This window comes from Balaenoptera musculus, chromosome 15, assembly GCF_009873245.2.
Source record: "Balaenoptera musculus isolate JJ_BM4_2016_0621 chromosome 15, mBalMus1.pri.v3, whole genome shotgun sequence".
NCBI classification, from domain to species: Eukaryota; Metazoa; Chordata; class Mammalia; order Artiodactyla; family Balaenopteridae; genus Balaenoptera; species Balaenoptera musculus.
The window spans coordinates 11,537,190-11,681,368 of NC_045799.1; the positions used below are offsets into that span (position 1 = coordinate 11,537,190).

Genomic DNA, 144,179 nt, shown 5'->3' on the forward strand with positions numbered 1-144,179 from the left:
GCAGAAGTTTTAAAGTTTGCTGTGGTCCCCTTTTCTACTTTTGCTTTTGTTACCTATGCTTTTGGTGTTATATCCAAGAAATTGTTGCCAAATCCAATGTCATGAAACTTCTCTCTGTTTTCTTCTAGGAGTTTTTTAGTTTTAGGTCTTACATTTGAACCTTTAATCTGTTTTCAGTTTTGTGTATGATGTAAGGTAGGGGTCTAACTTCGTTCTTTTGCATTTGGATATCCAGTTTTCCCAGTACCATTTGAGGAGACTGTCCTTTCCCCATTGAGTGGTCTTGGCATCCTTGTTGAAGATCTTTTGACTACATACGTGAGGGTTTATTTCTGGCCTCTCTGTTCTGTTCCATTGGACCATATGTCTATCTTTATGCCAGTACCACACTATTTTGATTACTGTAGCTTTGTATGTAATGTGTTTTGAAATCAGGAAGTGTGAGGCCTCCAACATTGTTCTTCTTTTTCAAGATTGTTCTGGCTATTCAGGGTCCCTTGAGATCCCATATAAATTTTAGGATTTTTTTCCCATCTGTGCAAATATGCCATTGGGATTTTGATAGGGATTACATTGAATCAGTAGACTGCTTTGGGTAGTGTGGACATTTTAATGCTATTCAGTCTTCTAACTCATGAGTACAGGATGTCTTTCCATTAATTTGTCTCTTTAACTTCTTTCAGCAATGTTTTGTAGTTTTTGGTGTACAAGTCCTTCACCTCCTTGGTTAAGTTTACTCCTAAATATTTTATTCTTTTTGATGCTATTGTAAGTGGAATTGTTTTTGTAATTTTCTCTTCAGATTGTTCATTATTCGTGTATAGAAATGCAACTGATTTTTGTGTGTTGATTTTGTATCCTGCAACTTGGCTGAATTCATTTCTTAGTTCTAACAGGTGTGTGTATTTGTGTAATCTTTAGGGTTTTCTACATAAGATCATGTCATGTGAGAACAGATATGATTTCACTTCTTTCCAGTTTGGATGCTATTTATTTATTTATTTATTTTTGTTTAATTGCTCTGGTTAAGACTACTAGTACTATGTTTAATAGAAGAGGCAAGAGTGGGCATTGTGGCCTCTTCTAAAGGAAAAACTCAGTCTTTCATCACTGAGTATGAAGTTAGCTGTGGTGTATGTGTTTTCATATGTGGCTTTTATTATGTTGAGATAGTTTCCTTCTATTCCTAGTTTGTTGAGTGTTTTTATCATGAAAGTATGTTGAATTTTGTCAAATGCTTTTCATGCATTAATTGAGATGATCTTGTAGTCTTTGTTCTTCATCCTATTAATGTGCTATATCACATGGTAGTTGACTTTTGAGGCTTGCTCAGATGTGGGTATGATTTTTTTTGTTATTGTAAGAATACTTCATAGATGTTATCTTCTTTCATCAGGAGGCACATGATGTCGAGTTCTCTCCCTTTGGGATATTAATAGCCGTTAAGGCTGTTACTCAGTACTTAGAACCATTATTTCATCAGAGCATGCAAAATGGAGATATTCCAATTCTAGTCTTCCTTGTTTGGCAACTGGAATACTTCTATAAAAAGAAACTTTTCTGTGGTGGTGTGACTCTATACCTGGGACAAAACTGCATGGAACTAAACACACAGACATACACACACACACAGAGGACAGCGTGTAAAACTGGTGTAATCTGAACAAGGTCTATGGATTGTACCAATGTCAGTTTCCTGGTTGTGATACTGCTTTATAGTTGTGCAAAATGTTACCCCTGGGAGAAACATGGGTACATGGGACCTTTCTGTACTATTTTTGCAACTTCCTATAAATCTATGAATTAAAAAAAAAGTTAAAGACAAAGAAACTTCCCTTATCTACTATTTGACTACCAGTGATATAGTTTAAGAAAAGCAGGATAGGGACTTCCCTGGTGGTCCAGTGGTTAAGACTCCGTGCTTCCACTGCAGGGGGCACAGGTCCGATCCCTGATCGGGGAACTAAGATCCCGCATGCCGCACGGCCAAAAAAAAGGTGGGGGGGATAGATGCTGACTTCTTTGCCTTTATTTATTTATTTATTTATTTATTTATTTATTTATTTATTTATTTATTTATTTATTTATTTATTTATTTTTGGCTGTGTTGGGTCTTCGCTGCTGCATGCACGGGCTTTCTCTAGTTGCGGCGAGCGTGGGCTACTCTTCGTTGGAGTGCGTGGGCTTCTCATTGCGGTGGCTTCTCATTGCAGAGCATGGGCTCTAGGCACATGGGCTTCAGTAGTTGCGGCACGTGGGCTCACTAGTTGTGGCTCACGGGCTGTAGAGCACAGGCTCAGTAGTTGTGGTGCACGGGCTTAGTTGCTCTGCGGCGAGTGGGATCTTCCCAGACCAGGGATCGAACCCGTGTCTCCTGCATTGGCAGGCGGATTCTCAACCACTGCGCCACCAGGGAAGCCCTGCCTTTATTTTTAAAATTTATTTTATTTATTTATTTATTTTTGGCTGCATTGGGTCTTCGTTGCTGCGTGCGGGCTTTCTCTAGTTGCGGGGAGCGGGGTCTACTCTTTGTTGTGGTGCATGGGCTTCTCATTGCGGTGGCTTCTCGTTGTGGAGCATGGGCTCTAGGCACACGGGCTCAGTAGTTGTGGCTCGCGGGCTCTAGAGCGCAGGCTCAGTAGTTGCGGTGCACGGGCTTATTTGCTTTGCGGCATGTTGGATCTTCCCGGACCAGGGCTCGAACCCATGTCCCCTGAGTTGGCAGGTGCATTCTTAACCACTGTGCCACCAGGGAAGCCCTCTTTGCCTTTATTTTTACTTAGAATAATGAATTGGTGCCTTAGAATTCCCCAGCAGTGACTGATTTTTTAAAAGCATATTATTATGAACTCATTGATTTCAGTATATTTTAAGTATTTCAATCCATTACATTATTACTGTTATTGATGCTCAAATTCCCGTCTTTATTCAGTCAGAACCTCTTCAAGCTGGCTCCTGAGTCCTGACCTGACCCTGAAACCTCTGATTGCTTCCTCTCTGTTTGGTATGACAAGGGGTTCCATGTTCATCTTTGTACATCTTCTGCCCAACTCCTGGACTCAGACGTTTCTCCAAAGAGCCCTGGGTCCTTTTGCTGTGAAATGACATTTGGATACCAAAGTCTGAGAGCTAAGGGTGCTCACTGCCACTGGGTTGGTCATTGTTTCCAGGTCTTTTCAGTGAGCAGAGCTAGCAATAGGTTTATATCTCTAAAAATACAAACCACGTTGTAAGTTCATACTTATACTTAAATAAAAATTCAGGACCACAGGATTTTTGCTCAACCTCATTTCTCTTTTATTCCCATGCTGAGGATCCTGGTTCTCAAGGGGTCCAGGGAAGCCACTACTAGTATTGATTTTGTCGCCATAGCTACACCTGATCCTGAAAGGAGGGAGTCACCTGGGACAACCCTTGGAGAGCATCTCAGTTACTCACCACAGAGCGGGGAGAAGGACTAAGGCTCAGAGAGCATGAGGAGCCTTTGCAAGTTTGCACATATGATTAACTCCTGGTTGCCCATGGCTCTGTTAGGAAATGAAACATCAGGGATACAAGTGAAGCCAGGGTAGGTGTCATGTGGTTCAAATACAGTTCCTCACCTTCCTTCCCCTACCCCAGAGGAGCCCTGGATCCTGGGGTTAACTTTTCCAGCCTTTCTTCACACTCCGCTACACTTGGCTGCATCCCTAGGCACTACTGTTTCACAACATCATTTTGCCTGGTTTTATATGTACTTATTCATCTGCAGCTTTCTTTCTCCCCTCCTTTCAATATTTTGAGATTTATCCATGTTGATATGTTATTCTAGTTTCATTCATTCATCCATCCATCCATTCTTGCTGCTGTATACTGTTCCTTACATGACTGCGCCACTGTTTATCCATTCTCCTAGTGGGAAACAGCTCGTTTCCAATAATTTGCTATTACAAATATTCTTGTAGGTGTCTCCTGAGTATGCATGACTATGTAAGAATTTCTGTAGGGCAGCGTGGGCAAACTTTTTCTGTAAATGGTGATAGTGAATATTTTTGGCTTTGGGAGACAAGAGGCAAAAAAAAAAATATGTATATATATATATATATATATATATATATATATATATATATATATATATATATATACTATATATATATTTATTTATATATTATTATGTAGATAATATAGAACAAAGAGAGAAAACAAACTTCCACGGATTTTTTATTAAAACATTCAAAACTTCATGGACATTAAACTTTGAATTTCATATAATTTTCACGCCATGAAGTATTGTTCTTTTGAATTTTTTTTTCAACCGTTTGAACATGTTAAAATCCCAGGCTCAGCTCGCTGGTGGTACAGAACAGGAGACAGGCTGGGCTTGGGCCTCAGGCAGTAGTTTGCCTCTCCTCGCTCTCTAGGGCTTAAACCGAGGAGAGAACTCGCTGGATTGAAGGGTCCCAGGCGTCTTTAACTTTACTAGGCACTGCCAGGTGCTCTTCAAAGTGATTCTATCAATTTAGACCCTCACCAGAGCATGATGAGACTTCCTATTTCCTTAGCGCTCTTTTTTTTTTTTTTTTTCACTTTTTAAAAATCTTTTTAAAATTTATTTTTAAATTCTTAAAAATTTTATTGAAATATAGTTGATATACAATGTTGTGTTAGTTTGAGGTGTCCAGCAAAGTGATTCAGTTGTACATATATATATATTTTAGATTCTTTTCCATTATAGGTATACTGAAGATATTGAGTATAGTTCTGTGTGCTTATACAGTAGGATTTTGTTGGTTATCTATTTTATATATAGTAGAGTGTATATTTTACTCCCAAACTCCTAATTTATCACCCCCTTTCCCCTTTTTGGTAACCATAAGTTTGTTTTCTATGTCTGTGAGTCTGTTTTTTTTTTTTTTTAATTTAATTTATTTTTTTAAGGAACTCCTTTATTTATTTATTACTTATTTTTGGCTTTGTTGGGTCTTTGTTTCTGTGCGAGGGCTTTCTCTAGTTGCGGCAAGCGGGGGCCACTCTTCATCGCGGTGCGTGGGCCTCTCACTATCGTGGCCTCTCTTGTTGTGGAGCACAGGCTCCAGACGCGCAGGCTCAGTAGTTGTGGCTCACGGGCCTAGTCGCTCCACGGCATGTGGGATCTTCCCAGACCAGGGCCCGAACCCGCGTCCCCTGCATTGGCAGGCAGATTCTCAACCACTGCGCCACCAGGGAAGCCCTGTGAGTCTGTTTTGTAAATAAGTTCATTTGTATCATACCTAGCCCTCTTGAAATCACATCAGATCTCTCCATTTAATGCATTGCTCCTCTAGTTCTGGTTTCATTTATAATCACATTTTGAAAAGTGAAGATAGCACGCTGTATGTTCCTTATTATTGAATGAAAGTTCTTTTTTTTTTGAATTTCATTTACTTTTTATACAGCAGGTTCTTATTAGTTATCCATTTTACACATATTAGTGTATATATGTCAATCCCAATCTCCCAATTCATCCCACCACTACCAACCCCCTGCCACTTTCCCCCCTTGGTGTCCATACGTTTGTTTTCTACATCTGTGTCTCTATTTCTGCCTTGCAAACCGGTTCATCTGTACCATTTTTCTGGATTCCACATATCTGTGTTAATATACGATGTTTGTTTTTCTCTTTCTGACTTACTTCACTCTATATGACAGTCTCTAGATCCATCCACGTCTCTACAAACGACCCAGTTTCATTCCTTTTTATGGCTAATATTCCATTGTATGTATGTACCACATCTTCTTTATCCATTCATCTGTCGATGGGCATTTAGGTTGCTTCCATGACCTGGCTATTGTAAATAGTGCTGCAGTGAACATTACGGTGCATGTGTCTTTTTGAATTATGGCTTTCTCTCGGTATATGCCCAGTAGTGGGATTGCTGGGTCATATGGTAATTCTATTTTTAGTTTTTTAAGGAACCTCCATACTGTTCTCCATAATGTCTGTATCAATTTACATTCCCACCAACAGTGCAAGAGGGTTCCCTTTTCTCCACACCCTCTCCAGCATCTGTTGTTTGTAGATTTTCTGATGATGCCCATTATAACAGGTGTGAGGTGATACCTCATTGCGGTTTTGATTTGCATTTCTCTAATAATTAGTGACATTGAGCAGCTTTTCATGTGCTTCCTGGCCATCTGTATGTCTTCTTTGGAGAGATGTCTATTTAGTTCTTCTGCCCATTTTTTGATTGGGTTGTTTGTTTTTCTAATATTGAGCTGCATGAGCTGTTTATATATTTTGGAGATTAATCCTTTGCCATTGATTCATTTGCAAACATTTTCTCCCATTCTGAGAGTTGCCTTTTTGTCTTGTTTGTAGTTTCCTTTGCTGTGCAAAAGCTTTTAAGTTTCATTAGGTCCCATTTGTTTATTTTTGTTTTTATTTCCATTACTCTAGGAGGTGGATCAAAAAAGATCTTGCTGTGATTTATGTCAAAGAGTGTTCTTCCTATGTTTTCCTCTAAGAGTTTTATAGTGTCCGGTCTTACATTTAGGTCTTTAATCCATTTTGAGTTTATTTTTGTGTGTGGTGTTAGGGAGTGTTCTAATTTTATTCTTTTACATGTAGCTGTCCAGTTTTCCAGCACCACTTACTGAAGAGATTTGTCTTTTCTCCATTGTATATCCTTGCCTCCTTTGTCAAAGATTAGTTGACCATAGGTGCGTGGGTTTATCTCTGGGCTTTCTATCCTGTTCCATTGATCTATGTTTCTGTTTTTGTGCCAGTACCATATTGTCTTGATTACTGTAGCTTCGTAGTATAGTCTGAAGTCAGGGAGTCTGATTCTTCCAGCTCCGTTTTTTCCCCTAAGATCGCTTTGGCTATTCGGGGTCTTTTGTGTCTCCATACAAATTTTAAGATTTTTTTGTTCTAGTTCTGTAAAAAATGCCATTGGTAATTTGATAGGGATTGCATTGAATCTGTAGATTGCTTTGGGTGGTATAGTCATTTTCACAATATCGATTCTTCCAATCCAACAACATGGTGTATCTCTCCATCTGTTTGTGTCATCTTTAATTTCTTTCATCAGTGTCTTATAGTTTTCTGAGTACAGGTCTTTTACCTCCTTAGGTAGGTTTATTCCTAGGTATTTTATTCTTTTTGTTGCAATGGTGAATGGGATTGTTCCCTTAATTTCTCTTTCTGGTCTTTTGTTGTTAATGTATAGGAATGCAAGAGATTTCTGTGCATTAATTTTGTATCCTGCAGCTTTACCAAATTCATTGATTAGCTCTAGTAGTTTTCTGGTGGCATCTTTAGGACTCTCTATGTATAGTATCATGTCATCTGCAAACAGTGACAGTTTTACTTCTTCTTTTCCAATTTGTATTCCTTTTATTTCTTTTTCTTCTCTGATTGCCGTGGCTAGGACTTTCAAAACTATGTTGAATAATAGTGGTGAGAGTGGACCTCCTTGTCTTGTTCCTGATCTTAGAGGAAATGGTTTGTTTTTCACCATTGAGAATGATGTTTGCTGTGGGTTTGTCATATATGGCCTTTATTATGTTGAGGTAGTTCCCCTCTATGCCCACTTTCTGGAGAGTTTTTATCATAAATGGGTGTTAAATTTTGTCAAAAGCTTTTTCTGCATCTATTGAGATGATCATATGGTTTTTATTCTTCAGTTTGTTAATGTGGTGTATCACATTGATTGATTTGCATATACTGAAGAATCCTTGCATCCCTGGGATAAATCCCACTTGATCATGGTGTATGATCCTTTTAATGTGTTGTTGGATTCTGTTTGCTAGTATTTTGTTCAGGATTTTTTCATCTATATTCATCAGTGATATTGGTCTGTAATTTTCTTTTTCTGTAGTATCTCTGTCTGGTTTTGGTATCAGGGTGATGGCCTCGTAGAATGAGTTTGGGAGTGTTCCTTCCTCTGCAATTTTTTGGAAGAGTTTGAGAAGGATGGGTGTTAACTCTTCTGTAAATGTTTGATAGAATTCACCTGTGAAGCCATCTGGTCCTGGACTTTTGTTTGTTGGAAGATTTTAAATCACAGTTTCAATTTCATTACTTGTGATTGGTCTGTTCATATTTTCTGTTTCTTCCTGGTTCAGTCTTGGAAGGTTATACCTTCCTAAGAATTTGTCCATTTCTTCCAGGTTGTCCATTTTATTGGCATAGAGTTGCTTGTAGTAGTCTCTTAGGATGCTTTGTATTTCTGTGGTGTCCATTGTAACTTCTCCTTTTTCATTTCTAATTTTATTGATTTGAGTCCTCTCCCTCTTTTTCTTGATGAGTCTGGCTAAAGGTTTATCAATTTGTTTATCTTCTCAAAGAACTAGCTTTTAGTTTTATTGATCTTTGCTATTGTTTTCTTAGTTTCTATTTCATTTATTTCTGCTCTGATCTTTATGATTTCTTTCCTTCTACTAACTTTGGGTTTTGTTTGTTCTTCTTTCTCTAGTTCCTTTAGGTGTAAGGTTAGATTGTTTATTTGAGATTTTTCTTGTTTCTTGAGGTAGGATTGTATTGCTATAAACTTCCCTCTTAGAACTGCTTTTGCTGCATCCCATAGGTTTTAGATTGTCATGTTTTCATTGTAATTTGTCTCTAGGTATTTTTTGATTTCCTCTTTGATTTCTTCAGTGATCTCTTGGTTATTTAGTAACGTATTGTTTAGCTTCCATGTGTTTGTGTTTTTTATGGTTTTTTTCCCCTGTGATTGATTTCTAATCTCATAGTGTTGTGGTCAGAAAAGATGCTTGATATGATTTCAATGTTTCTTAAATTTACTGACGCTTGATTTGTGACCCAAGATGTGATCTGTCCTGGAGAATGTTCCATGTGCACTTGAGAAGAAAGTGTAATCTGCTGTTTTTGGATGGAACATCCTATAAATATCAATTAAATCTATCTGGTCTATTGTGTCATTTAAAGCTTGTGTTTCCTTATTAATTATCTGTCTGGATGATCTGTCCATTGGTGTAAGTGAGGTGTTAAAGTCCCCCACTATTATTGTATTACTGTCGATTTCCTCTTTTATAGCTGTTAGCAGTTGCCTTATGTATTGAGGTGCTCCTATGTTGGGTGCATATATATTTATAATTATTATATTTTCTTGGATTGATCCCTTGATAATTATGTAGTGTCCTTGTCTCTTGTAACATTCTTTATTTTAAAGTCTATTTTATCTGATATGAGTATTGCTACTCCAGCTTTCTTTTGATTTCCATTTGCATGGAATATCTTTTTCCATCCTCTCACTTTCAGTTTGTAAGTGTCCCTAGGTCTGAAGTGGGTCTCTTGTAGACAGCATATATATGGGTCTTGTTTTTGTATCCATTTAGCGAGCCTGTGTCCTTTGGTTGGAGCATTTAATCCATTCATGTTTAAGGTAATTATCGATATGTATGTTCCTATTACCATTTTCTTAATTGTTATGGGTTTGTTTTTGTAGGTCCTTTTCTTCTCTTGCGTTTCCCACTTACAGAAGTTCCTTTAGCGTTTGTTGTAGAGCTGGTTTGGTGGTGCTGAATTCTCTTAGCTTTTGCTTGTCTGTAAAGCTTTTGATTTCTCTGTCGAATCTGAATGAGATCCTTGCTAGGTAGAATAATCTTGGTTGTAGGTTCTTCCCTTTCATCACTTTAAATATAGCGTGCCAATCCCTTTTGGCTTGTAGAGTTTCTGCTGAGAAATCAGCTGTTGACCTTATGGGAGTTCCCTTGTATGTTATTTGTCATTTTCCCCTTGTTGCTTTCAATAATATTTTGTCTTTAATTTTTGTCAGTTTGATTACTGTGTGTCTCAGCATGTTTCTCCTTGGGTTTATCCTGCCTGGGACTCTCTGCGCTTCCTGGACTTGGGTGGCTAGTTCCTTTCCCATGTTAGGGAAGTTTTTGACTATAATTTCTTCAAATATTTTCTCGGGTCCTTTCTCTCTCTTCTCCTTCTGGGACCCCTATAATGCAAATGTTGTTGCATTTAATGTTGTCCCAGAGGTCTCTTAGGCTGTCTTCATTTCCTTTCATTCTTTTTTCTTTATTCTGTTCCACGGCAGTGAATTCCACTATTCTGTCTTCCAGGTCACTTATCTGTTCTTCTGCCTCAGTTATTCTGCTGTTGATTCCTTCTAGTGTATTTTTCATTTCAGTTATTGTATTGTTCATCTCTGTTTGTTGTTCTTTAGTTCTTCTAGGTCTTTGTTAAACATTTCTTGCATCTTCTCTATCTTTGCCTCCATTCTTTTTCCAAGGTCCCGGATCATCTTCACTATCATTATTCTGAATTCTTTTTCTGGAAGGTTGCCTATCTCCACTTCATTTAGTTGTTTTCTGGGGTTTTCTTTTGTTCCTTCATCTGGTACACAGTCCTCTGCCTTTTCGTTTTGTCTACCTTTCTGTGAATGTGGTTTTCCTTCCACAGGCTGCAGAACTGTAGTTCTTCTTGCTTCTGCTGTCTGCCCTCTGGTCTGAATAAAAGTTCTTTGTGAAAAAATAGAAAATATCTTCAGACGAGATCTTAAAAGTTACCCATTATCCTTCCACTCAGAGAGGACCAAAGTTCTCTCAAACTTCGTACCTATCCTTGCACATTTTTTCCTATATACACACACATCACTTTAATTTTTGGAGGCTGATGCTATGTATGTTGTTGTGGAATCTGCTCATCTGACTTCATGAAGTTCTTTCAGTTAGGATTATTTTTGTTGTAACATAAAACCCAACCCGAATAGCATCAGCAGCAAGAACACGTATTGTCTCCCGCAGTGAGCTCTGGAGGGAGGTCGGTTCCAGGACTGGTTAATTCACTGGTCCGACAGGGTTGTTAACAACTCAGGGCCTCTGTCTTTCTGCACAGCAGGTTGGTGAGGCCTTCCCTTGTCTCCGAATTGCTGCAGCAGGTCCGAGCACTGCATCCTCACATAATGGGAGGCAAAGGCCAGACCGTGGGAAGAGGGTGCTTCCCTTCTTTCAGTGACTGTTTGAGTGTGAGGAAACAGTCCTGGAAATTCCCTAAGATGTTGCTTCATTCTCCTGCCGGAATTTGGTCAGAGGCCCATTCCTCAGCATTCTCAGGCGAGGGGAGTGGAATGACCATAAATGGCTTCATCTCCCCTCAGCTCCCCTGGGGGTCAAGTGGAGGTCATGGGGCCCTCAACTTTGTGTGTGACCCTCCCCTGCAGCTTTCTGGCCTCTAAGGAAAATACTTCTTCCCTGGTTTGCTCCCCTTCACCCTGAGTGCTTTTTCTAGACATTGAGAAGGTTGAAATGTGAATGAAAATACCCAGTCCCACTCAGGCTCTGCTCACCTTTACTACCAGGGTTCCATTTCGTCCAGGCTGACACTCTGCTCGTTTCCCAGCCTCCCCTGCAGCCATCGGTGGCCTGGGAAGATTCTGCTTTATATGTGCCAGAGGCCCATCACTCCAGTGCCGCCTGTTATCACACCTGCACGGTTTCATTAGGGTGGAGGAATCCTTCTCTGAACCCAGGTCTCTGTCACAGGGGGAAGGGAGCTGAGGGCCACGTGCGCCTCCTACCAGCCCTGCTCCCTGACCGGGTTCCCTGCCTGACGCCAGCAGGCATTGGTTTGGGCGTGCAGTTGGCAGTCCAGGGAGAGGAAGGGTCCAGCATATGATTTATTCTCCCCCCACCCTTCCTCCTTTGGCCTGGGGGTGGGGGTAGGGGGTGGGGATGCATTGCAGGGTGGAGAGGAACTAGAGTTCCGGTTCTGGCCTCCCTGTCAGGAGGCTCGTGCCTGGGGTCAGGACAGGTTCTTCTGCCTGGTTTCGTTTATGTCACGTGTATGTTTTGTTTGCACCTGTTACCGTAAGTAGCTTCAGCTGCCTTCTGGAAGCATGAGAGAGTATAAACAAACGGAGCCTCCAGACTCCCCATAGATACCGCCACCAGCTTCCATCTGACTCGCACGGCCGTGTGGGTTCAGAGCCTGGTTTCAGTCAAAGGCCTATCAGGGGTCAGTCTGCAACCCCAGCAGGGAGGAGGGCGGCTAGCCCAGCGAACCCCAGGGAGGACAAGTCCCTCGCACCTGTGAGGAAGCAGCTGTGGCTGGAGGCTGGAGGCTGGGCCCGAGCTGAGCCCTCCTGCTTGGCCTCACGTCCTCCTCACTGAGGGACTGTGTGCTCAGGCCATTCAAGATGGCTGTCTCCTGCTCTCTGCACATCCCCTGCTCGAGCAGCCCCTGCTTCCCTCACGTGACTATCCAGTCCTCTTAATCATAGGGCTCAATTAGTTCCTGGTAACCGAGCCCACCTGACATCAGTCCCCCCTGTAAGTGGCAGCCTCCTTCTCCCGATGTGGTGAGGACTGCTGCCGTGTCCTGGTGTCCCGTCCGACGGCTGCTGCACGCCGTGGGGTTTCGCTCCAGGACCGTTTGTTAAGATCCCTCTATCCAGCAAACCGTTCACGTCTCTGTTGCTGTCTCTAGGCTCTTTCTCTGGTCTCAAGGCTGGGCAACTACAAGGCTTGTGGGCCCGCGGGGTCCAGCCCAACAGGGACAGGGGCAGGAATTGGGCCCCAAAGCCGCACTCCTGCCCACTAAACCACTGCGTTCTGCCAGGCTTCTGGCCGCAAGAGCCGGGCAGGCGTGGACAGAGCCGAGTCTAGGGGGGCGAGACCCAGGCCTCTGCAAAGCCACGGAACACAAACACAGAAAGTGGGTCTGATTCAGCAGCATTCATTTTTATTTCTAAATAAGAATCCAGTGACATTACTGTTTTCCATCCATTTCTGAATTCTTTAAAGAGTCCAGTGAGACGAGGTAGAGGCTCCAGCAGAGCAGCTGCAGGTCCCTCCACCTCCGACCCACCTTCCCCTCCGCAACCCGCAGCCCCACCAAGAAGAGCAGCAAATCATTTCTCAGGAACCAGGACCTAACAACTGCCTCTCACATCTTACTTGGGGGAGGGCAAAAGAACAAGCCTGACCTTCCCAATAGTCCTTATATCAAAAAGCTGTACTTAAAAAATCCTTCATTTTTACAAAGAAAATTACTCAAAAGAATACAAGATTCTGATTAATCTTGAGAACAAATCAAGCTTTGCAGGAGCTGTACTGGAGAAAATGTTAAAGCCTTTGGTAGCCACGAACCTAACCTTCGGTAGTCAGCCGAGCGAGTGAGGAGCCTTCCCTGGCCCATGGGCCTCCACAGCTCCTTAGAGCAGCGCTGGGGCCTGGAGAAGTGGCTCTTCCGCGTGGCTGACCAGCTCCTTGGACAGGGTCCCATAGCACTGACGGGTGACCTTTCTCTCTTGACCACCGCACTGCACAATCCCCATCGATCCCACGGCTACGGGGCCCACGGCTGCGCTCCGAGCGCTCAGCTCTCTTGCCCTGAAGCCAGGACGCTCACGCAGAGCAGCTGGGCAAAGACCAGCTCCTGGGTAGGAAAAGCCACACATTTTTTTTCCCTCTAGGATTAGGGACTGTGTCGGCTGGGGTGAGAAAGGGTGAAACGGGGTGGGGGAAATTAGAAAGTCTTCTTTCGTAACATGGGCGATGACGGTGAAGTCCCTGAACATCCAACTCCATTTGTGTGAGAAACGGCAGGAGACTAAGTGGACGGGAGTATGGCTCCTTATCCGAAGCCGTCACTCTGACTGTGGTGTTTTCATTTAAAACATATCGCCTGCCTGGGGCTTTGGAGACTGCGTTCCTGGTAGAACAACTTCTTAATGATTCTGGCTGCTCTACTGGGAACGTTTCAGATAATTTCCTACCCACCACCCAGCAGGAGAATCACATGCCTGCATTCTGGAGGGAATGGGGAAGGAGCAAAGGATCTTTCCTCTTTTTTTGGCATGTGAAGTCCTAACTGACAGTCAATCATTGCTGTTGAGAGAGATTCCTCCTCCCACTAGAATCAGGGGTCAGTTCTAAGGCCAGAGCCCCCCTAAGCCACGCCTGCACCTTCCCGCACCTTTGGTGGCCCGGACCTGGCTGAGGAGAAGCCAGTCTCCGCCCGGCCCCACCCTCACTCTCCCCACCGAAGCAGAAGAGGGATTCTGGCTGTGGCCTCCCTGTTGGGGACTTTGCCACATGTATGGACCCCCGTGGGAGTGCAGACCTGAGACCCCGGAAGGCCACCTTAGGCAAGGGCTTGAAGGAGAAGGCTCCCCACTCACCAGCCTTTCAACACTCCACTGCACACAGAGGAATCTGCAGGCAAATCAGGGCCTCCCTAGGCTGACTTGGGGTACTCAGGGGCTGCCAACATTCTGGGCCCCCAGCCTCACGTCAGCCGGGGCCCAGCCAGCATTCCCAGTGTGTGGCCTGGGGGAGAGGGTCTGCCCCTGGGCTGAGTGAGCACCAGACGATGGAACTGAGCCACCTTCCGCCTGGCTCTGTTCCAGCTCAGCCCAAACTTGGTCTCCGGGTACCTAGGAAAAGCCAGCTTCTTCTCCTGGGAGGCCTCACACGCCAAGCCTCTGAGCATGGTTACTCCCAGAGGTCCTACAACCACAGGGCTGCAGAACACGTGATATATTCCAAGTCCCCAATCGTAGGGCCTGCTGCGGAGGGGCTGCTGGGGGAGCCTTGGGGTGGGGCCTTAGTGCTACAGAACACCCCAGCTCCCCAAGACGGCACGTCTTCAGAGTTCACTGGCTAGCCAACCAGCTTCCCCAGAGGCACGCACTGACCTTACAGCCTTCACCTCCTCCTAAAGTATTACCTTCTCTCTGTGCTATACTTCTCCTGTCCCATGGCCTAGACCTAAAAGAAAACGTGTGTGAAGTTATAGTTATGCTGGATTTTTTTAATCTTCTAGGCATTTATTGCCCCAAACAATAGAATTATTAGGAATGCTAAAGGTAGACAGCAGCAATTTTTGATTCTCAGGCAAAGACATCTGAAAAAAGTCCACCAGAGGTGAACAGACAGATGGCTGAGGCACACGGGGCGCCCTCCTCGACGGGGGAATGCCCTCCCACGCTGCTAAGCCACTACTTGGCCAGCAGAGGGCAGGAGCAGCTCACGGGACACCCAGGTTGGCGCTGCTCCAGGCCGGGCAAGACTCCCCCAGCCACCTGCACACAGCCAAGCCTTGGGGACCTCGCCCCGCCCCCGCGTGCTTCTCTACTTAGTGTCACTCTCAGGTCTCAGCTAAAAGTGGGAGGACAGGTGGGACCTGGTGACAAAGGGCAGTCTGAACTGAGAAGATCCTGTTTTCATTATTTAATCTGTGAACTCACAGCCAAAAAAATTTTTTTCCGGCAAGCTATTGAGTTTACAATGCAACTTACACCTCGGAGATCAGACTCTGAATTTCAGGGGGAAAAGTCAGTGACTTATGAATTGGAGAATGAGAGAACAATCTGGCCTCTGATCCCTGCCCCCTCCCCCATCCCCTTATGGACAAAGGTCCCCTCCCTTTGACCTCTTCTCTTTTCCACTAAAAAGAAACAGGAAATGATGGAGCCTGGAATTATGCATGGCATTAATCTTCCAGTGGGGATATTAGGTGAAGTAAAGTAATCCTATTTGGCTCAAATTATGGGGTTAAGGTGGGAGATTACAAAAAGAAATGATCATATTTTAGCTCTATCAAGTACAAATTTACTGTTCATGCATAAAAAGGAAGCCATGTGCCCTCCTGCCTGACTGGCTTTACGCTTACACTTCTGGGGCAAGGGAAGGGGTTAGGGCAGGGGTCTGGCCTCGTGGGCTGGGTACATGGGTCCTGGAGGGTCCCGAGGTCAGTCCTTCCTCACATCCAGAGCCACGCTGCCTGAGGCTGAGAAGATGGAAACATATTTGCCGCCAGCCCAAGGTCCACGCTGGCCCACTGTGTCCGAAACAGAACCAAGGACATGCACATGATGAATTAAACCACGCCAGAGGGTGCTGAGTCCCGAGGCTCCAGCTGAGACCCTGAGACACATATGGAAACTGCCAGAGGCCTGTAGATGGGCACAAGCAAGCAGGTAAAGACTTGTTAAAGGGCCGGTGAAGGGGGTGGATGTGGGGAAGTCAGAAACTCCATGTCCTCTGGACATGACTGGCAGCTCCTCACCTTGAGATGGCCCGGGGGCCCCGACCATGGGGCCGGGGCAGGTGTGTATGTGTGTGTGCGTGCGCGTGTGCGTGTGGCTGGGGCAGGTGTGTGTGTGTGTGTGCACGCGCGCGTGTGCGTGTATGGCCGGGGCAGGTGTGTGTGTGTGCGTGCGCATGTGGCCGGGGCAGGGGTGTGTGTGTGTGTGTGCACGCGCGTGTGCATGTGTGGCCGGGGCAGGGGTGTGTGTGTGTGGCCAGGGCAGGGGTGTGCGTGTGTGTGGTGTGTGTGCGCACGCGCACGCGCAAGCACTCTGTGAGCGAGTCCTGAGGTAGCAGTGGCTGCTCAGGGACTGCAGGTGAGACTCACATGCATCTGGCTGCAGGCCACTGGAGTCCTGGGGAGGGGTGGCAGAGGAGGAGCATGGGGACAAATGGGACCCAAGATGGTAGAGAACTGGGAGAGGGAGAAAAAAAAGATGCCGATGAGCACTGAAGGTGCAGCAGGTAAACGGTGGGCAGAGCCCAGGAAAAGGGGCCTCTGAACAAACAAGGACCACTGAGTAAGGAATCAAGGTCAGGGAAGGGACTGCTAGGCTCTCACCACTTTATAAAAGTGCATGAATTTAAACTGAATTCTAAGACAGCAGCTGCTGGCCAGCATAAACCCTGTAGACTTTCCCTCTAGAGAGTGCTCTGACCCCACAGAATAGGGTCGCTCACCCCCTAAAAAACCCAGGGATACGGCTTCCATTGGGGCTCTAGAGAGGTGCCTGTGCCCTCGTGCTCGGTTCCAGTGTAAACATTCACAGTATTCCCAGAGAAGGGCAGTAGCTGCCTGCTGCCCAGGGAGACAGCCTGTGAGGTGCCAATCAGAGGTAAAGAGAAAAAGGTCACTCAGTTTCTCTTTCTCAGGGAGTGCACGCGACATCACGAAGGGGAGTGTGAGGTTTTCAAGGTTTCTGAGCCTGCCGCTTAGGTGAGAACCGCTGCTGCTGAGGGCGGAGGCGCCTTGATGACGCACAGGGAAGCGGCGGCCGGCTCCTCGCCCTGCTGGTACCGACACCCGTCCAGCAGGGAAGGGCCCCTGTAACGAAGGCAGTGGCCAGGGACGGCGGCAACGGCACACCACGCTCCCGGGACGCCCTGCACAGTGGGTCCACAGCAGGATTTCTCCTCTCAGGCACCTCGGCGTGACAGATGACTATTCTCCGGCTACAGAAGCAGAAGGAAACATTTACCTGCAAAGGTGGTCCCTCCAATCCGCGGGCTGGGAAACCACCCTGAGGGAGAGGTCCAGCCCAGTGAGGAGCGGGGAGAGGGTGCTTCAGGGCAGCCGGCTGGCTCCAAAGGCCTGGGAGGTCCTGGGTTAAGACGACAGTGGCCTGTGCGTCACCCTGCTTCCATCCACCCTAAAGAACTGCCAAATGCACACGCCTCGGGGGCCCTTGCTGGGTGTTCGTCCTGGGAGCCGTGGGGAGGCTGGATGGCACTGCTGCGGCCCCGGTTGCCCGGGAGCCACGGCGTCCCACTCGGTCACAGCAGCTCCTGCTCGTCGTCCTCGGAGCCTGAGGGGCCTTGGCGCACCTCTTCGTACCACTTGTTGGTGAGGGTTTTCATCTGGATGCGCCCGTGGTGGAGGTCCTGGGGCGGGAGACACAGCAAGCCCTTGTCAGTGGGTCTGGCTCAGGGTCAGGGTTGAGGAAGGGAGGAGACGGGGGGCAGGGTGCACGGCCACAAGCAATTTCAAAGTGTTAACTGACTAACCGCAAGCTGGGATCATTCTTTGTGGGGGAGGAGATAACGGGAGGTGTCACCCTGGAACAGGAGTAGGAGGCAGGATGGCATGATGTTAAAAAACCTGGCCTCTGGAATCAGACACACTTGGGCTCTGCTTCCAGCTTTGCCACGTACTGGCTGTGTGACCTCGGGGGGTTACTTCACCTCTCTGGGCCTCAGTCTCCCCGGCTATCAAGTGAGACAACCCGCTGCATCTACTGCATGGGTTGCTGGGAGAATGAAACGAAGCAATCATGAAAAACGTCTGGTGCAGCGCCTGGCTCACAGTAAGAACTCACGTGCTGACAGCGATCCTGACTGCTGAAGGAGGGAAAACGGGGCTCAGAACCAAAGCGGGGCAGCAGCCAGGAGAACCCCTCCCCCACCCTGCACGGTGCAGGATGACGGTTTCAGCAAAGCAGGCCCAAGCTGGTCCCTGAGTGTGTCACTCACTGTCAGGCCAGTGGGGCCTGGAGGGATGGAGCGAGAGCCCTGAGCCTTGGGCCACTGTCCGAGGCCCTGGCAGGTCTGAAATTCCTCAGCTCAGATTCAGTAGCCGATCAATGTCCCAAGTCTATCATCCAGGAAAACCAAACTGGGTTAACAAGTCTATTATTAAACTAGCACTAGAGACTTCCCTGGTGGCGCAGTGGTTAAGAATCCACCTGTCAATGCAGGGGACACGGTTCGAGCCCTGGTCCAGGAAGATCCCACATGCCGCGGAGCAACTAAGCCCATGCGCCACAACTACTGAGCCTGCGCTCTAGGGCCCGCAAGCCACAACTCCTTAGCCCACGTGTCACAACTACTGAAGCCCGCACACCTAGAGCCCATGCTCCACAACAAGAGAAGCCACCGCGATGAGAAGCCCACGCACCGCAACAAAGAGTAGCCCCCGCTCGCCGCAACTAGAGAAAGCCCGCGCGGAGCAATGAAGACCCAACGCAGCCAAAAATAAACAAACAAACAAACCAGCATTAAATACGGCAGGAAGGAAAAACAGCAGATGCAGAGTGCCGCAAGCATATCCAGCCCGCGAGGCTGGGAAGGAGAGAAAGCTGAGTGGGGAGAGGCCCCCACCCAACCCGGCATGTGGGTCTTCCCTGCCCACCCTGCTCTTGGCCACTGCAGGCCCTGAGGGAGGAAGGCAAGGGACCCCTGGCCTGCGTCCCACCTCCTGGGTCAGCCGCCGCGTGAAGAAGGGGTTCAGGTACTTGGCGTCCAGCCACAGGAAGCCTTTGAGGTCCTGCCGCCTGATGTAGTGGGCTTCGTACTCCTCCTCGGTGAGCTCCGACAAGTGCTCCGACTCGATGGTGTTGCCCTGCGGCGGGTGGGGAAGGCAGCCGAAGGCTCGTCAGCTGACACCTGCCTGGAAGCCCTCACACCACCCAGCCTACCTCCTCGCAGCTCTTCACCCCGGCCCCCGTGTCCCCAACCCTAACGGTGGCAGCAAGAGGCCTCCTGGGAGCCCGTAGGGAGGCGGGAAGGTGTGTAAGAACATGATGGACATCCAGGAAAATCAGAATTGTGAATAAGTTGGAAGCTCAGGGCTGGGGCTTGGTCTGTAAGTGCTCCAGGTGGCTGGCTGTGCGGCCAGGACTGGGAGCTGTTCTAGGCTGTCTCTTTACCAGTGAACTGAATGAGGGAGGCCGCTCTTGTCGTTTTTTGCCCGCAGAGGCCCACTCTGGGTGCATTTGCTGGTCATGTGGATGCAGCGGGGAGGGATGTGGAGAGGGAGGGAGGGAAGGACCACCCACCCTCTGCAGGGGCGACCAAAGGCAGTTTTGCATTGCCGCCCCCAAGCGCAGGTGTACCCCGGGTGTAGGAGGTGGGAGAGAGGGAGGGGCAGGGAGGGCATTTCCCTGCCATGGAGCAGTGCTTCTCAAACTCTGGCCGGCATCGGAATCATCTGGAGCTTGGGGAGCCACAAAATGCTGGGCCCGCTAGGCCCACCTGCAGTTCCTGATTCAGCAGGTCTGGGAGGGGGCCCAAGAATGTGCATTTCTAACAAGCGCCCACCGATGCTGCTGGTCCAGGAACCCCACCTTGACAACCAGTGATGGAAAGTGGGGTGGTTAAGAGTCTGTGTGACCACAGCTGTGTGATTTGGTCTCTCTGTGCCTCAGTGCTCTCATCTGCAAAATGGGGATCATGAGACCATCTGCTTCCTGCAGGTTATCAGGGACAGTCCAAGGAGAGCGCAGGCACCACAGAAAACATGCCCTAAACAGCAGCTGCTCCCTGCTGAGCACACATCCTGGTTCTACCAGAGCTGTGCTTGGCCAAGTGTGGCTGCACCTCCCGGCAATTCATCAGAAATGCAAATTCTCTGGGCGCCTACCCCAGACCTGTAAGACCCTGGAGCCCTCCACCAATCCTGACACCCACTAAAATCTTTGAGAACCTATACTTGAGCTTTGGTTAAAAACAGACAAGAAGGCTGGTGGATGGGGGTGGGGGGAGAAGGGCTACAGAGAGTGAGGAAAGTTCTGTGAGCCAGCCCTCCCTGAGGTCATCTGAAGGTTCTCCCAGCAGCACAACTCTGGCTGGAGAGGCCGCGGGCAGAGACTGGAGGCCAAGATCCACCCAGACTGGACTTTCCAGAGTGAGAAGTGGGCCACATCCCCTTTCCCCACCTCTGGTTGAGGATTTCTGTGCCTTCCATGGCTGAGTAAAGTTACTGATGGCCTTGAAAAAGGGAACTAGAAAAAGATGCATTTCTGCAAACGTGTGTGCATGGAGCAGGGGGTGGTGCAGGAAGGCAGGACAAGAGGCCAGGGCTCCACAGCCAGGGCCCAAGGGAACACAGGGTAGGAAAGGCACAATCACAGTGACTCAGGGCAGGAGGGTGGCTTGGAGGAGGCAGAGGTGGGCAGGGGTCCGGGGGCCTCAGGCTCGCAGCAGCTGGCCCTGGGCACCTCCACCCCCAAATCATGCCCTCGCCTGTCCTCAGTGGCGGGCCCTCTCCCGTGACCCTCCAAGCCTCTGTGAGCACTTTCTCCTTCTCCAGCCCCAACAGGAGGCTTTTAGTAGATGCTAGGGAATGATATGATTTTGTCATTTTGTGATTTTGAAACCCTCCTTCCAGTCCCGGCCTGATGGGGTGGTGTGGTTACTGGCAGGGGAGGAACGTTGCTGGAAGAGTCTGCTAGGGGTCCATGTTCCTACGCCACTGTCTCCGTGGCTTCACGAGGCCGGCAGACAACCCACCCCAAAGAGCCACGCTTCAGACCCTGAGTCCAACCTCCTTGTCACTTTGGGAAGCTGGTGCGTACGTGTGTGCATGTGCCATGCGCCCATGCGTGCGTGCCCAGGGACGGATCATCCTCAGATCGTGTCTCGTTTCCCCATTTTCTGGCGGCGAGTGGGGACCCACCCTCTGCCCCTGCCCACCCGCCTGCCTGCCCGCCCGGCCGGCACTCACCATCTTCTCGGTCTTGCTGAGGTTGACGTCCTTCTTGTTCCTGCGGCGCGCCCTGGCGTCCTCGATGTCCGCGAAGCGGATGAGGGGCATGGTGCTGCCGCCCAGCAGCAGGATGGTGAAGAGCACGATGCTGATGGTGGTGGTGCCGATGAGCTGCCGCTTCTCCATGGGCTCCAGGTCCAGGTGCAGGCTCAGGGCGTAGGGGATGGCCCCCCGCAGGCCTGGGCGACAGTGAAGGGAGTAAGAGGGACGGAGGCAGGCGGGAGGGGGCAGCGGTTCTCGGGGGATCTGGGCCCAGGCCGGCACCACGGCTGCTCGACATTCTAATGCACCCACTGGAGAGTGCGAACTCAGCCTGTGAGGCTCTGGGGTGTGAGAAAAGCAGGCGCAAGGAACGGAGGCTCACCTCCGTTCCCACTTCTCAGGGAGGCAGAGCGGATCGGGTGAGGTGACCTGCCCGGGCTGTGACGCGCCGGGCGTGTGCGTGTTGAGGATTTATCAAGCCCAGCGCTTACGTTTTAGAAACACGACAGCTGGTGCAGACGAGCCCTCCCTGTGCGTGCCCGGCCCTGTGCTACGTGCTCCGCGGGCACGACCTCATCCGATTGTCACAGGAAGCCCTGTAGAGCTGGTCCTGTTATTCTCACAGCGCACAGATGAGGCGCCGAGACTGAGAATGAGGTGTCCTCCCAGGGCCACACGCTTTACCGGCAACGGCACAGAATGCCATTTGCCCAATGCCCACTGTAGTGGAGGATGCCAGCCCCGCGGTGGCCAGTGGCTCAGGGGACTGCATCATGGCCTCTCCCTTACTTCCTGTTTTGGTTCCCTGGGAGGCTGCTGGCTGGACTGAGGGGTGTGGACTGAGCTGGGAAATGGCACTTTCTCTCTAAAAAACTTCCTGGCTTGCCTGGTGCCATACAGGGGGGACAGGACCTCCCAAAGCAGCAGGGAGGAGAGACGTCAAACGAGGACTCGTGAGGGTGAGGGCCTGAAGGAGAAGGGAGGGCGGGCCGAGCACACAGTGACAGGATCTGACCCAGACGTGGAGGCCAGCACATCACAGCGTGATGAGGGGCCGGCTGCTGCAGCCCAGACCCTACATGGGGACACGGCGGAGCGGAGGGAAGGGGGTGGAATTAAAAGAGACACGGGGAGCAGAAGTAACAGGTCACAGGAGCGAGGGGAAGGTGGGGTGACCAGGGAAGGGAAGGGCCTGGAGGATGCCCGGGTCCTAGGAGGCTTGCTGCGCGATGGTCTGGGCACGGGGTCAGGAGTCTGGCTCCTGGGTCCACCCCCTGGCCCCCTGCTTTCCCTGGGGCCTCCCAGGCTGGCACGAGGAACTAGACACAGGGCCTGCCATGACAGTGGCCCGAGGATGAAACGCCTTGGCACAGGACAGCATGTGCACACAGTAAACACTTCGTAAGAGGCAGCCACGTGTTATTGTTTCCTGTGGAAGGAAGGGGGATGCTGGCAAACAAGCAGGTTGGGCAGGAAGGTAAGTTCCGTCCTAGACAATGAGATTGCAGTAGCGCCACAACATCCAAGGAGGATTCAGACGCTGGAGTCTGGATCTCAGAGGGAAGGCCTGGTCAGAGGAAACAGCTTTGGGAGGGTGGGAACCAGATGGAAGTTGAGGCCACAGGACAGGTGAGCTTGTGAGAGCACAAGAGGTGAAGCAGGTCTGAGGCTGAGTCCTGAGGAAGCCAATATTTACTGAGGTGCCGGTAAAGGCAGATGGGGACCCGGACAGGAGCCTGAGGAGATCCCAAGGGAAAGGAGGGGAACCAGAGCATGGCCTGGAGGCCAAGGGAAGAGGAGAAGAGGGTATCCTCCCAGTCAGAGGGCAGGTCGGTGGGAGGAAGGAGCCCCAAGCCGAGGCGGCGGGGGGATGAGGGCTAACCGGTGCCCGCCAGGCCTGCCTGGGGGAGGCTGCTGGTGACCCAGGCGAGGCCAAGTCCAGCCCTGAGGACAGGAGGTGAGGAAGTGGAGAAAACGGGCAGGAAAAGCTCGCTCAAGAGGTCTGGCCACGATAGGAGGAGATGGGGAAGCAGCTGGAGGGGATGAGGAGCAGGGGTTTTGGCTGAAGTTGTTGGTTTTCTGCGGGGAAAAGGAGAATCTTCCACTGTTGAATGATGGAGGGGCCAGTGAGACAGGGTGAGGGTCCAGGAAAGAGGGCGGGAGTGGACGGAGGGAGGCCTGGACAGCCTGAGGACACCCGGAACCAAGAGCCCTCCCTGTTTAAAACCACCAACCACTGCCCTGTAGAGTCTCTCACGACACCCCCCAACCCCCAAAGAGCTCACATACTTTGTAAAATGCCCGATACATTTCTTAGATTTTCTTCCAGATTTTCAAGACCTTGGATCAACTACTTTACGATTTTTTTCCCTCACTGGCAAAAAAGATTAAGAAAAAAGTTTCTCTCACTGTACACACATATATACACACCTACCTACCTATATCTGTCACACACACACCTATGTATATATTTTAAACAAGGTCTTTTGAAAAAGAAGAGAAATCTGCAAGAAATTTACAGATATGCTGTTGGAGAGAAAACAGCTTACAAAGCATGTTGCTATACCCTGACCCACACAGAAATATTTTAATTATAATATTTAAACAAGAAAGCACAAAGAACTGGATGTATTGCTTCTAAGTAAATTTAAAGATGTCTACGGATCCAGTTCTTTAGGAGTCAAAGATTTATGGAACCATTTCCATCCTTTAAAAAGCAGAGGAGGAAAAAAAAAAAAAGTAGAGGAGGGCTTCCCTGGTGGCGCAGTAGTTGAGAGTCTGCCTGCCAGTGCAGGGGACACGGGTTCGAGCCCTGGTCTGGGAGGATCCCATGTGCCGCGGAGCAGCTGGGCCCGTGAGCCACAATTACTGAGCCTGCGTGTCTGGAGCCTGTGCTCTGCAACAAGAGAGGCCGCGACAGTGAGAGGCCCGCACACCGCGATGAAGAGTGGCCCCCGCTTGCCACAACTACAGAAAGCCCTCGCACAGAAACGAAGACCCAGCACGGCCGTAAATAAATAAATAAATACTTAAAAAAAAATCTATAAAAAGTAGAGGAATATGGGATTGAACAGCAACTGAAATGGCCAAATAAACTATCAGAACTTAGTAACTGAATGAAAAAAAAAATCCAAATCTAGCCTGTAGTACAAAAAAGTTTAAACTTTAACCTTTTTATTCTGAGCCCCTTGTTACTTCAGCCTAGAAAGTGCTCAGGTGGGAGCAGCGCCATGCACACCTTGCCCTGGGCTGCCCGTCTGTCCAGGAAAGAGTGGAGGGAAGGAGGGCAAATCCTGGCTCTGCTTCCCGGGGCCCCTCGTCCCGAGCAAGTCCTTTACCCTTGAGCCTGAGCTTCCTCACCTGTAGAGCAGACACGCACCACCCACTTCCTGCGCTGTGGGGAGGGGCACCGCCTGCGAAGGGCCTCGCTCAGGGCCCGTGTTATAGCAGGCGCCCCTAAATGGGAGCACGTGCAACTTGGGGCTGATGAGGCAGGCTCGTTTTGCAAGGGCTCCGGGGACACGCACGTGCATTCTCCGCAGGGCCTGTGCCTTTATAACACGCACTTTCCCTCCACCATTCATTCAAGATTGGGCTTACCGCTGAACCACATGATGAACATCATCTTTGGTGTGATTTTATGATCACGGAAGAAATTCAGGAGGTAGGAGAGAGGGAAAATGTTCACCGCTCTGCCAAACAGCACAAGCACCTGTTAACAGCAACAAACTAAGTCTTAACATGGAAACCTCTGGTTCTTCAAGTTGAAGCTTGTTGAGGCTAACACAGACCTGGTAACACACCCATTATAAAGGCAGCATCCCCTTGTCATCAAAGACATGAACTCAGTGCTAGGCAGAGACCCAGGAGATGCCAGTTTCTATGTGTCTGGGAAAGGATTAAAGCTTTGTAGGTTACGTTTCCACTGTCAGAAAGAGAGGACTAACAAGGTATCAATGACAGCTTTAGTAATGCCAAGAGGCCGCGCAGAAGTACCCAGAGATTAATTTAAGGGTAATCTGGCTCCTCCAAATGTGCTCCACTGTGGGACGGGCCTGCACTAATCATTCCCAATGGGCTAGCTCTGGAGGAACAGACAAGGTATTCCTGCCTCTCCCATGGGGGCCCCACTCCTCAGGGAAAGGAGCGAAGACTGAGAAGCGCCTACCTATGTCCGTAAATGCTGCTCCCTGAGCAAGAGGAATGCACAGGTGGGTTCTAACAGGAGGTCACACACACCCTGTCTAGCCAGTTGCTTCATGGCTTTTGGTTCCTAGCCATCTCCAAAGGCATGTCGATTTTAACAAAATATAGCTTTATGTGAAGTCTAAATCTTATCTAAGTGGCTTCTTAGAACTACTTATTAATTTACTTCCATTTTCTTCATCTTGGTTCTCACCATAACTAACTTGAACAGAATAATATACATATAGACATTCTAAGGCTCTAAGTTTATTCTTTCAACCAGCATGAATTGAGTGTGCTTTGGACTGTTGTGCCTTGGAAGGTCAAGTTAATAATTACCCACAATCATCTAACACTTATATGCCAGACAATGCTCTAATCATTTTATATGCATTATCTTGTTCAATTTACATCCTTCCAAAGGTCTTATGAGGTAGGTATTACTGTCTCTATTTTAGAGACAAGTAAACTGAGACAGCGAGAGGTTAAGTATTAAGAAACTGGTCTAAGCTGACCCAGGCAGGAAGTGGTGGAGCCAAGTCCCAAACCTGGCTCAGTCCCCAGAGCCCATGCCCTTGACCACTGAGTGAGTCTAAGGTAATCCATCTGAACGGCACAGGCCGTCCCTAGGAGTGCCAGGGCCAGACTGACCAGTTGCTCAGCGGAAAGTGAGTCACCACCCCAGGCATCGCCTCATTTTTCTTTCCCTCCCAGCTCATGGCTGAGATCGCCACCTCCCTGTTTCACCCACTGAAATCTAATCCTCCATTCCCACATGTGTGTTTCAGGGTTGACCAAATGTGGCCCCTTTCACCCAGTGACCACACTAAAGGCTACTATACTTTCTATAAAAGACTTTTGCTGCTGTTTTCTTGTCCTAAAACCTGAGTTTGGAGGACACATAACAGTGACAAAAGCAATGAGCTTGTGCCGACTAAGGTAGAAGCACCCAGATTGCAAGGAGAAACATCTTTTTCTTTAGGGTTCCTTATCTTCTCTGCCTCAGGTTCCCCATATGCCAAATAGGTAGGCCTCACTGGTTTGCACATGGTAGGTGACAGTGATTTAAAAGAAAAAGACTGCCTCTCAATAGCTGTGTTTTGTTTAGTGGAGCTGGTAATAAAAGTTAACTGAAGATGAATTATGGTAACTCAACAAGGTGTGCTTCGTAAGTGCCTTAAATTAAGAGAGGATCTAAAAAGACAACAAACAGATCAAATTAGGGACAGGAGTATAAATCAGCAGGAGGACCTATGGGAGATGGGTTCACACTGACAGGACAGAGACACAGGAGGGACACAGACGAGGGACCTGGCAACACCAGGCTAATGCCCAAATGTTAGCCATTCCCGGCACTTTGATCAGATGCCTGAGGGAGCTGGACCTTTCTTTTAAATGCTTAAACATTTATTTTTTTCCTATTCCATTCCCAAGATCTGATTTGAATGCAAATGATTAAACTTCTATTTTCCTTTTTTAAAGGTACATTTTAATTTGTCTCCTACTGCCACCACCCCTCTCTCGTCCAATTACAACACTGTTTCCCAAATCTTCTCAATGGTAAGAATCACCTGGGATGATGATTCCTCCAGATGAATCTCCAAAGGAGGTAAGGGCCTCGTAATCTTTACCTTGAACAAGTGTCCAAGGTCATGCTTATAAATGGACACATTTGAAGGAAACCACAGCAAGAATTAGGTATATTCATTATAATCATCCAGAAAAAGTAGAAAAGAAAAAGAAATCATCCCCAGTTCTACAACCAGTGAACATTTGGCTGCATTTTCTTACATATTTTCTTTTTTCTATGCATGCTGTTTTTACATGGTTATGATCAATTACACATTCAATTCTGAAATCTGCTTTTACTACCTAACGTTAAAAACTGGTAAATTTTTCTTTTTTTTATGGCTGCGCCGTGCGGCCTGCAGGATCTTAGTTCCCTGCTGACCAGGGATCAAACCTGTGCCCCCTGCAGTGGAAGCTCGGAAGTCTTAACCACTGGACTGCCAGGGAAGTCCTGAAAAAAATGGTAATTTTTAAAGAAGACTATAACAATTCAAGGCCACTTAAAATTAAAACCAAGCAAAAATTCTTTCCTAGGGATATTTATTTACTTAATTCCATACCTTCCCATTTATTGTATGTTCATGAATTTTTAACAAAAAGAAACTTTAAACAGAAGGTTGTCTATGTAGCTGTTGACTTTGACCAGTTCACAGTTACATAAATGAATCCAGAATACATGGTTATCGACCTACAAATAAGTAGTTAAATAAAAAACAAGGAAAATACTTACTATGCACCAGATGACAAAGGAAATTTCAAACTTGTGAGGGAAACTAAAAATGGACAGGCCAAGAAATGCAAACACACATGTTTCTGAAACAAACCAAAGAATGGATTATTCAGCCTCAACTATTTTCTTCCAATACAGCACGGGATTGTTATGCAAGCAAACATTCAGAAGTTAATCAGAATCCAGTATACCACTTTGCTTATTTTCTGGAAAATCCTGCAACCAGTACCTTGGCAAACTTGTCCTTTGATTCTCTCATTCTTTTCTATCACATAAGCAACAAGTGCTTGCTATTCAGAATCTCCTAATTTAATAAGCCAGCTGTCAAATAAATACTCTCCCGCCTGGGGACGATGATAAATATATGAATCTGTCCATTTGCTGAACACTGCGATTAGCAAGGATCCCAACTGCGGCAAAGTGGCAAAAATTCAGAGCAAATGACTGCAGACACCATGTGACTAGTGTGAAAGGGCCCTTTGTTAACTTCCTTGCCAGAGCGGACAAAGCCAAATGACTGACTTCACATATTTAATGTTGCCACAAAGTTTAGAAGAAGGCTTACACCCTGCAGGATTTGCAGGAAGAAATACATTTCAACTCTTGGCTCCACTCCACAAGTCAAAGAGAGTCTGACATTTACTCTTGCTGTACAAGCAGTCACTTGTGTATCCTAAGAAAAAGCACCTTAGAAATTCCTAGCACTAGGCTCCCTGCTTAGACTGTGACATCCTCCAGAATAACCGTACAGCAAGGGAGACAAAGACACTATTTTAAAAGTTGAGCATCATAAAACATCAAGGCTGTTTTAAAACATTTCAGCAATGTTTTTTTTCTTCAAATGTGTATCCTTTTAGAATAAGTCCACAAGCTGGACAGTATACTTACCCTTCTACTCCTTGAATGTTTTTATCAAATATTTTTGTCATCTTTCGAAATCAGCTTATTTAGAACACATTCAGATCTATGTAATGCTTTTCCCTGGCGGCATGAATACTATTATGTGGATACGTCATGGTTAATTTAATGAATCCTTGATGGGTATTTAGACTGTTTCTATTTCTGATATTGAAAAAGCAACAACAAACATCCCTGTGCACAGACTAAATTCCTGATGGTAGAATCGCTGGGTCAAAGAGTATGTGCCTTTTAAATTCAGACTGATGCTGCAAATGACTCTCCAAAAAAGATGGCATCAATGTATATGCCCATCAACAGGGCCTATTTTCTATACGTTTGTGCCAGAAGTGGGGAATCACCAAACTTAAAATCTGATGGGTACAAAATAGAATTTGATGGATGTTTTGCTTTACATTTCCTTATGGTGAGAGAGTCTTCCGCCATGACTTTCTGAGAAGGGTGCTGTGGAAACAATACCCACTGGGCCAGGAAGAGACAGACCGCTTCCAGACGCACTTCTTAGCCATGAGACGGTGCTCGGGTCATGTGACCTGAGACTCCCTGTTTGTGGAATGAAGTCTCTGCACAGCTTGCCCCCGACTCCCAGCACGTGACAGTGTGGAACTGGTGCTTCGAAATGAGACAGCCCACAGAAATGCCAGGGGAGGTGCTGATGATGACAGGCAGAGCACAGCCACTTGGGGGCCGGCGTGAAGGGACAGTGTGGGAGTGGTTCCTTCACTCCCAGGTGTAAACTAGGGGCAGGTACATGACGGGTTCATCAGACTGTGATGCATAACTGAAACTGCTTAAGAGAAACAGTCCTCACGGTGTGACCCAGGCCAACGATGACACCTCTAATTCAGGATTTGCCTGAGACACGTCCTTCAAGATGCTCTTGTGAACAAAGGATCCTGTGGACAAGTTTGGGAAATGCTGTCACTCTGTCTCTTTCTTAGAAATTCCCAATGCACGTTGGCGGAAAAGTCTCACAAGTTCAGAAACTTGTTAAACTTTATTTACCCCAGGATTTCCCAAACTGTTTTTTGACTATGGAGTCTTTTTTCACTTAATTCTCATCAATATCAGTTCCAAGGAACACATTTTTTAGAAATGTCACTTTCATATATTGCAAATACATGAGTCTCAAATGTTCGTTATTAGCAGTTCTCATTATTTTTTGGTCTTAAAATTATAGGCATTGAAAGTTCCATTTGTGAGGTATTAGGCTTACTTTATGCAATGTGAAAGCCAGAGTAACAAACAAAAGCTAAGGGAGTGTAGTATCTGGCTCTGAGGAATTCTGCGGCCTCCTCTGTCAGGGAAAACCTCAACGGACTCCCGGAACAGGCTGAGGAAGAACAAGTAGCTCTGGGTAGGCCCACGTGGGACCACACAGAGGCAGAACTCACCGCACAAGAAGGCCACAGTCCGGAGGGTTTGCTGCATGAGGATCTGGGTGACTGGGGACAGGTTATGGTGTGTGTAGTGAGACATCACGATGCCTGAGAACAGGATGGCCATAATGCCTAGAGAGGGACAAAGGGGCAAAGTGCACAGACATGAAGAGAACAGAAAAGCACCTTCCATGTGATAGGCAATAATGCCTCACACCTCCTACAAGTCCCTGGAGCCTATAGTATTAGGTGTTTTAAGAAAAAGGACGGGAAAATAACACCTGAGGCCTCCCAGAGGCTGCAGAGAACAGCTAAGGGCCCGTCTCTCTGGTAGCTTCATTACCGGCTGGGTGACTTTGGGCCAAGTTTCTTCCCCTCACCAAGCCTCAGTTTTCTCAACTGTACAGTGGGACTAATAGTACCCATGCTCATGGAAATGTTAGGAGGGTAATGCAGAGAAGCCATGTAAAGTGCCCTTCACAAGACCAGGGCAGAACAGGTGTGACCCGTCACTATATCCATGTCATTCATGGATATAAGAGGGGCAGGTGAACCACTCTTGGGGCAGAAAGGGAACATAAGAATCTGGGTATGGAGAATGGGTGGATTTTTATTTACTTTGTCATACTTTAATTTTGAATTTTCCCCTAATCGCCATGAATTAACCTTATAATATGAAAAGAGAGATGTGTTATTAAAAAAAAAAAGTGATGTCTTTTCTTTAAAGGTCACCATGAGAGAGTCTACAACTTTTGTTGTGTACTCAGGATTTGAGTTTCAACTTTCGTCCACTGCCCCTAATCACTGCTAAAGCCACTTCCATGGGTTTCCTCTCAGTGTCTCCCTGGCGAGGCAGAAGCTGAGATTTTTACAAAGCCATTAAACAAGCTGCCAAGATACATGAATTCCAAGTCAAACTTTATAAGCAAAAATTTAACTCACTTCTGCCATTTTGTAGAAACAGATTACTGGCTAACTTTCCATTTAAAAATGAGTGAAGCAGGGCTTCCCTGGTGGCGCAGTGGTTGACAGTCTGCCTGCCAATGCAGGGGACATGGGTTCGGGCCCTGGTCTGGAAGGATCCCACATGCCGCGGAGCAACTGGGCCCGTGAGCCATAATTACTGAGCCTGCGCGTCTGGAGCCTGTGCTCCGCAACAAGAGAGGCCGCGATAGTGAGAGGCCCGCGCACCGCGATGAAGAGTGGCCCCCGCTTGCCACAACTAGAGAAAGCCCTCGCACAGAAACGAAGACCCAACACAGCCATAAATAAATAAATTAAAAAAAAAAAAAAAAGAGTGAAGCAAAGGAGAATGTCCTACTTGGGAGGGCAGAAGCAAAGGAACTAGACAGGAAGTGCGCTTGGGGGACAGAAGTTTAGCTTTGATACCTGAAGGCTGGGTCTCTGCACAAGGAGACTCAAAAGGGGGCCCTGCTTCCAATTTCCCTCTTCCATTCCCAGAGCTGGTACAAGGCTTGGAAGAACGCCCTTGGTCTGTTGGTCCAGTGTTACCTGCCATCCATTTAAGTGTTCCCACTTTCAAGTGACAATCCTCTCCTTGGTCCTGCCATGGGCAGAGCATGTCTGGCGTACTAGCCTGACTTTTACACCCTAATCTTGAGTTGAGGAAATATATGCACAGGAGTCAAAGAGATGTCTTTATATCTGACTGTACATAAATGAAGCTTTTTTTTTCTTTTTGGTGCAATAAAGTTTGTTTTGGCAGAAAACAAAATGACTGAAAAACGCAGAATTGCGTTGGAGACGTTTCAACTGCTAAGCCTGCTGCGTAAACAATACCTTACAAAACAGAGGAAAACCCTGCTCTTTGTGGTGCCCAACAGGTATTGGCTGGCCGGAGAGATAGCAGTAGCTGGAACGTGTTATCTCCTAGCCCTCTTGGGAAACAGCAAATTCCTTTGCTCTTTCATTTTTCCCAAAAAGGAGGCCAGACAGGGAAATTCCAGCAACGCTGCCCACGAGCCACACCTGACGAGCCTGGAGAAGGGAAAGGACAGGGCAGGAGACTTCTTTACTTGCTACTTTAGAGCAGTGAGAAGACTCTGGAAGTCACGAGTCGTTCTGAGCCTCTGCTCCGCTAGATAAAACACACGATAACACCACCTCCGCCGTCCCCTCAATTCATCTGCTCTTCTCAGTAAGTTCCTGCAGGCGACCACCCGAGAGCTTCTCCTTCCTGACTCTGCACCTAGACCACAGACGCCCCAGGGAACGTGAGGGGAAACAGAGGGAGAGACCAGAACCGTGGAGGTCGGGGGAGGAGCGCGCGGCACAGCACACTTCAGCTTCTGTGGACTTGCTCCTCAGCCCCTCTCTGCCTTCTGTGCAGTCCAGCGCTAGAGACGGCTCTGGCTTCTGGGCTCTCAGAGGGCTTTGTTTCACCAGCCTGCTTCAAGAAGGGTTATCAATTCACTGCAAAGCTGAGGCTTTGGAGTTCTTACCCTGAAGGGAAAGTCAACCCCAGAGGAGCCTGAACCACTTAAGCTGTGAATCACAACCGCTTAAGTTGTGACAGGAGTGGCCTTCCGCCCATGTCATCATTCTGCCCACAGAACGAGGTCGTCATAGCTCACGGGAGTCCCGGCATTGAACAGCCACTCCAGAAAGCCAAAGGTTCTGGGAAGTCAGCTCTGACAGTGAAACGTAGAACTTCTCGTGGGACTGAGCGTCAGGAGAGGCCACTGCCAGAGCGCCAGCAAGCCTTCCTCCACAGGAAACAAGGAGACAGGCTCAAGGCAGAAGGGGTCTGGCTGGCCGCTTTAGTCTGGTGCACTACAGGCCAGGGGTTGGAAACCCAAACTCCTCAGGGGACAGACAATAAAAATAAAGATAAAAACAATAAGTGGGTGAGTGGCACATGGGCAAAGAAGGCACAAGCCCATCTATAAAGGGCTGATGGCAGCCCTGTGGATGGGGGCCTAGTGCTGACCAGTCTTCCTTCTGGTTTTTGAGAAACTCCAGAAATCTGTTTCTTATGGGAAATCTTCCAACTTTTTGTTTTTTTTTGGCCGTGCCGCACAGCTCGCTGGATTTTAGTTCGCTGACCAGGGATCGAACCCCGGGCCCCTGGCAGTGAAAGCAGCGAGTCCTAACCACTGGACTGCCAGGGAATTCCCAGAAATCTTCTGACTTTTAATGACAGCAACTAATTCAACTGTTTAAACATTTTCTGTAGAGATAAACAAATCCCATTTGGGGGCTGAATTTGGACCATATAGAAACGGGCCCTCTGGCCAACAAAAGAGTGACCAGCCAGCCACGACCCTCATGCCAGTCTAGTCTGGGGTCGGGGGAACTCTCAAATCCCGGGGGCTAAAGGAAAGAGTCAGGGTCAGCAGTGGGTACAAAAGCCGCAGGGACAGCTTAAGTGTTTGCCCTACGTGCCCTCCCTAAGCCCAGGTGACTTTACCACCCAGACGACCCTCACCCACTGCAGCTGCCCCCGGCATAGGCTGCAAAGACACTGAAGGGGAAACCGGTCCAGCAGGCTCGCTCCTGGAGATAAAAGGCCTGGGGATTTAAAACATGCCCTGGAATGAAGAATCCTGATATATTTACTTCTTTCAGAAGGCAAAATCATTTAAGGAAGTAGACAGCAGTGCAGCAAACGGTCAGCCTCTTAGAAGGAAGGCAGGAAGAGAAGAGAGGGAGGGAGGAGGGAGGAAATCCATTTCTAGTCTCAGTTAAATCCATTGTTTCAAATGTAATTAAGGAATAAAGGGATTCAAATCCAAAAGGCAGGAGTTGAAAGGGTATTGTGTACAATTTCTATTGCACTGAACTTTACTGTGGGTAAAACACGATGTCCTTCTTGAAGGCTGAGTCAGGCCATAGTCAGTTTTCTTTGTTAATTACCCAATAAGGAACATATTTTGCTATAAAACATCTGAACTCAGAAGTAAAGAGTAAAACAAGACTCTCCATTCACACCGCCTGCCCAGAGGTGACTACTATTAACAGTTCAACATGCAGATTGCCAGCTCTTTTACTATGCCATTATAAAGTTTATCTGTCTTTAAAAAAGTAATAAACAGGGTCTTCCCTTGTGGCGCAGTGCAGGGGACACGGGTTCGAGCCCTGGTCCGGGATGCCGCAGAATGACTGGGCCCGTGTGCCACAACTACGGAGCCTGCGCTCTAGAGCCTGAGAGCCACAACTGCTGAGGCCCGCGCGCCTAGAGCCCAAGCTCCGCAGCAAGGGAGGCCACCGCAATGAGGGGCCCGCACACCGCGGCGAAGGGTAGCCCCCGCTTGCCACAAGTAGAGAAAGCCGCGCGCAGCAGCGAAGACCCAACGCAGCCAAAAAAAGAAATAAATAATAAACAAATTTATTTTTAAAAAGTGATAAATGGTATCATATTACAGATATGACACATATTACTGGCACAGTGATTTTTAAAAAGTCCTCCAACACTTGGCTTTGCATGTGTAACAGAACGCCAACTCCTTCCCAGGCCTACAGAGCCCTGCAGGACGGGGTCCTCGCCCCTGTGTCAGCCACGCCATCTTCCTGCTCTTCCTGGAGCAAGCCAAGCTCCCTCAGGTCTATCTGGGACTCTCGGCACCTGCTGCTCCCGCTGCCAATCGCTCCCTCCCCAGAGCCTCCAGCGCTGGCTCCTGTTCACCACACAGGTCTTAGCCCCAGTGCCACCCCTTTGAGGACACCTTCCTGACTCGCTACCTCATAATGTTCCTGCCCCCGTGACACTCCATCACATTACTCTGATTTCTTTTTTTCACGTCACTTTTTTTTTTTAATTAATTAATTATTTATTTTTGGCTGTGTTGGGTCTTCGTTTCTGTGCGAGGGCTTTCTCTAGTTGCGGCGAGCGGGGGCCACTCTTCATCGCGGTGTGCGGGCCTCTCACTGTCGCGGCCTCTCTTGTTGCGGGGCACAGGCTCCAGACGCGCAGGCTCAGTAGCCGTGGCTCACGGGCCCAGTTGCTCCGCGGCATGTGGGATCTTCCCAGACCAGGGCTCGAACCCGTGTCCCCTGCATTAGCAGGCAGATTCTCAACCACTGCGCCACCAGGGAAGCCCTCACATCACTTCTTACTACCTGAAATTACCCTATGTGTTTGCTTACTTGCTTGTTATCTCGCTTCTGCAGGCAGAAACCTGATCTTGTCTTGTTTATTACTGTACCTCTGAAACCAAGGAGTGTTCTCGGCACAGGGTAGGCATTAAATAAATATTTACTGAATGGATGAGTGAAAGGAGGTTTTTCTTTTTCTTTTTTAAATTTAATTAATTAATTAATTAATTAATTTTTGTCTGCTTTGGGTCTTCGTTGCTGCACACGGGCTTCCTCTAGTTGTGGCGAGCGGGGGCTACTCTTCATTGCAGTGCGCAGGTTTCTCATTGTGGTGGCTTCTCTTTTTGCAGAGCACGGGCTCTAGGTGTGTGGGCTTCAGTAGTTGTGGCACGTGGGCTCAGTAGTTGTGGCTCGCGGGCTCTAGAGCACAGGCTCAGTAGTTGTGGCGCACGGGCTTAGTTGCTCCGCGGCATGTGGGATCTTCCCGGATCAGGGATCGAACCCGTGTCCCCTGCATTGGCAGGCAGATTCTCAACCACCGCGCCACTAGGGAAGCCCCAGAGTGGCACTTTTATTATGTCTACTTCATATGAAGAAGTGGAAGCTCAGAGTGGTTAAGTCTGCTCTCAGAGGTTACACAGCTAATGAGAGGTGGAGTTGGGATCCAAACCGAGTCTGTCCGGTGCCCTTAACCGCTGTGTTCTAGACACACAGATTTAGGTAAATGATTCTTAGGGAGAGCGTCCTGTTTGGTGGTCCTGGTAACCACTTAGTCCTTTGTGACAGTCAGGAAAAGCAGAGCACAAAGAGGAAGGAGGGGACAGCACCAAAGTCACCTTTTCTGTTTGTACCCTTACAGTAACAGGGTGAGCCTCCCCTTCTCTGAAAACCCTGCGTGACAAACATCCCACCGGCAGAGTGTGGGCAGAGCCAGCCCGTCACCGAGAGGTGGACGCGTGTGTTCTTGGCTTGCATGTGCTCTTTTTGGCCCCATTAGCGTGCACGGCAGAGGTCCCTAAGGAAACGAAACCCCTACAAATAAAAAACACTGCCTCTCTGAAGAAAAGACAAGAAAAACACTCCCTGGTTTTAATCACAAATTTCAAATGGATGCATGAAATATATCTTTGCCACCAGGTACTCAGTGTTCATCTCAAAGGGGTGGGGAATGATCTAGAAAAACAGACGTAAAAATAGCTAGGCTAGAGCCAAATGACTCACAGGTAGTGGTAAGTGCCAAAATTCAGGAAAGATAAGAGAGGGAACAGGATGGCAGATACTGGGATGAAATTATCCAAGAGAACTGGCTTGGGATTAAAAACAAATGAGACCCTGAGGTTTACAAAGTTCTCCAGAGAAAATGGCCAGAGTCCTCTCTGCCTCCTCCTTGGCAAGACCTGCTCACAGAGAACCCATGTGTGACGCTAGACAGTGACCTGAGGGAAGGAGAATTCTGCTCAGCAGCAGAGGAGGAACAGAAAAAAATATTGCAAGAAACTGATAAAAACGTACTACATTTGATAAAAGCCATAAACTTAAAGTATAAACCCACGAAGTTCAACAAATCCCAAGAGGAATATAAAGAGAACCACACCAAGGCACATCAAAATCAAACTGCCACAGGCCTGTCAAAATGGCTAGTTTTTAAAATTAAAATAAGTGTTGATGAGGATGTGAAGCAGCTGAAACTCTCTCATACATTCTGGTGGGAACGCAAATGGCCCAGTCACTCTGTAAAACACTCGGCAGTTTCTGATTAAGCAAAATATACACCTACCGTAAGACCCAGCAACCTTACTTACTCCTAGGTATTTATCCAAGATAAATGAAAATACGCATATTGATAGCCAAAATCTGGAAAAGTCCAAATGTCCTTCAAAGGGTGAATGGAAAAACCGGCTCAATAAGAATGTAAAACTACTGATACAGCAAAAATGTGGTGTCTCTCAAGAACATTATGAAAACTGAAAGAAACAAGTCACAAAAGACTAAAAACTACATGATTCCCTTTATATGACATTTATATTCTGGAAAAGGCAAAACTATAGTGGAAGAATGCAGGTCAGTGGGTGCCGGGGCCCAGGGACGGGCTAAGGGATTGACTGCCCTTGGCAGTCTGACCCCATCCTTTGACTGAAGGCCCTTCAGAGGGCTTGTTTTGAGAGAGGCAACATTGGAAGAGATGTTTTGATCTCTGCTACAGGATGGCGGGTAAAGAGAAAAGGCGACCGTGACAACACTGAGTTCCTGGATCCAGGCAGGTCTGAATTCAGATGTATCCCTAGAGAGCCAGTTAGTCCCCTTTATTGCTTAAGCTCTTCTGAGTTGTGACTGCCTCTTATGATTGAAAGTGACCCAATCGACATAACCTTTCACCAGGCAGGACAACAGACCATCAGCCCCAGCATTTCAACACTCTCCGTCACTTACCTGAGAGTGAGATTCCTTCTGCGAGCCCATATGGAAGATAAGCGAAAATGATCATCATGCCAAACTCCAAGGAAGGCGTTTTCCTCAAGTCAATATGCTTTAGCACGTAAATGACAATTGTCAAGGAAAAAGAATCAAAGGACACTTATGGATGATCTAGAGAAGTCACAAAACTGCTGCCTTCCAAATAGAGAAGGTAAACAATGGATACAAAGATTTGGGAACATCTCAAGGTAACAAGTGAAAATTTGTCATGATGGATTTTTTTCTTTGCTGGGAGACTCTTGTTTTAAGGAAGGGAATCTGACAAAATACTAAGAGATGTAAATTCCTGAGACAAACGGTAGGGGAAAACTAAAGTCACCCTAAGTCATTTCATTTGGAAATGCTGACTTGGAGGGCTGGGAGCCATGGGGTGCGGGGGGCGGGCGGGCTGTGGGGAGCTGGGGCTGCAGACAGACTGAGGACAGCCCACACTGCCAGGCCCCTTCCAGGGCTGTGTCCCTCTTCCACTCCTCTGACGACATCAGCTGAGGTCACTAACGGGGTTTCCAGAATCCTGGGGATCAATGCCCCATTGAAGGACCTTCTCTCCTATTCCTGGACATTTATAAACTCATGTTCCTGTGAAAGGAGAATCTTCCACGTATTCAAATGTTGTTCACATGCCTGTGCTGGAGCCCACAGCACCCATTTACTGGGGCTTCATTAAAGAAGATGCTCTCCCCGCCCCTCCGCTCTTTTAAAGAAAGAGATAAATAAAGAGGAAAATACTGAACTAGAAAAAGTTTTCTTTTCCATTCCGTTTATTGATACAATATGAGAAGCTGTCAGCTGACTCAATAGCGCCTTGAGACTTCTGGACATAGGGACTGAAGGGAAAATTCAACAGGATGGCAGACAAACACGCCTGTCTCAGGCAGAAGAGGCTTTCCTGGCCGGCCATCTGTGAAACAAACTGCTGGCGGAGGAGGGCCAGGTGGCCATCTCCCCAAGATGCATGCAGGCTTACGCTCACACAGAAATGGTCTGGTGCCTGTTCCTGTTTTAAACATGACAAATTTTCTACAGCAATAAAGGTGTCGGCGGCCTTAACAAGTCTCTTGGCTTCTGTGGCTGGAAAAGCTTATGGGTTGTTAAGCCACAAAATCAGTGTGAATAACTTAGATGGAGCTCACTTTGAAAGTCCCTTTTCTGGTTCTTCCAGATAAATACTTTCAGTGGCGTAGAGATTTTCTCAATTTGACATTTTCTAAGGAAATTAATTTCCGATTTTCTTAATGTGAAAAGTGAGACAGCAGAAAATGAAATTCATCTGAATGCAGTTATCACACTCTGGGAACTGAGAAGACCCCAAAGTCAGATCTGATATTCAACAGTGTACATGTTTTTTAAGCTTTGAAAAGTGATATCCTAAATTTCACATGTTAAATTTTAAAATCCTTGAGTTTAAATTAAAGTGTTCTTCAAACCAGAACTAAGCATAAAAATCCTCCTTAAATACGACTTTAGACTAAAATTGGTCCCCTTAAGGAACTGGAGAAAATGACGAGAGATGGATGTAATTAGGAATAATCTTCTCAGCCATGTGTGTTCATCATATTAAAAGGATATTAATGCAGAGATTAAGCCAGTGAGAGTGCCGAGTGCTGCTGAGCCAAAGAACATTTTGAGGAAGTAGCCAAGGGCTTGTAAAAATGTTTGCCACCCACTGACATCTGACATATTTTTTCTTGTTAAACCTTCAGCTGTGCTAGGAAATAAAAGAAAAAAAAGAAAGAAGTTAAAATGTTATAGACAAAGTTATTAGAAATTAACTTAGAACTCAAAACTTATTTCTGGCTTATTCTCTCGTTCATTCACTCATCATTCAACCCGTTAGTCAAACACTTATTTGTTCACCTACTTTGTTCCAGGCACTGTGTTAGTTTCTGGGGGTTTAGAGATGAGAGCAGGTGCCTGCCCTTAGGGAACTCTATAGTCTAATGAGGGAGAAAAACAAGATGGAGGGCTTTCCTGGTGGCGCAGTGGTTGAGAATCCACCTGCCAATGCAGGGGACACGGGTTCCAGCCCTGGTCCGGGAAGATCCCACATGCCGCGGAGCAACTAAGCCCGTGCGCCACAACTACTGAGCCTGTGCTCTAGAGCTTGTGAGTCACAACTACTGAGCCCGCCTGCCGCAACTACTGAAGCCCACGCGCCTAGAGCCCGTGCTCTGCAACAACAGAAGCCACTGCAATGAGAAGCCCGTGCACCACAACGAAGAGTAGCCCCCGCTCACCGCAACTACAGAAAGCCCACACGCAGCAACGAAGACCCAACACAGCCAAAAAGAAAAAGAAAAAAAAAAGAAAAAAAAAAAACAAGATGGAAACTAGGACCATCTCAGGAAAGAGCAAAGAGCTGTAGGAAATACACGGTGGGCATCTAACTCAGACTGGTGGGGGTCAAGGAAGGTTCTCTATGACACATGGGCTGGGTTTCAATTTAGGATAGAGAAGAGTTAACCAGGTGAAGAAATGAGGGAATGCACCCAAGGCAGAGGGAAGAGCATGTGGGGAGGTAAGAAGCCCCAAAATACTAGCAGCATATCTAGGAGCAGGAGATCACACAGATGACCGTGGACAGAACACAGGAACTGGCTGTGGGGGGAGGGGGCTGGTGGGGAGGACAGTGGTAGAGTAAGGCAAGAGCAGCAGGCAGGGCCAGGCCCCGTGAAAGGCTTTCGATGAACCAAGCTAAGGAGTTGGTGTTTCATCCTGAAGGCCCTGGGGAGTCACAGGGAGTGTTTTCAGTGCAGGGTGGGCGTGGGGGAGTGGGGATCCTGTGGGATAAAACCCGAAACTGAGGCTGTGGCATGAAGTCAGACTAGAATGGAGCCTCCTAAAGAAGGAATATCAGTGGGTAAGGCCCAGAGTGGGGATTTGGGAGGAGACATCAAGAGGAAGAATTGAAAGGACTTTCCTTTCACTGCTACAGAGCAAAGAAAAATGTCAGCAGCCATTAAATTCAACTGTTGGTTTTATCCCCAAAGGTAAAACCATTACACCATTAAAATAGTTATTCTCATTCAATATCCTCCTCCTGCTGATTCCACCTTCTCTCAAATCCATCCACTTCTCTCCCTCCCTCCCCTACTATCCTCCAGCTCAGGGCTTCTGCCTCGCGGATCTCTCTCTATATACATCCTGCTCTTCCTAGGAGAACCCATTCTCTACTCAGGGGCCTGAACGATCCCTTGAAAATGCACATCTGATCGAGTTATTGGCCTGTTCAAAACCCCCCGTCAGTCTCCTGCTGCTTCCTGGGGGAAGCTCAGCCTTCTGAGCCTGACCGACTCCTCCCACCACACCTCCCACCCCACCTCCTCCTCATTCGGGCCGGCCTCCACTGTCACCGACACCTCCCCGTAGGTAGGTCGTAGGTCACTCTTCCTGGGCTCCAGCTGACTCTGGCTTGTTCTCAGAACCCAGGGTCAGTGACACTCCCTCAGGGACACCTGCCTTCACATAGGCCAGCCCATTTACAGGCTCTCCTGGTGCCTGACTTCTCCACAGCATGTGGAACTAGTGAATCATTCCATGAGGACCATGCCTGTGTCCACCTTGTTCACTGCCATATGTCCAGAGCCTAAGCAGAGCCCAGCACACAGAAGATACTCAACAAATTTTTGCTGAATCAGTAAACAAAACAAAGAATTGTCAATAGTAATGTTCAGCTTCATTAATCTGCGTTTCATGAACTGGTATAATTTTAAAGCAGGATAATTTGTGATAAAAGGGTGGCTTGGTCAGATAACCTCAGCCTTTTCTGGTGATTTACAGCATAATATAACATAATAAAGGTTCTGAGAAGTCCTGCAAAAAAAGAAAACCAACTTTTTTCACATAAAAGTTTTCTAAACTCACCCCAATAGCCCCATTCCCTTTCTTTCCCAGCAGATCCCATGTTAACATCCCAGCTTGGGGAAAGCTGGGAACCAACAAGGTTCTTACTGGGAAAGTACTTTTGACCTCTAGGTCCCAAAGGGATCCGTGGGCCACAAGCATAGCATCCAGCCCCCACCTCATTTCATTACCACAGCTGGGACACTGGCTGGTGTCACTGCTTTCTTTTCATGCAAAGGAGACTGAGGCCTAAAGAAACTGGCTAACTGGGTGAGGTCACACCAATGGTTAACAGCAGACCCAGGGGCGAGGCCAGTGGTTTCTGAACTCAAGATAAATGAAGGTAGATTTCGGACTCTTTCTAGCCTGGAAATGTTGTGCATTTTATTTTTTCAGGTCATGTTTCTCACACCTTAAAGAATAAAAGACAATGATGCTTCAGGATCCATTTCATGAGCTTTAGCTGCAGCTGCAGAGAACAAAAGGTTTCCTCTACCACAATTATTGTAAGAATAGATTGTCATAGTAACAAATCAAAGCTAAAAATAATTTAATTAAGGTTAATGAAGAAACAGAAGATACTCAGCTTTCTGGCACTTATGAAAGTGAAAACATTAAAAAAGGGGTAATTCATTCACATATTCAGTTACAAAGATAAATGTATCATCATCAGATCACTTTGAAAAACAAGATATGATTCTTCCCTGTAACCAAGGAAAGCTGACAACACCTCCCCCTACACTGCAAAAACAAGGCAGTCCTACCACATCCCCTTTCTCCCCCATCTCCCGCTTTTACCTGAAAATGCCTATGGACTCACAGGACAACCCATCTGAGTCAGAGACTTAGGTCAGTGACTCCTACCCCAGCCTGTGTACCGGTAAGTAGTGGAGGTGAAGGCTGGAAACCATATATGCACGTGGCCCACTGATTCAATTTTGGAAACTGTCATCATAGGTGAACTTGGCCTTCAAAAGCAGTATTCCAGGAAGAATGTATGGCTAGTTACAATGACTCCATCCTTTCTCATTTTAAAAAGAAAGTATCTCCTAACCTTTGGCCTTTTTGTGGCAAAGGAGACCTGGGAAAGCTCAGAAAAGATCCTACTTCTGACAGATTTAAGAAAAAAATAAATTAGAGACAAGACAGTTGAGTTTAGCTCCTCATGTATAAGAATAACTCATGATGTCACCTCCAATTTAGGCACAATTCCTTATCACAAATGTTCAAATGCACAACCAGGACACAAGATAAAGGTAAAAACCAGAAAACTGAGACGCTTTCAAAGTAGATCTTAAGAAAAAATATCAGATTTTTTAAAAGCTCTTACAGCATGATATATGATAATTTCCTAATAAAGCTATAGAAATTTTTGCTAAGAGAAACATGAAAAAGCCAGCAATAGGGAACTGGTCAAATAGATCACAGTAAATACATAAATAGATCACAGTAAATCCATAAATAGATCACAGTAAATCCATAAATAGATCACAGTAAATCCATAGAAAGAATACTCTGCAACTAGTTAAATGATGTCATGAATATAAATGATGTTTATCAACGCCATTCAATGGAAAAGTTACAGTACAGTATATACCCATCTAAATAAATTACATGTACCTTCTACCAAATTGTTAACTGTAATTATCTCTTGGGAGTTACAATGCTCGTATTTTTTTTTCTTTTCTTTCTTTCTTTGTTGAGTTTTCTAAATTTTATATGCAGAATATATGTATTATTTTAGAATATATACATATGTTTTTGTTTTGTTTAAGGGTCTGCTGAGCACCTCTTTCAATTAAGCAACATTTGGTAAGTTCTTCCTGCAAAAGCAGGACAAAAACAGGACAAACAACAGCTGGGGGACAGGAGCAGAAAAGGAAAGGATCTCACATTAACCGATGGCAGATGCTTTTCACATAGTATATTTAACTACTCAATCCTCTAATCCAATTCTAGGCTGAGGCATTATCACCCTCACTTTACTGTTGAGACACCTGTGGCTCAGAGAGGTTAAGGAGCTGACCCAGGGTGTCACACAGCTGTGAGTGGCCATCACTGGGACTTGAACCCAGGTCAGCCTGACCCCAAGACCTGGGCTCTTTCCATGATAAAATGTTCTTTTATTCCAACATAAGAATGCTGAATATAGTCTATAGTAAGGCTTTTAAGAAAACCACAGAGTGGTTATGCTTTGCAAGGAATCCCACAACAAAGGAAACAAGTCCAAAATCAAAATGGAAAAACTATTCTTTAACAGAACACATAATGGCCCCTAAAATTCTCTTAGCTCATCTCTGATACATTGTCCAGGGCTCTTTTCTCCAACTGCTTTGACTGTCTGTACCTTCTTGTTTTTTGGTAAAACTGTCTGGGTCTCCTGCCCATACATGAACACCACAAACCTGGCCAAGAAAATAGCAAGGAAATAGCCCCGCATCCGACAAATGGATTTGAGATGAACTTAGACTCATTTGCTTTTCCCAATGACTTCTTGACATTTTATGGCTCATCTTTAACTTCTCAGATCCTATCAACAAGGGCAGTATACCAATGAACAACTGAAAAAGAGCTGCAATTTCCAAAGTAGCTTTCACATAATAGCATCTTAAGGCAGGATGCCTGTGAATATCACTACCGTACCTTACAGCTGCGAAAAGGAAGGTGACGTGCACCAGCTCACAAGTGGGAGAATAGGGCCTCTGTCACATGCTTTCATCTGGAACAATGCTGCCCAAGTACTGATCCCTCAACGGGCTGCTCCATCATCATCTGGGGACTCACCCCAGACCTACTGAATCGGAAGCTCTCAGGGTGGCACCTGGGAATGCTACATTTAATAAGCACCCCCGGTGATGCTGATGAGAAGCTGGGCTTTATTTATTTATTTAGGCCACACCCCATGGCATGGGGGATCGTAGTTCCCCGACCAGGGATCGAACCCACACCCCCTGCATTGGAAGAGTGGATGGAGTCTTAACCACTGGACCGCCACTGAAGTCCAAGCTGGGTTTAGTTTAAAAGCACTGCTAAAAGGTAGATCCTAAAAGGCAGATTCTCCTCTAATCACCCTGGGCCTTGACAATATTCCTGGGGCACATCAAGGCTTGTCAGGCCAGAAAGATGGAGAAGCAGTGAACCAATCACCCAGAGGATAAGCAACTGTACACGCAGCTGCATGGAAATATCTGCCCCTCTGATACAAGGCCCTTTAGTTCCGTCACTTGAAGAAAGCACACTTACTTGGTCAGGACAATGGAGACTGCATCGTTGAGGATGCTCTCTCCAAAAACCAGCATGTTGAGCACCGGGTCCACATGAAGTGCGTTGAAAATAGCAATAGTAGCCACTGGATCAACAGCAGAAATTAGGGAGCCAAATGCAAAACTGTCAAAGAGAAAAGGAAGGGGTAATTCTGTAATGCTTAACCCCTGGTCCACACAGGAAAACATTAAAGTCAAAGACTGTATGTAGTATAACATAACAGTACACACTGTAGCTGAAGGAACCACAGAAGATGGTGTTTTTTCTCCACTTAAAATACCTGCTAATTTACATTGTGGGTGGAGAAGTGAAAGTCCCACTCTACAAGTTGTTGTTATGAATGGCCTGGTTTTCCACTGAGAATACCAAGATTTTATTTTGACCAATGTCAGAGGGAAGACTTTTGCTTAAAAACATGACAGCCATCCCAGCCTTCTTGGTCAGAGCAGCTGGAACCATGGTGGCCCGGAGGGCCTCCCCTAAATGGCCCATGTGCTCCTGGGTCTGACCTCTGCTTTGCCCCTTGCCACCAGGCCACCGGAGTGCCATCTGTGACCGACGCCAGCCTCCACTCAGATCTGCAACATCTAGGAAAGTGCCAAAAGTCAGCAGCAACTCCAGCCTGCTTCAGGAGCTGCGCAGCCTGGGAGGCAGACAGCGACACCAGTGCTGCCTACCGCCAGGCCGGCAGCTCTCGCCCCAGTACCCACGAGGGTCTAACTACCTCCGACAAGTGGCCATTAACTGCCTAATATGTTTCAAGCACTAAGGCTTTTTTTTTAAAAAAACATTTATTTATTTGGCTGCGTCGGGTCTTAGCTGCGGCATGCAGGATCTTCGCTGCAGCGCGCAGGTTCCAGAGCGTGTGGGCTCAGTAGTTGCGGTGAGGGCTGAACTGCCCCACGGCGTGTGGGATCTTCGTTCCCTGACCAGGGATCGAACCTGCGTCCCCTGCATTGGAAGGTGGATTCTTAACCACTGGACCACCAGGGAAGTCCCAAGGCTTATAATAATAGCAAATATTTATGTGGCACTTACCACGTGCCAGGCACTGCTCTGAGCACTTTACATATAGTAACTCAATAATCCACAAAGCAACCGTATGAAATGGTACTAGTATTGCTCTGATTACACTGAGGGACAATGAGGTTAAGGAACTTGCCCAAGGTCAGACAGCTAAGGGGTGGCAGAGCCCAGATCCAAACACAGGCCTTCTGGCTCAGGGTGGGTGCTCTTAGCCGCTACACTGGATACAGCAAAACCCGGAGGCCAAGGCCAATTTAGAAAAGGCGAGTGTGACACAGGAAGTCAGGGTGATGAGAGAAAGAGTAACATGGCGGGGTGGTGTGGAGGCATGGGGGTGGGGCCCACTTCGATCGGGGGGTCAGGAAAGAGGGGGGTCTTCTCTCTGAAGAAATGAGGCTTATTTAAATGAGGGCCTACCTGACAAGAAGCAGGTAGACAAGCCAAGACCTGGGGGCAGCGACCAGAGCAAGCTACCTCTGAGGTGGAGCAAGCTTGGTTGCCTGAGAAACAAAACAGTGAGCCTGGCAGCAGCGCAGGGAGGGCGAGTGGCTGGAAATGTTGGCGTCTGGGAGGGAGGCAGGGCCAGGTCACCCTGCGGGGCCTCGGGGGCCGCCTAAGGAGTCAGGACGATTATTCTCGCAGCCCATTTGTCTTCTTCCCCTTAGAGTTCTTGCAAGCCCTTGTTGGTTCCCTCAGAAGGCCTCGCCTGGCACTGCTTTCCTTCCAGCTCAGCAGAATGGTTAGGTCTGCCCCCTTCCGCAACACAAGGAGCCACGACGGGACAGCCTCGGGTAGAGACGTGAGCCAGAGACCATCCACCTGCTTCCCGCCCTCACCAAGCCTGCGGTCTGGGAGGGGTGAGGCGCTAGCTGGCCTGGGGACTGGAGCGTGCTCTGTCCACCGTATGTCACCAGCAGCCTTCCACGAGCATCTGGCTCCGGGCTCAGGGAGGGGAGTGCTGGTGGCAAGGGACGCGTGGCTGCCCTGCCAGTTCCAGTTCTCTTCATAAATCAATGATCTGGCATACTGGTTTCCATGGTGGCACGCTGAGTTCGCTTAATGTGAATTCCTGCAGGAGAGCCTGCTCACTTCAAAGACGGCCTCAGCTCAGACTTCAGTTCCCAGACTTGCCCTGTCCTCACAGAGCTTGTCGCGTGCATTATGAGCTGTGACTTCACCTGCCTCTCACCTCACTGTGAGCGCCCAGAGATATCTGGGGAAGGCAGGCAGGAGGGAGGGATCGGGGAGGGAAGAAAAGGTAACTCCACCGAACAGCTGCCAACCCGGGAGGCCACGATTTGTTGGCAGCTGGCCTTGAGGTCCTTGCTCTGCAACCCACAGAGATGCCTCTCTCTCCTCTCCTTCTTTTACTCCCACTCTCATCACCCACAGCGACATAACAGAGGCCTCGAAGGAAGAAAACGTCTAAAAAGTACATCTTCGGGACTTCCCTGGTGGTCCATTGGCTAGGACTCTGTGCTTTCACTGCCAAGGCCTTGGTTCGATCCCTGGTCAGGGAACTGAAATCCCGCAAGCTGTGCGGCAAGGCCTAAGTAAGTAAAAAAAAAAAGAAGTACATCCCAAAGCAGGGTGGGAGCCTGGGAGTGTGCAGCGGGTTGTGTGCTGGGCGACGACTCTGCGCGGCTCGCGGGCCCCTCCCTCCATCCCTCAGCAAGTGCAGGGTGGACAGCACCCACGGCCCCAGTGGGTGTTACCAGCTCTGGTAACAGCACTCCAATTTCCCCTTGTGGAGCCAGGCCTCCTCCACTCTCCATCCCTGTATTGCGTGGGGCTCTAGGGGTAGGCAGGGGACCCAGGCCTGGTCAGAGGTCCATCGCCAGGCATTTTACCAGGACACCAGGAATTAGGTTGGCCTTTCTGGCGGGGACGGAGAGGGTGATGGTGAGCCAAAAGCCATTGGTGCTGCCACGTTGGGTGAGAGCGCCTGAGGATGACATCGACCAGGGAATAGCTAAGACAGAGAGAGGAGAGGTCCTGACATCACAGGCCCCCAGAGGCTGTCATGCAGGAAGCCATCACTCTGGGGACACTTCTGTTCTACGAGTCAGCAAACTTCTTTTTTGCTAAAACGAGTTCGTGTTGGGTTTCAGTTGCACTGAAAGAGCCCTGACTGATGTTCTTTGTCATAGTTCCTGTGGCATCCTGAACTGAAAATCAAACAGCAGGAACTAGAAGACAGAGTGATGAATGGACAGAGGGATGGAGAGATGGAAAGATCTGTGGTTAAAGCAAATCCACTGAAAACAGTGATTGTAGAATCTAGGTGGTCATGTGCGTGTCCACTGTACAGTGCTTCCACCTTTTCTGTGTGTTTGAAATTTCCATAATAAAAGGTTGGGGGAGAAGTGCTTTGCATAAATTATGTAACACATTTAGCTTTGGCTGAGACTCTAAATTGGGGCACAGTGTTTCTGACAGTGAACATGGAAAGTCTGAAATATGAACTGCCTGAATCATGGAAAGGTCTGAATATAAGCAGTCATTGAATCTTGCCCGCAGCTGTTCCACTTCACACATTATGACCCAGTCTTTTAAAAGGCCAGAAGCCAGAAGTTCAACTGAACAATGTGTTTTCTTTATTCCATCATCTCAAAAGACAGCAACGTCAACAAAACAAAAAGAAAATGGACTGGGGGACTTTCCTGGTGGCTCAGTGGTTAAGAATCCGCCTGCCAATGCAGGGGATATAGGTTTGAGCCCTGATCTGGGAAGATCCCACAGGCCGTGGAGCAACTAAGCCCCTGCACCACAACTACTGAGCCTGCGCTCTAGAGCCCATGAGCCACAACTACCGAGCGCACGTGCCACAACTACTGAAGCCCATGCACCTAGAGCCCGTGCTCTGCAACAAGAGAAGCCACCGCAATGAGAAGCCCCGCTCGCCGCAACTAGAGAAAGCCTGTGTGCAGCAACGAAGACCCAACGCAGCCAAAAATAAATAAAATTTAGAAATTAAAAAAAAAAAAGAAAAAGAAAATGGACTGGGATGGTGAAATAATTTAGGGTGTATCTATGAGTGGATTAGCTCTCCAGAGGAAACACCAATGAAGTAAAGCCTTCTGTGCAAAAAAGTTATTTTTATGTTTCCTACTGTGCAGAGGTCCATGGGCCTCATGTTTGACCTGCATGGTGTTTTGAAAAATGGATTAAGTTGGCAACATTTGAAACAGGAAAATTCCCTCTTAAAATCCAGAAACTTGGCCTCTTTTGGAAAAAAAACAATTAAGTATCTGGCAATCCTGGGCCCATGTTCCCACGTGGTAATTAGCAGGTGGAGCTAAGAGGTGGCTGTCCCCTTCAGACGACGGGCTCTCTGGCTCACCACTGTCACCACCTCCAGACACACACCTGGCCAGCTCCCCTCTGTGAAGGGTTCTGCCAGGCCCTGCAGCTGTGTGGGTTTGCGACCGCTGGCTAATTTCCCCCAGAGCACCCCCCATCTGTGGGACAGTCACTTTCTAACAGGAAAGGAAGCGTCTGCCCCACAGAGAGAAACTCCCCCTGGTTCTTACTCTGCTTGTCTAAGGGCCAGTTCTTTTATTCCTCTCCTCCTGAACATCCCAACCTCCGGTTCAATTCAATTTCACAAGGATTTATCAAGCGTTTTTTGTATCTCTAAGCAGTTGCCCCCAAACAGGTTGAAGGAACGAATGCTGTGACATCTTCCTTTACATCCACTGGGTTTTGAGCATTTCTTTTCAGTTGCAAAATACCTACAAAATGCAGGGCATCAGTTCTGCTCGGCTTCATGCTCCTTATGGGAACAGGAATGTGACTTTCGCTACTTGTTTGTATAGCAAGACTATCTTACAACAAAGGCTTTGAAATTTATGTCCCTGGAGAGAAAATGAGATTGGACTTGATGCTATCAAAGGCACATTTCTCACGAAAAGGGCTCCAAGATTCTAATCTCCAAGTTGCTGCTGAAGGCTGTAAGCTCTGGCTGGCCCCGTGAAAGGGACCCCGGGGCCGAGCACTGGGCCCCACTTCTGAGCTCCCCAGCGAAGCCACAAGACAGAGCCCAGTGCTCCGGGGGAGAAACACAGAGCGAGGCTGCATTCTCACTGTGCTTCTCAGAGAGGGGAAACCAGGTCATGCTGTGTGTGGGCACTTTTTTAGCACTAGGCTTCCTAGGTTGCTTCTTGCTATGCCAATTATGGAAATTTCTGGATTGGGCTCCTAGACAGCAGCTCTGAGGGCCCAATGGAGTAGCTGCAGCCTGAGAAGGATGCCCACAACAGAGCACCTGCTTCCCCCTCCCCATCCCCACCGCCTTGGTGGGAATCCCAGAGTAAAGATTCACACCTCACCCCCGACTCCATCCCCAATCTATCAAGAAGACAACTTTTCATTATGGCCATTGCAAAGCCTTAGAAATGAGTTGAAGATGACTCTTAATAATAAAAGGACAACGGTGCAGCGTGCGGTGTGTGTGAGGTGGCAGTTAACTAACCAAGAGTTATTCCCTTCAAAGCTGAAACTACATCATTTCCATCAGCAGCCCTCTGACTGGAGATCTTCAAAATTCCTCAATATAGTTTTGATTCATTTCAGAGACACAAATTAATTCAGAGTAGATTCTACAGCAGAAATAGTCAGCAAAACGAAAAGACAGAATAAAGAAGTACCACAGCCAGGAATCAATGTGGAGAAAACTTGGCCCCAGTCTGAAAAGTAGCCACATGGGTGTTACAGTATGAAAGGTTTACCTGTCTGTCATGTTGAGTTTAGAGATTACATCAGCCTGTAAAATAAAACACACAAACACACAGACACAAAAAAAAAAACCCTGGAGAACAGCCAAGAAGATTAAAATGTCCATTAGTGCTTTATTACAAACTAATAAGGACATTAATCTTCAGTCCCCAAACCACTTGAAAAATACAGAAAACTCCTAAGTTTTAGTTTAGGCATGCATTCAATCATCATACATAGGAAGTATGAAAATGAACACTAATACTTGCAAGCCAAATTAACTAGTTTTCTTCTCTGAAGTTTATTCCCATTTGATGCTGGAAGCTGAGCAATGAAGAAGGTTGCATGACAGACAGATTTATTCTGGTGCCATCGAGGCAGCAGTAAAGGTGAAAATCAGATGGAATGGGCTTTTACCGACAGCCATCAAAAGAAGCAAACACATCTGACACATGTAAGAGAAATCTGCCAGTCACCCCAAGGCCTGAATCTCAAACTGCGTTTGCAGAACTAGGGCGGACAAACTTTCTGCAACTGACCATATTGGAAAAGAACTGTGACATGCATAGACGTGCATAATGCAAAGCTACAGATACTACCTTCCTAGGTAGGTCTGGTTTAAATTAATTCAAATTAATTTGAATTCAAAGTACAAAACACTCAATTGATGACACCGGGAATTGGTTTAGCAATGCTGGAAAATCCAGGGAAAATAATTCTACAGGAGGACAGCTTAGAATTGAGTGAAGACATTCAGAATCATCTTTGATTTTTAAAATGCAAATTTTTATTAAAGAAACAGTGTTTAACCTTGATTCAGTCTGATAATAGAATTGATACTGTTATAATTTGAAGATCTTGATGTATATATTCTGCTTTATTTTTAGGTATTCCAACTTAAGACAATATTGGTTTGCAAATAAGATCAAATACTTTTGGGGATTATGGAAAAGATTCACTCAATTCCAGACACTAAAGCTTCTCGAGGACACTGAGAGACAACTTCAGCATGCCTTTACTGTGCCTTGCTTGAGTCTGGATTTCTTTGCAGGAGAGCATTTACCTTGACTGTAAAACCCAGGCCCCATGAGGTGTCTCTACCCCACTTCCCTGCATGAGCTCTAAGAATGTAGGCTTTTCAAAGTTTCTCAAAGATGTTTTCCTTACCTGACCCAGAAAGTAAATTCCTCCACCTACTACAAAAGCGGAAATTGCCGTACCAAAAACAGCAAATAGGGTGATGGAACCAATATTTTGAAAGAAGTTACCCTGTTTGAGAGAACAGAAATGAGAGGAATGATTAGAAAGGCTGGTCTGCTCAGTGAAGACAAGGACCCCACAGCTGGCCCTCCTCACACGCTTGATTCTCTGTAAAGGGCACCATCACCCACCTTGGTTGGCAAGCTGGAAACCTGGGCATCTTCCCTCACCCCCACATGCAATGCAGAGCCAAGTCCTGTGGCTTTTGCGTTCCCCGACGCGGGGAACACATCTCCCTGCTTCTCACATCTCCCTGCTTCGCTCCATCACCATCCCCACCGCCCTTGCCCAACTGCCATCATCTCTCCCCTGGACCACTGCAATAGCTTCTAACAAGTCTCAACCATCCCTGGCCCTTGCCCTCTGCTCTCCAAGTGCTTCCAGAATGATCTCTGCAAAAGATAAATCTGACTGTGCTGCCTACACTCTGACCCCCACTTCCACTCAAAACGCAGTTAAAACCCAACCAAAGGGCTTCCCTGGTGGCGCAGTGGTTGAGAGTCTGCCTGCTAATGCAGGGGACACGGGTTCGAGCCCTGGTCTGGGAAGATCCCACATGCCGCGGAGCGACTGGGCCCGTGAGCCACAACTGCTGAGCCTGCGCGTCTGGAGCCTGTGCTCCGCAACAAGAGAGGCTGCGATACTGAGAGGCCCGCGCACCGTGATGAGGAGTGGCCCCCGCTTGCCGCGACTAGAGAAAGCCCTAGCACAGAAACGAAGACCCAACATAGCAACCAATCAATCAATTAAATAAATAAATCTTAAAAAAAAAAAAAAAAAAAACCCAACCAAAGCCTCGATGGTTTGACCCCTCGAAGGCCTCTAACCTCCCCTTTGTTCTCTGGGTTCCAGTCACACTGGTAGCTTTTTGTTTTTCAAACACATCATGCTCCCTGGGCTTGGACCACTCTTCCTTCCCCTTCGCTTAGTGAACTTTAATCGTCCCAAGATCTCAGGACATTTGCACTCTTCCTGAGGGAAGCCTTCTCTGATCCCTTACCCAAGTCAGATCCCAGTCTATGCTCTCAATGCACAGCGACTCTCCCCTGGTAGCACTTGACATAGCTGAAACATTACATTTATTTATGTAATTATTTGGTATCTGTCTTTCCCACTAGGCTGCAGGCTCAATGGGGGCAATGACCACATCTGCTTTTGTACAGCACAGTCACTGGCATACTGCCTGTCAGATACAAGATGCCCCATGAATAGGTACTGAAGGAATTAACTGTGTTTCATGTCTGATTCAAGTCCAAAGTTTATATAATTGTAATTTTTCAATTAATTAAGAAAAGGTACATTACTACAAAGAATGTCAGGATAATAGGTTATACTATCAGAAGCTCCTTTTTGTAGTCCACATCTTTTAAGCAATTTTATTTCACTCTATTAGTATCATCAAATATGACAGGTAAAATATATTCCCATCTATACAGCATTTAAGAGAAAATATTTGAGTCCAAGCAGTATGGTAACATCTTTCAAATTTCCATAAAATTTTAAAAATTAAGCTATTTATTAGAATCCTGTGGACTCTGTTTAGGAATAAGGGCAGGGAAACTTGATGGTCTGTGATTGTGGGTCTGGACAAGGAAAACCATTTTTTCGCTCAGAAACTGTCGAGCCATAGACAACAGGAACTGATACTTTTTTTTTTTTGGCCACGTCACGCGGCTTGTGGGATCTTAGTTCCCTGACCAGGGACTGAAACCTGGGCCCTCGGCAGTAAAAGTGCTGAGGTCCTAACCACTGGACCACGAGGGAATTCCCAGGAACTGATACTTTAAAGCTCACTTCAGAAGACTGCCCTCAGCTCAGCACTGACAACCCACTAAGCCTATCTCCTTCAGGAAGTTTCTTTGCTTCATTTTTTGCAATTTTGATTTGGCTGACCATAATCCGACATTCAGTTACTTTGTTCGGCATATCAATCTTTAGCACACAAAGAACTTTAAAATAGCTCAAGGCAAACACAATGATTTGGTTTTTTCCTAAACAAAAGGCTTTTCATCTATGAGTTTTTCTTTGCAGAGAGCTGCTTAATTTTGTTATTTAAAAATAGATTACACTAAGTCTTGGTCTGTTTATAGGGATCTAATTCTGATATAACTTACGTAGTTGGCTAATATTAATCTGGATGTTGAAAAGTTACCCACATTCAAGTTGCCCCACTGTAAGAACTTCCCTTTGCTACATAAAGCAAATTTATCTGCTTCTCTCAGACATAATTTAAAAAATGTTCTATTCTTGGGCTTCCCTGGTGGTGCAGCGGTTAAGAATCCGCCTGCCAATACAGGGAACACGGGTTCAAGCCCTGGTCCGGGAAGATCCCACATGCTGCGGAGCAACTAAGCCCGCGCACCACAACTACTGAGCCTGCGCTCTAGAGCCCGTGAGCCACAGCTACTGAGGCTCATGTGCCTAGAGCCCGTGCTCTGCAACAAGAGAAGCCACCGCAATGAGAAGCCCGCGCACCGGAATGAAGAGTAGCCCCCGCTCGCCGCAACTAGAGAAAGCCTGCGCGCGGCAATGAAGACCCAACGCAGCCAAAAATAAATAAATAAATAAATAAATTTATTTTTTAAAAAAGTTCTATTCTTTATATGATATTAATAATTTAAAGAACCAAATAGCTGCCTACCTAATGCATACCAACTGATGATAACTGTACTGAAATTTTTATTCCAAGTCCAAATTTACATCAGCAAATACAGCGATATTAAAATAAAGTCAACTTCCTATCTTCTTTGGGGGTGGGTAGGCAGTGGACAGAAATCTCTGAATGCCCATTCCAACTCACACTAGTCCCACATAAATCGTCACAGTTTCTGCTATAAAGCCATCTTCAAAAATATGTTCTCTTAAGAAACTACTATTTTCCTCAAATTTTGAATGAGTTTATTTCCCCTCCCTCCAAAAAATTAGAAAATAAAAACTTTACATGTGCTAATATAATAACCAGTCTTATGTTTTTAAGTCAAAATCGAATCATTTTTTGGGAGTTCCCGGGCAGTCCAGTGGTTAGGACTCTGTGCTCTCACTGCCGAGGGCCCAGGTTCAATCCCTGGTCGAGGAACTAAGATCTCACAAGCCGAGTGGCAGCCAAAGGGGGAAAAAAAAAAAAAAAATCAATCCATTTTCTTCAGCACTATTTTGAAATACTTTCATAATCTGCTCTCAGTTCTTTCAAGATTTGTTCACAAAATTAAAGAGTAAGAGATACTGACCTTCAAATCCTTCTTGCTTGTTTTCTTTTTAACAATTATCTGATGTCAGTAATGGTTTATAAGATATGGGATTTTTTTTTATATTAAACTTCCTTTTCACTTTTTCTTTTGATTAATGCACAATAAAATAATAACTTAAAAAACAATCTGGCCTGAACATCTTAGAATAATTTTGCTTCAATATCCAGGAGGAAAATAAAAAATTTAATTTGTATGTTTTTACCAAAACTCTCATAATAAATTTAACTCAAGTTTATTACATTATTATTAATAATAACACTAGTCATGTTATAATAGATAATGACAAGAAGCACTACCAATTATTTAATGTGGTGAGTGGTGCTTTGCATACATTCTTTCATCTAATGTAAATCTCAAAGCAACCTAGGAGGTAGGGTTTTGGGGATCTTTTTGTTCTCTGTTTTTAATTTCTACTCTACTCAAAAGGAACCTATAGGGGGCAGCGCATGATTAGGCCTAGGTCTCTCTGGCTCTAAAGTCCAGGCTCTTTCCTCTCTCCAAAGATAGGCCGAACCTTAGTCCTTCCAACCTTCAGTTTTTTAAAATCACATTTACAAAATAACTGTTGTATTACTAGTATTTTAAGTTGAATCACCTTTTTATTTTAAAACTTAAATACACTTATATTTAAAAAGAACTCATATGGACTTCCCTAGTGGCGCAGTGGTTTAGAATCCGCCTGCCAATACAGGGTACACGGGTTCGAGCCCTGGTCTGGGAAGATCCCACATGCCATGGAGCAACTAAGCCCATGTGCCACAACTACTGAGCCTGCGCTCTAGAGCCCGTGAGCCACAACTACTGAGCCCACGTGCCACAACTACTGAAGCCCGCGCACCTAGAGCCCATGCTCTGCAACAAGAGAAGCCACCACAACGAGAAGCCGGCGCACCGCAATGAAGAGTAGCCCCCGCTTGATGCAACTAGAGAAAGCCCGCAGGCAGCAACAAAGACCCAACGCAGCCAAAAATAAATAAATAGGACTTCCCTGGTGGCGCAGTGGTTGAGAATCTGCCTGCCAATGCAGGGGACACAGGTTCGAGTCCTGGTCTGGGAAGATCCCACATGCCGCGGGGTAACTGGGCCCGTGAGCCACAACTACTGAGCCTGCGCGTCTGGAGCTTGTGCTCCGCAACAAGAGAAGCCGTGATAGTGAGAGGCCCGTGCACTGCGATGAAGAGTGGCCCCCACTCACCGCAACTAGAGAAAGCCCTCACACAGAAACGAAGACCCAACACAGCCAAAAATAAATAAATAAAAAATAAAAATAAAGGAATTCCTTAAAAAAAAAATTTCAAAAATAAATAAATACATAAATAAATTTATGAAAAAAAAGAGTTTGCTATACAAATTAAAAAAAAAAAAAAAAAGGAACTCATAGACAAGGAAAAGACTCAGGTACACACACAAACTGGCTTAAAAGTGAGAAGCTCCTGCCCAGGCAGAAAGAGCCCCAGTGGAAGCTGAAGACAGAGACCAGAAATGCCAGAGCAAAGCAGAGAACTGAGCAGGGGCCAGTGACGCTGCTCTCCAGGGTCAGGGAGCCAAGAATGAGCGGAGCAACTGTGGGAGTAGGTGAATGGGCCAGAAGGAGGTGGAAGACTAGGGGGAAGGATGGGGCTCCAGTTTGGTGAGGAAAAGCAGGGCCAGGGAGAGGGTGGGAAGGAATGGAGACTGGGGCTTAAAGGGCATAATGGCTGGGAGTTGAGGCCCAGTTGAGACCCATCCATCCTTCAGTGTCTCCCCTCGCAGTGCCCTGAGAGGGGAGACACTGAAGGATGGATGGGTGCAAGGCAGGAGAAAGGCCTGATATGGTGACATGAGAACCAGTAGGCCTGGGGCACCTGTCCCTGTCATCCCAGGACACAGTCTGTCCTCTTAACATGGGTCAGTCTGTGTCCAAGAGGAGTCAATGTAACACCTGTGTACCATCAAAATCACTTTGGCTATTTCTTTCTAGGCAAAGTACCCCTCTATGGAAAACACTAGTAAGCCACACTGCCTGAAACCATGAAAGCAGCCCACTGACCATGTTTGCTCCCTCTGCAAGTCAGGCATGACAGTCCAGCTTCTACCACACACGCCAGGGTGTTCACACAGAGCCACCACTGCTAAATTAACACCCGAGCTTTTAAGGAACTTGCCCTACAAACACACGGAGCCACCCAGACCAAAAGCACTAATGTGTGCCTGAGTCTTACCTTGTGTAATGAATATCCTGACTCAAATATAATAGGTGGAAGCAAAAGGAGGAAAAACATATTTGGACGAAACATTTCTTCCTCCTGTAAATATAAAATGGATATTTTCAGAGGCATGAAATCTGTGTAATTAAGAAATAAATCCATCAATGATGAGCCAAAGTAACTGTTCTCTTAGAACCTGGCCCAGTGGAAAAATACAATGCTTAAACCACAACCTGATAATAAAACCAAACAAAAGGAGCGACAAAAACAAACAAACAAAAGGAGACAAAAACAAACAAATATACAAAAACCTCAAAACCTGCATTTAAAAATGTAGGACAAATGATTTTAAAAGGTGACCAGCAAAATAAATAGCAGAATGAACCACTTCCAAACATAAAGCGGTATGCTTTTTATTCTTTACTAAGGAAAGAAAGCTAATTTTAATATAGAAGACATTTCAATTCAAATAGAACACTTTCAAAAACAAGTCCACAAATTGGATTCCTCCAGGAAAAAGGTTAACGGTAAGCCCTAAAACAATCCACTTAGAGGAAGAGTAAACCCTACTCATGTTTAAAACAGCCCTGCCTTTTCTCTGCATGTCATAGACAACTATGCTATTTTCCTAAATCTGATGTGATGAAACAGTCCTCACCTGATGCCCTTGCAACCTGGGACATGGCTATAAAGCGAGCCCCTTGCCATGCTTTCAGATTCAAATATTAAGTACCATTATGAAAGGTGTTTTTAGAATATGGCCACCTTTGGGGGGAATGGAATAATAATTTCATCTTCTAAGGTAATACAGCTCTCTAGTTGTTGGTGGATTGGGGGAAAATACATACTGGTTCTCAAACCCAAAATGACTACAGGTAATACGCAGTTTATTTAATACTGCAAAATCAGGCCCTTTTCATATGAAAACTTCTGTGTCACAATCTTGACAGTCTGACTTCTTGTCAAAATCCCTATTCAAAAGAATGATAAATGTATCCTTACAAATGTACGGCTGTTACCATAAAGACTAAAATAACATTCAAAAAAGGCTCAAAATAGAAGCAAATGATGACTTCTGAAAATGCCTTATTAAGTCTTAAAATAACTGCCTGTATCACAAGCTCATGACTCAGACTGGGGCCATGTGAAAAGAAATGGGCCGATCCCTGTGCTTTGTGGGGCAACCTATTCGCAGGATCTGTGCAGCTGGGCCACTGCAGAGACTCTGGGAGTTTCAGAAACAAAACCTCCCCTGGGAAAAAGGAGAACCCACCTGCAGTGGGTTCACAGTGTTCGTTGTCTATTCCCAATTCATGTCCACCTGGAACCTCAGAATGCGACCTGATTTGAAAATAGGGTCTTTGCAGATGGAATTAAGGGAAGAATCCAGCTGAGATCATACTGGATTAGGGTGGGCCCTAAACCCAATGACAGTGTCCTTAAAAGAGACAGAAAGGGACACACAGACACAGAGATGAAGGCACATGAGGACAGACTGAAGCAGAGACAGGAGTTAGGCTGCCATCACCAAGGAATGCCTGGGACCACCCGAAACCAGAAGAGGCAGAGAAGGATTCTCCCTTAGGGCCTGGATTCGCTCCCCTGAGGGAGCGTGGCCCTGCCAACACCTTGATTTCAGACTTCTGGCCTCTAGAACGATGAGAGAACAAATCTCTGCTGTTTTAAGCCACCCAATTTGTGGTAATTCGTTACAGAAGCCACAGGAAATGCACACACCACCTTACAGTGAATAGTGTTACAGAAAGATCCCAGGTTCCTTTGGGCAGTATCTCCCCTAAAGTGGTCTGATGTGGTTTTAGGTGGTACTTGAGCAATGTGTGTCGAATACCACCGACCCCACGGATTGAGAAAGTCAGCCCTTTTTGATTCTTTTTCAATCCCGATTAAGTCAGACGCGTCAGTTTGGTGCTACCGTGTTAAGCCTCTCTCCAATATGCTGATCCCCCTTTTTGACAAAGAGGACAGGCTTGACCTCAGAGGCTTCAGCAAGCAAATGTACCACTTTGTTTTTATCGTATTTATTTATAAAAACAATATTGGTTTCCCACTTAAAACAGTATTATAATGTTTCCTTTAAAATAAATGTATATAGTACACCAACGTTCATAGCAGCATTATTCACGACAGTCAAAAGGTGGAAACAACCCCAGGGCCCATCAACAGATGAATGGATAAACAAAGTGTGGTATACACCGACCATGGAATAATATTCAGCCATAAAAAGGAAAGAAGTTATGACACAGGCTACAAAGTGGATGAACCTTAAAAACATCATGCTAAGTATTGATAAAATAAGCCAGATAAAAAAGGACAACTATTGTATGATTCCACCCATTTGAGGTACCTAGAATAGGTAAATTCATAAACACAGAAAGTAAAATAGGTGCTACTAAAAAAATAGAAAATACTAAGAAAAATAGAAAGTGGAAAAGAAAGTAGGGAGAGAGGAATAGGGAATTGTATAATGGGTAGAGTTTCTGTCTGGGATGATGAAAAAATTCTGGAAATAGATAGTGGTGATGATTAAACAACGTTGTAAATGTATTTAATGCCACTGAATTGTACACTTAAAAATGGCTAAAATGCTAAATTTTATGTTACGTATATTTTACCATAATAAAAGCTTTTAAAAAACCGTTACAAAGACATATACATAAAAAAGCAAGTTGATTTAAAAAAACATATTAAGCATAAGACAATATAGGTAGAAGGCAGGCCCAGCAGGACAGTTTGGAAACAGACCTACATGGAAAGAAAACACCCAGCAACTTCACTGTTTTTCTTACCTCCCCTGTTCCCTGCAGCACCCAGTTTCCAAACAGATCCTGCTTCCTGCTTTGGCTTCCACAAACACCTGCTCCTCCAGAAAGCCTGCCCAGCTGTCTTAGCCTAAAAACCTCACCCTATTCTGAGGTCAAGCACTGGTTGTCTAGATGGCTCTTCAGGGCACTTAATTACAGTCACCACCCAACTGTGGTTCACTCATCTATACTACTCAATATATTATTATTATTTAACTTAAAAACTAACATCTGTTGAAAAATAAATTTAATAATACCGAAGCATATAAAACTGAAAGTAAAAGATAACCTTTCCTCCTCCTGCTCGGAGCAGGGATCATACAGCATTCCCCAGGGGAGCAGCTGCACTCAGTGGCTCGGATCTCTGCTGTGGGGAATGTGGGCTTGGTGTTGAGAGAGCTTCTGCTTCTTCGAGAGAAGCTAGAAGTTCAAATTTTTATGTGAGGACTTCCCTGGTGGCGCAGTGGTTAAGAATCCGCCTGCCAATGCAGGGGACACAGGCTTGAGCCCTGGTCCGGGAAGATCCCACATGCCTTGTGGCAACTAACCCCGTGAGCCACAACTACTGAGCCCGCATGCCACAGCTACTGAAGCCTGCGTGCCTAGAGCCCGTGCTCCACAACAAGAGAAGCCTGCTCACGACATTGAAGAGTAGCCCCCACTCGCAACTAGAGAAAGCCCACACGCAGCAACGAAGACCCAATGCAGCCAAAAATAAATACATTAATTAATTTTAAAAAAAGATTACAAATTAAGCAGTTTAAAATATTTTTAAAAATCTATGTGAAATTTCTATAATTTTGTATAGATTAATAACATTTAAAATAAAACTGGGGGCACAGTTCTTGAGGTGCTAGCCTACTGTGTTCCCCCTTTGCCTGGCAAAGAAATGAAGCCACTCCTTCTTTCTCCTCCATGAAAAACAAAATAAAACAAAACAAAAAACTTAATGATTTTTTAATTGTTTTAAAATCGATTCCAATTTTGATCAATTGATTTTAAATCAAACAAAATGTGTTAGTGGGCGGTATTTACACATCAGGCTCTATCTAGTCTAAGAGTTGAGAAAGGGTGTACGGTCAGTTGCTCCTGCCCTAGAATGAGCCACTGTGAGGGGGGTTAAACTGAACCAGTTGAGCTTCATACACAGCATGCTCCAGTGGGGTCTGCCTAGCCCCTTCCTCAGCTGAGGGTAGCTCTAGAAATATTCCAAGCTCAATGTACATTTTGAGAATTCATTTAATACATACAATATATCCTGAATATTATTTATAACAGCTTCAAATTGTGTTTTACGTCAGACCATGAGGCTTGTTTTGCAAATTTTTTTTTTTTTAATTTACTTATTTCTTTATGTTTGGCTGCATTGGGTCTTCATTGCAGTGTGTGGGCTTTCTCTAGTTGCGGTGAGCCGGGGCTACTCTTCATTGCTGTGCGAGGGCTTCTCATTGTGGTGGGCTTCTCTTGTTGCGAGCACAGGCTCTAGGTGCACAGGCTTCAGTAATTGTGGCTCGCAGGCTCTAGAGCGTAGGCTCAGTAGTTGTGGCACACGGGCTTAGTTGCTCCACGGCATGTGGGATCTTCCCGGACCAGGGCTCAAACCCGTGTCCCCTGCACTGGCAGGCGGGTTCTTGACCACTGCGCCACCAGGGAAGCCCTGTTTTGCAAATTTATACGCTACAGTTCCACAGGTAAATTAATCCTCACACCTAGGAGCTGCGTCAAAATAGGAAGGGCTCAAATGTGACACATTTTAACCATACAATTCTTTTAATATTTTGAAATGGACCTTATTTCCCTCCACAAAATCAGTTTTGTTACACACTTGTTAAACTCCCTACTCGATATAGATGCTCAAAGTTCAAGCTGAAACTTGAGTTTCAATTAGTCCTTGGACCTCACGCTCTAATGACCATTGTGTGAACGTAAGGGTGGGAACATCCACAAGTGAGGACAGCATGGTGTGGCGGAGAAAATATAGAACACATAGGACTAGATGGTCTGGACACAAGAGCCAACTCAACCGCTCTCTAGCTCTGTGATGTTAGACATGTCCCAACCTCTCAGAGGTCACTTTCTTCATCTGTAAAAATGGGGATAATATGTGGTCAATCTACCTCCATGGTTGTCATGAGGATGACAGAAGCTACAGTATATAAAGCATTCTGTAAGGTCTACAGTGCTGGGCAGATAGATATGTCTTATTGGGCTCAGCTGTCAGAATGGAATTAGAAGCAATAAACATTGTTTAATGTTAAATGCTAATTAGAGTCTTGTATGCAGCAAGTTAGTCTAAGATTATAAAAATGCAAATAAATAACAAAACATGGCATTGAATGCTCCTATGTTAATTTGAAACAGTGTGAGATTTATGCTTTTTCAAAAAACTCAGATGTAAAGATATCAACCCTAATCTACCAGAATGTTAAAAAATTAATGGGACAATATAAACTTCACTGACAGTCGAGGAATGATAAGAAAGCCACCATAATCAGTGTTACTAAACTTAAGAACCAATAAAAATTATAATTATGTTAAAAAAAAGAACAGTTGGGGAAACCTACCTTCCAATTTGCCAGTTTTTTAAACTCTATAATTTTTATAACTGCTCCCATGAGAATACCTAGAAGAGAAAATATAAAGTTTAACAAAAATTAAGATATAAGAAAGATTACTCAGGTTTATTATTCTAAAGAAACTGATTATTATTATGTCTCTAAATGGCATCTGTGAATTTCTGCAAGTTTTACGTCTGAAAACATAAGAATGGAAATTAGTGTGGAGTTTTATGAATCACATGAGTTTCTCACTTGCATCTCAGGCAAACATACTATAACGAAGTCTACAAAAACCTGGGGGTGGGGGTGGGGGGAGGGGTGGAAAAGCTTTACAAAACAAGACCTAGGGATAGTTTGCCTGGCATGGAAGATTTAAGCATCTGTCATTCTTGCTATATCCACCCATTTTCGATTTGAAATGGCAGAAAGCTAAGTTTGCCCTGTACTACTTATTCCTACCGTTTTCAAAAAGGAATCCAAGATCACTTTCTCAGGCTCAGATGGTAGCTCTATGTAGAGTATTTAGTTAGAGTTAAAGCCCCAATGCTGAAAATAACCTAAAGTGAAAATTCTGTGAAATTCCTGGAACAAAACAGACCATCTAAGTTCAGGCATGTTTCCACAAAGCTGACAGGCTCATTATTATCTCATAAAGAACCTACCAAAAATAATTCTCAAAGAAGCATCATGGGTACAATTTATGATTGCTCTGTTACTCACTAGATTAATGATTCTTAACCCTGTGGGCTCATCAGAATCATCATGGGAGCTTTTTATGAAATAGACACCTGAGCAGAACTTGGGATCTGCAAAATAACAATCTCTGGTAGGGGGTGATACAAAGCAAGGCTGAAGACCACTGTTACATATGCTTAAACATAAAGACTTCCCTTTCGGACTTCCCTGGTGGCACAGTGCTTAAGAATCCGCCTGCCAATGCAGGGGACACGGGTTCGATCCTTGGTCCGGGAAGATCCCACATGCCACGGAGCAACTAAGCCCGTGTGCCGTAACTACTGAACCTGTGCTCTAGAGCCCATGAGCCACAACTACGGAAGCCCACGTGCCTAGAGCCCGTGCTCCGCAACAAGAGAAGCCACTGCAATGACAAGTCCGTGCACCGCAACGAAGAGTAGCCCCCGCTTGCTGCGACTAGAGAAAAGCCCGCACGCAGCAATGAAGACCCAATGCAGCCAAAAAAAAGACTTCCCTTTCCCCTAGAGGGGAAGGAGCTTTTTCCCATCAACAACAGAAAGCTGAAGAAACACACCTTATTGGGTGGGGTGAGGAGAAAATACAAGAACACAGAGGTTTATTAGGAAAAGAAGGTGCACTAACACTAATTGTCATGGGGAAGGAGGGGTTTGAGGTGAAGAGAGGATCAGTTGATTTTAACTTTATAAACCTCTGTACTATTTGTATTGTTATATATTAGTAAAAGACCAACAAAACTGTTTTGATAAAAAGGACATAAGACGAAATAGGTCTGAGCTATAAAGGGAATCAATGACATTTTCAGAACAGTAATTGTACATTCACTTCCACGTGGCATGAAAGCACTGATTCTAACCCCTCTCTAGAGTTCCCCAGTTGCTTCCTTTTTCTTATATTTTTAAATTGTGTATATATTTTAAGGAGTTTTCATACAATTTTTTATTAACCAAATAGTTCATGAATACTTTGTAAAATGTTATAAATAAGACAAAAGTCCCTTTTGATGAAATCCCACCCCCACTAGTTCTCTCTCTCCCTGCCCCAAGGTAACCAACCACCTTGATAAGTCTGGGGAATATTCTACCAGACCCTTCTCTATGCCCTTACATATTTATATTTACCATACAGTACTAGGGTGCGTGTGTATGTAACACATGGCACACCTGTGTGTATTTATATAAAATTTATGGTACTATAATGCATCTTTTTTTTCTTTTTCTTGGCTGCCTGGCACGCGGGATCTTAGTTCCCAGACCTGGGATCGAACCCGTGCCCCCTGCAATGGAAGCACACGGTACCTCCAGAGAAGTCCTATAGCAGGTAGTTTCTACTACCTGCTATTTTGCTCAGTGTTATGATCAGGGGTGACTACATATAGATCTGCCTCATTCCTTTTTAACAGCTCTACAGCACAGCATAAAGATGCCACAGACTGAATAGACATTTCTCCAAAGATATACAAATGGCCAATAAGCACAAGAAAAGACGCTCCACATCATTAGTCATTAGGGAAATGGAAATCAAAACCACAATGAGACACCAGTTCATACCCACTAGGATAGCTATAACTTTTTTAAAATGGAAAATAAGTGTTGGCAAGGATATAGAGAAACTGGAACCCTTAATACATCGATGATGGAAAAGTAAAATGGCACAACTGCTGTAGAAAAGTTTGGCAATTCCTCAAAAAGTAAAACAGAGTTACCATATGACCCAGCAATTCTACACAGGAGAATAGAAAACCTATGTTCGTACAGAAACTTGTACATGGATGTTCATAACAGCATTATTAGCCCAAAGGTGGAAACAACGCAAATGTCCACCAACTGATGAATGGATCAACAAAATGTGGTATATCCACACAATGGAATGTTATCCGGCAGTAAAAAAGAATGGAGTACTGATACATATTGCAATGTGGATGAATCTTGGAAACATGCTACGTAAAAGAAGCCAGACACAAAAGACATCTTTTATGATCCATTGATATGAAATATTCAGAACTGGCAAATCTATAGATTGCCTTTGTCTCTATAGAGACAGAAATGGTTTCCCGGGGCTGGGGAGGAGAGTTTCAGGGATGATAGCTAAAGGGTATGCGGCTTCTTTTCGGGGTGATGAAATGTTCTAAAATTGTTGTCATGGTTGCACAACTGTGAATATACTAAAACCCTGAACTGTACGTTTAAAATGAGTAACTTGCATGGTATGTGAATTATATCACAATAAAACGGTCACCCCACCCCCGCCCCCGAAAGGCCAGATCGTATGGTTCCATTCATATGAAATGTCCAGAACAGACAAATCTAGAGACAGGAGGTAGGTTAGTGGTTGCCAGCGGAAAGGGGAGGGGGAAAATGTGCAGTGACTGCTAATGTGCAGAGAGTATCTTTTTGAGGTGATAAAAATGTTCTGGAATTAAGACAGTGGTGATAGTTGCACAACCCTGTAAATACACTAAAAAGCACTGAATTCTACACTTTAAAATGATAAAGTTTATGTTATGTAAATTCTGCTTTACTGTTTAAAAAATTTTATTGAAGTACAGTTGATTTTCGCTGTCATGTTAGTTTCAGGTAAACATATATATATATATATATTTTTTTTTCAGATTATTTTCCCTTACAGATTATAAAATATTGAGTATAGTTCCCTATGCTATACAGTAGGTCCTCGTTGGTTATCTATTTTATATATAGTAGTGTGTATGTGTTAATCCCAACCTCCTAATTTATCCCTCCCCTCCATTTTAATTTTTTTAAAAGTCACTATCTTTTTAATGTTCCCCCAATGATGGCTGTCTCCAACTGTTTGCCATTAACAGCTGCAGTGAACATGCTTGTATGTGCCTCTTTGTGTAAGAGTGTCTCCCTAGGGCAGATCCAGAGACAGTGAATGGCATGAGCATTTTTATCTCTGAAAACATTGCCAAACTGTCCTCCAAAGTGGCTGTGCCGATTTACACCCCTTGCACCAAAGCATCCTCACCAACCCTGGAAAATCATCAGACTTTAACACTTCTGCCAGTATGAGGGGCAAGAAATCGTACTTTAAGGTTTCGATTTGCATTTACAGTCAATCTGCACTCAGTAATCATTCCTGATTACTAGGGAAGCTGGAACTTTTTTCATGATTTCAGATTTAATTTTTAAAGCTAGTGTTTTTCTGTGCTACTAAACCTCAACTTTCTTTTTCCTTTGTAAATGTACACCAAAAACTTTAATACTATGATCAATGCTTTTGTAATTAATATACATGAAGCAATTACATTTGAGAATCAGTGATTATTCTATTGCCTAAGCTTGTTCCTATATTATTATTAATGAGGCATTAGAAAGCTTTGTAAAATACAATATGATATTATTACTACTATTACTATTATTACTATTACATGAGGAATCCTTTTGAAATGTCCTAGGACTGAACTATGGTACAACATTAAATTGGCAAACTCCTTTATCTTTTGAGATTGAGGTTCAAAGTTAGGTCAAATCAACCTAGTGTCCAGGAGAAATTAATTTATACCATACAACCAGACACCCTGGAAATAATACCCTAGATACAATTTTGTATCTTCCTATCAGTAAAAAGAATTTGACCATGCACCTTCAAGTTACAAATTTTTATTTTATTATTATAAAAAAAGTGCTACTACATTAATGTATTTTAAAATAACACAGGGATTTGGCTGTCCAGTGGTTAGGACTCCACACTTTCACTGCCGAGGGCCCAGGTTCAATCCCTGGTCGGGGAACTAAGATCCCACAAGCTGTGCGGCACAGCCAAAAATTAATAAAATAAATTACACAAAAAACAGAGATTGTAAAGGAGATTCAAATTAAATAGAAACATAAGCTCTAATATTTCCTTTTGCCTCCTATGGATCTTCATACACACACCTCATTATGGATACCACTGGATTCACTCAAAGGATCAGGAGTAATTCATAATTATTTGCTGAGACCCGTCTCCCAGGATTTGTCAGGTTAAATCATTCTTACTCCTCAAGAGAATGCTCCAGGTAGGAAGGCTCAGAGAGCCTCTTCTGACAGCTCAGGGCCAGCAAGTGACAGTGGACTGCTGGCTCCTGGGTGCCGTCTACTACCTCTGGACGAGGAGACACAGGGAGACTGCACTACTGCTACGAACTGCTAACACCCTTCCCACTCCCAGGGTGCACTGCTGGTCTACCATTATCGCTGTAAAATACGAGTATTCCTGAATACGAACAGTACAGGAAAGTGCCTAAAATGTATTAAGTATAACAATCAGTACAAAACAGTATGTAGAACATGATCCTAGTTCCCTTAAAAATATACGTATATATGTATATGCACACACATTTATTAATTTGCATTGTGTTAAAAAGAAACACACACACACACACTATGGTGCTAGGCACTGTGCTACTGTATACAATATACGTTATTTAAGCTCATTCTCACGATTACCCTACAAGGTAATAAACCATAATAATATAAATGATAATAATATTAATAGCAGCAGCTAACAGTTATTGATTACTTAGCAGGTAGGCATTATACTAAGTGATTTCTATGCATTGCCCTGTTTAATATCTGCACTCCTAAGAAGTGAAGGCTTTGTCGCCCGCATTTTACAGGTAAGGAAACCGAGGCTAAGGACAAGCATCACTGAGCTAGTAAATAGCAGATCCAGAATTGTTTTAAAAATGAATTACTCGGGCTTCCCTGGTGGCGCAGTGGTTGAGAATCTGCCTGCCAATGCAGGGGATACGGGTTCGAGCCCTGGTCTGGGAAGATCCCACATGCCGCGGAGCAACTAGGCCCGTGAGCCACAACTACTGAGCCTGAGCGTCTGGAGCCTGTGCTCCGCAACGAGAGGCCGCAATAGTGAGAGGCCCACGCACTGCGATGAAGAGCGGCCCCCGCTCGCCGCAACTGGAGAAAGCCCTCGCACAGCAACGAAGACCCAACACAGCCAAAAATAAATAAATTTAAAAAAAAAAAAGTGAAAAAATGAATTACTTTATTTTTTACTTGATTATGTAACAGATGCCTATGGTACAAAATTTGAAAGGTATAAGAGAGTATGTGGTGAAAACTTAAGTCTCTGTCCCATTCTTGTTTTTTTTCTCTTTCCCGGAGACCACCAACGTTACCAGTTTCTTGGTTATACTGTACATTTCTGCTGAGAGTGTCTGTACGTTTAAAATTATATACATGCATATGCATGTACATATAAAGTAAATTTTAAAACAAATGGTAATACAGTATTTACACTATACTGAATTTTTTTTTTTACTTACCACTACCTCTTAGAAACTATTCCATATCAACACATAAAGAGCTTCCTCACACTTTTTGTTTTCTTAGTGGCTGCAGTGTATTCCACTGTGCCATCCAATATGTCCTCTTGTAATGAGCGCTCAGGTGTTCTCCAGGCTTCTGCTATCACTGCCATTGCCATCTGAGTAAATACATCATTCCACACGTGTGAGCGTATCCACAGACAAAACTCCTGACAGAGGGGCTGCTGGGTCAAGGGTACAGGCATTTTTAATTTTGTAAAGAGCTCGTCAGCTGCCTTCTGTGGTAGATGCTGTGAGGCTCGCCCCCTCCCCTTCCCTGGGCCCATCTGTGTGAGCTGCTGTGCGTGTTGGCTGCTAGGCACTCACGGCTGTCCCCTTCTCCAGAAAACTGCCCTTAGCCGCCGAGAGGCACCTCATCATGGAAGCTGTGCCCGCCCCACACCAGCTCATAGCCACTGACTAACTGATGGGGGTCCAGAAGTCCCACTCCCTTGGTTTAAGGAGAGACAGACTCTGCTTGGCGTTCTTGCCCCAGAGCCCTCCTACTGAGGCTAGCCTAGGCCTACCCTGAGATCACACCCACCGTTTGGCCTTCTCCTTCCCTGGTCTTGTTGACTCCCTCCGTTACAGATTTGCTCTTGAAGAGCACCCCTCAATACATTACCTGTCCCCAAACCCCTGTCTCAGATTCTGCTTTTAGGGAGCCAACCTAAGACCACTGGTTCCAGGAGTGGAGTGGTCAAAGGAAGCAAACTCGAGGATGGGGTTCTGGAGTTGGACCACTCAGCAGCTTCCGGGCAAAGAGGATCCCAACACTGGAGGTAAAATACTGCTAGCCCCTCCCCGGGGGTAGCAGTGCCACTGCTAAGACTTTCACTTGTGGCAGACTGGGTCGGGACACTGGTGGAGGAGGCAAGGGCTCATGCAGTATCTCTGGTGTTAAAGAGGTTATGACGGAAATAATAACTGTAAGAAAAGTGGAATTGTGGTTGTTGCTGAGTGCCACCAATGCTCTGAAAAAAGAAAACAAAAGGCCCGAACAGTCACCAACTTAAAGCAAACGGTGAGAGTCAGAGGGCCTCCTTGGCAGCAGTGAAACAGACCGTCATCTCGTGCAGCTGGAGGACCTCTAGAGTTGAAGACTGGGCACGGGTCTTAACCGCACGAGTGGCAGATCTTCAGAGAATGCTGAACTCAAGATGATAAATTTCCTATGCCTTCTCCTAGCAGGGCCCTGATAAGGAAGAAGTGGGGCTCAGACATGGGATAGGGGTGCCTAGGGAGATGCACATGAGCACCTTTAACCCTCAGGTTCCCGTGGACCTTCTAGGCCTGCAGAAGTGGTCCCTACCACCCCGTTGGAATACAGAGCTCCCAGGTTATTTCAAGATTACACAGATGCCCCAAATGAGGCAAGTGCCTTAGGTTAACTACTGCTTCCTGCATAATACAGTCCCCAAGGACACAGACCATATGGACGTTCCACAGGACAATACACTGCTCCACTACTGACATCATGCTAATGTATAGCGACAAGCATGAAGTGGCGAGGAGACATCTTGGTAAGACACGTATGCTTCAGAGGATAGAGTTTCAGGGGCCTGCCCATCTGGGAAGTATTCAGGGGTCAAGTGGTCTGAAGCACACCAAGACACTGCCTCCAAGTAACGGAAAAGGTCTGCCCCTTCTACCGTAATAAAGAAGCACAATGCTTGGTAGGCCTTCTCCAGGTTTTGGAGGCAATATATTCCACACTTGAGAAAACTATTCAACACTTCAACCCATTTATTGGATTTTGAGAGACTGATGGTTTTGAGTGAGGCCCAAAACAGTTAGCTGCAGTTCAAGCAGCTCTGCTGTTTTCGCCATATGATCTGGCGGACCCCATGGAACTGGAAGTATCTGGTAGGAAGGGAGGCCAGCAAGCCCCAACAGGAGGGTCGCTCAGCATAGATCCCTAGGGCTCTGGAGCAAGGTCGTGCCATTTGCAGAAGAGACACATATACCACTCAAAAAACTCCCAAGGGAAAAACACGAAAAAGCTCCTGGCATGCTATTGGGCCGTGGTAGAGACAGAGCATCTGAGCATGGAACGTCAAGTGCCCAGGTGGCCAGAATCATCTTTCATAAGTTGGGTTGCCATACCTACTGTCAGGCTGGGTGGGCCCAGGAGCAATCCATTTTAAGATGGAAGTGTTACATTAGCGATCAGACTTGTGCCGATCTAAAAGGCACAAGTATGCTTTACCTGTGGCCCAGACCTCTATGTCATCTTCAGCTGTTACAGCAACATCTCTCTCTCAGCTCAGCTCCTACATACGGCCTCATGGGGAGCTCTTTAAGACCAGCTGACAGAGGAGAAAAAAAAACCCACGCGTGGTTCATGAAACACTCAGCCAGCCTCTGATATTGGCCACTTCAGTGTCTATGCAATGGGCTCATGAGCACAGTAGCCATGACGGCAGACATGGAAGCTGTGCAGGGCCCCTACGGCATGAACTCCCTCTCACCAAGGCTGCTCTGTAGCCATGGCCACTGCTGAATGTATGACTGGAGAGCCACAGAGATCAACACTCATCACCTGGTGTGGTACCATCCCTTGAGAAGACCAGCCAGCTGCATGATGGCAACTCGATTACATCAGACCCCTTCCATCCTGGAAAGGGCAGCAATTCATTCTGACTGAGGCTGACACGTATGCTAGCACCACCATCCCAGGCAGGGTCCATAAGTGTCTGAGCCACCATAGTGGGATACTGCATAACAATATGTCAACAACATGTCAAACCAAGAGACTCACTTTATGGCAAAGGAGGTGCAGAAGTGGGCATGAGACATGGACACCACACCGTCCTATCCAGAAACTGCCAGCCAGCCAGAGTGGTAAATGGCCTCTTAAAAATGGAGCTGAGGGGCTTCCCCGGTGGCGCAGTGGTTAAGAATCCGCCTGCCAATGCAGGGGACACGGGTTCGAGCCCTGGTCCGGGAAGATCCCACATGCTGCGGAGCAACTGAGCCCGCGCATCCTAGAGCCCGTGCTCCGCAACAAGAGGAGCCACCGCAATGAGAAGCCCGCGCGCTGCAATGAAGAGCAGCCCCCGCTCGCCGCAACTAGAGAAAGCCCGTGCGCAGCAACGAAGACCCAACGCAGCCAAAAATAAATAAATAATAAAAATTAAAAAAAAAAAAAAAATGGAGCTGATGCACCAGCTTGGAGGTGACATAATGTGAGGAACAGAGCGCTCCTCCAGGGTGCGGTATACTCCTGAAACCAGTGGCCATTATAGGGTGGTACATCCCCAACAGGCAAGCATGGGTACAGCACACAATGGGTACACCACTCACCATCACTCTCAGGGACTCACTTAAGAGTGGGGATTCCTGCTTGGAGGATTTCTGCTTCCTTAGCCTGAAACTTTAGGCTCGGTGGGTTGAAAGAACCTGGCTCCCAGAAGGGGACATTTCCACCACAGTTCACATAGTAAGAGTTACAACGGCTGCCGCCTGGTCACTTTGGGCTCTTTGTGCCAACAGACCAGCAGGCCTAGAAACAGGTTACCACGTTGGCAGGGGTGACTAACCCTGATTACCATGAGGAGACAGCCCTGCTACTACACGATAGGGCAGAAAGGAATATAATTACTTATGTAATATGTTTTTAACCACAAATGATTTTTTGAAAATACTTTAAAATATTGTTAGCACGTTTTGTTAGCTATAATCATAGAATCACTTATGCTATAATAAGGTGATTTTGAAATTCCAGTTCTTGATGCTGCTACCTATACTAAAATAGATACTCCAAAGATAGTATTCTGAAAGACAGAAGAGCTGCCAGGAAGATGAGAATCAGGACCTCAGAGCTGTCTGTCTGTTTTCTGGGGAAATGTTGTTTATATATTTTGTTTTTAAGTGGCTTACTTTTTCAGTGGAATGTTATTCCTTTCTATTCTGTTGAGAACATTTATGTGGCGAAAGAGGAAATTTATAGAAATCAGCCCAGATGTAGCAAGTTTCCAAATGCAATCCTTTAACAACCTTTCTTCCTTGAAAGTTTAGACTACTTCACTATTCTGACATAGCTAAAAGATTTAAGTATAAAATACAACTTTAAGATGAAAAAATGCTGAGCCAAGAGCAGATGACCATAAAACTAAGGAGAATCAGAGCAAGACTCCAGGCAAAAGCATGCACTATTACACACAGAGCACACATTTAGCTAATGGCAGCTAAAGAGCAATAAGACGTTCCAAGAATAAATTGTCACCTCTGAGCCATGTTTCCAGAAACACAGAGGCTAAAAGTCTGCGCTAGCACTCTTCCTTGGAATGCGACAGCCCGGAAAATCCTTAGAGTCTAATGTGATCATTTTGTCAATGTGACAACTAATTTTGGCCTCTACCTCTGAGACAGCTACTCTAATGCCAACAAATGAATGCCTGTTTCTTCTCTAATAAAAATCAAAGTACCTGAGATTCAGGGAGAGATACCCGTGGGACAGCTCAAGCTGCATCACAATTGGACTCTCACAGTCTAAAACGTCAGGAAAGCTGTTAGTTACAGTCAGGATTCTTGCTTTAAGTTTTCTCTAAAAAAACCGTTTTTAGAACTTAAGTACAATTAGAATATAATCACTATATATGCTTTTTTCCAGAATTACCTTCAGTCAACAACTCAGGAACTGAGTGATTTTTTTTTCATTGTCTTCCACTCAAAACCCCCATTGACAAAAAGAGCCCTACTCTTAAAAAAAAAAATTTCAATCCTTTAGTCAAAACAAGGAGTTAATATAACTAAAAGCACAAACATAGTTAAGCAGGTTATGACAAGGAAGCACATTTGTGTATTCCTATTTATTCAATGATTCAATCAAATCCAAGTTAAAATACGGTTTTTCTAACTATCAGCAGTATTCAGGCTAAACCCTGGCATTTGTAGTCAAATTCCATTCTTAACCCCATTCAGGCCTTTCCTCACTCTACGATAAAGTATGACTATGAAAAAAAAATTTATTCCTATTTTTGCTATATACAACAGAGGACAGTAGGCAGTACAACTATTTCATTTTCACTCCTTACCAATTTCAGCCCAAAATATATGAACAGTGAATCAGCACTATATGGCCAATAAAAATAAATATGTGAACTTTACTAATACGTGGCAAGAACAGTAAAAAGTGAAGAACACAAAAAATGATTCAAACTCAAACCAAGTCAAGTCATCTGATGGACATATGTGCATCTACACATGGTTTGGAAGAGAAGGAAGCATGATAAAAAGAGCTGGTTGTCAATGAAAAGGGTTTTTCTTCTTTATAGCTAAGTGTGAAAAAATATATATACATATTTTTAAAAGGCCCGAACTACAGAATTCCCTAAGTATAGAAAGTATCTGAAAGCTTTGAACAAGGGCCAAGGAAATAGCTTTAGAACTTCATGTTGATACTATGTTTTTATAAAGAATGAAAAAAGTCTCGATTCATTTGAAAATACAGTAAAACAGAAGCGCGGAAATGTGCTTTTTGAGTACAGATAGTGCTCTTCTATACCTACGATTTCTTAGGAACTCTGAATGCTTAACACAAAAGGCCAACAGTATCTCTAAATGACTGTGGACTAAAAAGTAACTTCTGGTTAGAAAAAGTAGGCTAGGAAAACTTACCCCTGAAAGAATGAAAACCCCATTTTCTCTGGCAGCTTCATCTAGATTCTTTTTTGGCACAAAAGTTGGAAATTCTTGAAACGGTGGATATCTCAATATTTTGTTACACTTCACTCCAGTAGGAGAAAAAAGTTTTCCTTCCATTTACATAGCTTTATGAAATACAGAACTACTTTGATAGCTTTGTCAGCGTTTCTAAATTCTAACCAAGTGTCCTCTAATATAACAAAAAATCCATTCTGGACCCCAGTACTCTCCCTAGAAGTGCTCTTAGTATTCCAATCACCTGAGTTAGCAAATAAGTACTGAAAGCAAGACTGATTTTCCATCACCCACTCCCAAGCCCTAGCTGTATAGGCTACAGTTATTTGTGCAACATCAGCGAAGAAAGAAACCTTGTGGACCGACAGCCTTTGCTGACCCCCAGCATTGCTCCACTCTATGTCCAGTTCTGGGGTGGCCATTTGGTCAGACTTCATCCTACAACTTCTGGTGGAACCAGGAAGAAGAGGAGGCCACCTTTCCCACCGTGACTGCTACTGTAAGGAGAGTAAGCCTGAAGCTGTCAAGTCTTACCATGTGGAGAGAGCCCGCCTGAGAGTGAAGCCAAAACAAAGGGAAGCACTGTTGAGAATGGAGAAAAACTGAGTCCAGGAGACTTGATCCAGCGAAGTCTGAAGCTGGCACCACCTGTAGCTTTTTTGGTGCCATGAGCCAATGGGTGTGCAACTCCACCCGCACCAATATCTGTTTTCTTTGAATCATTTTGAATTGATTTTGTCCATTGAATGGAAAGAGTCCTATATCAGTTAAGATGTTTTCCTCTGCAAGTAAAACAACACCTGACTAAAAACGGCTTAAACAATGGATGTTTATTATCTCATGTAACAGGCAGCTCTGAGATAGGTAGTTTCAGGGCTATCAATTCTACAAAACAACAGTGCAGTCAAGAATCTGGGCTTCCCATCTGTCCCCTTGGCAAGCCTCAGCATTCTGGCTTTTGTCTTTGAGCCACAGTGATTGCAAGATGGCTACCAGTGCTCCTGGCATCACATCCTCATACAACAGCATCAAAGGAAGGGGAAATTTCTCTTTTTATCAGAGAGGAAAAATGTTTCCAAAACTCCTCACCCCAGCAACTTCCCCTTGGTCTCACTGGCCAGACCTGGGTTTCACACTGCCTGCTGCCTCCACCCCTTTGAAACAATTATCACGATGGCAAAAACCAATCTTGACCTGGAGGAGGGGCCCACCTTCCTTGAGCACACTGTGGCAAGACACCAGGTCAAAGCGAGGGTTCTGTTTTCATGGAGGGGGAAATGGCTCTTAGGTAGGCATACAACAATGTCGCTGTAAGTCCTTGTACAAGCACTGGTGTTCAGTGACCCGCAGTTACTGAAACATTCAAGAGATAGTGAGGAACCTGACATTCCAAACCAAATGAACCACCACTTAAATTTCCATGTGCACAATACCTAAATACACACCAACTATAGGTCTTATTCCTAAGAAACTATGTAAACTGACCACAAAACTGTAACTTCCTTGCAGTGGCTTTTTAAGTCTTTACTGAATGCCCCAGAATAATAGGTATTAGCTATATAGGTTATTTTCGAGGTGCCTAATATCAGGAAAGGAATGTTAACAAATGATCCTCCTCTTCTTAGAGCTCTAAGCCTCTTGTTAACTAAGTTTGTTAGAATCTGCCAGGATGTGTAGCTGAAGAGCCTGCTCAACAGAGAGCAGGAACTCTGAGTAAAATTGATTTCTAACTCTTTACTGAAGATCAAAATTATCCAGTGGTACATCTTCCTTAAAATATGGCATCACCTGGGGGTTACGGGACTCAAATGAGATGGCAATGTGAAAGCTCATAGGCCAGAACCTGGCACTTAGTAGTACTGTGAAGTCCAGGGAAAATATAGGAGGGGTTGAAACAGAGTAGTAGGAATGCTGGTACTGATAGGGGAAGGAGAATGAACAGAGTCTGATCATTCATTTCTAAAGCTAACCTAACCATTGCTATACTGTGAAAAATACTAAATACTACACTAAGCCAGATCTAAGGCAAAGAAAATTAACTTATAAAGCACCAGTGGTGATAAGGAAAATTAAATATCATCAGTAGGCAAGTGGAAACTAGTAAAAGTAACTACAATATAATAAGCTGATGAAAGCTTTGGCTGACCTTAGTGAAACCCTATTTACTATCCCTTAAGCTTCCCCACCGATGTGGATTTTAATACTTACTGAAAAGTAAGGTCCCTGCTTCATTAACCACTTCAATGAACTTACATGTGAGGTCAACTGTGATTACAGTGATTCATACATTCTAAATAGAGCCTAATTATCTTAACAGTTAATTGCCACAGGAAACAAAAGAGGGACATGTAAGTGAGGTAGAATGGAATGCTCTCTGAAGACCTTAGATCTGACTGACATTAAAGTGAGCCATTCCTCCATCCTAAACCTTAAAGTGAGAGCCTCTTCCGGCTTTAAAATTCAGTGATTCTATGAATTAACTGTCAATTATTCGCCTTAGTCGAGTGACAGCACAGCCTAGTAGTAGACCTTAGAATGAACAGTGTGAATGTTCATTTACAAAGCTAACCTAAACCATTGCTATATTGGGAAAGAATTTCTAAATATACTAAACCAGATCTACAAGGCAAAGAAAACTTATAAAGTATATATAATTTTATATATAAAATTAACTTATAAAGCAGTGGTGATAAGAAAAAAATAAATATCATTGGTAGGCAACTTGAAACTAGAAATAAAGTAACTACAATATAATAAACGGATAAAAGCCTTGGATGTGCCCTGAGGGTGGTTCTAGAAGTAGAAAGGGCTCTCAAGTTGGATAGAGGGGCTTCTATGTGACCTTTAGGAGGTCATCACCCCTCTCTGAGCCCCCAGTGTCCTCATCTGTAAAATGGGATCATAACATCCTCATGGCAGCTTGCAGTGACAATGAAATGAGCTCAGGTATACACCACATCTCTTGTGGTTCCTAGCACTTTGGAGGCACTCAAAAAGTGGTATAGTTAGTGCTTTTATTATAGGATCATCAATAAGCACTTACCTAAAGAGACAACAGCAACGCTCTCTGGCAGGAAATGTAATCTGTATCGGATCAGTAGATGCACCAATATGATGCAGATAGCTGTGGGAAAAAATAAGACATTGTTAAAACAGCCCAACTTTGTTTTTTTATTTTATTTATTAGTTTTTTAACATCTTTGTTGGAGTATAATTGCTTTACAATGGTGTGTTAGTTTCTGCTTTACAACAAAGTGAATCAGCTATACGTATACATATATCCCCATATCTCCTCCCTCGTGCGTCTCCCTCCCACTCTCCCTAACCCACCCCTCTAGGTGGTCACAAAGCACGGAGCTGATCTTCCTATGCTATGCAGCTGCTTCCCACTAGCTATCTATTTTACATTTGGTAGTATATATAAGTCCATGACACTCTTTCACTTCGCCCCAGCTTACCTTTCCCCCTCCCCATGTCCTCAAGTCCATTCTCTACGTCTGCGTCTTTATTCCTGTCCTGTCCCTAGAAAACAGCCCAACTTTGAATGATAAACACCAAGTCCAAGGCAGGGGTTATTTCTAGGAGGCTGTCAGGGAAATGGACAACTGACAATGACACAGTAAACTTCAGCTGTATTTTCAATTTCTTATTTCTTAACCTGGAGGTAGATGCATGGTGTTCATTACATTTTCTCCATATTTCTTTACATGCCTGAACTAGTTTGTTTTCCAGTTGTTGAAAGAGCAACAGACATCCACCTCTATTCTAAGCTGTAAACCTTATACAACCATTTAAAATTATTCAAATTTCCCTGATTCTGAGAAATGATCCTCAGTGGTGAGGAGGAAGTCAATGAAATCAATCACTTTTATGCAACTAGAGCTGCAACAGAATATATGTTGACACAAAGTATCTTGCCACCACACGATCTCTTTTAAGGCAGAAGGAAGTGAGGGTGTTTTTAAAAAACAGAACAAAGGTAATATTGGTTTGGTGATAAGAGCATCAGAGACCTGAAGATGGGGTGCTTGCTCCCCAGATGGGTACTGGGGCTCCCACTGGTTGAGGGCTTCCCATGAGCCAGGCACTGCCCCGAGCACTTCCCAAATGCTGTCTCATTTGACCCTCAACACCCCCTCTGAATGAACTGTTATCACCACTACCTCCTTTGATTAAAGATAAAAGCCGAGGCTTACAGAGGTCCCACCGCTGGTAGGCGCGGCAGGGTTGAGCTTAATTCCAACCCTGTGCCCTTAATCCTGGGCACCCACCACCTCCCTCCCTGCAGCCTTCATTCCTCAACCAGCAAAATATGAATAACATCTGACTTTCCTCACAGGGGCGTTGTCATGAAAGAAAAGAAACAAAAAGATGTAAAACTATTTGAAAGGAATACATATTTCTGAACCAAAAAAAAACCGCACACTTTTGCATAAATAACTCCTAAATGTAATTTCAAGACCCAAATGTTAGTATGCATGTCTTTTTCTCTTACTAGGCACCTAGGTGGTATGCCATCTCATCAATCAAAGTATTACCTTGATAGTACTAAAAATAAATGTGTTGCCTTTTTTTTTTGTAAAAGGAAATGTTTAAACAATCTGCACGGCTGTGAACTGGCCACCCTCAGAGCCCACACTGACAAATTAGATTATCTTTAGTCCCACCAAGAAGCACCAGGTGGCCAGAGAAAGGAAACAGCTGTAAATACAGAAATTTTGTCGTCCTTTCATTCTGTGCTCTAAGCTATCAATCTGTGGTGTTATTTTATTATAAATATTTAGCCTAGTTAGAAAAATCCTACATTAAATACTAAGAGCAAGAAAAAAGTTCCAATGCATTAGTACATGAAAACAATGAGAACACCTATTGCCTAAAAAGGCAGGCAGGTAAGCACATAAGTAGACAGAAAATTGATCTAAGGAGTGGAATCAGTTTCTGCTTTCTTTGCACCAAGCTGGATGAAAAAAGTTTACAGTTTATTCTCATAAATCACACAATTTGCAGCTTTAAGAGCAAAAGAGAAAACTCTATCAATGGAGAGAGCTACATATAAGAATGATCAATGCCAGGGAATGGTCTTCAGCTATAAAAAGAAGGAGATCTGCAAAGACAACCCATAGAATTGGAGAAAATATTTTTAAGTCATATGTCTGATAAAGGTCTAGTGTCCAGAGTATATATAGAACTCTGACAACTCAACAACAAAAAGACAACACAATTTTAAAATGGGCAAAAGACTTAAACTGACATTTCTCTAAAGAGATGCAAATGGCCAATAAGCACATGAAAAGATGCTCATCAGCATTAATCATTAGAAAAATGCAAATCAAAACCACAATGAGATAAAACTTCATACCCACTAGGATGGCTATAATCAATGTAACAAGTGTTGACAAGGATGGAGAGAAACTGGAATCCTTGTGCATTGCTGGTGGGAATGTAAAATGGTGCAGCCTCTGTGGAAAAGTTTGGCAGTTCCTGAGAAAGTTACACATACAGTAACCACTTAACCCAGCAATTCCACTCCTAAGTATGTACCCAAGAGAAATAAAAACATATGCCCACATAAAAACCTGTACAAAAATGTTCATAGCAGCACTATTCACAATAGCCAAAAGGTGGAAACAACCCAAATGCCCATCAAGTGATGAATGGATAAATATAATGTGGAATATTATTCGGCCATAAAAAAGGAAGGGAATTCTGACACATGCCACAACATGGATGAAGCTTGAAGACATTATGCCAAGTGAAAGAAGCCAGACATAAAAGGCCACATATTGTATGGTTCCAATTGCATGAGATATTCTGAGTAGGCAAATTCCTAGAGACAGCAGAAAAGTGTTTACCAGAGACTGAGGGGACGGAATGGGGAGGGACTGCTTTTAATAGGAACTGGGTTTCCTTTTGGGGTGATGAAAATATTCTAGAACTAGATAATGGTGATGGTTGCCCAGTACTGTGAATGTACTAAATGCCACTAAATTGTGCACTTTGAAATGGTAAATTTTATGTTATGTTTATTTTACCACATACACATCCTTTTTCTTAAAAAAAGAATGAGGTAGACACAAAAAGACTAACATGGAAAGAGCTCCAAGACATTCTGTGAGATGAAAAGGCAAGTTATAGGACCCCACTTATATTAAAACAAACTCCAAACTATATGTGCCTGTTAGTGTGTATGTGCTTACGAATGTACACATGTATATATACACATACAAGTGCATGTTTTCAAGTACACTTGGGAAAAAACAGAGCAAGAAGGGACAAAAACTTCTGTGTCATACGGAGGGTATGAGTAACACAAGTTAATGTGTTTCCAATTTTTCATGCCTGAAGTTTTAATTACAGAAAATATATTGAAACATAGGCATGTCAATTTTAACAACTCCATTAAATTTAATGGCCCATAAAATGTGTCAAATGATGCTAATAGTTAACTCTAAGTCAATAATAATGACTCACTATTGTCTCTGTGGAGTCAAAGATCAGCAAGGGTTAAGTGTAAGTCAACGGATTTCAAGCTTCTAAAAGTCAAAAGTAACAAGAGTTTTGGCATCCTTTCCACACAAAAGTTACAATTTCATTTGACTTGACTAAAATAGTAAACAAAAGTGGTTAAATCCGTTCCAGGTTATGAGTTCCTGAAGTCTAGAATAATCTATGGACTATTTCCCTCAATTCCCTAGTGAATATTTAGTGAACTGGCAAGTTACCTATTAACAGCCTTTTTTTTTTCTTTATCAGATTTACACTGTTTGGACATATAATCACAAATAAATATACAAGATACTTAATAATTTGTTGATATACAAGAACAGAGGAAAAAAATGCCTTCAAATTTACTTAGAAAGCATTCCACTCTGCTAATGCATGCTGACCTACACATAAAAAGTGGAGATACCAACTCATCAACTGATTAGGTGAAAACAGAAACCATCTGACATCAGTATGACTCTAAAGTGTAGGTTTATGATCTGTTTGAAGAGAAGACAATCCAATAGAAATATGCAGCACTACTAAATACAGTTCAGCCCTTTTTGGCCTCAAAGAGGCCAAAAGTGGGCAGGATTCTGTCTGGATTAAAAAGCACATTATAAAAACCTGTTTTGTGATCTCAAGCACAAGCTAATCCTAGACGCTCCACACCCTGAAAGTTACTTTGAAAGTCTTATCTTTTTCACCCCCCTGTGAAAAAAGTGATTACAAAACAGAAGTTTTTTTCCCCAAGGCTTGCCTTTTGTATTCCCTAACATATCATGCTGACAACAATGTAAATAGACTAATAATACTCTTTCAGGTTTAAGGATTCAGGTACTAAAGACTTCTTGATCAAGGAAAGAACTGCTTTTCTTCTCTGTATTCAACTACTGTAACAAAAGGAAGAGAAAAGAAAAGAAAACAAGATTCCTTGATTGTTAAAGTAATCCCCAAGAAATAGAATTCAATTACGCTGAAAGAGTAAAAAATTATTTGGGCATATCAAATCTAAATGGACATTGTACACTTGTGGTTTGTGTACTTTTTCAGTATACAACTTAGAAGTTTTTTAAAAACTATGAAAGACAAGGATGAGTCCTGGGATTTTAAATAAAATTAGTATCTTATTAAAATTATTTAATTAACAGAGTCTGAATAGAAATGTGAAAGAAGTTACACTTTTCCTCAAAAAAACAGTCCTAATAGCCATCTATTATGGCTATGGAAATACTCTGCACTTTTCCATTTTTTTGTACTTTCCTTTCTTCTGAAAAGATCTAATCAGAAATATGACTCAGTATCATTAAAGAGAAGCAGAAAATGTAAACCTTCTAACTTCACTCTTCAAACAAGAGTTTGGAGGGTCATATTTGAAGCTATTTCTTCCTTAGCTGATCCAAAGTGGTTGTGTAGTTTCAACTGGGTCTTCTGGTCTAAAACAGGTATCTACCGTCCATAGTCTCTGGGAGGCAGCTAAGTTATTGCCTTTTATCTAAACTTCTTGACCGATGTCTGGCAACCTGGATATTAGCCTCTAGTCTCCCCCAAACCAGGTCTGTCAATAACTTAACCTCTCTGGGCCTAAATTTCTTCACCTGTTAAAGGAGGAAGATTGAATAAAATGAGATTTTCAGTTTGAGAGAGTGAATCTGTTTAAAGAAAAACATTATATAGGTAAATAACAGCACAGGTGGTACACAGATATGGCAAAAGTCATGACCATTTGTAAATGGGAATGATAGAAGTTAAGGAAAACAGGGTTCTAGGGCAAGGGTGTCTCATCTTTTACTCACAGCAAACCTCTTCACTAAGTAAAATTTTACGTGGAGGCCTAATGGGTACAAGGGACAAAATGCTGCTCTGGTCAGAAAGCTGGAGCTCTTCCATTTCACGCCCCAACCCACCTCCTGCTCCCACCACCACCTACACAGAAACACACAAACACACACACAGACTCTCATGAGCAGAGTCTGAAATACACTAAACTAGATGTTCAAGGTTCTCTCTAGAGCAAGAATTCTTTACTTCTTCCTTTCAAAGGATGTCTAAGATATATAAAGGGCTCTTCAGAATTGCTCAGCCCAATGATTTTATAAAGAAAAAGGAGCGCCCTGTTATGATGTTATGAACCGACTGATTGCTGACCCTCAGCGTTTGAAGTGCAAACCAAACAGGAGGGAGACTTGACAAAGTCAACAGGGGCTGACACGGGGTTAACCATACAGAGAGCACACACAGACACTCAAAGTGCCAGATGACGGCGTTTCCGCACGCATTCACCGCGGACCCGCGTTCACCTAGGACGAGGAGGCTGAAGAAAATGGTCATGCCGCTCGACTGCTCCTCCTGCTGGGCCTGCTCCCCCGTCTGCACCGGGAGGATGGGCTTGGCAGGGGTCGGGCGCACCAGTTTCGTAGTGACCACCAGGGTGGTGTGAAGGGTGACGTTGAAACCTTCATGAGTTGTATTGGGGAACCTGTTGGAGAACATAAAAAGCAGCGGAATTAGACAAAGGAAAAAGGGCCCTGAATTATCAACACACGCACAAACCAGACAAGAGAACTTTGGCACAGAGCTTTATGGGATTCACAACTCTTGCAACCAAGAGGCAGGCCTCGGAGAGAAACTGATTAGGAAGATTCCTGCCTGCTGCAGCACGAGGGTACCAGTGGCCTCAGGTACTCTGAACACAAACACTTAGAGGACAGGGACAAGGGGAAATCAGGACCGGTGTAGAATCAAATGCTGCCTGCTCTTTGGCACTTAATGGGGGATTTAAAGGGAGGCAAACTGGAGTCTCATCATATTCCAAGGTCCAACATTATTTACTAAGTGCCTTATTTCTCCAGTTTACGTTCTTTTCCTTGGATGGTATCTGCAAGTTGAAGAAGCCACTGAATTTGCCCAGTTGTTGATCTGGTTGGAATGCTCTACCCTACTTTACAAAAACCTTCTCTGAGTTCAAAAGGCCCAAATGTAATCCCCTCTGTAATACCCTCCTCCACGCTACTGCTGTGTTCCTCACACTATCTCCTCACACTGTGTTGGGACTGTAAACTAGCATGATATTGACATAATGATCATTGTAACTGTGATTATAACAGCTAATGTTTTTTTGAGTACTGCTTCAATCCAGGAACCAGGTAACATACCAACTCTCATTTAATAGGCATAATAAGCCTGAGGTGGACACTACTACTTTCTCTTTTTTACCCATGAATAACAAGCTCGGAGAGGTTGCATAACTTGGCGAATATCAGTCAGTGGCAGAATCAAGCTTTGAGTCCAAACTTGAAATCACTGAGTCATACCACCTCTTTTGCTTTGTACTGCTGAGGCCCTATTTAGTGTCTGGGACAGAGAAGATGCTCAATAAGTAATGTGACCAAATGAAATGACCGCCAGGCCAAAAGACATACATGAAAAGTTGTCAGGTGAGGAAGTCAAATTTCAACCATGGGGTTGGTTCCTTGTTCATTTTCACATACTCATTCCACAAACACAGATGGGGCACCTATAACACGCAACAGACTGTGCCTGGCAGGTATGTAGATGGACTAAGAGTGGTCCTTCCCCAGCAGCACCAGGAGGACAGAGACACCTTCACCCACTTCATCTCATCTTGTACAGTTAGCTCCCTTGCTCTCCACACTCCAGCCATCCTGCCATTCTTTCTGTCCCTCAAAAAGGCACTAGGCTCTTTCTTGCTCCTGGCGTTTTGCACCTGCTCTTTCCTCTCCTATCCCTCCTTCTGGTCACTAAGGTTTCATGTGGCACGTCACCTCTTCCCGAGAAGCCTCCCACACGCCAACACCATTCCGCTTCCTCCAGAGCAATGAAATCATCTCGTCTATTTATGGTCTTCTTTTTCCACTAGAATGGAAGCTCCCTGAGAGCGGCTCCTGGTCGGCCTCCTTCACTACCATGTGACCAGGGCCTGAAATAGAGTAGATGGCCACCAGCTAACGAATAAATGAAACTCACTGAAGGAAACAGATGTGAAAAATAGTCGTTACAATGGAGGAGGTGACTGGCTACGTAAGGGGTGCGGCTGGGGGACTTTCTGGAGGCGGCGAAGCGCTGCGTAATCAGCGGATGCGAAAACTGGGAAAGTGAAATTTGACCTGCGGTTTCCGCAAGACGGCTTTCGAGACCTACGCTGGGCAGCCGATCCCTAGCCAGAGGGTCCAACCTCAAGGAGGTTGCACGGCCCAGGCCCGTCCCTCCAGCCCTCCTCGCAGGCGCCGGCATGGTCAGTCCTGACCAACCAGCACAAGGAGCTCCGCCTTCTGGGGCCGGAGGGCGGCCTGAGGTGCTCGCAGTCACCCGATGGGGCCCAGCCCTGCCGCCTCCGCCGCCCAGGAAAAGCCCACTCACTCCTCTTCCGCCATCTTCTCCCCAATCCTGCGGAGCCTCCGAGACCACCGAGCCGCGGGGCTAGCAGGGCCCGCTTTTGCTTCCGGCTTCCGCTGGAGGCGCGGAACGGGGGGCGGGATCTCGGCTGCGCAAGGGCGGCACTTCTGCCCTTTCGTCTCTATGGCCCGAGGGTGGGAGGTCCTCCGAGAACGTTCCGAGCATCGCTCTGGCCTGAGTCTTTTGACCTTACGGCCCTACGAGGTTCCGGTTTTTCCCTTCCACAGGGTAGGGACGTTTTTGGGGAAACTCCTGTGAGGTCCCTGTGACTCACCCTGAAAGCAAGCTCTTTCTTCTCAGTGTCCAGGAATTCGCCATGGTAAAATTGGAAAGGAAGCGTCTAGCGTAAGCTGTGCAGAGGGACCCCAGGAGTATACTTCCTCGGTCTGTTTTCCCCAGCTGTGAAGAGGCCTAGCCACCTGGGTTTTGCAGAATCGTGCGGTATTCTGTCTGTAAACATTTATTGAGTTCTGACCATATGCCTATCGTTAAAATAGGTGATGATGATCTAGGGATAGATCATTCATTAATTTGTTCATTGCCTCAACAAATACTCATTAGACGCCTATATGAGCTTAGCAGTGGTCTGTGGGGTTGGGGATACAGGAAAGAACAAGGTGAGCTTGGAGGGGTAGGAAGAACCCCATCGGGAGAGCTGGTACTCTGTTATGAGGCCTTTAGGTTTGACACCACCTCTGCTGCTACCTCCCTTCCTAGTGGAAACCATCGTATCTCAGCAGCTGTGATAGCTGCTTAAACCCTCTTTCTGACTCTGCTATTGTTCTTTAAGCTTTTCCACACATCGGCCTCAGTGATCCTTTTGAACTGCAGTCACGCCGCTGCTCAAAATGTACACTGGCTTCCAATCTCAATCTGAGGAAAAAAAAAACTTAGAGAATCTCCAAGACTGAACCCTGTCCCCTTACCCCCGTGAGGTCAATCCCCTCTTCTCCTCATGCACACTTTCCACTATGGTCACAGTGGCTTCCTCGGGGTACCTAAAACACACCAGGAACACTTCCACCCATGTATTTGCTGAGCCCTTAGTCAAGGATGCTCTGCTCCTAGGTTGCCCCTTGGCTCCCACCTTTCCCACTTTCGGGCTTTTTGTTTACCCTTTTTTTGTGCATTATACCTTCTCTGACCACCTTGTCTAAAACCCAAGCCCTCTTCCCCTCCCTCTGTTATTCCCCTCCAGAACACTGAACATATTAATAGTACATGTTTTACTTATATATTCGTTTATTGTCCTTCTCCCCATGAGAATGTAAACTTCTGAATGCAGAAGTCTTGTTCTCTGTTTTATCTCCAGTGCCTGGAATAGTATCTGGCATATAGTAGGTACTCAAGAAAAAATGATCCTTGAATAAATAATCCATTTTGAGTTTATTTTTGTGTATGGTGTTAGGGAGTGTTCTAATTTCATTCTCAGAATAGGAGAAAATATTTGCAAATGAAGCAACCGACAAGGGATTAATCTCATGCAGCTCATGCAGCTCAATACCAAAAAAAACAAATAACGCAGATAAAAAATGGGCAGAAGGGCTTCCGTGGTGGCGCAGTGGTTGAGAATCTGCCTGCCAATGCAGGGGACACGGGTTTGAGCCCTGGTCTGGGAAGATCCCACATGCCGTGGAGCAACTAAGCCCGCGTGCCACAAACTACTGAGGCCCACGCGCCTAGAGCCCAAGCTCTGCAACAAGAGAAGCCACCGCCATGAGAGACCCGCGCACCGCAACCAAAAGTAGCCCCCGCTCGCGGCAACTGGAGAAAGCCCGTGGGCAGCAACGAAGACCCAATGCAGCCAAAAATAAACAAATAAAATAAAATAAAGAATGGGCAGAAGATCTAAATAGACATTTCTCCAAAGAAGACATGCAGATGGCCAAAAAAAACACATGAAAATATGCTCAATATCACTAATTATTAGAGAATTGCAAATCAAAACTGCAATGAGGTATCGCCTCACATCAGTCAGAATGGCCATCATCAAAAAAATCTATAAACAGTAAATGCTGGAGAGGGTGCGGAAAAAAGGGAACTCTCCTACACTGTTGGTAGGAATGTAAATTAGCACAGCCACTGCGGAGAACAGTATGGAGGTTCCTTAAAAAACTAAAAATAAAACTACCTATGACCCAGCAATCCCACTCCTGGGTATATACCCAGAGAAAACCATAATTCAAAAAGATACATGCACCCCAATGTTCACTGAAGCACTGTTTACAGTGGCCAGGACATGGAAGCAACCTAAATGTCCATCGACAGAGGAATGCATAAAGAAGATGTGGTACATATACACGATGGAATATTACTCAGCCATAAAAAAAGAACAAAATAATGCCATTTGCAGCATGATGGACCTAGAGATTGTCATACTGAGTGAAGTAAGTCAGACACAGAAAAACAAATATCATACGATATCGCTTTTACGTGGAATCTTAAAAAAAGGGTACAAATGTACTTATTTACAAAACAGAAGTAGAGTCACAGATGAAGAAGACAAACTTATAGTGACCAGGGGATGAGAGGGGGAGGGATAAATTGGGAGACTGGAATTGACATACACACTACTATATATAAAATAGATAACTAATAAGAACCTGCTGTGTAGCACAGGGAACTCTACTCAATACTCTGTAATGGCTTATATGGGAAAAGAATCTTAAAAAAAAAAAAAGTGGATATATGTATATGTATAACTGATTCACTTTGCTGTACACCTGAAACTAACACAACATTGTAAATCAACTATACTCCAATAAAAATTTTTAAAAAAAGTTGTTAGTTAACTCCAGAAGTGTTAGGAAACAGAAGGGTTTTGAAAAGAGGAGTGCTGTGGAGAGCTGGGGGCGGAGGCAAGGATGGAAGATCTCAGACCAGCTAAGAGGCCTTTGCGATAATCTGGGCGAGAGCTGACGGCACTTTGGATTAAGTTGATACCATGGGTATGGTAGGAATGATTGGACTGTGGGTGGGTATTGAAGGCAGGATTTGCTGATGGACTGTGGCCCGCCCGTAAAAGAAAGAGAGGAGTCAAGGATGATGTCAAATTTTGGCCCTCGAGGAGAAGAGCTCTGTCTGGCTCAAAGCCAGAGTCCTCTGCCACGCCAAGACCTCTAAGCCTGTTGTCAAAGCTAACTGAGAGAATGGGCTCTGTGGGTGTGGTGCTGGGCTATTGTTTCCTTAATTCTTTACATTTCTTTCAGGCAGAGATTATCATCAGTGGTAAACTGAAGCACAGAGAAGTCAAGCCACTTGCCTGAAGTCACACAGCTGGCAAATACTGAGTCTGGGATTCAGGTACAGAGTCTTTGGTTTTAACCAGTACCCCCTGTTGCTCCTCACTGCCTTAATTTCTCTGGCTCTAAAATGGGACTAACATTTTCTCCATTAGCACAGAGCCTGGCAGGAATGAACTGGCCCATAAAGGATTGAGAACTGGGTTCTCTCTGAGCCACATTTATTAACTGAGAGCTTGAGACTGTCACTCTTCTTCCAGCCTCAGAAAACCCCACCTGGCTGGAGTCAGGCCCCCCTGGGCTGGAGGTAGGCTTCCTTGCATTGGGCCACAAGCTGTGAGCCAGTCAGGATGAAAGCAGGGCCCTGAATTCATCGAGGGCTGTCCCGTTCTCCTTGCCATGCCACAGATCCTGCTATCAGGGCCAGATCTGGGCTTTGTGCCTGTCCTGGACCTGCTGCCAACAGGGGGGCCGTAGAACACCTGCTCTCAGGACTGTGAGCCAATCCCAGCCCTTCTCACCTATTCCTGGGAACGAATCTAAACTCCCCGGTCACTGTCCCCAGCAAGGCAAATAAAGCCTTTCAACATGCAGTTCCTGGGTTCATGTGCCATGCCAGGCTGAGAAGGGACAGGCTCTGGTGCCAGGCAGTTCTGGCTCTCTACCCCGATTCAGGACCTGTGGGCTCTGACCCTGGGACACCACAGCACCCTCAGAGCCTCAGGGCCCCATCATAGTTTTGACAGAGCCCCTCTTTGGAAGGCTGTTGTAAGATTAGAGAGAAAGCTTTTGCCTTGGTTCTCTGTTCTCTGCCCTCTTACCCCTAATCTTCCTCTTTCCTGCCATTCAGGTCTCAGTTTAAATGTCACCTCCTCAGAGAGGCCCTCCCTGACCACTCAGTCTAAAGCAGGGGTCAGCAAACTTTTTTCGCAAAGAGCCAGACAGTAAATATTTTAGGCTCTGTGGGCATTCTGATCTGTGGCAACAACTCAACTCTGCCATTGCAGGGGGAAGGCAACCATCGAAGATTTAAATAGGCCTGGCTGTGCTCCAGTAAAACTCTGCGGATGCTGAAGTTTGAATTTCTTATGATTTTCACGTGGCACACAGTGTTCTTTTTATTTGTTTTTTCAACCATTTAAAAATGTAGAAACCATTCTTAGCTCACGGGCCATATGAAAACAGGTGGCAGTCTGGATCTGGCCTGCCGTGGGCCGCCAACCCCTGGTCTAGTCTTAAACGTAAGTGTTTCTGAGACACTTATAACTATCAGATATTTTTTCCCTTCTTCCCTCCCTCCTTCCTTTCCTTCCTTCCTGAGTTTATCATCCATATCCCCCTCTAGGATATAACCTCCTTGAAAGCAGGGAGCTTGTCTCCCTCTCTCTCCTTTCTTCTGTCCTTTATCTCTTCCAACATTTTTTGAACACTTTGTACCAGACATTATTCCAAGTGCATTATGCTCAGTAATTTATTTAATCCTTTTAATAACCCTATGGGGTACACTGGTTAGCCCAATTCCACACATGTGGAAACTTGAAGTCTTGATCATCATTCTGTTGTTCCCAGAGTTTAGAAAATGCTGAAGCTGTCAACAAAACAGAGGTACCAATGAAAACTTTTGAACAAATATGATATTTCATATTTTTTAAAAACGGGAATCAAAGTGGTTACCATCAAGTGGTTATTAGTCAAGGTTCAATCAGAGAAGCAGAACCAATAGGAGATATTTATTAAGGGATTTATTGCAAGGAATTTTCCCAAAACAACACAGATTTATTATAATTCTATAGGTTAGAAGTGTCATGGGGCCAAACTCAAGGTGTCAGCAGGGCTACATTCTTTTGGAGGCTCTAGGGGAGAATGCGTTTCCTTGCCTTTTCCACCTTCTAGAGGCTGCCCACATTCCATGGCTTTTGGTCCCATCCTGTATCTTCAAAGCCAGCAATGGCATCACTCCAACCTCTGCTTTGGTCATCACTTCATTTCTGACTCTGACTGTCCTGCCTTCTTTCCTTTATAAGGAGCATTGTGATTACGTTGAACCCACCCAGAAGGATCTCCCCATCTCCAGGTTAACTGATTAACAACCTTAATTGCCCCTTGTCATGTGACATAATATATTTACAGGGTCCAGGTATTAGCATGTGGACATCTTTGGGAGGTATTACTCTGCCTCCCATGCCATGGAAAAATAAGTTCTGTGTTGGCTTTCCCTGTATTTTTTGTTACCATTTAGCATTGTGTCATATTCATTTACACATGGGGGAGAGTTGGGAATAATTTTTAAAGCCTGTTGACATTAATGTTTTAATCTGGCTCTGGCCACTTAGCAGGTAATAGGCACTAGAATTACCAGGCACAAATGAAAAAATTGGGCTTGTAGAATTCAGTGGAGTCAGGTACAGTAGGTACTCCTGAGAGATTTTGTGAAAAAGTACAGATTCCAGTCCTATCACAGACCTACTGGATCGCGGGCATGGGGCCTTAGAATCTGAATTTCTTCTTGGCTCTCCCCTACCCTTACCATACTCTGCTAGTGCCTGCTCATAACATCGTGGAGGGTCTTACTGCTGCCTAAGGGCTTCCTCTCAGCCCAGTACAAGCCAGCTGTGCTGGGGAGTTGGTGCTGTCAGAGCACCCCTCAACCAGTAACTCGGAAGAGTTGGAGGATAAACACCCCCAATCCTTTGCCCCTTGGGTGGGGCAATTCTGCGGTCATATTCTAGTTTCCTGGAACCCCTCAGTGGGAGTAAGCTTCAGCTGCCCTCAATGGTGACCCACTTGAACACACACACAGACACACACACACACACACACACACACACACACACACACAGCCAGCCCTCCTTCATATCCTTGGGTTCTGCATCCTTGGATTCAACAAATTGCAGATCAAAACTATTTGAAAAAAAATCCCGGAAAGTTTCAAAAAGCAAAACTTGAATTTGCTGTGCCCTGGCAACTATTTACATAGCATTTACATTATGTTATGTATTAAAGTAATTAACAGATGATTTAAAGTATACCAGAGGATATGCTTGGTTATATGCAGATGCTACACCATTTTATATAAGGGACTTGAGCCTCTATGGATTTCGGTATCTATGAGGGGTCCTGGAACCAATCCCCCCAAGGATACCAAGGGAGGACTGTGTGTGTGTGTGTGTGTGTGTGTGTGTGTGTGTGTGTTATGTATTTATGCTTGGATGATATAAACATTCAGGAGTTTAACTTTGTTTTGAAAATCTGCTTTGAGGATATCTCATGAGTTTTCACCCATGATACTCTCATTGTAGTTTCTTCTTTGAGACAAGATTTACTTAGGGAGTGTTTTAGAATTTCCTACTTATTGAGTGTTAAATGTAACTTTTGTTATTCGTTTCCAATTTTATTATATTTTTACTCAGTAGTATATACTAAACATTTTCTGCTTTTTGACTTCACAGAGACTTACTTCACTGTCTAATTCATAAATAATTTTTGTGAAGTACACAGAGAATTGGAAAAGTTTATTTTTTATTTTTAGAGTATAAATAGTGATGTTTGGTAACTCATTATTTAAATTCTATAAACATTTAATTTGTTTTTTAGATTGTAGAAGGCTTTGAATACATAGGAAATGAAAGAATATCTTTGATAAACATTAACATTCTGTACAGTAGACAATGCCAAAAATAACTTTCTTCCTAATTGTATTTTATTTATTTATTATTTAATTTGAGCTGCATTGGGTCTTCATTGCTGAGCGTGGGCTTTTCTCTAGTTGTGGCAAGCAGGGGGCTACCCTTTGTTGTGGTGCACGGGCTTCTCATTGCGGTGGCTTCTCTTGTTGCAGAGCACGGGCTCTAGGCTCGCGGGCTTCAGTAGTTGTGGCACGCGGGCTCAGTAGTTGTGGCTCACGGGCTCTAGAGCTCAGGCTCAGTAGTTGTGGTGCAGGGGCTTAGTTGCTCCGTGGCATGTGGGATCTTCCCAGACCAGGGCTCGAACCTGTGTCCCCTGCATTGGCAGGCGGATTCGTAACCACTGCACCACCAGGGAAGTCCCCTAATTGTATTTTAATAAAAAATACATACTCTCAAAATACAGTTTATAAATGAAACTCTGAACAAGTTTACAATCATATTTTAATTGACGTGTAGTTGATATACAATATTGTGTTAGTTTCAGGTGTACAGCAAAGTGATTCAGTTATTCATATTTTTTTCAGATTATTCTCCATTATAGGTTATTACAAGATATTGAATATAGTTCCCTGTGCTATACAATAAATCCTTGTTGCTTATCTATTTTATATATAGTGGTGTGTATCTGTTAATGCCACACTCCTAATATATCCCTCACCCCCTTGCCCCTTTGGTAAACACAAGTTTGTTTTCTGTGTCTGTGAAGTTTACAATCATATTAATTTCAGAGTCCTGAAATTAAGACTGTTTATGTTCTCCCTATAGACTTTAAATATATATATATATATTTTAAATTGAGATATAATTGACAAACAACATAACCTATACTGACTTCTCTGTCTTCCCTGTCTTAATTCTCCACTTCTGCATCTGGGCAAACTAAGACACTCCCTTCAAGAGTTTTTATGTCAATATCAAAAACAAACAAACAAACAAACAAGAAACAAACAACCCAATCCAAAAATGGGCAGAAGACCTAAATAGACATTTCTCCAAAGAAGATATACAGATTGCCAACAAACACATGAAAGAATGCTCAACATCACTAATCATTAGAGAAATGCAAATCAAAACTACAATGAGGTATCACCTCACACCAGTTAGAATGGCCATCATCAAAAAATCTACTAACAATAAAGGTGGGAGAGGGTGTGGAGAAAAGGGAACCCTCTTGCACTGTTGGTGGGAATGTAAATTGATACAGCCACTATGGAGAACAGTATGGAGGTTCCTTAAAAAACTAAAAATAGAACTACCATATGACCCAGCAATCCCACTACTGAGCATATACCCTGAGAAAACCATAATTCAAAAAGAGTCATGTACCACAATGTTCATTGCAGCTCTATTTACAATAGCCAGGACATGGAAGCAACCTAAGTGTCCATTGACAGATGAATGGATAAAGAAGATGTGGCACATATATACAATGGAATATTACTCAGCCATAGAAAAACCCAAAATTGAGTTATCTGTAGTGAGGTGGATGGACCTAGAGTCTGTCATGCAGAGTGAAGTAAGTCAGAAAGAAAAACAAATACTATATGCTAACACCTATATATGGAATCTAAAAAAAAAAAAAGGTCATGAAGAACCTAGGGGCAGGATGGGAATAAAGACACAGACCTATTAGAGAATGGACTTGAGGACACAGGGAGGGGGAAGGGTAAGCTGGGACGAAGTGAGAGAGTGGCATGGACTTAATATATACTACCAAATGTAAAATAGATAGCTAGTGGGAAGCAGCTGCATGGCACAGGGAGATCAGCTCGGTGCTTTGTGACCACCTAGAGGGGTGGGATAGGGAGAGTGGGAGGGAGACGCAAGAGGGAGGAGATATGGGGATATGTGTATATGTATAGCTGATTCACTTTGTTATAAAGCAGAAACTAACACACCATTGTAAAGCAATTATACTCCAATAAAGATGTTAAAAAATTTTTTTTTTTTTATGGTAGGGACTTCCCTGGAGGTCCAGTGGTTAAGACTCCACACTTCCACTACAGGGGGCATGGGTTCAATCCCTGGTCAGGGAAATAAGGTCCTGCATGCCACGCGGTGCGGCCAAAAAAAAAAAAAGAATTTCTTATGGTAATCACACTTGGTAACAACTGCTGAGGATGATCCTGTTAAAAAAAATCATCTCCATGCTTACCATGTGGCAGGCCCCATTCTTGGCACAGGGAATGGAGAGATGAGTTAGGCATGGACCCCTGGGGAAGGAGGAGGTGGGATTTCAGCAGATGTACAGAGCGTCATTTTAAGATTAGCCCATTGAGACTTTTGGGAAAACAGCCAACTGAATGCACACTTCTACTTTTGCTACACCCCTTGGCTCCACTAGGTTGACAGTAAAGGGATTTATTATTTTTTTTAAAGGCATAAACCGTTAAGGACTGGAGAACGGGAGAGGAGACAATAGTGAGAACATTTTGGAGAACAGAAAGCAGATGGGTTAATCGGCAGAACTGAGAAAACCCAATCCTCAGGCAGCAGAGGGGAAAGTCAAAGCCAACCTGATTTATCCCCCAAAATCCCTCCCAAAGGCTCGGGAATTGGTGGTACCAATTCCTGAAAGTAAAATTGGGGAGAGGAGTGGGCAGCAGAGAGGAGAATGTGAAATAAAGGAAATTCCCTAAAAGTCTGTTTGAGGAGCAGTCAGATTTGCAGGTCCTCCCAGCCCCCGCCCGACTCTAGGTAACTGGCCACCTACCTATGCAAAAGGCTGGAGGTTTATTCTTTGGAGACAGTAAAACAGAGTATCTGGACTTGGGGACCCCAGCACATTTTCAGGCAGAGCTACTGTATTGAAAACAGGAGGATTAAGTGAAATCTTGTGTTTAGTTTCCTGGGACTGCTGTAACAAATTACCACAAACTGTGTGGCTTCAAACAATAGAAGCATATTCTTTCATAGTTCTGGAGGCCAGAAGGCTGAAATCAAAGTGTCAGCAGGGCCATCCTCCTTCCAGAGGCTCTGGGAGAGAATCCACCCCTTGTCTCTTCCAGCTTTTGGTGTCTGTTGGCATTCCTTGGCTTGTGGACATATCTCTTTCTGCTCTGTTTTCACATTGTCTTCTCCTCCAAGCTTCTCATCTCCCTCTGCCTCTCTCTTATAAGGACACTTTTGATGGCACTTAGGGCCCACCTGAATAACCCAGAACTATCTCCTCATCTCAAGAGCCTTAACTTAATCACAGCTGCAAAGAACCTTTTTCACAAATGAGATACCATTCACAGGTTCCAGGAATTTAACATGGGTATACTTTTGGGGGCTGTTTTGGGGCCTGCATGCTGAGATACCCTATTCCAGTCCTTTGCCACGTCTGCAGGGCTGGCCCCATTGCTCACATCCAGGGGCCAGGCAAATTATATGTAGTGGTCTTTCCCAGGCCACTCCATTCCAGGTAGGAGACTGGAAGAATATTCTCCAGAAAATCTGGCTAGACTCAGAGGAATCACCTAAAGATGTTTTAACATCAGGGGGTTCCCAACAAATGGCCCAGTTCAATGTCAACAGCCCACTTCCCAATATATACAATGATCAGCTTCTTGGTCCCCTACTCTTAAATATGAGCAGAAAATCAAGAAATATCAGACATCTGAGGGTACCGTCTTAAATGAAAAATTGAGACCAAAGCAAATAGAGAAAAGTAACTAAAGAAAACAGACAATGCAGGAAGGAAAGAAAAAAAACTAAAAAAACAAAAAAATCAAAAACAACTTTTCAGAGAGTTATCCTGAAGCAAGAACAAGATGCTATTAAAAATAGGAATATTTTGAGAACAAAGAGGGCTTCTTGGAAATTAAAAGCAGAGATATTAAAAATTTAATAAAAGAGATGGAAGATAAATGTGAGAGTTTGTCTCAGAAAGTAGGACAAAAAGACAAAGATAGAAAATAGGAGAGAAAAGATAAGTTGTTTCAGGGACCGGTCTAAAAAATCCCACATCTGAAAAATAGGCATTTTATCGAGAAAGAAGAGAAACGGGGTCGGGTGGGGGAATCATCAATAAAATAATTCACAAAAATTCTCTAGAACTAAAGGACATGTGTTTCTAGATTGAAAGTGTTTACTGAGTGCCCAGCATGCTGGATAAAAATAGATCCATAGCAAGGCACATCATTGTGAAATTTTGAAATACCAAGAACAAATTTGTGAAGAGAAGGAGAAATAAGTCACTTCAAAGTATCAAGAGCAGAATAACTTTGGACTTCACCAAAATTCAGACATAAGAAGGTAGTGGATTAATGCCTTCAAAATTTTGAGGGAAAATTATTTCCAACATAGAATTCTATACCCAGCCAAGCAATCATCAAGGGAGCAGATAGAATAAAACCATTTTCAGATATGGGAAGTTGAAAATTTTCTACTTCCCACACACTCTTTCTCAGGGAGTTACTGGAGGCTGTACTTTTTGGCTACACCAAAAAGGGTGTGTGTGTTTGTGGTGAGACAAGGAAGAACAAGACACAGGACCCAGGAAACAGAAACACAGCACAGGGGAGAAGCAGATGGAATCCCCAGATGATGGTGAACGGACATCCTAGGATGACAGCTGTGCACCAGAGTGGGTAACAGGTTAGATTCCAGCAGGTCTGAAGGCTCCAGGGAGATTTCTTTAAGAAGGTGAACACATAGAGTTTCTGAGGCATTAGAAGGAGTTGAGAGGATACTTGCACCACTGACAAAGAGTTTAGAGTTGAACTGATAACAAATACTGAGAAAATTAGGTCAGCTTGAGCGGGGTCAGAGAACAAGACAATAATCAACTTTAAAAAAAAACAAAACTGGGACTTCCCTGGTGGCGCAGTGGTTAAGAATCTGCCTGCCAATGCAGGGGACACGGGTTCGAGCCGTGGTCCAGGAAGATCCCACATGTCGTGGAGCAACTAAGTCCGGGTGCCACAACTACTGAGCCTGCGCTCTAGAGCCCGCGCTCCTCAACAAGAGAAGCAACCGCAGTGAGAAGCCCGCGCACCGCAACGAAGAGTAGCCCCCGCTCGCAACTGGAGGAAGCCTGCGTGCAGCAGCAAAGACCCAACGCAGCCAAAAACAAAATAAATAAATAAACTAAAAAAGCAAAACAAAACAAACAACAACACAAAAAAACGCTGTGGGGAAAAGCAAAAGGACATCATAGTTTACCATGGTGCTCAGTGGTGAATGTCACAATTATGTAATTAGTAAATATTGATCTCACCAAAATTACCATATCATGAGAGGATGGGGGAGTGGGAAGGGTATACACATATGTGCTGGGGCCAAGTGTAGGGAAGGAAAGAGAGCAGAACCCTCATATCCTAGAGTGGGAAAGCAGATTATTCTGAAAACTGAAAAATTTAGAAGTGGCAATCAATAGAAGCATGTTATTTAGAGACATGGAATTAAATATAAAAAATTTAGCTTAAAGTAGTCGAAGTCGTTGCCTTTGGGGAGGGGGAAATGGGAGGAAGAAGTGAAGTGGGGACTTCTGCTTTTAGAAAATTTGACTTTTCAATTCATGTGCATGTATAACCTTGATAAAATAAAATCTAAAACCAAAAAATAAAAAAGGACAGGCATACCATATATTAAAATGTTGTTTTGATAATAGCTATCTCTGCATTGTGGACCATGGATAATTTTCCCCCTTTTTCTTACTTGTCATTATTTTAGTAATTTTTGTCTGCAAATAACATATGGCATAAAGAGAAAAAGAATATTTTTTAAAGGGAGAAAGAAAAAAAGGTCTGCCCAGGGGCAGCCTGGAAACCAGTGTTTCCATCTGTCACCAGGTCTCAAAGTGGGGACAGTGAAAAGGATACAAAGGTGAAGCAGGGTGGGCGGGGAAGGAAGAATTGACAGAGCTTGGTGACTCACAGAATAGGGAGGTGAGACAGTGTCACAGAGAGAGATATCAAAATAACCATGGCCTTGACTTCCTGTTTTTAAATAAATATGACAAGCTGGCATATTTCTAGGTTGTGAAAGATGACTGAATGTTCCTAGTCACAGCACAGTGTCAAAGGGTGTTACTTATCAATACATTTTATGCTTCTACTTTTACTCACCTGCTGTTTACTTTACATGGCAGTCCAAGTGATCCTTTTTAAGCATTCATCGGATCATGTTACTCTTTTGCTCAAAACCATCCCATGGCCCCTCATTTTACTGTGAACAAAACCCAAAGTCCTGTTAGTTATCTACAGTGCCCAGTTTGGTCTGCTTCTTGCCCCTGCAGTGGTCTCTGACCTTCTCTTGTACCTTTTCCTCTGCACCCCAACTCAGTGGGCTTCAACTCATTGAATGCGGCAAGCTCATCCCCAGCTCAGCACCTTTGCACATGCTGATCCTTCATCTCCCTTCCTCTAGATATTTATATAGTACCTCCTAGTTATAATTCAGGTTCCATCACAAATGTCACTTCCTCAGAGGGGCCTTCAGGAACCACTCTGCCCACTTACCCCAGCCAGCTACTATCTCTTGCAACATTTTACTTTCTTGTCTTCAATGCACATATCACCATGTGAAATTATCCTGGTTTTCTCTTTTTAAAATGTTTTAAAATTATTGTTGAGATATAATTCATTTAACATAAAATTCAGCATTCAAAAGCATACAATTCAATGGCTTTTAATCTATTTATTATGTTGTACAACCATCACCACTGTCTGATTCCCAAACGTTTCCATCACCCCAACAAGAAACCCTGTACCTGTTAGCAGTCATTCTCCCCTCCCCCCATCCCTGGCAGTAGAAACCAACCTACTTTCTGTCTCTATGGATTAACTATTCTGAACATTTCATATAAATAGAATCATATACGTGGCCTTTTTGTGTCTAGCTTCTTTCACTTGGCATAATATTCTGTTTCTTATAAAAATTTGCTTCCTTATTATCTATCATCCCTTTTAGACTCTCAGAAGCTCTAATACCTAGAATAGTGCCAGTATAAGTCATTAAATTTGGATTAAGCACCTATCATGTGTTATGCACACAGTAGCACAAAAAATCCTCTCCAAGGAAACTCTCTCTAATCTTTATTTTTTCCTAAGTAGTCTTCAAGTCTCCCCTCATGCATCCCCAAGGAGGGTGATGGGCCAAGGCTTAGTGGGCTGGTTTGGGGAAGTCTCCCCCTTCTTGGCCCAGCAGACATGATCCAGCTCTCTCCAGAAAGGGACACCTCACACCAGCACAGAGGCCCCAACCAAGACTGAAACAAAAGATAAGTCCCAACTGAGCACCAGTTACTAAGGGGTTTCCCTGTCCCTTTGGTTCTTATTCAAGACAAATCTGAGTGACAGTTAAGATATTCACCTTAAATAAAAAGTGGAAGGGACCATGGGACAAGGAATATGGGAAGCATCTAATTGCACAGAGAATAGCCTCCACGACCAACAAGCAAGGAAATCAGGACCTCAGTCCTACAACCACAAGGAACTGAATTCTGCCAACAACCTAAATGAGCCTGGAAGTGGATTCTTCCCAGAGCCTCCAGATAAGGATTTAGACAGACTGCTGTCTAGACTTCAGCCTGTGAGACCCTGAGCATGGAACACAGCAGAGCCTGCATGGACTTAGGACCTAAGAACTCTGAGCTGGATGTAGTTTAAAAGAAAAAAAAAAAAAAAGATATTCACCTTGCTGCCTGCAGTCTGCCACTAAATGCAGGCTTGCTCTGAGGACCCCAGGGCTGGTTGGATCACTTGGGCCAGCTGGTAGACCTAGAGGCCCATTAGAATAGGAGTTAAGAAACCAGATGCTGGAGTCAAATTTCCAGAGTCCAAACCCCAGCACCGCCACTTACTACCTCTGTCACCTTGGGCAAGTTACCCTCCCCGTGCCTCAGTTTCCCCAGTATGCATTTCAGAGTATTATTTTTAGATTAAATGAACTAATATTCATGAAGTCTTAGAATGACGCCAGGTACATATTTAGATGTTTCTCAAATTAATGTAACCCCTCCCCAGATAATATATGTATGCCTAATGGGGCAACTGCTTCCAAGTGATGCTGCACTACTTTTTTTGCTTCTCCTGGGTTGGAAATACTGGTTGTTGTGACATCTAACCACAGTTTTGTTTTTTGTTTTTTTTGTTTGTTTGTTTGTTTTTAACCTCATTTAAAGACCAAAAGGGTAATTCCTCTCTGTTTCCTAAGAGGAGAAAAGTGGAAACATTCCAATTATTCGTTAATGGAAGAGTAAATGCAGACACTGAAAATGACTCACATGTATGGATATTAACTTAGGAAAGGACCTGTGCTCTGCCTTGGCAATGTAGTATAGCGGTTAAGGTCATGGACCTTGAAGGCAGACCACCTATGTCTGAATCCCAGCTTGACTACCTATGGCTGTATGACGCTGGCTAAAACACTTAACCTCTCTGGGTCTCAGTTTCCCCATCTGTAAGGTAGGGTTAATAATAGTGCTTATCATACAGAACTATTGTTAGGATAAAATGAAGTAATACATCGAGAGCAACTAGCACAAGCATTGTAAGTATTCATTAAGCCTTAGCTGTTACTGTTTAATTAAAAAAAAAAAAGCACAAATGGACTTTAGGATTTAAACATACTTCTATGCATTGAAAAAAATCTGAGATAATTTATAAACTGCTCTAAAATTATAACTGTTTTTCACTCTCTGCTTCATGCTTTTCTGTATTGTCTGAAAACAATTTTTCATAATAATAAGCCAATACGACTTTTGTAACCAGAAAAAAAAAATTTAAGTTAATTCCATTTGGGGGTGGGGGAATTAATAAACAACTCCACCCTCCACTGCAGAGGCAATCAATGAGTTATTTGCCTATCCTTGCCTTTTGTGTTTGAGGACTGTTTTTGCCTGGGAAATTCTTGCTAGAACACGAAGTTACCCTTGTTTGTTTAACTTCTCTCTCTGTGAATCAGCCTGTTAAAGGCTGGGGGGGCTCTCCTTCCCCCTGCCTGACTTTGTTGCAGGGGAGGAGGTACTGACTCACGAAACCCCTGGTTCATCTGGCCGTTTACTTCACTCACAGTCATTCAACAGGGTTGGGAAACAAACATGGCCCATCCAATCAACAGAATTCCATGGTTCGTCTCAAAGATCGAGACAGATTCATATCTATTACCCTGGAAAGATGTTTGTGATCACACCACTCAGTGAAAATAAACTAACCAACTACAGAATGATATTTATTCAACAAGTAGGTATTGAATTCTTAGCCACTCTGTTCAAGGCACTAGGGACACAGCAGTGGTGAGCGGAGAAAAACCCCTGCCCTGGTAGAGCAGAAATTCTGGAAGAAGAGAAAGAGAGCACAAGAAAACAAAGTTAATTTAGGTAATGAAAATTGCTGTGATGCTGAAACAGGAGGGAAGGGGGAAGGGCACAACATTTTAAAGAATAACATAGCCTGAGGACAGGACAGAAACTGATTAGAACCAAACAGGTCCAAGATGGCAGATGAATCAACTTCCACTAGACCTTGAGCCTCAGTATATGCTCATTGCAACACATCAGCAAGCGAAATCATACACCCACAGGCGCCATGACAGTTCCAAGGCTGACCATAAAGGTCAAAAAGTGGGCAGTGACCCAATTCCTGGGAATCTCCACTCCCTTCCCCAAAATAGCTGGAATAATCCTCCCACTCATTAGCCTATGAAATTACCCACCCCTATAAAAACTGACAACCCCATACTCTGGTGCCACTCTTGCCTTCTGAGATGGGCCACACTCTGTCTGTGGAGTGTGTTTCTCTCTAAATAAATCCACTTCTTATCTATCACTTTGTCTCTCACTGAATTTTTTCTGTGATGAGACATCAAGAACCTGAACTTCATTAAGTCCTGAAAAGAGGTGTGTGATCTCAATTAAAAGACCGTGGGTTTTGGCTGGGTTCGAGTCCCAGCGTGTGGGTTCAAGTCCCAATCTGAGGTCCATGGTTTTAATGCAAGAGAGTGGGAGGGAGGCAGAGCTACTTAGATAGGGTGGTCATGGAGGGCCTCTCTAAGGAGGTGGTGTTTGAGTTGAAAACATACAGTGTGATTCCACTTTTGTAAAACATATTCCTCTATGTGTGTGTATATGCCTGTTTACTATAAGCATAGAGGAAAAGTCCAGAGAGATACTCATCAGAATATTTCTGCTTTTAACTCCAGATATTTCTGGAGTTCTCTTCTATGCATTGGCCTGGGAAAAATTCTCAAGACACTAAGCTGATTCAGGCAGGTATGGTCCTGCCCTCAGAGGACTATCTCCTTTTCTGATTCCCCACATCAGCCGAACTGGGCTGGACTCCGAACTCATCATTGCAAGTAACAGAACCTCAAACTAGTTTAAAGGAGAATTTATTGGCTCACATAAGGAAAAGTCCAGCGATATAATTGGTTCAGGCATGGCTGTATTCAGGAGCTCAACAGTGTCAACAGGCCTGTGTCTCTCTTCAGCTCCCATCTCTGCTTTCCCTTCTGTTGGCTTCACTCTCAGGCAGGCCCTTCCCATGAGGTGACCAAGACATCTTCAGCTTCTGTCCTCCCAGCTCAGCGATCCTAGGGAGAAAAGAGCACCCCTTTCCCTGGCAACACCAGCAGAGTTCCAGAGCTGCCTGTCATTGGTTCACTTTGGATCACATGCTTTCCCTGAGCCAGTCACATTGGCTTGAGGGATGCAGGAATGCAGGTGAGGATAATGCATCCACTCCCGGAGCCAAAAGGGAGTCTCCCTCACCTGGACCACATCTACTGAGGAGGGGAAAAGACCACCCAAGTTGCTACTGGGAAGGCAAAAAAAAAAAAAAAAAAAAAGCATGATTAACTTTTTGCCACACAGTAATGACGCGGGATAGGAACACTTACCATTTCCATTTTACAGAGTAGATTTGAAGCTTAGCAGCTTTCATAAGACCACACAGCTAAGAAGTGGAGGAACTGGTGTTTACGAAGTCTGTCTGATACCAAAGCCCCCAAATGAGGATCATGATGTTGATAATTATTGTAATAAGAACTACTATTAGTTGAGCACCTACGGAGTGCTAGGTTTTGCAAGCACGATCTCATTTCATTCCCCCTGCAACCCTTTGAGGCAGGTGTAGTGGACAGTTGTAGTTGACTCCTTGATATCCATTCCAGCTCAGCCACAGGCCTGGGACCCATTTAACGTAAGCCAATCATGGGAATTGCATCCCCTTGCCAGAGATTGGTTTGGGAATGGGCATGTGACCCAAGTCTGGCCAATGAGAAGTGAGGAGACGTTTGCCAGAGGCTTCTTGGAAAGTTCTTCCTCACTTTCAGGAGAGGGTCTGGAAGTGACCCTCTTTTCCTGTTGGACATGAAAGAGAATGCCTGTAGCCCTGATAGCTCTTGACAGTCATCCTACGATGACGAGGAGAACCAGCCTTAGGCGGAAACCGACACTGTGGATGGAAGAACAGAGAGACGGAAAGAACCTGAATCCTTGATGATATCATTAGGTTGCTAGAACTACCTCTGTCCTACAGGTGGCCTGACCTGGACGTCCTGTGAGGGAAGCAGGATAGCCTGTTCTAGTTAAGCCAGTTTGTGTTTTATTGGCTCCTTTTTTCTAGCAAAAGACATGCTAATGGACTTAGTATGGATTTTTAAATCTTTATTTCACGGATGGGGAAACTGAAGCTCAGAGAGATCAAGTGAGTTGCTCAAGGTCACACAGCAAGCCAGGCTTTAATCCAGGGTTTGTCTGATTCCAGACTCATCTCACAGTGTGGTTTCCCCACAGGAGTAGCCGTCCTTCTGCTAGATATTTTTTGAGCACCATGACGCTGAATCCTCCTAACTACCCTGTGAAAAAAGTGCTTTTATTATCCCCCCCCTTTTTTAAATTATTTGCTTTATTTTTTAATTTAATTAATTAATTAATTAATTAATTTATGGCTGTGTTGGGTCTTCGTTTCTGTGCGAGGGCTTTCTCTAGTTGCGGCAAGTGGGGGCCACTCTTCATCGCGATGCGCGGGCCTCTCACTATCGCGGCCTCTCTTGTTGCGGAGCACAGGCTCCAGACACGCAGGCTCAGTAGTTGTGGCTCATGGGCCTAGTTGCTCCGCGGCATGTGGGATCTTCCCAGACCAGGGCTCGAACCCGTGTCCCCTGCATTGGCAGGCAGATTCTCAACCACTGCACCACCGGGGAAGCCCGCCCCTATTATCCCCATATTTCAGATCAGAAACATTCACAAGGGAGGGGAGGTTGTTTAGCAGAGAGGCTTTTGGATCTGAGGCTTTGCTTTCGGGTTTATGATTCAGAGCCAAGGGCAGATAATAGTCAAGTGGAAGGGGACAGGAGTGGGATTGGGGAGTAAGGAAATCCTGAAGGTTGCAAAATGCTAGGGTCTTATTTCAACCCTGCTGAGGTATTGAGCCAGGAGGATTGGGAAATAGAACCCCAGAAACTCATTTGTCCTCTCAGGATTGGCTCTTAATTAATTTTAAATTTGGGTTAAAAAAATTCATGTAGGGAATACATCACCATTTTAGAAAAAAATTGGAAATATAGGCACATAGTAAGATAACATAATTTTAAAATCTTACCAATACTCCAGCTGTATAGTTGTTGAGAATTATGCTTAATCCCTTCATGCCTCTATTTCCTCTACATGGGGAGTCAGGAAAGCCTTTCTGAGGTGGTAGCATTTGAGCCAAGGCAGGAAGGATGAGATGGAGCCACCACTGGAAGAGTGTTCCTGGCAGAGGGAATGGCATATGCAAAGGCCCTGAGGTGGGAGTGAAGTTGGCTGACTGAAGGGATGGGACGATGGCCAGTGGGGTTCATGAGAAACAAGGGAAGGGGGAGTCGAAGGAGATGAGGTCAGGGAGGTAGACTAGAGTCAGATCACAAGAGGGGGAAATGGTTTTGGGGACAGGGAGCTGCTCATGTGCCCAAAACACAGATGATCAGCCAGTAATCCAAGCAGAAGTTTTATTAATTAGCATCAGGCTTCTGAGAGGAAGGGCAGGTGAGAGACACTACCAGTTAGTCGGTACATTTTTACCAAGTGTCTACTCTGTGCCAGGCCCTGCCTGGAGTTCTGGCTTCCAGGAACATTTGCTTTGAAGATCAGAAATTCAGGGGCAGCCAAGTCTATAAAGAGTCATTTTTCCAAAGAGGACAACTGACTGGCCAACAAATGGATGGCAAGAGCCTCAAGATCCCTCCAAAGCAGGCAATGCAGGTTAAAACATTTAGAGACATCTCACAGCTGTGGACTGGCAACAATTTGAAAATCAAAACCCAGCAAACTGTAGAGGAGTGGTTAACAGCTCAGGCTCTGGAACCAGCTTCCTCGGGTTGGTACCATGCTCTGCCATTCCTAGCTGGGTGATTTGGAACTAGTTACTTCACCTCTCTGTGCCTCCATTTCTCTATCTGTTGAATGGGGATGAGAATTGTCTTTAACTCAAAGTTTCTTAGGAGGATTACATGAGCTATTTCATGTTAAATGTTGAGAAAGGTGCTTGGCACAGACTTAGCGCCATATGTGATGGTGGTATTATTATTGGTGAGGAAGTGGGAAACAGAAACTTTCATACACAGCAGTTTGGCATTTGAAAGGCATGCACCCTGTGACCAGCAATCCCACTTCCAGGTATTCACCGTAGAGAAGCTCTCACACCTGTAAGGATGGATAGCTTCACCCATAATAGGCCAAAAGTGGTATCGACAGTATAGGTGTCAGCGGGTGAGTGGATATTATAAACTGTGACATATCCCCATAAAGGAATATCATTGAGCAGCAAAAATGAATAAACTAGATCTAAAGAGGTCTTAAAAATATAATGTCGAATGAAAAAAGAAACTTTCAGAAGTAAACTCTTAGTATGATAGCATTTATGTAAATATTAAAGTCACAAAACAACATTATATGTATAGTAATACCAGGGGTGATAATTGAAATATGACCTGGGCACTAACCGATCAGAGCAGAGGCTGACCATGTGGACCCCAGCGGGTGGTCCAGAAGTGGCTTCTTCATGCTCACTAGCACCTCCCAGCCTCCCCACCCCTGTTCCGTCCACTCTATTGCTTATTAGCTCTGTGATGTCAGGCAAGTTGATTAATCTCTCTGGGCATCAGCTTTTTCATCTGTAACATGGGAACAATAGTTGCAAAAGCTAATACATACACAGTTCCCCATGTGCCAAACCCTCATTACAATCCTCATAGTAACTGTTTGTGGTAAATTCTATTATTACTCCCATTGTGTATAAATGGAAACTGAGGCATAGAGAGGCAGAGAAACTTATGGTTATGGTCCATAGAACTTAACCTATAGGATTATTGCAAATATATAGTAAATAATACATGTTAAGAACTTAGGAAAAGGTTTAGCACTGAATAAGTGCTCAGTAAATATTAACAGTTATTTTTATGTCACTGCCCTGCTCAAAAGTCTTCAGTTGTTCACCATTGCCCTTAGGAGACAGTTTGAACTCCTCAACATGGGCTACAAGGTCATGGCCTTTTCCCTTCCCACCTCTCTATCTCATTCCCCTGTTTCCCCCTGTTCTCAATTCTCCAGTCAACTTTCCTTCTCTCAATTCCACCCATACCCCTCACCTTCCCTGCCACTGGGCCTTTGCACATCTTTTCCCTTGCCTGAAATGCTGTTTCCTCCTGCTCTTATTTTACCTGGTTAGCCTCTAAACACCTTCACAGTCATATACAGTGACACCTCTTTCAGGAGACCCTGTAGGAATCAGGTCCTCCTGGTCTGTGTTCTCATAACTTTAAAAAAATGTCCCTTAAGTAATGCTTATCCCTCCTGGAATTAACTCTTTAGTGTTGATCTCCCCCTCTCAACAGTGAGCTCTTGGAAAGCAGGGAACTTCTCTGACTTTGTCACTGTTTGTGGCCTGTGGCAGGCATTACAGACTGGCTCACTCAACACTTGTCCCAATCCCCTTGTAATGTGGCTTCTTGTACTGTAACAGCTAGAAAGTGAAAAACTAGATTTCCCAGACTTCCTTGAAGCAGGAGTGATTCATGTGGTCCAGTTTCCCCTGGTAAGCCTTAGAGGCAAAAACAAGCTGTGGGGATGCCAAGTGGTAGAATCTTCTGGCAAGCACAACGGTGGAGATATCTGGTCCTTCTAGGGAATAGTAGTGGAGTTGTAGCTGCCAGCCCCTAGCTCCGTAAGTCCTGAGCAGGTGGCAGAGGCAGCAGAGATGTTTCTGTTGGAATAGTTCAGCAGTGAAGTTTTTTATTTCTCCTGGCTTTGATGCTCCTGGCTACAGTGGGGTTATTTAGCATCTGTGGTACTGCCTAATACCTTTAATAAATCCTTTGTTCCTTAAGCTGGCTCTAGTTGATTCTGTTGTTTGCAATTTAAAATGCCTTGTGCACGCACTCAATAAATTTCGGTTGAATGAATGATGACCTCTTAGGAACCTCCCTGTTCCCACTGCTTTTATCCCCAAGTGGTAACATCACAAGCCCTAGACGGTTACCTTTCTTGCAAAGGTCAGGGACGGGAAGATGACGTGGAATGTCTTATCACTGGCAGGCCTTGTAGATGAAAGAGAGTCCTAGGGAGGAACTGGGGCTGTCTCCTAGGGCTGCCGGGGGAGCTGGCTGGGGCCTCGGAATGATTGGGCTTGGAGAAAGGATGTTGTGTGAGGGAGAGGGAGCGGGCAGGGTGGGTCACCGAGCTGTCCCGGGGCCATCGGGGCAGGGGTTCTCTTATTGGGGCCCACCATATGTCAGTGCATGTACTGCTTTTCAGCTGAAAAGCATGTTAGAAAAATATAGTTATGAGCCAAAGATTTTCTAAGGAAGCTTAAACTGCATGTCAGCCAGAGCACTTTTGGCTGTGAGTGACAGAAAAACCGATCTTAGGAAATGCTTAGGTTGGGTTCCTGCAGAAGCAGATCTGAGACAAGGATTTGTGAGCAAGTAGTTCATTTGGGAGATGATTCTGGGAAGCGCTGGTGGAGGAAGTGGTAAGTGAGACGGGGAAGGGAAAGAAGCCAATATAAGGGGGGTCACTGAGCAGGTAGTCACTTTGGGCGACTGAGGCTCAGCCCCATCATGGGGCTCTGGGACACAGAGCAGAACACAATTCAGCACTGCCCACTCAGTGGGCAAGGGAGTTGGGGTATTTATCCACCGACTCCTGTCAGTCATTGGGGAGGGTGAACCCCCCCCCCACCCCAGCATTCTCAGTCTGTTTGTACTAAATGCTCATGGGGGACAAAGCCCTCAGACAGAGAGCACAGGGGCTGGGAATTGGCAGCCATAAGGTCGTTGAGCATCAAAACAATGATTGCCAAGGGGGTATGGGCAGAGGATCAACATCATCTGCTACAGTGACTTAAGCCAAAAAAAAAAAAAAAAAGAACATTTGGCTCATGGAGAATAACATGTCCCGGGATATGCTGGCTTCACATACAGCTAAATTCAGGGGCTCATAAGTTATCAGGACTCAGTCTCTCTCTTACTCTCTCAATAGTGGCCACCTTTGAGCTTCAGGCTCTCTTCATACTGGTCTAGCTCAGCAGAAAGTAAACAATGCTTTCCCAATGACTCCAGAAAAAACCTGAGGGTTGACTCATTGGTCCACTTGGGGCCCATGCCTATCCCTGAACCAGTCCCTGTGGGCAGAGGGATGAGGTATTGATTGCCTGCTTTAGGGCATTTGTACTCCCTTGGAGCCAAGGATGGAATTAGCCCCATATGTTTCATATGGACAGGGAGTAAGGAAGGGGGCTCCCAGGGAAATCGGGGTGCTGTTACCAGAGGATGGGGAATTGGATACCGAGTAGATAAAACCAAGAGGACAGATGTAGTCCAAGCTCTCCATGGGTAGATGAGAACCAGCACCCCAGATAGGGGAAGGGACTTGCCCAAGGTAATTCAGTTAGACAACAGCAACCTAGCTTCCTGTCTTAACCCAGCATCTTTCCACCAGGAGCCGGTGGCCTCTCAGTAAATCGGGTTGGTTTATCCAGTGCAAACCCTTTATATCCTCCCATCCTAGCTTCTTCTCTCGATCCATGAGAGCCGTGTGTGACTCTAACACATATCTTCCTGCTTTTATTAAATAAATATTTAATCCCCCATTTCCCAGGCAGAGAAACTGAGTGTTTTTAAAAAATAGTGTTAATTCAGCGGTTAGCAAGCTTTTTCTGTAAAGGGTCAAATAGTAAATCTTTTAGACTTTGTAGGCCACTTAAGTCCTCTGTTGCATATTCCTTTCCTCCTCCTCTTTTTTCTTCTCTACCTATTCCTTCTCATTTCTTCAGCCCTTTAAAAATGTTAAAACCATTTTCAGCTGCAAGGGCCAACAGGCCACAGTTTGCCAATTCCCAGTATAATGAAGGAACATAAGACTTGGTGTCCCAGAGGGTGGACTCTGGTGCTGATTTAGAGCAAATCCCTTCGGCTCTGAGCCTCAGCCCCTCAACCATGAAGGAGAGACCATACTCCCTCTCTCTTGATGCTGATCTAAGAAATAAAGATTATGAACATAAGGTACTATATATTAAAGTACAAACTAGAGACCCCAAATAACCATGGCTTAACAAGGGAAAAGTTGTTTTCGTAACTGAGATAAAATACACATAACGCAAAATTCACCGTTTTAACCACTCAAAAATGTATACTTCAGTGAAGAGAGCAGTTTTTAATTTCTTTTTTAAATCTATCTTGGATCTGAGGGGGTATGAGTGCTCCAGGGCCAGGATGGCGCCATGGAGTGGGGGCCTAGGTTCCTACCTTGTTGCTCCTCCATCCCTAGAGAGGCATCCTTGTCCACATGGTCCAAGAAGGCTCCCCAACACCATGTCTGTCATTTCAGCCAGCTGGAAGGGAACAGTGAGGGGAAGAACATTGCCCATTCCTTGTGAAGGCCAGGACCCAGAAGTGGGTCCAGGGGATATGTAGGGGAGGAGCTTTCCATTAGCTACAACTTAGTCGCATGACTCCACCTTGCTGCGAAGAAGCCTGGGATATGTGGTAAAGCTGTGTGTCCAGCTAAGAATCAGGTGTTCTCTTACTAGGAAAGAGGGGCAGGAACAGATATTGGGGGGAATCATTCATAATCTTTGCCCAAAGCATCTGGCTCAGAGAGGCTCTACAAAAGATAACTGCTATTGTTGTTGTCTCTTCTTTGAAAAACTCTGTAGGTGTATTTGAAAGATATACATAAATACTGAATACTGATACCACCCTGCATTGGATTTTGGAATCAGTACAGTAGGGTTTAAGTCTATATTTTCATGCCTTCCTAGGCTATGTGATCTCTCCGAATCCTGTTTTCATCAGTCAAGCAGGGATAAAGGCATATTATTCATGCAGGGGCTGGGAAAATCAATGGACGTAAAGCTCATGCACAATGTCCAGCCCAAAGGGGGTGCTCAGTAAAGGGTCATTTTATTGATAAGAAATGTGTATGATAGGTAAGAACATGAGCTCAGAGATCAAACAGACCTGGGTTTAAATGTAGACTCTTCTACTTCCTAGCTGGGCAAACTATTTAACCTGGCTGTGCCTCAGTGCCCTCATCTGTGAAATGGGAGCAGTAACAGCTCCAGCCCACTAGATGTGTTTCAGGCTCCAAGGAATTGCTGGCACATTGAAACCAGCAGCAAGGTGAGTTATTATTAGGTCCCCTTTCCCAGTTTGAGCTTGTGGAGGAAGAGGCAGGGTCAAAAAGCTGATGCTGCAAGCTTAATGTTGTGCAAAGAAGTCATACATGAAAGAATTAATGCTGTATTGTGCCAACACACGAAGTTCAAAACAGGTAAAAATAACCATTGGTGTTGGAAATCAGGGTAATGGTTACCATTCAGGGTGTCAATAGAGGCTGGAAGGAGGCTTCTAGGAGACTGGAAAAGTTCTGTTCCTTGGTCTGGGGGCTAGTTACCCTAGTGTGTTGCCTCTGTGAAAATGTATTGAGCTGTCACTTGTGTATGTGCACTTTTCTGTATGTATGTTACACTTCAATAAAAATTTCCCTCCAAAAAATAGTTGTAGTCTATTAGAAAGCCGGCAGTGGCTGAGGGCCCGAGGGGCACAGGTCGGGTCATGCTTCCTTGTCAGCCACCGCAGTTTCTGTTTCAGCTCGAGGTACAGGCATCAGCTTCCCCTCCAAATGCTCAGCTTGGTGTCTACCACTGGAGCCTCTGGCCACAAAGTTTCCCTTACCCTGTGATGTGGCCTGATTACCACATCCGGGTCCAGTCTGGTGCCAGCCAGCCTGACTGCCCATGTTATCAGCTCCTGGACCGTGGGAGAGACTTGTTTAGACAGGGGAACTTCCATAAGTCACCGGAACAGCAGCCTCATTTCATTGATCTTACAGCTGGGATTAGTGCTGTTCAGTCTTCATTTCATTAATCCAGACACTGTGTATGCAGCTCTCGACAAGGTTTGTGGTTGGTACAAAGATGTTTCATTCATTCATACAATAAATATTAATTAAGCACCTATGAGGCACTGTGCTGGGTACTGGGGATGCCTCTGTGTAGAAAACAGACATGGTCCCTGCTTTCCTGGAGCTGACTTATTAGTGGAGGGAGATAGACAATAAATAAACAAATAAATATATAGTATGTTAGATGGTGATGGACGCTATGGAGAAAAATTAAGCAGAGATGGAGACACAGAGTGTAAGACAAGTTTGGGGGCGGGGTTTGCAATTTTTAACAGTGTTCAGGGAATGCCTCCCTGAGAAGGTGACGTTTAAGCAAAGACTTGAAGAAGAGGGAGTGGGCCAGGTGAGGATGTAAGGAAAGAACGTTCCAGCCAGAAAGGAGAGTAGGGCGCTGAGGTCAGAGAAATTGCAGGGAACCAGATCCCCTGCCTTGGGGGTCAGGGTAAGGATTTTGACTTTTACTCTAAGTGAGAAGGAAGCCATGGGGGGATTTGAGCAGAGAAGGGACATGATCTGATTCTACCTTAATGCTGGCTGCTGTTTTGAGAGTAAGTTATTGAGAAAAAAGGTGAAAGCAAGGAGACCAGTGAGGAGGCTGCTGCAGTAATCTGGGTGAGAGATGATAGTAGCTTGGCCCGAGATGGTATCAACAGAGGAGTATGGATGCTGGATGTATTTTGAAAGTAGTGCCAAAAAAATTGCTGATGATTGAATGAAGGGGGCGGTGAGAGGCAGAAAGGAATCCAAGATGGAGCTCACATTTTTGGCCTGAGCAAATAGAGAGATGAAGGAGACATTAACTAAGATGGTTAGAAACATGATGGGGCAGTTTGGGTGGGGAGAAAGTCAGGAGCTGGATTTGGGGCATATCCATTTTGAGATGGCTGTCAGATCTCTAAGTGGATATGTGGAAGGGGCAGGTAGAGATCTGGCCCTGAGGTTCAGGACGGAGGTCTGGGCTGAAGCCATCCATTCAGGGAAGTCAGTGTTTAGATAGTATTTCAAGGCAGGAGATTAGATTGGAGAAGGTATCCGAGGACTACGCTGTGGGGCACATCCAACACGATCAAGGTCAGAGAGACAGGGAGAAAACCAGCAAAGGAATTGAGCAGGAGCAACCATCATTAAAATAAAATTGATTCACCATTATTAAAATAATAACTACCCTTGGAAAAGATTGTATCAAGGTGGAATGCACTCCAAGATAAATTTTTACAAAAAAATAAACAAATCCAAAGTGCAGAAATGTATATACTTACGTGAGTAAAAATATATATAGTATTTTAAAACCATCATAGATTGGTTTAGGCAAAAATCATCAATGAATGCTAATCTGAGGGCTTGGAGAAATTTATGAGGAACAAAATATTTCGTTGGTCTTCACTTGTCCCCCCAGTAGATTCCTTATTAATTTCAAGGAGAACTAGTATACCTTCACCAGGAAATCAAAATCGACATCAGCAAGGAGGGGCAGATGGACATCATGTTTCTCCAAATGTGATCCCCTGAGAAAGATACATCACTTAAGTCATACTTCAGCCAGGGATGCATAACTTAAATCACACTGGGGCAGACTGTATTTTCCAAAGATGGTCACACCAATATGTGTCCCATCTCAAGTACTTTTCTAATGAAGTGACATCAACATGTCTTGTCTAGAGGTGGAGTCCAGGTTCCTTGGCCTTGATCCTGGGCAGAACATTGTAACTTCTTCAACTAATAGAATTCAGTGAAGGTGCCACTACATGACCTCCGAGCCTAGGTCATAAAAGGCAACATGGCTTTCTCCATTCTCTCTGTCTCTCACTTGGATGCTCGCCCTTCTGTCCCGGGCAGCATATTGTGAGGAAGCTCAGGGCACGTGGAGAGGCCTGGTATAGGCGTTCTAACCAACAGCCCCAGCTAAACCCCAGCCAGCAGCCAGCATCAACTGCCAGATATAGGACTGAATGAGCCTTCAGATAATTCCAGCCCCTAACCTTTGAGTGTTCCAGCTGAGGGCCCAGATGTAAGTCTTCTTTACTACCCCCTTTCTGAATTTCCGTCCTTTCAGAATTTGGGGTAATCTGTTACACAGCAATGTTAAGAGAACAAATCTCAAGCGAGGAACATTCTATGCAAAAACTGGCCTGCTTTCTTCAAAAGTGTTAATGTCATAAAAGACAAAGAAAAGCTAAGGAATCATTCCAAATGAAAGAAAACTAAAGAGACATAATAACTAAATGCAAAACATGGTCTTGAACTGGATCCTGTACTTGAGGGGAAAAAGAAGTGCTGTAAAGGATGTTATTGTAACAACTGACAAAATTGGAATATGGATGGTAGATTAAAGTATTATATTAAGGTAAATTTCGTGAATTTGGTAACCGTGCTTAGTTATACAAAATAATATCCCGTTCTTAGGAAAGATATGTTGAAATATTAAGGGGTACATGGAGCATGATGTTTGTATTCTATTCTCAAATGGTTTCAAAAAATAAATATTAGTAATCCATAAATATATTCACATGAAGAAAGAGAAGATGATAAAACAAATGTGGTAAAATATTAAAAATTGGTGAATCTGGGTAAAGGGCGTACTGGAATTCTCTGAATTATTCTTAAAGCATTTCTATAAATTTGAAACTGTCTCGCAACCTGTAATTGTGGTTGCGTCTGGGGTGGAAAAAGGAACATGGAGGAAGGAGCCCCACTTTTTTAACCCTTCTGTAGTTTTTGGAAGTATTACCTGGTTAAATAAATAACTAAAAAGTGAAAAGTAACTAAAGTTCATTTATTAGACACATGTTCTAGGCACTGTGTTACTACTTACGTGCTCCAGACCATTCTCATTTATTCCTCACAACTATGCCCATTGCACGGAGGAGAAAACTTAGTCTCCAAGAAGGGAGGTGATTCACCCAAGGCAGAACTCAGAACCAGGAGTTAACCCAGGTCAGTCTCATCTCAGAGGCGTCAGTTGGGCAGGATCTTCATTGTTTAAAGGAAGAAAAAAAAAGCATCTGGCTCTTACTGTGTGGGTGTGGATTGTCCATTGTGAAGATTAATAAGGGGTGTAGCCATCTGACCAATTAGTCATTCCACAAACATTTATTGAAAAATCTTTATTGGGCTCAAAGGCAGATTGACTATGATTTACGAGTACTGGGCGGTATTAGGAGTTCTAGAGTGTTCTGGGGTGAGTGAGGGGCAGCCAGGGTACAATCGGGAAGTATTTCTGTGTAAACTGCCTGAAGAGATTCCAGAGGAAGGGGTCTTGACTCTCCAAGTATCCAATAATTTGAGGTGAGTTATATGTTTTCCTTGTCAATAAATACTTTCTTACCTATTTCATATTTATAGTTTGTGTTCTTTTTCTAAAATTGCATGAACTTCAAAACCCATAACCACTAAGAATCGAAGAGCGATCTCACAGTCTCGGGGGGTTGAGCAGTTACAACACAGTGGCAGGTACACTGCTGGGGGAAGTAGAGGTACCATAAGTAGCCCTGATCCAGTCACTCAGAAGTGCCCAGGCTGTCCTTCCCATTTCCTCACAGTTGCCCCCAAACTCCTGTTTGACCAGCAATTGATATTTTTATCATCTACTTTCTTGCTGTTCCAAAAGTGACACGGGTAACTGGCGATGGCTCTGTAGCACGTGTGTGATAGTATCAGATAATATACTGAATACTTGTCTGCTAGGCACCCCCCGGTCTGAATTTACTGAATTCATCTCATTTAAGCCTCAGAATAGTCCTATGAGGTACACACTATTATTATCTCCATTTTACAGACGAAGACATTGAGGCATGGAAAGGTTAAGTACTTTGCCCAGGTCACAATGGCATGTGGAGGAAACAGGAATCAAACTTGGGCAGTGTAGTGTTGCCCAACACTGTGGGCATCTGCGGCTCATACCCGCCCAGAATCCCAACTTTCCTTTGGGGATTCACCCACTTCCACTTTGGACCATGTGGTTTGGGTGAAGCTGACCATGCCCCTTGGCTCTGAGGTAGGTCATGTCATCAGTCCTGGCCCATCAAAGCTAGCCATGGAGATTAATTCAAAGGCGACCCCAGCCAGGTCAATGGGAACCCTCCCTCAAAACCTTTATTAAAACTAGGTGAAAAAAAGTACTCCCCAGGGTGGCGGGGATGGTAAGAGAGAAGCAGCCTAGAGCTACTGAGACCTTCTTTGTCACCTGCTTGAGAAGGAAGGCAATACAGGCAAATCTGAGCATGACAAAGCCCCACTGACATTGCTTGAGTCCTGGATCCAGCCATACCTGAAATGCCTGTGGGCTTTTCCATTAAGTGAGCTAATATATTCTGTCCCCCTCCCCCCTTTTGTTGGCTCAGTTAAGCACATAGTAGGAGCAGATGTTCAAACAGCAGTTGTGGTTGCTGTCATAGTCACAGGTCCATCCCCTTACTTCTTTTTTAAAACTTTCTTTAACAGCTTTATTGAGATATAATTCACATACCACATAATTCACCCATTTATGGTATCCAGTTCAATGGTTTTTAATATATTCAGAGCCATGCTGCCATCTCCATAATTTTAGAATATTTTTATCACCCTAAAAAGAAATCTCGTATCCATTATTAGTCACTACCCATTTCCTTCCAATCCCCCCACACCACCCCAGACCTAGGCAACCACTAATCTAACTTCTGTTTCTATACATTTGCCTATTCTGGACATTTCATATAAACGAAATCATGTACTATGTGCTCCTTTGGGTCTTTCCCTTAGCACATTTTCAGGGTTCATCCATGCTGTAGCATGTGCCATTACTTCATTCCTTTTTATTGCTGAGTAAGATTCCCTTGTAAGGGTATATCACATTTTTTTTTAACATCTTTATTGGAGTATAATTGCTTTATAATGATGTGTTAGTTTCTGCTGTATAACAAAGTGAATCAGCTATACATATACGTATATCCCCATATCTCTTCTCTCTTGCGTCTCCCTCCCTCCCACCCTCCCAATCCCACCCCTCTAGGTGGTCACAAAGCACTGAGCTGATCTCCCTGTGCTATGCGGCTACTTCCCACTAGCTATCTATTTTACATTTGGTAGTGTAGATATGTCCATGCCACTCTCTCACTTTGTCCCAGCTTACCCTTCCCCTTCCCTGTGTCCTCAAGTCCATTCTCTAATAGGTCTGTGTCTTTATTCCCGTCCTGCCCCTAGGTTCTTCATGACCATTTTTTTTTTTTTAGATTCTATATATAGGTGTTAGCATATGGTATTTGTTTTTCTCTTTCTGACTTACTTCACTCTGTATGACAGACTCTAGGTCCATCCACCTCACTACAAATAACTCAATTTCGTTTCTTTTTATGGCTGAGTAATATTCCATTGTATACATGTGCCGCATCTTCTATATCCATTCGTCTGTTGATGGGCATTTAGGTTGCTTCCATGTCCTGGCTATTGTAAATAGAGCTGCAATGAACATTGTGGTACATGACTCTTTTTGAATTATGGTTTTCTCAGGGTATATGCCCAGTAGTGGGATTGCTGGGTTGTATGGTAGTTCTATTTTTAGTTTTTTAAGGAACCTCCATACTGTTCTGCATAGTGGCTGTATCAATTTACATTCCCACCAACAGTGCAAGAGGGTTCTCTTTTCTCCACACCCTCTCCAGCCTTTGTTGTTTGTAGATTTTTTGATGATGACCAATCTGACTGGTCTGAGGTGATACCTCATTGTAGTTTTGATTTGCATTTCTCTAATGATTAATGATGTTGAGCATTCTTTCATGTGTTTGTTGGCAATCTGTATATCTTCTTTGGAGAAATGTCTATTTAAGTCTTCTGCCCATTTTTGGATTGGGTTGTTTGTTTTTTTGATATTGAGTTGCATGAGCTACTTGTAAATTTTGGAGATTAATCCTTTGTCAGTTTCTTCATTTGCAAATATTTTCTCCCATTCTGAGGGTTGTCGTTTCATCTTGTTTATGGTTTCCTTTGCTGTGCAAAAGCTTTTAAGTTTCATTAGGTCCCATTTGTTTATTTTTGTTTTTATTTCCATTTCTCTAGGTGGTGGGTCAAAAAGGACCTTGCTGTGATTTATGTCATAGAGTGTTCTGCCTATGTTTTCCTCTAAGAGTTTGATAGTGTCTGGCCTTACATTTAGATCTTTAATCCATTTTGAGTTTATTTTTGTGTATGGTGTTAGGGAGTGTTCTAATTTCATTCTTTTACATGTAGCTGTCCAGTTTTCCCAGCACCACTTATTGAAGAGGCTGTCTTTTCTCCATTGTATATTCTTGCCTCCTTTATCAAAAATAAGGTGACCATACGTGCATGGGTTTATCTCTGGGCTTTCTATCCTGTTCCATTGATCTATATTTCTGTTTTTGTGCCAGTACCATACTGTCTTGATTACTGTAGCTTTGTAGTAGAGTCTGAAGCCAGGGAGCCTAATTCCTCCAGCTCCGTTTTTCTTTCTCGAGATTGCTTTGGCTGTTTGGGGTCTTTTGTGTTTCCATACAAATTGTGAAATTTTTTGTTCTAGTTCTGTGAAAAAGGTATATCACATTTTATTTATCCATTCATCAGTTGTTGAGCATTTGGGTTGCTTCTACTCTTGGCTATAATAATAATGCTGCTATGAACCTATGTGTACACGTTTTTGTGTGGGTGTATGTTTTCCGTTCTTGGGCATATTCCTGGGAGTGGAATGGCTGGGTGATACGGTAATGCTATGTTTAACCTTTATTATTATTAGTTTTTATTGGAGTATAGTTGCTTTACAATGTTGTGTTAGTTTCTGCTGTACAGCAAAAAGAATCAGTTATACATGTACATATAGCCACTCTTTTTTAGATTCCCTTCCCATTTAGGTCACCACAGAGCACTGAGTAGAGTTCCCTGTGCTATACAGTAGGTTCTCATTAGTTATCCATTTTATATAAGGTAGTGTATATATGTCAATCCCAATCTCCCAATTCATCCCATCCCCCTTCCCCCCCTTGGTAACCATAAATTTGTTTTCTACATTTGTGACTCTATTTCTGCTTTGCAAATAAGTTCATCTGTGCCATTTTTCTAGATTCCACATATAAGCGATATTATACAATATTTGTCTTTCTCTTTCTGACTTACTTCACTCTGTATGATAATCTCTAGGTCCATCCGTGTCGCTGCAAATGGCATTACTTCCTTCTTTTTATATGTTTAACATTTTGAGGAACTGCCAAACTGTTTTTTGAAAGTGGCTGTACCATTTAACATTCCCACCAGCAATGTATGAGCCCCCCTCCCCCACCTTACTTTTGCTGTGTAACTCTGGCAAGTTGTTTCAATTCTCTGGGCCTCAGTTTTCCATATTTGAAATGGGGACACACCATTGTGAGGATTAAAAAGAGATCATGCATATGAGATTTAGGGCAAATCTCTTAAGTTCTGGGCCTCAGTTCTCATTTGTGAAATGGGGATAGCAAAAGCATTTCCTTCATAGGGTTTTTCTGAGGAGGAAAGGAGACAGCTGCTAGAGAACAGGACACAATCAATACAAGGTGGCTGTACCCCTAGTTACAATGTGATTCCCTCTTTCCAATTGAGCAAAACTCGCCTGCACATCTGTGTGCTATGCACTGGACTGTGTATGTATCAATGCTCCCTTGATTTTCTTTCTTTCTTTTTTTTTAAATTAATTAATTAATTAATTTGTTTGTTTTTATTTTTGGCTGCGTTGGGTCTTCGTTGCTGCGCGCGGGCTTTCTCTAGTTGCGGTGAGCAGGGGCTACTCTTCGTTGCGGTGCGCGGGCTTCTCATTGCGGTGGCTTCTCTTGTTGAGCAGCACGGGCTCTAGGCACACGGGCTTCAGTAGTTTTGGTTCGCGAGCTCAGTAGTTGTGACGCATGGGCTTAGTTGCTCCACGGCATGTGGGATATTCCCGGGCCAGGGCTTGAACCCGTTTTCCCTGCACTGGCAGGTGGATTCTTAACCACTGAGCCACCAGGGAAGCCCCTCCCTTGATTTTCCAGTTGGAATTCCTTTGCCTTGTGCAACCCTGGAAGATCTGTGGTCTAATCGTTGATAATTGGCTGACATTCCGGAACCCACAGAGTGTTTCAGTGGGGTGACATGATCTGCTGATGAATGACACATCCCCTTAGATATAGAAGCTGCCAAGCTTGAAGCAGGAAAGTGTGAAAACCCCATGACTGAGTCATGATCCCTGGAGTGGGATGGGGGTGGGGAGGTGGGGGAAGGAGTGGGAGGGGGCTGGATAAAATCTCAGTTCCCTAAAGGCATCTGGCCTTTCTCTCTGATCTCATCTCTTCCTCTCCCTCCTCCTACAGTAGCCATCAGTCAGAGTAAATCCCTCACATTTTCTGGAACAAGCAGTGCTCTCCAGACCTTCGCGCATGCTGTTCCCTCTGCCAGGAGCACCCTTTCTGCTCCTTACCTCCCCGTCACCTCTCATAGTCCAGTTCATCCTTGGGTTTTCAGATTAGAGGTCAACTTCTCCAGGAAGCTTTCTGCAGTGGGGATCTTTTATCTTGCCTATGCAACGTTTGTTTCCTCTGGATCAGAAAACAGCATCTCAATTTTCCTTTGGGGAGCCACTGCCTCCCCAGCTCTTATCCATGGGGTTCAGATATGGGCCCCTGGCTCCGCGGGTGAGCCTGGCCAATGAGCATATCCCATTCCCCTGGCCACAGTGATTGGCTCCTGGATGGGCACGTCATTCCAGTGAGGCCAATGAGACTCACTGGAGTTTTGTTGGAATTGTTGAGAGAGAGGATCTCCCTTCCCACTGGGGTTGCCAGTTACAAGAATTAAGCAAGCTTGGAGTTGCTTCTGGCCATCTTTGGCACCATGTGCAGAAAGCCTGTCTGAAAGCAAATCCAAAACAGAGGAAAGCAGAGCTGAAAGGTGGAGAGAGAGATGAAAGAAGAGACAGAGACATATATTTTTTGACATTGTTTGAGTCCCTGGAGTCATGCCTCAAGGCAGTTTTACATCTTGATTTCTTATAACTCAGTAAGTCATCCTCTCCCACTTTTATTTCACTAGTTTGGTGGGTATTCTTTCACTTGCAACATAAATACACCTGACTAATACTCCCTGATTCCATACACACCCTTGAGCTGGGATGGATACCCTTTCTGGGCTCTCCCACAGCTCCGTTTCTTCCATTTTCATTGCATTTAATAGATTGTATTATAATGATCTCTTTGTTCGGTTGTATCCCCCACGAGACTCAAGGAGCAATTGTGCCTTGTTTATTGCGGTATCTCTAGCACCTAGCCACACCCAGCACGTAATAGCACCTCAATAGATTCAATTTTCATTCCTTTTTTAAAAATTACAGACTAATTCATAGTAGCATATATACACATACACAAAATGATTCTATAATTTTCTATGGGTCTGTATGGAAATGCACAAAAGAAGTTTGGAAAGCTACCACCCATGCATCATGGTGTAAGTTACCTTGCATCATGGTGGTCACAGGGAGAATGTACTTATGTATCACTCATTATTAAAAATTAACTAAAAACGAAGCTTAAACAAAAGCGGCACAGGCTCTTTGTAATAACGAATGCAAACAATTCAAAAGTGTATAGTTAAAAGCGAGAGTTACCTAGCCTCTCCCAATTAATATTTGTTGAATGCAGGAATAAATGTCACAACTATAAATAGTTGACGAATGAATGATTAAATAAGAAAACATTTCCTTCCAGAGAGACCTCAATTCAAGGTGACCTCCCTGCCACCGCCCCCCGCCCAGCCCCTAAGAGGCCAGCTGGTTTCCCTGAAAGTCTGGGCCTTGGGCCAAGGTTTTATTTCTTTCTGGACTGGGCCCCTGTCTGGGAGTCCTTTTTCCCCGGAGCCTTGTAGAATGACTCACAGGGTTTTTTGTGGACAGAGTCCCCTAGTGACCAGAGGGTCACCTCCTATTCTTCAAGCAGGTGAGTTCTGTGTAGACTTCCCAGGGACTGGGTTGGTGAAGGACAGGGGGTTCCTGAGTAACTGTGTGACCAGTGGCTGAATGCTGTTCCCTAGGAAACAGCCCCCAGTTGTAACAGGCTGTGTGGAGAGACTGACGGCCCACGCAGTGGGCCCGAGGTCCAGTCCTGCCAGCTGACTTGTGGTGGGCCCTTTCCCGTCCATTAAGTGAGGGAGGTATGCGGTGGACACTGGTGGTGCCCAGCTAATAACAGTCCTGCGCCTTCTTTCCTGCTCGCAGACCCTCAGTGCGGGCGGTGGGGGAAGGGACTGGATTGCCATGTGTTTAAGGGGAAGGTTGGGCCTCTCCCCATCCCCAATCCCCAATGTTTCTGTGTCCAAGTGAGTGTGCACACACACGTGTATCTTCGTGTACACACACACACACGCACACACACGAATCTCAAATAGTCCAAGAGAATCATTTTAAGGCCGTAACATCCACTTGCTAGTAATGGGTTTAGCGTGTCATAACACCTTCGGTGTGGTTTTGGACAAGTCACTTATTCTCTTTGTGCCTCAGTTTCTTCTTTAAAATGGGAAGAGTTCTTACTTTCCAATGTTTGTTGTGGGCCTTAAAATTAAGCCAGCTAAAGGACCCAATGTCCAGCAGGAGTTAGAGTAACAGTTCTTAGACAAACACTGTTGGCTTAATTCCCCGTTTGAGGACTTTTTGTTCTTTTCGTAGGTGACAGCTAGTGACAATGACTTTATTAACTCCATTTGCTAGTCCTACTTGGAATATGTATGAATTATTATGTTAAAGGCGCATTTTGTTCAATGAGCAAGGTGATCTCATAACATTGGCGGTGCATATGAGGAGAAATCTCTAAGGACAGAGGATGTAGGCGGTGAAATATGGAGATTTACTTGTGTCTGGAAATTGCTGATGTCTGGAAAGCCATCCTGTGGGAAATACGGAACGCTGGCCCCTTCTCTACAGGTCCAGATGCAGTGGGGCCTCTGTTAACAAGAATTTTATCAGTTGAAGAATTTGGGAAACCGTGGTTTTAGAGATTCATTCTAATCCCTGATTTTGCCCTTTACCATCTGGGCAAGTCATCCTATTTCCATAAGCCCTGGATTCCTCATCTGTAAAATGGTAATGATATAACCAACCTCAGTGGTTTGTAGTAAGAGTTAACAGTGGTTCCCAGCTGGGGGTGATTTTGTCCCCCAGAGGACATGTGGCTGTCTAGAGACATTTTTGGTTGTCATAACTGGATTGGTGAAAGGAGGGTGCCACTGGCATCTAGTGGGTAGAGGCCAGGGGTGCTGCTAAACGTCCTACAGTGCACAGTATAGCCTCCGCTACAGATAATTATCTGGTCCCAAATGTCAACAATGCTGAGGCTGAGAAGCTCCAGGTTAAGTGTGTTAATGGGCCTACAGAGGGTGTAGGCCAAGAAGACTTTTTTAATTGCCTTAGAACAAACAAAGCTGCCCATAACATAAAGGCCTTCCCCCAGTCCGGTAAAGCAGAGTTAAGTGCAGGGTGTAGATAAGGTTGGAGAGCCAGAGAGAGCTCCACTGTTCCGTGTGAGCTGTGGTGGGGAGAGTGGCAGCAGTGCCAGAATCTCTGTGTGTGACCCACTGGGAGAAGCCAACTGGCTGCCAGAGGTTGCCAGGGCCTTTACTCCAAGCTGCATTGTGTGACAAGTTGGAGGTTTTTACATAGATGGTATCTACAGCTCAATGAATGTGACTCTGTTTTCTAAAGTTGCTTGTTGTTACATTTTATATAATATTAAGAAAATATCAATGGTCCATATCAGTGGTTCTCAACCAGGAGTGACTTTTGTCTCCTGGGGGCCTTTGGCAATGTCTGGAGACAATTCTGATCGTCACAACAGTGGAGGAGGCTGCTGGCATGTAGTGGGCAGAAGCCAGTGGTGCTGCTAAACATCCTGCAGCACAGGGGACAGTCCCTTCCTCCCTGCAAAGAATTATTTGGCCCCAAATGTCAATAGTGTGGATATTGAGAAAGGCTGGGTTATATCAGGATGTTGTTGTTATTGTGTACTGGGGTCTAAAAGCCACCCCAGCTGTCAGAGGATGGGGGAGGGGCAGGTTTGATGGAGTGGAGATGATAAATTCTGTTTGGACAGGTCAGGTAGTTCCTGAGATCATTTGGGAGCCAGAGGGGGACCCTAGGGGGTATTTCACAGAGCGCTTCTTGAGTGTTTCTTTTACATGCCATGTCCTCTGCCCTCTGCTGACCACAGGGACATCTTAGAGAGAGTTCATCTCGGCTCTGGAGAAATGTCTGGTCAGTTGAATGACAGGCACTAAGGATTTTGAGGGTACAGAAGGAAGAGCCCTGGGCTGGGAGTTCAAGTCCTGACTTTGTTTCAGTGAGACCAGCAAGAGCCTCTCTCCTGTCGAGCTCTGCAAGCCCTGGACTCTCAGGGGCTGAGATGATAGGGAAACAAGATGGCGGGGACACGGGGAACTTGGGAGCAGGACTGGCACCCCTGGGGTTCCCAGGAGACAGGACACAGTTGAGGGCCAAGGAGGTCCAATAGTAAGGACTAAGTGTAAGCAGATGCAGGGCAGGGCAGAGGCCTGGCCACCTTTTAGCCAGAGAGGAAGTGATGAAGGGAAAGAGAAGGTTGTCAGGGGGAGGAGACGGTGCAGAGGATACACCTCTCGAACTGGAGTTAGGGTCTCAAGTCACATAGGGGTGGCTGCAGTTCCTGAAGTGGCTTTTAACACTGTGTCCCCAGAACCCCCTTAGTCCTAGGCAAACGGGGACAGTTGGGCACCCTGCTCAAACTGCCCATTCCCACTCCTCCTTCCTCTTGCCTTCCTCTACTAGAGAAGCCAGGAAGCTAAATATTTCATTTTCCTAGCCACCTTCTGGCCAGCGGAGACCATGAGACACAGTTCAGGCCAAGCAGAAGTAAGCTGAAGTCCACTGGGAAGGCTTTCCTTCTGGAAAATAAAGACAAAGCCTTGCCAGGACAGGACGTTTGGCCTTTCTGTTTCTTTTAGTAGCAAAATCCCTGAATTTTAGCTGGGTGGCCAAAGACTGCATTTCCCAGAACTCCTTGCAGATAGGAATGTCTGTGTGACTATGTCCTGGCCAATGGGATGTGAACAAAAGTGACACGCACAAACTCTGCTGAAGTTCCAGCATTCACTCCGATTGGACTAATTTAGGTCATGGCCTATCTCAGAACCAATCACTGTCACTCAAGGGAGGTAATGCTTTGATTGTCCAGGTCTGGTCACTTGTCTGTTGGGGTAGGGACAGTCTCACCTGAACCTCAGGGACTAGACATGGGGGAGGGGAAGTTCCCCAAAGAAATACTGGGTGCTGTGAGCAAACGATAGGGGGATGAATGCTGGACAGGCAAGAGGAATTGTTTTCTGTGTAGAATTCCTGTTCTAGGCCATATATCTCCCCTACGTGCTCAGGGGCTCTGGACTTCTTGGCAGTCTTGTGGGTCCAAGCTGCCTTTTTGTCCAGATAACAAAAGGAGAACTAAGGCACTGACAGGAGACCATCAAAACCAAGAAGCAGACTTTGTGGATTGCTTTATTCCCCTTCTTCCTTGCCAACAGAACCTAATTTTGTTGTTGAAGAGCAACATGCCAGGTCCAGAGAATGAATTCTGATTGGTCTAAGCCAGCCATAGCAATCCTGTCTCCCTTTGTCTTAGTCTTGGGGTAAACTTGGGACCCAGTCCTGGCCAATGAGGCAGCAGGGAAAGTCTGCCGGGGGCTTCTGGGAAGGATTTTCCTTCTTGTTAAAAGAAAGAGAAGTTTTCTCCCCCAACCCCTTTTCTTTCACAGATATCTTCTTATAGCCTTTGGATGTTGTTGTGACATTTGGAGCTGTAGCAGTCATTCTGAGACCATGAGGGAAAGACCAAGGGAATCCTCCAGAAGCTGACTCACTGCCCTAATACTGAGATGCTGAACTATCCAACCCTGAAACATTCCACCTGTTGGTTTATTGTTACCTGAGATTAAAAATGTCCTCATCATTTAAGGCCCTCTTAACTGAGTATACAGTTATCTTCAGCCCAAAGCACCCCAGTGGATTTACCTCCAGCCTATAAATTTTAAGGCAAGGAGGCTGCCACTTCTCAGAGATTATTTGGTTCTAAAGCTGGTCAGGCCTCTCCTACTTTGCTCTCTGAATGTTCTATTATGAAGCTCTTGCATGTGATAAACATTAATTATTCAGGCTTCCCTGGTGGCTCAGTGGTTAAGAATCTGCCTGCCAATGCAGGGGACACGGGTTCAAGCCCTGGTCCGGGAAGATCCCACATGCTGCGGAGCAACAAAGCCCATGCGCCACAACTACTGAGCCTGCACTCTACAGCCTGTGAGCCACAACTACTGAGCCCATGTGCCACAACTACTGAAGCCCACGGGCCTAGAGCCCGTGCTTCGCAACAAGAGAAGCCACCACAATGAGAAGCCTGCATACCACAATGAGGAGTAGCCCCCGCTTGCTGCAACTAGAGAAAGCCCACGCACAGCAACGAAGACCCAACGCAGCCAGAAGTAAATGAATAAATAAATTTATTTAAAAAAAAACATTAATAATTCATCAGGACCCTACCGCCATGGACTGAGTTTTGTACCTTCCTTGTAAGTCTCAAAGTTGCCTGAAGCTCTTTACAAGCATTCACGACACAGAGAGTAAGAGTGGGCTGGCCTAGGAGTCTGGTCTCTAACATTTTAATTTTTGTTTCTAATTTTTAAATTTGTTAATAATATCAAACCTACAGGAAAGTTAAATGAATAAAAATAGAACAAAGTATATCTATATACCCTTTACCCCAATGCACTTATTGTTAATATTTCTATAATTTCTTTATCATTTGTGTTCTCTCTCTTTCTGTCTCTCTCTGTGTTTACATAATTTTTTGAACCTTTTGATTGTAACTCCTAAGAGCAATGGTGAGTCATGGGAGGATTTGAAGCAAGGGAGAAGTAAGTGTCATATTTAGGCGTTGGCATTTGGCGATGGGAGGATTTTCTAAACATCTTTCCAGGAAAAGTCCAAATACCTCAGCTGGAACTCTGAGCTCTGTACCTTCAAGGGTTTGCTAGCTTTGGTTTCCTTCCTTGCAATTTGGGCAATAGGGCAGGGGTCCCCAACCACCAGGCCATAGACCAGTACCGGTTGGTGGCTTGTTAGGAACAGGGCCGCACAGCAGGAGGTGAGCGGCAGGCGAGTGAAGCTTCATCTGTATTTACAGCCACTCCCCACCACTCGCATTACCGCCTGAGCGCTGCCTCCAGTCAGATCAGTGGCGGCATTAGATTCTCATAGGAGCACGAACCCTACTGTGAACTGTGCGTGCGAGGGATCTAGGTTACGTGCTCTTTATGAGAATCTAATGCCTGATGATCTGAGGTGGAGCTGAGGCGGTGATGCTAGTGCTGGGGAGTGGCTGCAAATACAGATTGTCATTAGCAGAGAGGTTTGACTGCACCGAGACCATAATAAATCAACTGCTTGCAGACCCATCAAAACCCTATCAGCGGGACTTCCCTGGTGGCGCAGTGGTTGAGAATCCGCCTGCTAATGCAGGGCACATGGGTTCAGTCTCTGGTCCGGGAAGATCCCACATGCCACGGAGCAACTAAGCCCGTGCGCCACAACTACTGAGCCTGTGCTCTAGAGTCCATGAGCCAGAACTACTGAGTCTGTGTGCCGCAACTACTAAAGCCCGTGCGCCTAGAGCCCGTGCTCCACAACGAGAGAAGCCAGCGCAACGAGAAGCCCGCGCACTGCAACGAACAGTAGCCCCCGCTCGCCACAACTAGAGAAAGCCCACGCACGGCAACGAAGACCCAACATAGCCAAAAATAAATAAAGAAAATAAAGAAGAAATAAATAAAAACCTATCAGTGAGTGGGAAGGAAAACAAGCTCAGGGCTCCCACTGATTCTGCATAATGGTGAGTTGTATAATTATTCACTATATATTACAATGTAATAATAATAGAAATACACAATAAATGTAATGGGCATTTAAACGTAAGTGCATATTAAATGTAATGAGCTTGAATCATCCCGAAACCATCTCCCCACCCCGCCCCTCCCTGGTCCGTGGAGCAATTGTCTTCCACCAAACCAGTCCCTGGCGCCAAAAAGGTTGAGGACCGCTGCAATAGGGCATTGGGAAGGTGACTGCATCGGTTATGATATTTTCAACTGCAAGTGACAGCATGCCTGACTCGTAGTGCCTTAAGCAAAGAAAAAATGTTGTTACCTTTTATAACAAAATGTCTGGAGGTTGGCAGCTCCAAAGATGTTGCAGCGGCTTGATGGTGTTCTCAAGGACCCAGGCTCTTCTCATCTTTCTTCTCTGTCATCTCCAGCAGTTGGCTTTAGTTCTCAGACTCATCACCCACGACAGCTGCTTCCAGTGCCCCACATCATGTGATCACAAGACACTGATCAAAGCAGGAAGGAAGGGGCAGGGGCAAAAGGCTCTCCCCTCCTGAAGTTCTATGTTATTAATGAAGTTAACCCCCAGATTTCCCCTGACCTTCCATTGGGGCGAAGAGCTGGATCATGTGCCCATCCTGGACCAATCATTGCTGAAGGGGAATAGGATTACTGCTCTTACTTAAGATGGATCATGATTTATCAGCTGGGGCTGGAGAGCAACCTATCTTTCAAAGATCAAGGGATTTCTGCCTCTTAGCTGAGCCTCAAATCAAGGTTCTTTGGTGAGGGAAGATGTGGAAGTGGAATGGGAATGCCTGTGGGGTAGCAAAGGGTGGTGTGTCAGTTCGGGTGCTCTGTGAAGCAGATGCTAAAGTGGAGTTAGGAATGCAAGAGGTTTATAGTGGGTGGGAGCATTGTTATACTTATGAAATATAAAATATGGGAGAAAGCAGAATTGATCAAGGGAGCTTCAGACTTCAATACAGATCTGATAAAGTCTTCATCAACAATGTGGGGAGCTCCAGAGCAAAGGCCGTTGGTTAGAGGAGCCCCATGTTGGGCGGAAATGGCTGGCCCAAGTTCCCCACTATGCTCAGTCATTGCCTGGGGGCTACTAAGGAAGAGGCTGGCCTTGGCTTGAAGTTTAGACAGATCCCAAAGATGCTGCAGCTGGAGGCTGTCAGCTAACTGCGCTCTTCACAGGAGAATAGCAAGTTCTTTCTTGAAGCTGTGCCCCTCCAGGACTGTTGTAGGGCGCCCAGCATCTGGCCTGGCTGTGTCCAAGGAAGTCAACTTTGAGGTGACAAATCTATTTCTGCCCAGATCAGCATCAGCCTTTACAGAAGAAGTGAGAACAATTGAGAGATTAGGCTCAATTCAGAAATTGAGTTTCATTTTTAGAAAAACATTTTTTCCCACACATAGGCTATTTTCATTATAGTAAAATTAGAAATTGCACATATGCACAAAGAAGAAGACAAAAATCAGTCATAATTCTTGCACCATTGATGAGGATAATATTAATAAGATAATAATAGGTAACATTTATGGAGTGAGGATTATGTGCCAGGCGCTGTGATAAACAATTCATATTCATTACTTCATTTAATCCCAACTCTGCTGCTTGAGTGAGTTGCTTAGCCCCTCTATGCCTCAGTGTGCTCATCTGCCTAATGGGGATATATGATAATATCAACCACATGGGGTTGTTCTGTGGATTCAACGAAGTTAATCCATGTGAAGTGCTTGGAACATGGCCTGGCTCAAAAAATGCTCAATAAATATTAGCTATTATTTTCATTCCAAGTCCTCATTCTTTTATCCACAATTCTGAATTTTTTTAAGTTATGAAAACCAACAGTTTCCCAAAAGTCTGGTGCCAAAGCTCATCTGGGAACAAACCCTGACCTGATCTGAGGTTATGTATAGGCTTGTTGAACCCACTTAGTGTGAGTTTTCATGTGTTTCATATCAATGAGTTTGATTACTTTTCTGAAATGTAAAAATTTCTAAATTTTGAAGCACTGATTTCTTTTTTTTTTTTTTTTTTTATAAATTTATTTATTTTATTTATTTTATTTTTGGCTGCGTTGGGTCTTCGTTGCTGTGCGCAGGCTTTCTCTAGTTGCAGTGAGTGGGGGCCACTCTTCGTTGCGGTGCACGGGCCTCTCATTGCGGTGGCTTCTCTTGTTGTGGAGCACAGGCTCCAGGCACCGGCTTCAGCAGTTGTGGCACTCGGGCTCAGTAGCTGTGGATTGCGGGCTCTAGAGCACAGGCTCAGTAGTTGTAGCACACGGGCCCAGTTGCTCCGTGGCATGTGGGATCTTCCCAGACCAGGGCTCGAACCCGTGTCCCCTGCATTGGCAGGTGGATTCTAAACCACTGTGCCACCAGGAAAGCCCGAAGCACTGATTTCTGATAATGGATTGTAGACTTGTGCTATCAATCCTCGTGACAACTCTGTGAGGTGGGTACTAGTAATATCCTCATTTTATTTTTATTTATTTATTTTTTGGGGGAGGTGTGCACAGCATGGCTTGTGGGATCTTAGTTTCCTGACCAGGGATCGAACCCGTGCCCCCTGCAGTGGAAGCGTGGAGTCCTAACCACTGGACCATCAGGGAAGTCCCAATATCCTCATTTTACAGACGAGGAAGCTGAGGGTCAGGGTCATTATGTGCGTTGCCCAACCCACCTGGCTAGTAGGTGAAACAGTGAGATTTGAACACAGACAGACTGACTCCAGAGCTTCTGTTTGGGGAAATTTTTTTTTATAGTTTCCTTTACTGCAAGACTTTCCAGAGGCTTTAATCTGCTAACATGCTCTATAAATCTCCAGGAGGGGCCTACAGAAAGTGGGAATCCCCAAACTCATAGACTGTGGATGTCAAGGTCACTTTTTCACAGGGGATTTCCCAGTGCTAACACTGAGAACAAGGGAGTCCCTCGGAGCAGATAAGGAACCTGGGCTGACCAGGATCATCAAGGGGCCAAAGCAAGTGAACATGGGCAAGCAGGGGAATCCTTGGCAACTCCCACCCTGTCACCAATTGACTGTATGTGACCTTGAAAAAAAATCCTACTTCCTGACTTGTAAAACAGATGAGGGTTTTGTCCAGTCTTTGAAGGAGAGGAGGCAGACTAACGCATTTGAAGTATACCTTCAAAAAGAACTTCAAGGAGGTGCAGCTCATGCCAGCCTCCTGGAAATCCTCTGAAACACTAGGCTGGGCTGGTTGAGCAGCTCAGTGGCAGGAAAGCAGGCAGGAGAAATTCCGAACGTCCCTCGAGCTCTGCAGTGCTGAGTCCCAGATCACCTTCCAACCCCTTAACAACTGAATTTTTTTGTTTTGTTTTGTTTATTTTTGGCTGCCTTGGGTCTTCGTTGCTGCGCGTGGGCTTTCTCTAGTTGCGGCGAGTGGGGGCCACTCTGCGTTGCGGTGCGCGGGCTTCTCATTGCGGTGGCTTCTCTTCTTGCGGAGCACGGGCTCTAGAGCGCAGACTCAGTAGTTGTGGCGCATGGGCTTAGTTGCTCCGCGGCATGTGGGATCTTCCCGGATCAGGGCTTGAACCCGTGTCACCTGCGTTGACAGGCGGATTCTTAACCACTGTGCCACAAGGGAAGCCCTTAACAACTGAATTTGTCAACATTTCTGTTTTGGCTGTCTTACCAGCCTCTCTCAGATTATATCGGTAAGGACCAGGCTTGCCAGATTAAATTTATTTATTTCATGCCTTTAAAAGAAATGTAAAACTCAATTGTTCCACTGGCTTTTGAAGTTTTATTGTCTAGTTTTTGAAATGGTAAAAAGCTGACCCGAGATAAACAAAATTTAAGCAGAATGAAAATATCCAGAAAAAGTAAGTCTTCCTCTCATCCTCTTCCCACTGCCTCCTGCCCCCTTCCCCAGAGCCATTCACTGTCACCACTTTTACGTATCTCCTTCCAGGTAAACTGGAGACATACACAAGCATATATTGTTGTATCTATTGAGATGCTTTGGGCTGCAAAACACCCAACCTACAAACATATGATTTACTTATAAGACGTCTGGATGTAGAAACGTTTTAAAGTTGGTTCAGGGCTTCCCTGGTGGCGCAGTGGTTGAGAATCTGCCTGCCAATGCAGGGGACACGGGTTTGAGCCCTGGTCTGGGAAGATCCCACATGCCGCAGAGCAACTAGGCCCGTGAGCCACAGTTGCTGAGCCTGCGCGCCTGGAGCCTGTGCTCCGCAACAAGAGAGGCCGCGATAGTGAGAGGCCTGCGCACCGCGATGAAGAGTGGTCCCCACTTGCCACAACTAGAGAAAGCCCTTGCACAGAAACGAAGACCCAACACAGCCATAAATAAATAAAAAATAAATTAAAAAAAAAAAAAGTTTAGATAAAGTTGGTTCATTCAAGGGACCAATGATATCATCAAGGGTCCAGGTTCTTTCCTTCTTACTGCTCGGGCCTCGGCAGTATGACCTCTGGCCCTGCACCTCTGAGTCTTGATACTGGGTGAGTCAGAGTGTGGGCAGCCAGAATATTCTGGAAGCTACTCCTATGCCAGGACAGCAGGCAGTACTTTCACAATGCATGGAAGAGCATGTGAGCTCCGTGATCACATCCACTGAACACAGACTGAATGTATCCCCAGTTCAGCTTCTCTTTAGCTGGTCCCCCCAGTGCCTCTGCTTCCCCAGTGCCACCTGATGCCAGGGCAGGAAATGGGGGGAGGTGGAGAGACAGCGGTCTTGATGATTACAGTTAAAATTCCTTACTTTGCAGATGTTACAGAACCACATGACCCTGTGGACACATTGAAAGGGCTGTGCAGCTGAGGGACCCTGAACTTTTCCTTCATTCTCTTCATGGTAGAGCTACTCTAGATTTACAGGAAAGCCAGACAGGACTGAGTGATGGATTGGATGTAAAAAGTGAATGAAAGGCAAAAGTTGAGAGTGATTCTAATGAGCTTCTTAGCTTGAGCAACCAGATGTTCAGTAAGGGAGAAGTAGGTTTTGGAGGATCAGAAATCAAAAGTTCAATTTTGACCATATAATGCTTGAAATTTCTATTAGACATCAATAAGTAACAGTTGCACACATGTGACAGGCCTTTATTATCTCCAGACTTCTTGATAAGTAAATCATACATTTGTAGGTTATTATTTTGTACTTGCAGCCAAAAGCATCCCAACAGATACAATATATGCATATATATGTGTGTGTGTATGTATATTAGGTATAGGTATACATATATACATCTAAATATATATACATCAATCTATTTCTTTCTCTCTCTCTCAAATTTACCTGGAAGGTGATATATGAACCTAGTAACAGTGCATGCATTCTGGGGATGGGGAGACTGGGGGCAGCAGGATGGGCATGGGAGAGAGCCTGAGAGACTTACTTCTCCTGACTGAACAAGGTAATGGAGGCTCAGATGTAACTTGCCTGAGGTCCCACAGCAAGTGGGTGACAGAGCTGCCATTTGAAATGAGCTTGGCCTGTCCCTGGAGTCTAAGCTCTTTCTATGCTGACAGACTCACTCTTTTTTTTTGGCCATGCCTCGTGGCATGTGGGATCTTAGTTCCACTACCAGGGATCGAACCTGCGTCCCCTGCAGTGGAAGCGTGGAGTCTTAACCTCTGGACCGCCAGGGAAGTCCAGACTCACTCTTAATGGAAAGGGAAGTGAGTTACTTCAGGACACACGCTGGTCTTCTCACCTGCCTCTCCCAGGGCTGGCTCCTTTGTATGTCTCACTATGGCACCTCCTGTGGTTGAACATCAGTAACTGACTGCCTGAAAGGATTCCTGTCTGTGACCAGGAAAGGCTTTGTGCTCTCTTCTCCCCTCTTTTATGGAAACCACAAAGCCTATGGCTACAGATGCAAGTGAAAATAATCCTGGAAGGCCCCCAGACTACACACCTTCCCCAAATGGATGAATTTCTCCTGCCTTCCTTTACTTAAGGATTAGAGCTGCTTGGGATTCTGGTTGGAGAGGTCTAACATCAGTTCTACCACTGCTGGTGGAGCTGTGTGTCCTTGGGCAAGTTACTTATCTTCTCTGTGCCTCAGTTTCCTCATCTGCAAAATGATACTGAAAATAGTAGCTACCTCATAGGATTGTTGTAAGGGTTCACTGAGTCAGCAGATGTATTATAAATTGAATGGTTCTCTGCCTGCCTGGGTCACCATTAGTCCACCTACATCACTCCTGCCTCACCTACTCCCTTCCCCTACAGGGCCTTAGCACATGCTGTTCCCTCTGCCTGGAATGCTTTTCCCTTTCCTTTTTGCCTAATTAATGGCTATTTGTCCTTCAGATCCTCCAACATTTGACCATAACCTTCTTGAGGGCAGGATCATTTTTGCCCTCCACTGTGGTCCCAACACTCAGGACACACATATTTGGCATATAGTCGGCATTCATTAAATATTTGTTCAGAGACTGAGTGAATGACTAAACGAATAAATGAGGCAAATGATCTGTTAATGCTAATTCAGTCAACAAATGTTCTGTATATGAGGAAAATAAGTACCTACCTCATTGTATCACTGTGAGGATTAACAACATTTTGCATGGGACTTCCCTACTGGTTCAGTGGGTAAGACTTCGCCTTCTAATGCAGGGGGTGCGGGTTCGATCCCTGGTCGGGGAGCTAAGATCCCACATGCCTCGTGGCCAAAAAACCAAAACATAAAATAGAAGCAATATTGTAACAAATTCAATAAAGACTTAAAAAATGGTCCACATCAAAAAAAATCTTTAAAAAAAATAGTTAGGCATTTAAAGTACCTAGAGTGATGCCTGGTAGTGGTGCTGAAGATGGATTACTAGTAGCACTATTTTGTGTTGTTGTCATGATTATTATTTCCTGCAGGTGTTCTTGGGACTTCCTGGTGGGATCAGGCTCTCTTGGTCCTGTTCTGATTGGATGCTCCTCTGGGGATCCTGCGGAGCTCCACCCCAACACCTGGGTCCACTTGTCCATCCAGGCAGCTTCATCCATTCCCCAGAGGCAAGAATTTGTCCTGTCCTAAGGAAACACATTCTTGGTTTCCGCACTTCTTCTGCAACTTGGCTTCAATCTCTTTGTAGATCACCTCGTCTGGATACAGAGTGTCATGGACACATTATGTGGTACCTGCCCAGTCCATTGGTGACCTCTCTCTTTGAAACAGGTGTGGGCACGCCAGGAAGCCATGCTTACAACTACATGACCCTGTCCTCCAGCCAGAGTTGACTGGATAAAGATGGGCGCCTGATTACATGAGCCAATCAGATCCTCTCTCCTGTGAATCTGGGATTATGACCTAGTGATTTTTGTGGGTAGTTGTTTAAAGGAAGGGGTCATGCACTCAGGTGTTGTGAGGCAGCCATGTTTGGTCATGGGTTTGGGGAAGAGGAGGAGAGAGAGAGGGGGAAAAGGGAAACAGAGGTCAAGGAATGTGTGGGCAGGGTGATAAAGGGATGCAGAATATTGCTCCCACAATTCCTGGTGGTTTTTCAGACGCTATTTCCAGAAATGTCTGAAGCCACTGCTCTTCCTGCCCTCGTGTTTGATATGATAACAGTGGTTCTCACATAAGGATAGCTGGGTGATGCAGTGGACACCTATTGTCTTAGCTTTTCAGGTCTTGATATTCCCCCTTCTTCCAGAAATAGCACATTGATTTTCCCAGGGGAACTACCCCCCTTTTACTTCCTGTCCATGGTGTTCAGCAAAGCTGATTCCATCTTCACCTGACTCTAAGCTGGCCCAGTCATAGCATTTTATCCCCTGAGGGTGATAAGTGGTTCAGAAATGGACACATGACCCAGTTAGAACCGATGAGGACTCCATTCTGGGAGTGAGAAGACAGTGAGAAGACAGACTCTCTTGGCCCTGTAGTTGCTGAGAGGGCTGGAGCCACTGGTGCCATATTGTTCCCGGGAGGAGAGGCTCACTGCTGAGATGGAGAGAATGTACCCGGAGCATCATTTAAGCCTTAGATCCAGCTGTGCCTGAAGCTGGCACTCATCCTGGTCTTTTAAATTAAGTGAGCCAAATGACTTCTCTTTTTGCTTAACCCAATTTTAGTTGGTTTCTTCTGTCACTTACAAAGGAAATGCTCATCATTAATACTCCACACAGTAAGCTCCTCCTTTTCACTTGAGCTAGTTTGAGTGGGTTCTGTTACTTACGATCTAAAGATGTTGGACTAGGATTAGGATTGAGTTTCTATTCTGATGACCATGCTTCTACTCCTTTCCCAATGACTCTGTTGGTTCTTTTTCCTTTCTCTTTTGAGAACCTGCCTGGGAAAAGAGAAGTGGGAACGCCCATTCATCAAATGATTACAATTTTAATGGTAACTCTGAAGAAGGGATTGTAATCAGCCAGAAGTGAGCTGAGGATCAATGAAGGCAGGGCTGTACAGATGAGGAAACTGAAGCTCAAACAGGTGAAGTGACTTGCCCCAAATTAGCCACGTAGTAAATAGCTGATCTGGGATTTGAACCCTGATCTATATGACTTCAAAGCCTGGCCTTTAACCACCACCTGTTGCTGCTCAGCAACAAGAACACGCCCATGTACCACCACCTGCCAACATTATATGCATGGAAAGTCTCCAAGTTTATGCTCTTTGACCTGCAAATCCCATGTCAAAGTTTTATTTTAAAAACTGAAGATGTGCTTCACAACTGAGAGTTGTGAGTCAAAACTGAAGACAACCTAAATGTCCCCGAGTGGGGATTCCATCAAGTATGATATAATAAATTATGCTAGGAAAAGCTATATTTACATATATTACAGGGTTATGGTTAAGGTCATAGGCTCTGGAATCAGACTTCCTTGAGTTCAGATCCTAACTCTGCTGTTTACTAACCATACACTCTTAGTTAATTTACTTGATAACTATGAGCTTCACTTTCCTCTTCTATAAAATGGGTATAATAATAGTCCCCACCACAGAGCATTCTCAGGAAAGATTAAATGAGTTAAAACAGAGACTGCCTAGAAATATCACTGAGTGTAAGTAAATGTGGGCTCTGGAACTAGACTCTCTGGGTGAGGGTTCTAGCCCTGCTGTTTACTTGACCTCTCTTCTTTCCCCATCTGTAAAATGGGCCTAAGAATAGGATTATTGTGAAAAGTGAACACATACATACAAGTGAAGTGCTTTGGACAAGGCCTGGCATATAGCAAGGACTTAATAAATGTTAGCTGTCTGGTGGGGCAGGGTCCTGGCTCCTCCTCAAGGGATATACATAACAATCTGGTACATATCTCTGAGTTCTACAGGAACTAAGGCCCCCACCCAGGTGGAGGATGGTAGCTTCAGGCTGAGCACAAGCACTGGACCTCAGACTGGTTGGAACCAGAAGGCTGATGATTCAGATTCCTGGAACACCGCCCTGTTACCTCACCACCAACCAATCAGAGGAAGGTCACACACCCTGCAGACCTCCCCTCAAATTTTGCCTATAAACACTCTTCCCTGAGAAACCATCGGGGAGTTCAGGTCTTTTGAGCACAAGCCACCTGTACTCCTTGCATGGCCCTTGCAATAAACCTTTCTCTGCTCCAAAAAAAATTTTTTTTAAAAATAAATGTTAACTATTATTATTTTACCTGTTAAAGTCTTATAGAGTCACCTGTATCTACTTTTTACAAATTCTATGTGTTACTCTCAATATGATAATTGCTAATGTTCTGGAGCACTTATATGTGCCAGATACTGTGTTAAGCTCTGTCCTAAGCCCACTGCCTGTTTGTTTGTTTGTTTTCCTAGATGGGCAATTCATATTTTGTTTCTCCAGTGACATGTTTATAGTTGAATATAAATTAAAGGCCTCCTTGCACACCAAAGCCAGGTCCTTTGGGTGGACCTCACCTGTTTTTGTGCACCCATAGAGCTCAGATTTGTTTTTTACATTTTTTAATGGTTTTAAAAAATCAAAAACTGGGAGTTCCCTGGTGCCCTAGTGGTTAGGATTCCAGACTTTCACTGCTGTGGCCCAGGTTCAATCCCTGGTTGGTTAACTGAGATCCTGCAAGCCACTACATGAGGCCAAAAAAACAATCAAAAGCTGAACAATATTTGGTGCCATATGAAAATTATATGAAATTCAAATTTCAGTGTACAAAAATAAAGTTTTGTTGGCACACAGCCGTACCCATTTGTTTTCTTGTTGTCTATGGATGCTTTGGCCTCTGATGGCAGAGTTGAGCAGTTGTAGCAGAGACTGTATGGCCCTCAGAGCTTAAGATATTTACTAAGTGACTTTTACCTAAAAGTTTTGTAGACCTCTGTCTTATTTGAGTCTTATAATGTTTTTATCCCCTTTGTACTAATTCCATTTTAATCTACTATCCCATTTTTATTCCCTTTCTATTAAGGAGAAGAATGAGAGGTTATGCCATGCCCAGGGTTATGCAGCAGGAAAAGCTCGTCTTGGAACCCAGGTATGCTGGCTTCTGAGTTCTGGGCCTGCCCACTAGCCTAGAATCCTCCTCATTGGCTGTGCCTGAGACTCACCCTGGGGAACCCCCAGCCTGTGGCCCATCATCCTGGTTACAGCAGAGGCTGGTCCAGCATGAGAGACTGCAGTGTCTCCTCAGATGGCCTCACGGGGCACCTCGCCAGGCCCTTTTTCCCTCTGGAGCCCGGCCTAGCTCACACAGGCTGCTCTGTGAGGCTGTGGGCAGGAGACCTCTCTTGCCAGCTGTGTGCAGTTACCCCAGTGACATTCAATTGTTCCTAGGGGAGGAGGCCCATTTTTGGCAGCTCCTAGACCTGGATTCCAGGAAGTTCTGCCCGACTCCTTTTCTGTTTGTTTCCAATCAGCAAGTCGGCCTGTATCACTTTCCACTGGGTTGCGTATGTCCGCCTGCCGCTCTCACTCTCTCTCTCGCTGTCATCTTTATTTATGCCACTCTGAGCTCACTGCCAGTCAGGGAGGAAGACCTGGGGCCTATAAGGGGAGGGGACAAGATGCAGGGTGCCTCAGCAGGAGTTTATTGCTGCCCAGATAGACCCAAATGGCAGCTTGGCCGAGCCCCAACATTTCCAGGGATGCATGTCTTATCCTAGACAGAGGAGCCCAGGCTCTCAGCGCTGAGAAGAGATCCCTGAGGTGGCAGCTCAGCCCTGCAGGTGAAGAACCCATGTCTGTGTGTACACTGATACAGCCCCTCTACCCTCTGCATGGTAGTGTGGCAGGAGCTTAGAAAACTCCAGGTTGAACACGCAACCCCAGAGGCAACTGCCCAAGTACAGATTCTAGCTCTGCCACTCATTGGCTGTGTGACTTTGGGCAAATTACTGATCTTCTCTGTGCCTCAGTTGCTGTATCTGTACTATGGAGATAATAATAAAACCTCCCTTATTAGACTGTAATAAGAATTGAATCAGTTAATACATGTAAAGGACTTAGTACTATGCCTTGCACATAATAAAGGCTCAATAAATGTAAGTGATTTTACTATAATTACAATAATAATAATTATTATTGCTATTCACCAGAGAGAAAAGGTCATATTTGTGCCCAAGGAGATATGAACAGTAACATTTATTGAAGCACTGTTTTTAATAATGGTAAATTGAAAGTCATCTAACTACCTCTCAGTAGGGAATGGCTAAACAAACTATGGTACACCCACACTATGGATTTCTGTGCAGCAGTTAAAGAGAAAGGGACAGATTAATATGGCCTGAGGTGTTTTCACTTCCAAAATATAGCATTCAGTGACAAAAAGCAAGAAGCTGAAGGATTTACAGACTTGAACACTGATGTAAAACACAAAAGTGCAAAACAGTGTGTGAGTAATATATATATGTAAATGCACAGGGAACAATGCCTGGGACAGCACCGTCTGGTATGGTCGTCGCTAGCCACACATAGCTACTTACATTTAAAGGTAAAAGTTTACTTATTTATTTATTTTTGAATTTTATTTTCCTTATTTATTCAAATGTAAAAGTTTATTTAAAATTAAATAAACAATTCAGTTTCTCAGTGGCATCAGCCATACTTCAAGTGCTCAGTAGCCACATGTGGCTACTGGCTAGCGTATTGGACAGTGCAGATACAGCCTACCTCCATTACTGTAGAACGTTCTATGGGATGGTACTGGTCTAAATGGTTGAAAAAGCCAAACTGATAATAATGGTTAACTTGGCATGGAGGGGGCAAGGATGGCAGGGTATCATTTATTCTTTTAACAGGTATTTACTGAGCACTAACTCTGTGCCAGGCACTGTCCTTACACAGGGACCACGGCTATGAGTAAATCACTGAACTCCCTGCCCTCTTGGCGTTTTCGTTCCAGTGGGTGGTATGTCAAGTGGAAACTGGTGCTCTGGTGAAAAATAGAGCAGGCTCGTGGATAAAGAATGTTGGCAGATGGCACAGGGTGGTCATTAAAGACATGTTTTAGGGCTTCCCTGGTGGCGCAGTGGTTGAGAATCTGCCTGCCAATGCAGGCGACACGGGTTCGGGCCCTGGTCTGGGAAGATCCCACATGCCGCGGAGCTACTAGGCCCGTGAGCCACAATTGCTGAGCCTGCGCGTCTGGAGCCTGTGCTCCGCAACAAGAGAGACCGCGATAGTGAGAGGCGCGCGCACCGCGATGAAGAGTGGCTCCCACTTGCCACAACTAGAGAAAGCCCTCGCACAGAAACGAAGACCCAACACAGCCATAAATAAATAAATAAATAAATAAAATTAAAAAAAAAAAAAGACATGTTTTACATTCACCTGCATTTTTTAAAAAGGAGGAGACTGCCTTACTTGTGTAGTTAAAAACTGATAAAAGGAAACAAAAGTACCTCAGCCCTGGAGAGAGGAAGCCTGGATTCCTGCCCCAGTTCTGTCCCTAACCCTTGCGCCCTGTGCCTAGTGGCTTCAGCTTTCTGGTCCCCCAGTTCTGTATCTCGATGTGCATTAGACGAGGGCTTTGAGGCCCCACCGGCCCCTCCATCCTGTGGTTGGATGTCTGCACGAGTCTCTTCATCTGTCCAGGAAGCCCATGGATCACTGGAGTCCTTTGGAAGTGTTAACATGTAAAGACTCTGCGGGAACCTGTTGCAAGAATCATAACAAACCAAGGAGGAAAAGGACAGAGAAGAGGAGGAGGATGGGAGGGGTCGGGGGAGAGACAGGAAAGCGGGGAGACCTCCTGCCATCAGCAGAGGCTTGGATTTCCAGCAAACTCAGCCTGAGAGCTGCTTCTGCATGGCCAAGTTAAATTAACACAGAGTTCTTCTTATAGTAGTGCAGACAGACACTTTATAATCATAGCTAATGTTGATTGAGATTGATCATGCTGCAGGCACACTTTACGTGGATTAACTCCTTTAAGCCTCACTACAGCTCTATGGAGGTCAGTACAATTTATCAACTGCATTTTACAGATGAAAAACCTGAGGTTCCAACAAACTAAATAACACCCGATAGTTAGGTGGAGAGGGATGGACTTCAACCCAGAGGTCTTATCCACCGTGCTCCAGCGCCTGTGGCTTAGAGTCAACTAGAACGTGAAAGAGAAGTAAAGGCTTTTGCTTGTTGAAAGCAGCAGTCCGTGCATGTGTTCTGGGGGCATAGACCAAGTGGGGATTAATTCTGATTGAGGGTGTTGGGTCTTCTTGTTTCTGCCCTTGCCAGCCACTCCCCAAAAGCTAAAGGAATCTTAAGTCAAATCCTGTCCCTCTGCACAAAATCTCCCACGGCTCCCAACTCATTCAGAGTAAAAGCCTTTCTTTGATTAGCAAGGCCTTCTGTGATGGCCCCCACCCATGCTACCTCTGACCTCGGCCCTCCTGCTCCCCCCAGCCCACTCCAGCCACACCGGCTGTCTCCCTGCTGTTCCGCCTGGCAGGGTGTGTTAGGTGTATTTAGCCTCAGAGAGGGGAAAGGGAGGGGAGGTTTTCAGGGAAAAGGGGTGTGTGTGGGGGGGAGAAGGGGGGCAGGGCTCATGCAAGGGACATAAAGAAAACCAGTGAGGTCCATGTTCCTGAGAAAAGAGACTGAGTGGAAAAGGTGGAGGAGGAGTGACAGGTGCCCAGAGATCAGTTCATGCAGGTCTTGGCAAATGTTGGATTCTCTCTTGAGGGCAATGGGGAGCTATGGAAAAGGGTTTGAGCAGAGGAAGGACACATTTGAATTTGCTTTTCCCCAGTTCACTCAGTCCTTCCTGGGGGCACGTTGCTGCTCATGGTTGGCTACAGGTGACCCTCAGTTTCACCTCCATCAGTAACTCAAACAATATATATATTTTAAAATTATGTCGTTTCCCCCCTTGAGGAATGTGTTTGTGTGCGTGTTAATTGTTTGTTTTATTTTATTTTTTTAGTGCAGTTTTAGGTTTACAACTAAATTGAAAGGGAGGTACAGAGATTTCCACGTAACTTCCCCCCTCCACCGTGCATAACCTTGCCCATTGTCAATATCATTCACCAGAATGGTACATTTTTTTAAAATCAAAGATGAACCTACATGGACACATCATAATCACCCAAAGTCTACAGTTTAACTTAGGCTTGTATATTCACTCTTGTACATTCCATGACTTTGGAGAAATGTGTAATGATGTATATACACCATTATAATATCATAAAGATTATTTTCACTGCTCTAAAACTCCTCTGCACTCCGCCTATTCATCTTTCCCCCTGCCCCCATCCCTGGAAACTACTGATCCTTATCTTGTCTCCATAGTTTTGCCTTTTCCAGAATGTCATATAACTGGGATCATACAGTATGCAGTCCTTTCAAATTTGTTTCTTTCACTTAGTAATATGCATTTAAGGTTTCCGCTTTGGGGCTTTTATGACTAATGCTGCTATGACCACTCATGTACAAATTTTTGTGTGGACACATATTTTCATACATTTTTTGTGTATACCTCAGAGCAAAACTTCTGGGTTATGTGGTAACTCTATGTTTAACTGCTTGAGGAACTACCAGATTGTTTTCCAAAGTGGCTGCGCCATTCTGCATTCCCACCAGCAGTGTATGAGGGTTCCAGTTTTTTGATAACTTTTTATACTTTTTTTTTCAGTCACACAACCATATGAACATATAGAGAAAGAGGTGAAGAAAGGTGAGGATAGGGTGACCAGAGGGGGTTAGAGAGGATGGCTGGTGGGTACCTGATCCTTCTGGATCCGTAGGCCTCAGTGAGGTGTTGACTTTTATTATTATTTCAGGGCATGGCTCTTGGAAGTTTTTAAGCAGGGAAGAAGCATAAACTGATTTGTATGTGTGTGTATATATATGTGCACTTTCACTGTTTCAACATTTAATCCCTAAATGGGTAATGAATGATTCATATGGTTCCCTCCCCCTGCAACAGGTAATTACTGTTTTATTTTTGTATGTGTTCATTTAGAGTATCTTTTTGAATACATGCGCAAATACAAACATACAGTCTTGTTTTCCTACAGTTTTTATACAAGGTAGGTATCATCACACTTATTTTTTCCCATAACAATGTGTTTTAGAGACTTTTCCATATCAGTACATAGAGAGCTTCATCATTCTTTTTTTTTTTAACTGCTGCGTCGTATTCTGTTATTTGATGGATCACAGTTTACTTTACCAGTCTCCTCTCAATGGACAATCGGTTTTTGTTTTCTTTCTTTTTTTTTTGCTATTATGGCCCATGTTTTGTTAAATAATTTCATACAAATGTCATCTGACACATAGGTGGGGTTATTTGTAGGACAAATTCCTAGAAATGAACTTGCTGGATCAAAATGTATATGCATTTATCATTTTGATAGATTTCGCCAAATTGCCCTTCAGAGAAGTTGGGCCAAATTATACCCCACCAGGAATTGAAGGTTCCTGTTGCCTCAAACTCTTATCACTCAGCATGTTATCAAGCTTCTGGAACTTTGCCAAAGTGATAGATGGAACGTGGTGATTCCTATAGTTTTAATTTGCATTTCTTAGAATGAGAGAGGCTAAGCAGCTTTTCATATGTTTAACAGCCATTCGAATTTCCTTTTCTATGAACTGTATGTTTATATCCTTTGTTCGTTTTTCTATTGGGTTTTGTCTATTTTTCTTGTCTGTCTCTATGAGCTCTTCTTACATGAGGGAGAGTAGCTCTTTGTGGGATGAGTCGCAAGAATTTTTCTCTGGCTTGTCATTTGTGTGGTTTTTTTTGTTTGTTTGTTTTTTGTTGGCCACTTTGGGTCTTCATTGCTGCGCAGGGGCTTTCTCTAGTTGAGGCGAGCGGGGGGCTACTCTTCATTGTGGTGCACAGACCTCTCATCGCGGTGGCTTCTCTTGTTTTGGAGCACGGGTTCTAGGTGTGTGGGCTTCAGTAGTTGTGGCACATGGGCTCAGTAGTTGTGGCGCACGGGCTTAGTTGCTCCGTGGCATGTGGGATCTTCCCGGACCAGGGATCGAACCCGTGTCCCCTGCATTGACAGGGGGATTCTTAACCACTGCGCCACCAGGGATGTCCCATCATTTGTGGGTTTTCTATCTCTCTCTCTCTTTTTTTGCCATAAGTTTTTTTTTTAACATAATCAGATTTATCAGTCTTTTATGGCTTCTGGTCGTTGAATCATAATTAGAAACCCTCTTTCATATTTTCTTTTAGTATTTATAGTTTCATTGTTTATATGTTTTAAATTCAGCCAAATGTTATCCCCCTGTATGTCTCATTTTGTAGCTTGCTGTTCTCTCACATTATTGATATGTAGAGAAGCTTTAGTTCATTCATTTTAACTGTTGCATGGTATGCCATCATGTGACTAATAAAACCACTTTTTCCCCCGTTCCCCTAATAACGGCTTTAGGTTGCCTGTAATTTTTCACTGTTACACTCTATGCTGCAATGAACACCCTTGTATATATCCCCTTATGTTCACTTGCCAGAATTTCTTTGGAGTACATATCTAGAAGTAGAATTTCTGTCAATCTCTGGATGTAAAACAGTATCTGATTCTGGTTTTAGTT

At 44.7% G+C, this 144,179-nt stretch overlaps 1 protein-coding gene across 6 annotated transcripts; it reads right to left on the bottom strand.

Annotated features, from left to right (window-relative positions):
* Positions 1-12,656: 12,656 nt before the first annotated feature.
* Positions 12,657-85,100, bottom strand: SLC9A8 (solute carrier family 9 member A8). 6 transcript variants are annotated; one of them, XM_036825163.1, is made up of 16 exons: positions 85,013-85,100; positions 82,933-83,111; positions 77,193-77,273; positions 62,449-62,507; positions 57,078-57,161; positions 51,536-51,637; positions 50,383-50,417; positions 44,606-44,749; positions 39,089-39,227; positions 37,475-37,580; positions 30,005-30,121; positions 27,693-27,775; positions 24,809-24,920; positions 21,185-21,405; positions 18,935-19,081; positions 12,657-17,625 (listed from the first exon to the last, which is right to left on the bottom strand). In XM_036825163.1, the coding sequence occupies exons 1-16, from the start codon at positions 85,024-85,026 to the stop codon at positions 17,518-17,520; spliced, it is 1,731 nt and encodes a 576-aa protein (XP_036681058.1). In that variant the 5' UTR covers positions 85,027-85,100; the 3' UTR covers positions 12,657-17,517. The 6 variants fall into 6 exon arrangements, with proteins under 6 accessions (XP_036681058.1, XP_036681056.1, XP_036681057.1 ...); XM_036825161.1 differs by having other exon boundaries at positions 16,168-17,625; positions 50,383-50,462; positions 85,013-85,074; XM_036825162.1 differs by lacking the exon at positions 85,013-85,100 and adding an exon at positions 84,418-84,566 and having other exon boundaries at positions 16,168-17,625.
* Between the last annotated feature and the right edge of the window lie 59,079 nt (positions 85,101-144,179).

Coding starts and splice junctions, on each gene's coding strand:
- SLC9A8 (XM_036825160.1), bottom strand. CDS start 84,452: ATGGTGTTGGCGTGTGGGAGGCTTCTCGGGAAGAG. Junction 83,112..84,417: donor GGGAGGCTTCTCGGGAAGAG/GTGACGTGCCAC, acceptor GTTCTCCAACAG/GTTCCCCAATACAACTCATG. Junction 50,463..51,535: donor GAATTTACTTTCTGGGTCAG/GTAAGGAAAACA, acceptor GCTGTTCTCCAG/GGTTTTTTTTTTTGTGTCTG.